A 144,179-nucleotide genomic window follows, 5' to 3' on the forward strand; every position below is an offset into this window, starting at 1 on the left:
AGCTAAGATCGGCCTCCAAGAACTTCTGACCAAACTTAAAGAAGCAGGTATTCTAGTCGAGTGCCATTCGGCCTGGAATACCCCACTCCTGCCAGTCAAGAAGCCAGGAGGGGGATACTGACCAGTTCAAGACCTACGGGCCATCAACAAGGTGACCATCTCTCTGCACCCAGTGGTCCCGAATCCATACACCCTCCTCAGCCAAATCCCAGGGTCGGCCAGATGGTTCACTTGCCTAGATCTGAAGGATGCCTTCTTCTGCCTCCGCTTAGCTCCCCAGAGCCAGCCACTATTTGCCTTTGAATGGTCTGAACCTGATACAGGGCGCCAGATGCAACTGACTTGGATGTGCCTCCTGCAGGGGTTTAAAAATTCACCACCCTCTTTGGGGAAGCGCTGGCCGCTGACCTCACCAGCTTCCCAAGAGAAGCCACACTATGCACCCTCCTCCAGTATGTGGATGACCTCCTCCTTGCCAGTGACACACAAGAAGACTGCGCAAAAGGCACAAAGGCCCTCCTACAGCTCCTGTCAGACTCGGGATACCGAGCCTCATGGAAGAAGGCACAAATCTGCCAACAACAGGTCCGATACCTTGGTTTCCTCCTCACCTAAGGGAAAAGAGAACTAGGGCCAGAGAGGAAAAGGGTCATCATCTCCCTGCCACAGCCCCAGACAAAAAGGGGCCTATGAGAATTCATGGGGGCTGCAGGATTCTGCTGCATCTGGATCCCTGGGTTCTTGGCAGTAGCAAGACCCCCTTTATGATCTCTTAGGGGGACCAGATTGAGAACCCCCTGCCTGGACCTGAGGAAGCAGAAGCTGCTTTCACAGAGATAAAGACCGCCCTGGGGCGGGCTCCAGCCCTGTGCCTGCCAGATGTAGAGAAACCCTTCAATCTCTTTGTGCATGAAAAGGAAAAAATAGCGCTCGGGGTACTCACCCAGACTGTTGGACCCTGGCAATGTCCAGTTGCCTACCTGTAAAAGAAGCTGGAGCCCGTGGCAGCGGGATGACCCCCGTGCCTCAGGGCGCTGGCAGCCACAGTCCTACTCATCAAGGAGGCGGACAAACTTACCCTGGGGCAAGAACTTAACATCAAGGTCCCTCATGCAGTTGTGTCCCTCATGAACACACAGGGACATCACTTCCTTTCCAACTCTCGGCTAGCACAATACCAAGGGCTCCTCTGTGAAAACCCGCAGGTCACCCTCGAAACAGTAAGGGCATTAAATCCAGCAACCTTTCTCCCCAGAGAAGAGGGGGAACCAGACCATGACTGCTCCTAGGTGACTGATGAAGTCTACATGAGCTGTCCAGATCTGTGGGATCAAGCCATAAAGAATCCAGAGCTCACGCTGTTCAGTGATGGCAGCAGTTACCTACAAGAGGGTGCCCGGAAAGCAGGTTATGCAGTAACCACAACCACTGAAGTCCTAGAAGCTAAGGCATTACCAGCTGGATGGTCAGCTCAACAGGCTGAATTGTATCCCTTAGTCCTGAGTCAACATGTATACTGACTCTCAGTACGCCTTCGCTACTGTACATATACATGGGGCCATCTACAAGGAAAGGGGCCTCCTAACCACAGCAGGAAAAGCTATCAAGAACAAGGAGCAGATACTGAGACTCCTCGAAGCCGTCTGGCTTCCAAAGGAAGTAGCAATCCTGCACAGTAAGGGACACCAGAAAGGAGACGACCCCATAGTGTGAGGAAATTGTCTGGCAGATGAGGCAGCCAAGACCGCAGCCAGTGAGGACATGGACAGAGCCCCTTCCCTCACCATGGCCCTGACACCCCCAGAAGAAGTCCCTCCACCCAGTTACACTAAAAAGGAAAAGGAATGGGCCATGGCTGAGGGGGCCACCCTGACTGAAAAGGGATGGCCTGCCTCTCCCTCTGACCCTCCCCCCTTCTCATGCCCTCTCTCTCTCTCTCTCCAATAAATAAATAAAATCTTAAAAAAAAAAAAAAAAAGAAGCACCACTACATCAGTCAGCTGCCGGCACTATGCCGAGCGACGAGTGAACGATGCACAACATGTGCTAAAAATAATGCTCGGTGTGCACCGCGGCCCCCGCCAGGTGTCCAGAGGATGGGAGCAGCCCCCTTCGAAGATCTAGAGGTAGACTTCACAGATGTGCAGCCAAGCCGGGGGTTCAGATCTCTCCTAGTCATAGTATGCACATACTCTGAGTGGGTCGAAGCCTTCCCGACCAGGACGGAGCAAAGCCAGGAAGTAGCTGAAGTCCTCTTGCGGGAGATCGTGCCCCGGTTCAGCCTGCCATTAACAAGCCATGGTGACAATGGACCCACATTTGTGGCAGACGTTGTACAGGTCTTGACCAAATCTCTCAACATCACCTGGAGATGCCACACCGCTTACTGGCCCCAAAGTTCAGGGAAAGTAGAGCAAATGAATCGCACCCTCAAGGGAACCTTAGCAAAGTTTTTTCAGGAGACTAACCTCCCATGGCCGGATCTGCTACCCCTAGCTCTCCGGCGTGCTCGCTGCACGCCCGGGACATCAGGTTTCTCCCCATTCGAATTAATATATGGACGGCCTCCCCCATGCTTGGGAAGCCTTCCAGGAAACTTGCATCAGGTTGGAGATAAAGGGATAAAGGAGCAACTTCAGGCCCTGGGGGCCACCCTAAATAAATTACAAAAGTACACCATTGAGAGGGCCCCAATCTCCTTAGGGTCTCAGGTACACTCCTTCCAGACAGGGGACTCAGTTTGGGTCAAAGATTGGAAGAAAGACCCCCTCAAACTGCAGTGGACAGGGCCCCACACTGTTGTTCTAACCACCCCTACTGCCCTCAAGATCTCAGGTGTCACCCCGTGGGTCCACCACTCAAGAGTGAAGAAAGTTCATCATTTGGATGAGGAGCCGCACCAGTGGAGTCCAGCCGTGGTCCCTGGCTCTCATCGGTGTGATTTCCCTCATCTTGGGAGCCGGACTCTACACTGCGGCCCCTCCTGACTGGACTTTCCCCCAGAGGCTTCTACTTAAGGTCATAGATCCCACTTTTACTGGCCCTCTGCTGTCTACTCCTGAGCGCATTTCACCATGGTTTTCCTGGCCCCAGTCAGTCGTGGTCTTCTGCTACCTGGTGTGCTGTTAGGTTTATGATTAAGTCTGTGTTCTCCCCAAGCCTTGCAGTCAACCCTCAGAGTCAAACAGAATGATGCCCTCTAAACTAGGTGTTTAAAGGGGCATCAAAGGGGGGAATGATAAGGAAAATCTGTGTCCTAAGATGGCCGACTGAGCCAGTAGGAGAGTCCCAGTCCTTGCCCTGGGGCTTTTCCCGGTTCTTCTCCCTGCCCCCGCTTGCCAAAAGTGCCAAGTATGTGGAAGTAGAAGTGTATAAATTGCCCCCTTTATTTGTGCTCAGGGCTCAGACCTTTGGAGACCACTCTCCTCTGAGCCTGCTGGCATTAAATAAACCTCCTATCTTCCAAGATCTCCGAGTGCCGCTTGGTTCTTCCATCAGGTGACCCTGTCCAGGTTCTATAACAATGGTAAATACCTGATAGAATTGTTTTAAGGGTTCTACAAATATGCATATAAGTATACATAAAGGATATAGAGCAATGCACAGAAAATAGAAAGCTCTCAATAAGTGTAGCTGGTGTTATTTATTCAGTGAATATTTATTGAATCCCCGCTACGGAGCAGGCTCAGTTTTCCGTCAGTGGGGACAGAATGATAAACAAGACTAGGGCACTACTCTCCTGGCATTTGTGTTTCATAAATGGGAGAGACAGGCAGACAGACAGACAGAAAATAAATAAGTAAATATATAAATTAGGGGAATGTGTTACATTGAGAAATAAAACAGGGTGAGTGCTAGAGATTGGCTGAGGGGCTACTTTATATTGGGAGAGGGGGTTAGGGAAAGCCATATCTAAATGAAATCTGTCAGGGACAGAACATGCCAAGCTGAGGGAAGGGCTCATGCTGGGGCCTACAACAGGAACAAAGAGTGGAATGTTTGAGACCTCTCCGGAAGGCTGGAGATGGGGACAAGGAGAGTGGTATAAGAAGAAGTCAGTCTAGGTCTTTTATCTATTTATTTTTATTTTTATTATTATTATTATTATTTTTTAAAGATTTTATTTATTCATTTGAGACACAGAGATACAGAGAGAGAGCATGAGCAGGGGGAGAGGCAGAGGGAGAGGGAGAAGCAGGCTCCCTGCTGAGCCAGGAGCCCGATGTGGGGCTCGATCCCAGGACCCTGGGATCATGACCTGAGCCGAAGACAGATGCTTAACCATTTGAGCCACCCAGGCACCCCTATTTTTATTTTTTTAAAGATTTTATCCATTTATTTGACAGAGAGAGACACAGCGAGAGAGGGAACGCAAGCAGGGGGAGTGGGAGAGGGAGAAGCAGGCTTCCCGCGGAGCAGGGAGCCCGATGTGGGGCTCGATCCCAGGACCCTGGGATCGTGACCTGAGCTGAAGGCAGACGCTTAACGACTGAGCCACCCAGGCGCCCCCAGTCTAGGTCTTTTAAATGGCTTCATGAGATTCCAGAGTCTGGCTGCTCCTTAATTTTTAAATATTCTCTTATTGATGGTTGTTTTCCAATTTGTTGCTATTACAAATAATGCCAGCACACCAGGTGCATCTTTGTGTGCTCATGGGAATCTAAAATAGATTCCTAGAGGTGAAATTGTTGGGTTGTATTACTTTTTAATTGGAAACAATGTTATTACAAAATAAATAAGGGACCATGGGATGGAAAAAGGGGGCTGACACCACAGACACATTCTAGAAGACTCTCATGTGTGGGGAAGTTTAGCCTTGAGGTAGCAAGAAGATACTGAATAATGAACTAGAATTATCATTTATTAAGAGCTAACCATGTCCCTGGCTCTCCACTTCCTTACATGGAAATTCATATCTCATCCCCATAAAAATGCTCTGCTATGGAACTATTGGTCTCCATCATTTTACAGCCAAGGAAACAGAGACTGAGTTAAAATAACTTGCCAACAAAAGTCACATGGCCCGTAAGCCTGGATTTGCACCTGGGAATCTTGACTCCACTTTTAAGTTTAAGCACTTTATCTAGTGGTTGAGGACCTGGGAGTCTGGAGACACTATTGGTGGGAATGGGTCAAAGGCAGACCAAGAACACAGTGTCTACTTCTTCCTAGGTGAGAATAGCTCTGAGAGTTTTGAAAGAAATCATTGATTAGCACCCATTATGCCTTGAAATTAATAAATTTTTAAAAAAATCTATACATATTCATGCATCTTGTCAGTTGCCTTATAATTAACATCCTCTTTCATTTTTCCCATTTAAGATAACTTTTAGATGGACACATGTTACCCAGGATAAAAATCACATCTCTCCCCCTCCTTGCATTAACTGTAGCCATGTGTCTAAGCTCTTGTGGGTGGGATATAAGTAGAGGTGCTGTCTGGTGACTTCTAGGAAAAAAGTAAGAGACTGTGGGTGTCCTCTTTGCCTCCTCCTTCATCTCTCCCCAAACTTCTGCCTGGACTGCAGATGCTGTCTTGGTGCTTGAGGACAAAGGCCACCCATTTTCAAAGGGGCATGGGCCAGAGAGCTAGAAGCAGCCTGAGCAGGGAATTTAGTATAGCTGAGCTTCTGTTCCTGCCCCAGGCTTCATGCATACAATATTTTCTATTCTATTCTAGCTCCTTACAACAAAAAGAAGGCTGTGACCCACCTGACTTCACAACACACTCATGGGTCACAAGTTCCAGCAGCCCTTGGAAGGCAAGTTCCAAACAAGGCAGGAATACTGGAGAACTAGTTGGGAAAATTCAGTCTTCCTGTGTGTTGGGTGCTGTTTGCTGCTTTTTAGAGTCTTATTGGAGCAGGGCGCAGGCTGAAGCTCCCCAGTCTTTGGCAGAGATAGAAAGGAAGATACTCCACTGGTGGTTCACAGTCCAAGTTGTCCAAGAGTTCCATAGCATGGAGACGACTTTCACAGCTGAAAGAAGCCGTCTGTTTTGGCATTTCAAACCTGAGCAACTATAGGGAGTGGCATGGGAGCTGTAGCAAGAGATTAGACTAACTTTCCCCCCAGAGGCCATGAGCCTGAGGGCAAAAACAGGATTAAAGGATATTGCTCTCCCACCCTATTTCAGAGGGAATGAAGATGGCTGCCATTAGGCTCAACACAGAGGCTCATTTGTAAAAGACCAAGGTACCCAGGCTTAAAAGTTTTATCTAGATGAGATCTTAGGCCATGGTCATTTGCACTTGAAGCAGATAGTCTGAAAGCCATTTAAGTGTTAGAAAGAATTATATCACCAAAGAAACCACTAGCTTGGCCTGCAAACGTCTGTGACTACTCAACCCTTGAAGCCATTCCCAGGCTTCAAAAACTGCACCAGCAGGAAGTAGACACTGAAAACTGTGCAGCCCCACTAGGCCATTTCCCCGGTGCCCACCTCTCTGGTGTCCATGGGGGATAATGGAAAGGGAAACACCTCCCAGAGGGAAGAGCTAGTGGTTGTCAGGTGCACGCAGGAACTAATTCTACTGCCAGAGAAGGCAATCTCTCCCGTTCTGCTCAGAAGACGTTATTGATTGCAGTGGGCCATCATCTATGTGTTTCATAGCCTTTAATTTTCAGAATGGTCATTTTTATTGTGATTATCTTGTTCCTACGCCACTAGCATATATTTATTTATTTTTTTAAATTAATTTTATTTTATTATGTTATGTTAGTCACCATGGATTACATCATTAGTTTTTGATGTAGTGTTCCATGATTCATTGTTTGCGTATAACACCCAGTGCTTCATGTAGTACGTGCCCTCTTTAATACCCATCACCGGGCTAACCCATCCCCCCACCCCCCTCCCCTCTAAAACCCTCCGTTTGTTTCTCAGAGTCCACAGTCTCTCATGGTTCGTCTCGCCCTCCGATTCCCTTCCTTCATTTTTCCCTTCCTACTATCTTCTTTTTTTTTTTTTGACATACAATGTATTATTTGTTTCAGAGGTACAGGTCTGTGATTCATCAGTCTTACACAATTCACAGCGCTCACCATAGCACATACCCTCCCCAATGTCCATCACCCAGCACCCCCATCCCTCCTACCCCCCTCCCCTCCAGCAACCCTCAGTTTGTTTCCTGAGATTAAGAGTCTCTTATGGTTGTCTCCCTCTCTGGTTTCTTCTTGTTTCATTTTTTCCTCCCTTCCCCTATGATCCTCTATCTTGTTTCTCAAATTCCTCATATCAGTGAGATCATATACTTGTCTTTCTCTGATTGACTTATTTCGCTTAGGATAATACCCTCTAGTTCCATCCACAGATTTCGGGTTTTTTGATGGCTGCCTAATATTCCATTGTATATATAAATATATACTACATCTTCTTTATCCATTCATCTGTTGATGGAAAGCTTGGCTCTTTCCATAGTTTGGCTATTGTGGACGTTGCTGCTATAAACATTGGGGTGCACATACCCCTTCGGATCACTACATTTATATCTTTGGGGTGCCACCAACATATATTTAAAAGAGAGTTCATCTTTTAGTTTGTAGGTTGCACCTACTTCTGGATCTGATGGATGGTTATAGACTTTAAGTGGGATGCGATGAGATTTGGGGGTTCTCTACTGGGCACAGGTGAGTATACTTTATGTATGGGACGAAGGATATATATATATATATATACACACACACACACACACACACATATATATAGGGCGACCATGTGACATACCACCCAAACTAGAACACTTCTTTAAAAAATCTCTATTTTTAATAGTATCTATTCATATGTTAACGTAAGTATGCACGCATGTTTATTTTAATAGCATTATTAAGGTATACTCGGCAAACAAAAAATTGCACATGTTTAAAGTATACAAATTGAAAAGTTTTGACCTATGTGTATGTCCATGAAACTGTCACCACAATGAAGATAAGGAACATATCTGTCACCTCTTCCCAAAACTCCTTGTGTCCCTTGGTAAACTTTCTCTCCTGTTTCTCCCTGTACCCCCCTCCCCAGGTAAGCACCGATCTACCTCTGTCACTATACATTAGCCTGCATTTTCTAGAATGTTACATAAATTTTGTATAAATCTATATATAAACACTGTATATACTCTTTTGTCTGGCTTCTTTCATGCAGCATAATTGAGATTCTTTTATGTTGTTGTATGTCTCAGCAATTTATTTCTTTTTATTGGTGAGTAGTGTTTTATTTTTTTCCATTTTTAGTTTAAATTCAATTAATTAACATATAATGTATTATTGATTTCAGAGGTAGAGAACAGTGATTCATCAGTCTTATATAAGACCCAGTGCTCATGACATCACGTGCCCTCCTTAATGTCTATCACCCAGTTACCCCATCCCCTACCCCCCTCCCTTCCAGCAACCCTCAGTTTGTTTCCAATGATTAAGAGTCTCTTATGGTTTGTTTCCCTCTCTGGTTTCATCTTGTTTTATTTTTTTCTCTCTTCCCCTATGATCCTCTATTTTGTTTCTTAAATTCCACATACCAGTAAGATCATATGATAATTGTCTTTCTCTGATTGACTTATTTCACTTAGCATAATACCCTCTACTTCCATCCACATCTTTGCAAATGGCAAGATTTCATATTTTTTTGATGGCTGAGTTGTATTCCAGCTGAGTAGTGTTTTACTGTGTGGATATACCAGTTTGCTTGTCCATTCACCTGCTGGTGTACATTTGGCTTGTTTCCAATTTCCACAGGTAAAGCTGCTCTGAATAGTCAGTATTTGTATGGATATTTATGCCTTCTTTTTGTAAATACCTTAAGCTTTTGATTTTCCTTTTTCTTTTATTATGGTAAAAAATATATATCATAAAATTCACCATTTTAACAATTTTAAGTGTTTAGTGGCATTAAGTACATTCACATTATTGTGTTCTTGTAGCTACTTCCAAAATTTTTCATCATCTCAAATAGAACTCCATACCCATTAAATAATAACTCCCCCTTTGACCCTCGCCCTAGCCACTCATAACCACTTCCTGTCTCTATGAATCTGCCTATTCCTAGAATATAAGAGGAACCATACGGTATCTGTCCTTTGTGTCTGGCTTCTTTCCCTGAGCATAATGTTTTCAAGGTTCATCCATGTTGTACCATGAATTAGTACTTCATTCTTTTTTATGGCTGAATAATATTCCATTGTACATATATTCCACATTTTGTTTATCTATCAATCTGGTAATGGACAACTGGTCCTTTCCTTCTTTTGGCTATTATGAATAATGCTACTATGAATGTGGGTGTCGAAGTAATCTGTTTGCATCCCTTCTTTCAATTCTTCTGGGTATATACCTAGAAGTAGAATTCTGGATCATATGTTTCTGTGTTTAGCTTTTTGAGGAACCACCAATTTTTCTTCTTTTTTTCACTTTTGAGTGAAAAGGAATGCTGTCAATAATTATGTGGGATAACAGTGTAAACCATGACAATTCCGTGCAAATTGAAATGTACAATCATCTTTCATACACATAGATATAAGGGTGGGACATGGCAGAAAAAAGTATTGGTTTCCCAATTTATGTTTTCCACTTTCTGTAAAATTTAGGTGTGCACATGACCACTCAGAATGAAGGCCATATTTCCAAGGCTGCCTTGCAGCAAGGTGTCTGGCCAAGGGGATATGTAATGGCAGGTGCAGCTTCTCCCATTTCCTCCTTTTCCAGGCTGGAGTGGAAATGTGATGGCTGCTAGTTCTTGGAGCAGAGGTAACTTGGGAAAGGAAAATGCACAAGGCAGAGCAAGAAGGTGGAAGGAGGCTGGGCCTCTGATACCAGCTAGAGTCCCTAACACCAGTCCTGGGCCACCTACCTCTGGACTTTTACTGGAGAAAGAAAGAAATTCTTGTTTTGTTTGTTTTGAGGTTTTCTACTCCTAATTTTTCCAAATACTCTTAGTAACTAGTCCATGATTGTTTTAATACTTTAAATGTTACTGATCTTAAGTGTGGAAATCCAACCCAGTCTCTGCCTTTCTTTGCTTTGCTCAACCCTAAACTATTTTGAGTTCCCTTACCCTTCACACCACCTCCTTGCCTTTTGCTCCTACTTTCATGGCAAAAAAAAAAAAAAACCCTCAGCATCGACACTCAGAGCCTACTCCCTGCAGCAGCTTGTTTTCACCGGCACCTGATGAACCTGGCCTTGTCCCTACAGCTGCAAAAGCAGAGGCTCTTGGTTCCTCACCTCCTATGCCTCGGGCTCCAGCTCTGCAGCCTTTCCCTGCTAGTTCTTCACCACAATTCCTCAGTCTCTTCAAACCATTGCCTGGCACTCTGTCACACTCACAGAAAACTTGGGCATCTGGGCCCCAGGCAGGGCCAGCTAGGGGAAGACAACTGGACAGAGAGCTGATGGTGCTAGTGATTGACGTGGGGACTAAATGAAACTCTCCCCACCATCTTGCCATTCTCAACACCTCAGAAACCTCAGTTCCTGACATCCCCATCTGGTTGCCTCCGTGCCCCCCCCGCCCCCCCCCCCCCCCACAGGTCCCTGCCTTTCAGAAGCATGGAGCCTCCTCATGCCTCTTGTCTCTTCCTCTTTCTTCTCAGCCTCACCTTAATCATGCCACTTTTCCTACCGGCGGTGGGCCCCACTATTTGCTACCTTTCCAGCATCTTTGACTCCCGCGCACCCAATCCTGCCTCTAGGGCAAGAGTCAGCAAAGGGCAAGATAGCAAATATTTCAGGTTCTGCTGGCCTGTCTTCCTTTGTGGCTAGAAAACCACCATAGACGATCAGTAAATGAATGCGTGGGGCTATGTTCCAATAAATTTTGATTTACAAACACCGGCAGCTGGCGTCTGTAGTTTGCTGCCCCCTGCTCTGGGGCATTGTTCCACCAATTATTCCTGACTCCTCCTGGATTTTTAATTTCTTCCTCTATGCCAGTTTCTTCTTCACATTCTGCAAATGTGTTTAAGTCTCTGCATCTGAATGGCGAAATAGTTGAAAGGGGAGAGAGGATGAGTCAGGGGCAAGGGAACTCAGGACAGTTTGTGGCTGAATTGAAAGAAGGCAAGAGACTGAAAGCGATTTCAGTGAACATATATCAGGAGCAAGTCCTTGTTTGTGGAATCTAAAAAACAAAACAAATGAACAAACACACAAAAAGCAGAAATAGACCCATAAATACAGAGAACAATCTGGTGGTCGGCAGAGGCAAGGGGAGTGAGGAGGTAGGCAAAATGAGGGCAGGGGAGTGGGAGGTTCAGGCTTCCCAGTTAGGGGACGAGTAAGTCACCGGGATGAAAGGTACAGCATAAGGAATCTAGTCAATGGTATTGTAATATTGTTGCGCGGTGACAGATGGTAGCTATACTTGCAGTGAGCATAATATAACATATAGACTATATTGTACACCTGAAACTAATGTACCATTGTATATCAACTATACTTTTAAAAAAAGAGAAAGGGGCGCCCAGGGCATTCAGTCAGTTAAGGGTCTGATTTTGGCTCAGATCTTGATCTCAGGGTCCTGGGATGGAGCCCCGCATTGGACTCTGTGCTCAGCAGAGGGGGAAGTCCGCTTCTCCCTCTTCCCCTGCTCCTCCCCCCATCTGTGTGTATGTGCTCTCTCTCTCTCTCTTAAATAAGTAAATAAAATCTTTTTATTTTTTTTAAAAGATTTTATTTATTTATTTGACAGAAAGAGACACAGCAAGAGAGGGAACACAAGCAGGGGGAGTGAGAGAGGGAGAAGCAGGCTCTCCACTGAGCAGAGAGCCCAATGTGGGGCTTAATCCCAGGACCCTGGGATCATGACCTGGGCCGAAGGCAGATGCTTAACAACTGAGCCACCTAGGCGTCCCTAAATAAAATCTTTTTAAAAATAAAAATAAAAAAAGAGAGAAAGAAAGAGAACAAATCCTTGTAATTATCATATCTAAAGCATAAAAATGATAGGAAACCAGTTCTTTTACCAACCAGAATAGTTTCCAGGGCCACACTAACGACCTGGATCATGTAGGATTAGGTTTGGCTGCCAGAAATGGAAAGTATAAAATAGCAATGGCTTAAACAAGATAAATAAAACCCGAGAGACACAGGAATGGCTCTCCACAATGTCAGGGACCGCTCCTTCTACCCTTTTGCTGTGCTATTCACACCCTCCATTCCCAAGATCACCTCATGGTACAAGATGGCTGCTTGAATTCCAGCCACTAGTTCTCTTTTTCTGGTCAGCAGGCAGAAGAAAAAGGTAAAGAGGTGAGCACATTCCCACTGTGGGGGGCAGCCTCTATAATGGTGCCCAGTTATCCCTGCCTCCCAAGATTCACATCTTTGTGTAATCCTCTCTCCCCAAGCATGGGCAGGACTTATTTATTTGCTTGTAAGGGATAGACTACAGGAGAAGTAGTAGGATGTTGCTTCCAAGACTAGTTCATAAAAAGATGGTGGTTCTATCTTGGGTGTTTTCTTTCACTTTCTCTTGATGACCGCTTTGGGGAAATCCAGCTGCTATGTCATGAGGCAGTCCTGCACAGAGCCCCATGTTAGTAATTTTGGAAATGGATCCTTCCTTTGAGGGTTGCTCAAGAGCCACATGAGTGAGCTCAGAAGGAAAGCCTCCTCTCTTGGAGCCTTTAGGTGACTGCAGTCCCCTCTGACACCTTGATTACAGCCTTGCCAGAAGGAACCATCCAGCTAAGTCGCTCCTGGATTCTTATCCCACCGAAACTTCAAGAAACTAATGTTTGTTGTTTTCCAACCACTTAGCTTTGGGGCCACTTTTTTATGCAGCAATGGACAATTACAATATCCCTCTTTAAGTATGCTTCTCAAAATTTGCCTTCACCAATCATATCTACATATGATTGGTCAAAACTTACTCCATGACCACACCTAGTTGTAAGTGGTGCTGGAAAGGTAGTCTTTATGGGGAGGGTGGCCAATGCCCGGCTCAATATTGAGAGTTCTACAGAAAGAAGGAATATTGGAGGCTACCTACTCTCTGCCAACCCCTAGAACATGACAGTGACCAGAGGAATGGTTTGAGACGATTAGCTTAAGCCTAAATTCTGGCAATAATCACTCACTAGAAAAATGAATTTCCCATGCTGGCTCAAACGAAAGAGGATCAAATGCTGGAGCTGGGAATGGGGTCAGATTCCCAAGATTCTCATGGGCTGCCTGGGGAGGTGCAAAGACCCAAACAAAACCAAGTTTCTAGTTGGAAGGAGGAAGGGGGACCTGAACATTGGGAAGTCAACCAACAGCATCCTCCCAGACTGAATATAAAGGATAATGACTTTCTTCTCACTTCCCATGGTCTCCATAGGAGACAGAGACAACAGACTAATATCACACTTTGCCCAACAATCTTTTTATCCAGCCCAGACCCCACTCTCGGGTTGAGACCCCACATATCCAACTTGCATGCTGCCATCAGCTTGCGGTCCTTCCCCAGGTCCCTGTCCCAGGGCTTCCTCATCGGTGTTCATTCGTTAGGGCTGCTATAACAGGATACCATAGGCTGAGTGGCTTAAACAACAGAAACTTATTTTCTCACAGTTCTGGAGGCTAGAAGTCCAAGATCAAGGTGTTGGCAGGTTTGGTGTCTGTTGAGACCGATCTCCGTTTTGCAGGGGGCCACTCTAAACAATTTTCATAACATCACACGTATGTTGTTGTTGTTTTTCTACACCAAAAACCAATTCTCCAACTCTCTGGACACCAACTGGGTGTCCAACAATTCAATTCAACTCTGACACTAACTACCTGGAGTTAGCATCGGACGCCATAGATTAAGGGCTGGGTCCCAAGAGAGAGTGCCCCCTACTTCAGAAGCCAATCACAATTCCCAGGCCTCCTGTACTTTTGATAGAGGCTATAAATTGGGGGTTCCCACAACCCCCTTCTCAGGTTCAATAAATTGCTAGAATGGCTCACTTAGGAAGGCCACTTTACTTCCTATTATCTGTTTATTATAAAGGATGTGACTCAGGGACAGGCAAATGGGAGAGGTGCATAGGGCAGGATATGGGAGCACAGGCTTGAAGCTTCCATGCCCTCTCTGGGTGTACTACCTACCCTCCCAGCACCTTGATGTGTTTGCCAATCCAGAAGCTCTACAAGCCCCATCGTTTAGCATTTTTATGGAAGTTCCATGACAGAGGCATGATTGATTAAATTATTGGCCCCTTGAGATTAACTCAACCTCCAACCCCTCTCTCCTCCCCAGGGGTGGGGGATGGGGTGGGTCTGAAAGTTCCAGCCCTCCAATCACATGGTTGGATCCTTTGGCAGGGGAGGATCCTGAAGCTATCTAGGGGCTGGGGGTGCACCAAGAGTCACCTCATTCGCATAAACTCGGTGCGGTTGAAAGGGGCTAATTATGAATAACAAAAGATGGTCCTTTCACCCCTCTCACTCAGGAAATTCCAAGGGTTTTAGGAACTCTGTGCCGGGAACTGGGGACAAAGACCAAATGCATATTTCTTTCTTCACAATATCACCTTTGCCTCCTCTGTGACCGCACAGGGTTTTTTTTTTCTTTTTTTTTTTTAAAGATTTTATTTATTTATTCATGAGAGACAGATAGAGAGAGAGAGAGAGAGGCAGAGGGAGAAGCAGGCTCCCAAGGAGCAGGGAGCCCGATGCGGGACTCGATCCCAGGACCCTGAGATCATGACCTGAGCCGAAGGCAGATGCTTAACCATCTGAGCCACCCAGGCGCCCGGTTTTTTTTCTGTGTATCCAAATCCCTGGTATCTGTTTCTCTTATTAGGACACCAGTCATATTAGACTAGGGCCCCACCCTACAGCCTCATTTTAACTTAACCACCTCTTTGAAGATCTTGTCTCCAAATATAGCTGCATTCTGAGATACTGGGAGTAAGGACTTCATGAATTTAGGGAGGGACACCACTGAGTCCATAATATCATTTATTCACAGACTCATTCAACAAACACTTGCTGAACCTATGTAGAGATGGCACTTACAGCCTGCCTGGGGATAGAGAGTGGTATTAGAGGGCCAGGGACTGAGATGTGGGGATCTCAGCCTCTTAAAGGCAGAGGAAGAAAACCCAGAGAATGAGACAGGAGGAGTAAAGCCCTCCCCTTCCTGGCCTGTGGATCCCCCCTCGTTCCCTTCTCTCACTTGTCTGGTTCTTCTGCGAGCCTCCTCTGTAAGTCCTTTCTCACTTTGAGCCCCCCTCTGCCCCTTGAGACTCCCCATCCCTCCTGGCAGGAGAGCAGAGCCACACCATCTCCCTTCTGGCACATTCCCACTGGATGTCAGGGGAGCTTTCCTCTGCTTGGGCATCTACTGCTTTCCAAGACGACTGGGGGCAAGAGGGAGCTCCGGACTCTTACAGGGGTATAAAATGTTAGGCATTTCCTCTTCGGTTTGATTGCTCTGTATCAGTAGTAGCTGTAGCTGTTTCACTCTTCAGTTACCAAAGGGCAAACTCACCTTATCACCATAGAATTTTTTTTTTTTTTTAAGAAAAGAATTTCTTTTCTTCCAACTCCATACTGTCTAGTCATATGAAAAACCCAATTTCCTCTTATTGATAGGATGTTGCCTTGTTCCTTGAGAAATGATAAAGACTTCCTTGTCTTTTGGTCCCAACAATGTATTTGCTCTCCTCCTGGGGATTTTTTCATAAAAATGATTGTATGAAAACGCCCCCATCTAAGCTACCAGGGAAGAAGGGCCCCATTCGGAGCTAGATCTTCTCTGATTCTCAAATTTCTCCTCTAATTTCGGGAGGTTTTGGTTCATTCTGCCATACTACTGAAACTGGAAGAAGGGATAGGCACCAGAGGCATACGGGTACGGGGATGTGGTAGCAGGGACGTGAACCAGTTGGCTTCTGAAGCTTTATCTTTGCTTTGTGAGGTAGGAAGTGAAGCCATCTCCTGAGAGTGGAAGAGGAAGGCAAGGGGAGCACACAGCAAAAGAAGGTTAGCAATCGTCCTGTGCAGAGTGGGCAAGAGAGCTGACCAGAGATGCTCAGTAATGTTCTCAGCATTGTTGAATGGGGAGAGGGGTGACCTTGAATTTTAAGTCATACCAGTTTGTGTCCGCCCTGTACAGCTCGCTGCCTGATGTATCACTGCCTCATCTCCCTGTCTCCTTTTACTGGTTATGGCACTTAGTGTCCCCTAACTGGAAACCTCAACCACACATGTAACCAGCCAGTCAACCACCAACCTTATAGATTCCATTGCCTAAATATTCCTCAAACCCATCCCCTCTCGTTTTCTGTCACCACGCAACAGCTTCCTCGCTGTACTTTCTGCTCCTCTTCTCTCTACCCTCCACCCAGCTCTTAGAGTGACTTTCCAAAATGCTTTCCAAATTCTCAAATTTGATTGTGTCACCCCCCTACTAAAAGCCCTCCAATGGTTCCTTGTCACCTATGGGCTTCATTCTAAGAGCAGTAGGAGGCCTTCGGAGGGTTTTGAGGTGTAAAGTGACATGATTCAATTTAGATTTCTAGAAGTTCACCCTGGCTTTTGTGTGGAGAATGGATTTGAAATGGAGCAAGAGTAGAAGCAGGGATACCAGTGAAGTCTTGTAATGTAGGCAAAATAGTGGCTTAGACTACATGCTGGGAATGGGGATGGAGATAAGTAGAGGGATCTGAGACACGTTTTTAAAATAAGATTGATTACCTTTGCCAGTGGTTTGGATGTAGAGTGCATAGGAGAGGGAAGTGTTATGAAAACCCCCTACTGCTGGGGACTCCCTAATTCCTTGGCTTCTGCAGCCCTTCACCCTTCCCTTCTCTATGACCATGCCTCTCCGTCTTTTCATCGATCTGCATTCACTGCCAGCTCCTTAAATGGGTGTGCTTCTCCAAGGTCCATGACCCTCTTCCATTCCATCTTTATCAGCGCTCTCTGGGAAAGCTCCTTTACCCCTTAGCTGCAACTCTTAACTATACGTTGACATTTTCCATGCCTACATCCCTGTTCTCAACCTATTTATCATGCTCCATGTCAGTATTTCTATCTGCAATAGGCACCTCAAGTTTAACATGTCCAAAATGGAACCTGTTCTTTGACCCTCAAGTATGCCCCCACTTTCTGTACTCTTGACCTCAATGCTTTCACCATCTCCCCAAATATTCTTCACTATATACTAGCATGTCATCATCTTCACCTTTCTTTCCACTACCCCCCAAATGCTGTGAGCCAACAAATTCCATGGTCTTCAGATATGCTTCAGTGTTTCCATCCATTTCCAAAGCCACTGATTTATTGAATCCCTCATTATTTCTTGCTCGGACTATTCTGACCTCCATGAACTACTCTTTCTCTAGCTTTTTCCTCCAGGTTTCTGATGCTTAGAATTAATATTTCCCTGGGGTTGTTCCACATATGGCTTGGTCAAAGTTCAGGTGATATCACCAGAAACCATTCTTCTACCTCCTCCCTGTTCTGCTTCCTCTGTGCTGACTCCATTCATGCTGCAAGAATTTTTACCTTTCTCATTCAAGTCCACAAACTAAAGACCTAAAATTGAGCCTCACTGGCTCTGATTGGCCATGTGTGTGTTGTGAATTTCCACTTGAACGAATCAGTGTTCAAGAGTACAGTATGTTCTCATTGGCTTAGGATGAGGTCACATGCACCCTTGGTAAGGGGGTAGAAGTTTCACCCAAAGCATAATGGTTGAGAGTGGAGAAAGAATGGTTCCCTAAAAGCAAAACCAGGGTACCATGATCCTAAGAAGGCAGATGTGATGCTGGGCATCATCTACTATAAGGTTCCTTTTCCCCTATCCTTTTTCTTGTTGAGTGGTACCACCTTCAGTTTAACCACCTGAGGTGATCCTTGGCACATCCATCAAATCTCACCAAATCCCAAATCAAATCCATTTTTCCTTTTTGTCCTCAACAACCGGTTGCTAGAAACTATCCCATATGTTCATAAGCATTCATTTTCTCCAACCCTTAATGTGTTTCCCTGGCCTATTGACTTTGGATTTTGCCACACGATATGCTCTGGCCAATTGGATATGAGCATATGGGAACTTTGTCACACTCAACCAGAGTTTTAAATGCAGTTGTGGGGCTTGGCTGGGGTACTTTTGCTCTAGGCCTTCACTATGAAAAAATGTCCCAGATAGTGGCTATTCCTTCAACCTGGATTCCAAAATGAAAAGATAAGGGTAGCTGAGTCTAGCAGAGAGATAGCCAACCTGCAATCTTATTATATGAGCAAAAAATAAGTATAGATTGCCATATGCCATGAGATTTTAAAGCTGTTTGTTATGCAGCATCACTTAGAGAAAGCTGAATAGTACATATACCTCAGTTCAGGTCCTTAATAGTTCTACCTGGATCACTGCAACCAATATTTCCTTATTCTCACTGCAACATCCTCCTAGCTATCCTCCTTGCTTGTCTTCTGGCCTCCTCCTGCCCATTCTCCACTTTGCGGTCACAGGGATCTTTCTAAAGGGCAAATCTGATCACACGATTTCCCTGCTTACCCCCAATGTCTCACCACTATTTTCAGGATAAAATTCAAACTCCTTGGTTAAGAACCCAGATTTTCAGGAGCTTATCCAGATCTCCAGCCTTATCCATCTTCCTTCCCCACGCATCCACCCATTGCCCCAGTCTCACTGAACCCCTTTGCAGTTACTGAAGTGATTTTAAGGTAGGAGTACCTTCACCCACCCTGCTGGCTCTGCCTGTTACTCATTGAGGGGACACTTAGTTGTTCATCAAGGCTTACCTCCAGTCACATCTTCCATTGAGGAAGCCCCTGCCCAAGGTGGATTTAAGTCTCCTTTCCCTCCTCTGTGTTCCCACAGTGACCTGTGCGCCCCCCCCTTCTCATAAGGCTCACTAACCTCACTCTTTCCTAGCTCCCAAAGTTCTACGAGGTCGAGGACAGGGTCTGGTTTGTCTCCGTGTTCCCTGGGCTTGGTGGTACCTCACACAAAGTGTCTGGCGATGCTTGGAAGATAACTAAAGGAAAGAATGAATGCAAGTGTTCGATTTTCTGCTACCTAGTTTTCCAAGGTTCTTCTTCTGCTACCAAGATTCCCCAGTCAATCTTCCACACCGTTGCCAGACTTATCTTCTCATAAACAAGATTTGATCATGTGACTTCCCTGCTGGAAAAAAACCTCTACTGGCTGGCTGCTCTTTGTTCTTACTCTGTCAAGGCATAGTTTCATCCACTCCTTTGACCTCGGGCACTATTTGTATACTGATGAGGCCCAAATTCCAGCCCAGAACTTTCTCTACTTTTAGATATAAAACTGCCTATTTTGCTTACCTACTCCCATTTCTTGCAGTGACCTTAAACTAGAGGAGTCAGATGCCCATTTTCCTCCTTGAACCTTCTTCCTCTCTTGTGTTTTCTCTCAATAAATAGCATCATTCACCACCGAGTTGCCCAAACCTGGCAGCTGGGAGTCACCTTTAGGAGACGGGTTAAGAGGGGTGCCTGGGTGGCTCCGTCAGTTAAGCAACCAACTGTTGGTTTCAGATCAGGTCATAATCTCAGGGTCGTGAGATCGAGCCCCGTGTGGGACTCCACACTCAGCCGGGAGTCTGCTTGGAATTCTTTCCCTCTCCCTCTGCCCCTCCTCCCACTTTCTCTCACAAAAATAAGTAAAATAAATCTTTAAAAAGAGAGAGAGAGACGGGTTAAGAGCATGAATGTGGCAGCCAGATAAATGGCTTCAAATGGCTATGCCACATAATACCTATGTGTCCTCAAGCAAGTTCCTGCACCCTCTCAGACTTTAAATCTGTAGACTCTCATCCTAGCCATACCTACCTCCCCAGGTCACTGAATGATAGAATCACAGCAAGTGCTGGGCAGGTACTACCACATAGTAAGTACTTACCAAATATTAGTCTTTACTATGATAACGATCCTCTCCCTCCTTCACCCATCATCCAACCACTGAGTTTGTAGATTCTACATTCTCAATGTCTCTTGAATCTGTCTCACCCTTTCTGTCCCCACTGCCACCCTCCTAATCCAGCCTCCAGTCCTCTATTGTCTAATGACGACAGAAGCTTCCTAACCAGCCTCCTTGACTCCACTCTTGCCCTCTTCAATCCTTTCTCCATAGTTCTAGTGTGGCTTTTTCTGAAAACCGACTCAGCTCGTGTGAACTTCCGGCTTAGCTGAACTTCTTTCAGTTCCTCAAATGGACAGAACTCTACTCTCCCTCCACAAATGCTGTTTCCTCTGCCGGGGCCTCTGCTTTCTGCCAGCCACCTCCACGGGCTGGCTCCCTCTTCTTTCTGCTCCCCATGCAAATGTCAGGCTGCCTGCCCACCTCCAAAACTCTAATGGATGTCCCTGCTATGCATCCCTTTCCTCCAAAGTGGCTCAATGTCCACTCATCACAGGTCACCACAATGATGGTTTCAGTGACTGTCTCCCATACTGGACTGGGAGCTCCACAAGGCAAGGTCTCTCTTTTGTTCACCACCATATCTCTAGGAATTAGCACAGGTCTGCCCCATAATAGGAACTCAATACATTTTAAAATTATTTAACTTACTTTTAATAGGTAATACATGCGGGGTGCCTGGGTGGCTCGGTTGGTTAAGCGTCTGCCTTCAGCTCAGGTCATGATCCCAGGGTCCTGGGATCGAGCCCCATGTCGAGCTCCTGGCTCAGTGGGGAGCTTGCTTCTCCCTCTCCCCATTGCTCATGCTCTCTCTCTCGCGTGCGCTGTATTTCTCTCTCTCAAATACATAAATAAAATCTTTAAAAAAAATAGGTAATACATGCAACTAGTAGAAAATCCAAAAGGTGCAAAGTAATGTATGGTGAAAAATGTCTCCCTCCACCCTGGTTCCCCAAACATCCACTGTACCTATTTTCTTGAGCATCCTCCCAAGATATTCTATGCAAATACAAGTACATATGCATATTCACTTTGGGTGTGGTAGCATATTATACATAGTATGGGACACTTGACTATTATCTCTCTTAACAATATATCTTGGGGGACGCCTGGGGCTCAGTCAGTTAAGCGTCTGCCTTCTGCTCAAGTCATGATCCTGGGGGCCTGGGATTGGGCCCTGGTAGGGCTCCCTGCGAAGCATCCAGCTCCTTACTCAGTGGGGAGCCTGCTTCTCCTTCTGCCTGCTGCTCCCCCTGCTTGTGCTCTCTCTCTCTCTGACAAATAAAATCTTTAAAAATAATAAATAAAGGGCGCCTGGGTGGCTCAGTTGGTTAAGCGACTGCCTTCAGCTCAGGTCATGATCCTGGAGTGCCAGGATCGAGTCCCGCATCGGGCTCCCTGCTCGGCAGGGAGTCTGCTTCTCTCTCTGACCCTCCCCCCTCTCATGCTTTCTCTCTCTCAAATAAATAAATAAAATCTTTTAAAAAAAAAAAAATAATAATAATAAATAAATAAGTAAATAAATAAATATGCCGGGGCACCTGAGTGGCTCAGTCGGTTAAGCCTCTGCGTCTGGCTCAGGTCATGATCCCAGGATCCTGGAATCGAGCCCCACGTCGGGTTCCCTGCTCAGCGGGGAGCCTGCTTCTCGCCTGCCTGCCATTCTCCATGCTTGTGCTCTCTCTCTCTCTCTCTGACAAAAAATAAAATCTTTAAAAACAAAACAAAACAATATATCTTGGAAGATATTCCTTTTCAGCCTATATAAAATTTTTTTTAAAAATCTGCATTAGGGGGCGCCTGGGTGGCTCAGTCGTTAAGCGTCTGCCTTCGGCTCAGGTCATGATCCCAGGGTCCTGGGATCGAGCCCCGCATCGGGCTCCCTGCTCAGCTGGGAGTCTGCTTCTCCCTCTCCCTCTCCCCCTGCTTGTGTTCCCTCTTTCGCTGTGTCTCTCTCTGCCAAATAAATAAATAAAAATTAAAAAAATAAAAATAAAAATCTGCATTAGTGTTCCCTTGTAAATTTGTATCATAAATTACTTAAGCAGTCCTCAGCCATTGGGGATTGAAGCTGTTTTCAATCTTTTGCTCTTATAAACAATGTTACCTCGACTATCCTTGAATGTGTCATTGCACACATGAGCCCTGTTTCCCCTCTCCCTCTGTCCCTCCCCCCAACTCGTGTTTTCTCTCTCTCTCTCTCTCAAATAAATAAATAAAATCTTAAAAATAAATAAGTAAATAAAATTAAGAAATCTGACAATACCAAATGTTGATGAAGTGGGATGATAGGAACTCTCAGGCACCGGTGGCAGGAGTGTAAATTGGGAAACTGCTCAGAAAAACTGAAGCGATGAAGGCCCTATATCCCTCCCAGAAATTCCAGTCCTAAGACCCATACTCCTTGAGAGAGCCTTGCCCATGTGCACCAGTTCAGAGCAGAGCTGTTCCTAATAGGATAAAAATGAAAAGCCTTGGGGCGCCTGGGTGGCTCAGATGGTTAAGCCTCTGCCTTCGGCTCAGGTCATGATCCCGGGGTCCTGGGATCGAGCCCCGCATCGGGCTCCCTGCTCCGCGGGAAGCCTGCTTCTCCCCCTCCTTCCTGCTCGAGCTCTCTCTCACTATCTCTGTCTCTCTCAAATAAATAAATAAAATATTTAAAAAAAAAAAATGAAAAGCCTTAAAATGTCCATCCATAGTAAAATGGAAAAATAAATTGTGATTTATTAAGACAGTGGAAAACCCTACAGCAATAGAATGAACAAATCACAACTTCATGCATCAATATGGCTGGGTTGCAGCCATCACAAAAGAAGAGTATGATTTCCTTTATATAAAGGTCAAAATGGGCAAAACTATTCTACAGTGTCTGATGATGTGTACACAGGAGGGAAAACTATATTCAAAAGGCAAGGGGATGGTAGTGACTGAAATCAGTGTAGTAGTTGTGCTTCTGAGAAGCAACGGATATGTAATAGGAGAGGCCACACAGCCATGGACGGAGCTGCTAAAGACTGGCTATATTTCATTTCATGGCCTGCCTGACGTTACACAAGTGTTGGCTTTGTTTTTAAAATGTGTGTGTGTGTATATATATATATATATATATATTTCACACACTCCTATGTATGTATGAGGTATATCACAGTTTAGAGAATAGTTTCTTTTTTTTTTTTTTAAAGATTTTATTTATTTATTTGACTGAGAGACACAGTGAGAGAGGGAACACAAGCAGGGGGAGTGGGAGAGAGAGCAGCAGGCTCCCTGCTGAGCAGGGAGCCCAATGTGGGGCTTCATCCCAGGACCCTGGGATCATGACCTGAGCCGAAGGCAGACGCTTAACGACTGAGCCACCCAGGCTCCCCGAGAATAGTTTCTTTTTTAATTTATTTTTATTTTTTTAGTAGGCTCCATGCCCAGTGGGGAGCCGGGCTTGAACTCACGACCCTGAGATCAAGACCTGAGCTGAGATCAAGAGTCAGATGTTTAACCAACTGAGCCACCCAGGTGGCCTTGTCTGTCACAATTAAAAAAAAAATAATCTAAGAGTTCAGAAGAGCATATGTATACCATTTAGATGAAAAGAAAAAAGTTAAAAATATAAAGAAATATAAATTTATTTGCTCAAATATGCACTGCTTTGCTCTGGAAGCATATGCAAGAAACTGGGGATAAAGATTGTCACTGGGGTGGGGCACTAAGTGACTAGGGGACAAGAGCAGAAGGAAAAATATACCTTTTCTTTTCTTTTTTTTTTTTTAAGATTTTATTTATTTATTTGACACAGAGAGAGAGAGAGAGAGACAGAGCACAAGCAGGGGGAACAGCAGGCAGGGGAGAAACAGGCTCCCCACTGAGCAAGGAGCCCTATGTGGGGCTCGATCCCAGGACCCTGGGATCATGACCTGAGCCGAAGGCAGCCACTTAACCAACTGAGCCACCCAGGCGCCCCAACCTTTTCTTTTTTAAACATTTTATTTATTTACTTTAAGTAATCTCTACACCCAACACTGGGCTCAAACTCATGACCCCAAGATCAAGAGTCGCATGCTCCACTAACTGAGCCAGCCAGGTGTCCCAAAATACACCTTTTAAAGTGTTAAACCTTGTTGATATATTACCTGCTTAAAAATACATTTGCATTTTTGAAAAAGTAGTCCTGTTTGTATTATTTTTCTATTGCTACATAACAAGTTACCACAAATTTAGTGGCTTAAACAATACAGACATTTATTATTTCACAGTTTATACAGGTCAGGAGTCCGGGCATTGCTTAGCTGAGTCTTCAGCTCAGGTTCTCCCAGGGCTGCATGCAAGGTGTTGACAGGGCTGCATTTCATCTGGAGGCTTGAATGAGGAAGAATCTGGTTCCAAGCTCATTCAGATGGTTGGCGGAATTCATTTCCTTGTAGCAGTATGACTGAGGGCCCCAGCTTTGTTGCTTCTGGCTATTGGCCTATAGTTCCTGGAGACCACTCACAGTTTCTTGCCACTTGGCTTCCTCCACATGGCTGCTTACTCCATCAAGCCAGCAAGGAGAATCTCTTGATCTGACTCTCTAATTGACTAAGTCTTGATGTAGTCTTATATAACACAATTGATCTGGGAGTGATATCCTATCACCTTTGCCACTTCTGTTGATTAGAAGCAAGTCACAGATTCTGCCCACACATAAGGGGAGGGGATTACAGAGAGGCATGAACATCAGGAGGTGGGAATTTGGGGGAGTCACCTTTGGGTTTCTCAGTCACCACTGTTTATTGTTTTGTGAGTTTTTCATCCAATTTCTTTTCTATTTTTTTTTTCCTTATCCACATGCAAGAGCTCTGTGGATTAAATCGATTAACCCTTTGTTTGCCAAAGTGTCAATTCTTTTTTAATTTTTATTTATTGATTTATTGTAAGTAATCTCTGCACCCAATGCGGGGCTCAAACTCACAATCCTGAAATTGTTCTGACTTTGATTTATGCCAAGATGAGTCAAAGTAGTAGTGCAAAGAATAAACCGCAATGAGGCTGCAGGTAGGAGGACAAGGCAGATATTCTACCTGTGTCTCATGGAGATGCACCTGAAGTCCTTTGGAAGGAGATGTTTTTCAGGTTGGCAGTGTGTGGAACACTGGGTTTGCTACTTTGTATGCTTCTAATGATCTCACCACCCCAGACTATCTCTTGTCACCAAGTGATGCCACATGTTTAGCTCCCCAGTAAGCCACATCACCAGATCACCAGTGCCCATAGCCCAGGGCTTGGGCTTTATGGTGTTTGCTGTGCCTCCCCTTACCTATGCCTGGACTACAGAGCTAAAGAGTTGTTCAATTATTTCATAGAGGACCTTTTGTTTTTGTTTGCTTGTTTGTTTGGTTTGGTTTGGTTTGGTTTACCAGGATAGCCACTCTGAGTCACTCAAGACTCAGCTCCTAGGCTCTTTCCTAGAGGGACATCAAAACTTCCAGGTCAAGGTAGTTGTACCATCACCTTTGTGTGAATTGTAATTGTGAGTATTGTAATTGATCTCTGTATTTACATTTCTGTCTCTTTCACTCAATAGCAAGACCCTCCAGGGCAAGGACTGAGTCTGATTTCCCTATAGACCTGTAGGTCCATCTGTCCATTGGAGATGTCCATATGGGTGTCCCACAAGCACATTACCATGTCCAAAGCTGAACGCAATCTAAAGCACCCTGTCTGAGTGTTCATATAGCACCCAAGACTCTATCATTGCATCTTGTATATTAGATTATAGTTTCCTGTTTATGAGACTATCTCTACCACTAGATAGTGAGAAACTGAGGGCAGAAATCATGTGAATTTTATTTATTTTTGCTGGAGCCCAGCACAGGGCCTCCATATAGGAGCTATTCAATAAATGTTCAATGATCTGAATTGGATATCTGTATCTTCAGGACCAGGTACCACAGGAGTACCTAGGAAATTCTCAGGACACGTTTGTTACATTAGATTCTAGGAAAGATGCTTCTCCCAAAGCCCTCTGCCCGCCCTCCTTCTCTGGCAGGCTTAGATTAACAGTGAGAGCCAATAGTTTGTCACATAGCAACAATAGTAAAGAATGAGCTACTGCCGAATAGAGCAGACGCTTGCCTGCCGCAGAGAGCAGAGCAGAGCTATTTTGAGATCCTTTAGGTAGAGTCACAGTCTGATAGGCCCACACATTGTGGCGATAGTTACCATCAGCTTAGGGGTACAAGGCATTGAAAACATCTGATTTGCATGTCTGTCCTTTTTGCCATCCTTTGAAGAACCCTTTTAGAATATAAAGGACCAAATTTTAGGTCATGGTTTTCTTATTTTGAAGTCAATCATATTTTTATTTATAATACTGCTAACATATTTTAATATTCCACTGAATTGCTGTACATTCTAATTGGTAGATCAAATGACCACAAGTTCCAAATAAAAAGCCGGTCTCAGTCCAGACTTCCCGGTATGGTACACGTGGTCCTTTGTGGCCTGGCCAGGCCACTCTTTCAGCATCCTCTGCTGCCTGGGTCCTCTCACTAGCATATGCTCCAGCCTCGGTGAGCAGCACCCGGGCACCAATGTGACAAGTGTTTCACTCATGAATTATCCATCCTCATTTGCCTTGAGATAGCTTCCATCACTCTGTCTGGTAACTACTTATCACTATAGGTTTCTTTCCAACTAGATGGTGTGCCCAGAGGATGGGAATAGTATCTTCTCCATCTTGGAATCCCAGTCCTCAGCAAAGTGCTGGGCACAGAGAAGATGCTCAGAAAAGGTTGGTTCAGGGTGGAAAGATTGCAAGTTCTTGCTTGCTAGTAGTTATGCTCTCCTAGTCCACTTCAGTCCTTATGGTGGGACACCATGCCTAACAACATGGAAAGTTACAAGTTCTGTGGCTGCTTTTGTGGCTCTGTATTCTAATACAATTTAGAATTTGTATTCTAAATTTATAGAAAAGATTTTGTGATGGGGCACCTGGGTGGCTCAGTCAGTTAAGTGTCTGACATCTTGGTCTCAGCTCAGGTCCTCATCCCAGGGTCATGAGTTCAAGCCCCACCTTGGGCTCCACATTGAGCAAGGAGTCTACTTAAAAGAAAAAAAAAAGGATTTTGTGAATGTGTGTGTTTGAGTATGTGTTTATGTATAGAACTTCCTTCTTCCTTTATTCATTCATTCACTCATTCACTCATTCAACAGACACTCCTTGGCTATGAATCCTATAGCAGTTCCTGTACTAGGTACCAGAACCATGAGAAAGCATGAGACCCACTTCCTGCCCTGAGGGTTCAGTGGTGAGAGGCCTGTATGTGCTGTTGGAAGACCTGAGTTCAAGCCTTCCCTTTGCCTCAGTCTGGGGTCTCATGAAGGACATTTTACTTTCTTTAGAGCCTTAGTTTCCCAGATCATTAATGAATACACTTATTCTCCTTCTATTATAAAGAATCTGGGTCAAGATATTCACGATTCCAGGAGAGAGGAAGATTGGCCGGTACCCAATGGACAGGTAAGATAGACTGTTCTTTTCAGGGCCAGATAGACTGTGTCCTTGTCGCTGCAGGGAATAAAAGGATGGGCGAGGAGACCCACTCACTCAGACCAGATTAACAAATCAGTGGTATCTATTCATTCGCTCAAGAAGTTTGAGTTGAGGGGCGCCTGGGTGGCTCAGTCATTAAGTGTCTGCCTTCGGCTCAGGTTATGATCCCAGGGTCCTGGGATCGAGCCCCACATCGGGCTCCCTGCTTAGCAGGAAGCCTGCTTCTCCCTCTCCGACTCCCCCTGCTTGTGTTCTCTCTCTTGCTGTGTCTCTCTCTGTCAAATAAATAAATAAAATCTTTAAAAAAAAAAAAAAAAGAAGTTTGAGTTGAGTTTCTACCATGCATCATGTCCTGAGTTAGGAGCCGGGAGAGAGAGAGATGGACAACACGGTCACCTTTCCTGCTGTCACTGGAAAAGGCCAACAAGGACTATGACACAGTGCGAAATGCAGGCAATTCGGAATTACAGGATGCTGGCCATGGGATGGCAGGGGAGAAGTCTGCAACCAGGATTTGGGGGCATCAGGAAGGCCTTTACAGGAAAAGGGATGTGTAAGTTGAGACCTGAAAAGTATTGGGAATTAGGTGGATAAAAGGGGTGGGGGTGGTGAGTGTTTCAGACAGAAGGAATATGTGTGAATGTCTTGAGGACAGAGAAAGCACGTCACAAGCAGCACAGAAATGATTCCACTTTGCTGCAAGGAGGGAATTTGAAAGAAATGAGACAGGTAGACAAGGGCCATTTCTTGCACATGAAACTTTATCCTAATGGCAAAGAGGAATCGTTTAGGCTTTTTAAAAAAATACTTTTTAGTTCTGATTTCACACACCACAAAATTTATAATGTAGAATGAAAGCTCCTCATAACACTTCTCTTACTCCAACACCGTTGACAGTTTGGTACATATTCTCTCAGCTTCAAACCCATTATTATTATTAATTACATTTATAAAAATACAGCCATTCTATACCTGCAGTTCTATAATTTTCTTTTTGTCTTTAGCAATATATGGATATCTTTCTATGGTAGTACATATCTACCTACTCATTTTTATTTTTGTTTTTATTTTTTTAAAGATTTTATTTATTTTGACAGAGAGAGATACAGTGAGAAAGGGAACACAAGGAGGGGGAGTGGGAGAGGGAGAAGCAGGCTTCCTGCTGAGCAGGGAGCCTGCGATGTGGGGCTCAAAGCAACGACTGAGCCACCCAGGTGCCCCCTACTCATTTTTAAATGACTGCATTATACCCCACCATGGTAAGGCTATTTCATTGCTTGGGGTTTTTTTGTTTGTTTGTTTTGGCTTGTTTTTTCCTTTTGTAGTAAAAAATACATCACATAAAATTTACCATTTTAACCATTTAAAAATTTTTGTATAAACTGTGGTCAAATATACATAACATAAACTTTACCATCTTAACCCTTTTTAAAAAAAAAAGATTTTATTTATTTGAGAGAGAGAGAGAGAGAGAGAGCACGTGCGCGTGGTGGGGGGAGGGGCAGAGGGAGAGAGAATCCCAAGCAGACTCCAAGCTGAGCCTGGAACCTGACACCAGACTCCATCTCATGATGCTGAGATCATGACCTGAGCCGGAATGAAGAGTGAGACACTTAACCGACTGAGCTACCCAGGCGCCCCGCATCTTAACCGTTTTTAAGTGCACAGTTTAATGGCATTTAGGTACATTCACACAGCTATGCAACCATCACCACCATCCAGCTCCAGAATTTTTTAATCTCACCAAACTGAAACTCTCTACCCATTAAACAATTATCTTCCCAGTCTTCTCAATCCCTGGCAACCACCATTCTTCCTGTCTCTGTGAATCTGAGTACCTTCATAAGCTTATATAAGTGGAATCATATCCATAGTTGGTTTTTGTTGTTGTTGTTGTTGTTGTTTTTAACATTCACCTAGAGATGGGCTGTTGGTTTGTTTAACTTTGGGAGCAGGGAGAGAAAGTATTACAATGGCTGCAATAAACATTCTCATATCCATCTTTGTGCACTTGCGGAATACATCCTAGAATACTGGGATTTTAAAAATCTGTAAATGTAATCGTATGAACCTAGGGGTGCCTGGGTGTCTCAGTCGTTAAGCGTCTGCCTTCAGCTCAGGTCATGATCCCAGTGTCCTGGGATCGAGTCCCGCATCGGGCTCCCTGCTTGGCGGGAAGTCTGCTTCTCCCTCTCCCATCCCCCTGCTTGTGTTCCCTCTCTCACTGTGTCTCTCTCTCAAATAAATAAATAAATTATTAAAAAAAAATCGTATGAACCTAAACATTTTTTCCATGCTCTTTTCCCATTAACATTGTGTGTAAACACCAAGTCTCCACATCCTTGCCAATATTTTTTTTTTAAAGATTTTATTTATTTATTTGACAGAGAGATAGAGAGAGAGCACAAGTAGGCAGAGAGGCAGGCAGAGGGAGAAGGAGAAGCAGGCTCTCCGCAGAGCAGGGAGCCCGATGCGGGGCTTGATCCCAGAACCCCGGGATCATGACCTGAGCCGAAGGCAGCCGCTTAACCAACTGAGCCATCCAGGCGCCCCCATCCTTGCCAATATTGACTACTAAAATTTTTTTCAAGAACAGATTTTATTAAATATATGATATAAATAAAAATGTGTTCTTGCAAATGCTGACAACATTTTAGAAGAGTATATAAATCAATAATTCCTTGGAATGGATATGCAGCCACTTTCACAACCCCATCCCCATTCGTATTTGCAGGAGGAACCCAAGTTCATGAGGCATTCTTCCCTTGATGACAAGTGCTTGAGACAAACTTTGTTGGGCCACACCTAGAATAGCCCTTTCTAACTTAATTTTAGAATGTATGACTAGATATAGCTAAGGTGTATTGAGTGCTTACCATGTGTTAAACACTGTGGTAAGCATTATTTATAAATTGTCATGTTTAATCTTCACAATAAAGTAAGTCTAATCAAGAAATCCATTTTACAGATTAGAAGCCTGCTCAAGTCACACAGCTTGTGACACAGCCAGAATTTAACCCCAGGCCTGGTAGCCTTCAGTGCCCATGTTCTTACCTGCCAGTCTCTGCTCACTCCTGTGTCTCCATCTCCCATCCCCCTTCCACCTGCTGGCTAGTGACTGACAGACAATTCCTTCTTCATGAACACTCTTAACCTACACATAGCACGGCACGATTGGAGCAAATTTTCTCTTCTTTTCTTTTTTAAAGATTTTATTTATTTATTTATTTGACAGAGAGAGAGAGAGAGCACAAGCAGGGGGAGCAGGCCTAGGGAGAGGGAGAAGCGGGCTCCCCTGATGCGATGCGGGGCTTGATCCCAGGACTCTGGGATCATGACCTGAGCCAAAGGCAGCTGCTTGACTGACTGAGCCACCCAGGCACCCTTGGAGCAAATTTTCATTTTGATTAGGCTGGATATAATCCAGGCTGATGATTCATTCTGCTTTTTTGAAACAATCTGAAGTCTCATCTTGACTGCATTTGTGTGACCCTTACGTCTCCAGCTCAGCTGACTTGAAGGTCTGGGTAAAGACCCCAAGGCGCAAATCCTGGGAAGGAGCAGAACGCATGAGAACTCCCAGTTTACTGTGGAGCCTTCCCTTCTGGGCAGGTCCATGGCTCCCGATTCTCCTTTTTGCAGAATTCTCTCATGAGATGGTCCTCAGATCTTCCTGGACAGGCTTCCTTTACCTAGTCCTAAGGTATTTTTGGCCACGCAGGCCAGTTATGTTTGAATGCTGCTTAGACTCAGGTTGGCTCCTCTGCAAAAGGAGGCAAATCTTTTTCCAAAGGTCATAAACTCTTTAAAAAGTTGGGTGAGCAACCTTCCAGAAGGAAACTACCAGTCAAGTTTCCAGGTATTGTCCACATTTCTTTCCCATGTCCTCTTTACTGTGAATGTGGGTATAAACTATTAGAAATAACTGAATCATTCTTGAAGACCCATTTTGACCTTAGTCCTACATGCTGAATCCATCCAAAACAACTTTCTTAAAGTACCTTTTCAATTTACCTGCTTTTCTACTGTAGTTGGGGTGAATTAGGCCTTAACATCACAGAACAGAACTCATCCTTGTTGGTAACCTGAATTGCTCCATTAATATCTTCACTGCTACCTTCTTATTTATTCTCACCATTCACTTTAAAGAGCAAACAACCACCACCACCAAAGTAAATTCAACAATAAGCAAACACCAACTAAGGAGGATGAGATTTGAAATACGTGAAAAAGCTTTTAACTATCGCCATAGATACTGGTTTGGGGGTTTCCTTGGGGAACACTAACAACCTTGCCACCTCCTCAAGTACCAATTTACCCAAGGCCAAGCACAGCGGAATCCCGTAATGTGTAGGAATGTGAAAGCATGCTGGTGAGGCCCTCCTCTGCAAAACTGTGTTTTGCACACACTTTATTTATATTCAAGAATTTTCCTCTGTAGTTACATTTTTGCTTTTGTCCATGCTTAGATTATCTTTAGCACATTATGTTTTTGCGCTTTTCCGTATCTACATTATCTTTAAGGCACTACCTAAACGTGGTCTTTTGTTGAGCTAGCCTACTGGGGGTGGGTGAAAAGAAGTACCATAAGATGTCCTCAGGTCTCAGATGTATTCAGAAAAATAATTCAAGTCTCCTTTGGTGAGAGAGGTACCTGGTAAGGGCGAGTGGACACGTGGTGGGCAAGAAACGAATTTAGGTCTGGTCCTACAGTGTCTTCCCACCGCTGCGATTTTTGTTTCCTGATTATCAAAATAATATATGCTTATTGTAAAACAAATTGTAAAATTCGGAGAAAAGGGAAACAACTCATAATCAGTGTGATTTTTGGATGATCCCTCTGGGAAAGAGATGGAGGAGAGAACACGGGCCAACGACGGAGTACCCCCAGCCTGGTTGATTCAACCGGGATTCGGAAGACTGGCCGCCCAAGGACCCGGGATACAGGGCCATCCCCACGGCGCTCCCATTCGGCCACCTGCGCGGTAACCTGGCGTCTTCCCCGGCGCAGCTCCCGGGCTCCGTCACCCCCGGTTCCCACCGGTCCCCTACGCAGAGACCCAACACAGGCACCTTCCCCCGCAAGTGTCCACCGACTGAAAATAGATCCCGAGGCGGGCCCTGAACCCCGCCCCCCGCCGCCGCCAAGTCCTCCCCTTTAAAGGGAGCCACCGGTGACGCCGGGGGAGTTTGCGGAAGCGCCAACCGCGTTGGGGCCTTGGGCGGATCCCGTGATTGGAGCTGGTCCCGCCCCCCGGGTCCTCTTCCCCCATTGTGTGAGCGGCTCGGGCCCAGGCCCCGCCCCCCTCGCCACCTCCCTCCGGAGGCCCAACCCCTCCCCTTTTTTCACCCCCCCCTTGGCTCATTTCCGGCCGCCGCTGCTACCGCTAGCCTGTAAGGAGGTTTCGGCAGAGGGAAGAAACAACAGCCGCCATCTTGTTTGTGTGCTAGGCTGGGGGGGAGAGAGGGCGAGAGGGAGCGGGCGAGAGTGGGCAAGCGGGACGCCGGGCTGAGTGCGAACTGCGGGAGCCAGAGTGCGGAGGCGAGCCGGGCCGAAGAAAGGCGGCAGGGGCCGAGACAGTGGCAGGGGGCCCGGGGCGCACGGGCTGAGGCGACCCCAGCCCCCTCCCGTCCGCACACACCCCCACCGCGGCCCGGCAGCCGGGCCGGCGTCGACGCCTAGGGGGGACCATTACATAACCCCGCGCCCCGCGGCGCCTTCGCCCGTCGCCGAGGGCGGCCCCGAGCGGAGCCCCGGGGGGCGGGCGCTCCCGGCACCTGGCCGCCGGGGGTGGGGGCCGTAGCGGCGGCCGTATTTATTTCTGTGCCGCGGGAGAGGAGGGTGAAGGGGGAGAGCGCGGCGCGAGGAGAGGCCGCCTGCGCCGCCCGCCGGAGCGGGGCCTCCTCGGTGGGCTCGGCGTCGGCGCGGGCGGGCGGCGCTGCTCGGCCCGGCCCCCTCGGCCCTCTGGACCGGCGAGCTCCGCGCCCGGCGTCCTCGCCGCGCCTCCGCCGCCCGCCGCGCGATGTGAGGCGGCGGCGCCAGCCTGGCTCTCGGCTCGGGCGAGCTCTCTGCGGCCATTAGGGGCCGGTGCGGCGGCGGCGCGGAGCGCGGCGGCAGGAGGAGGGCTCGGAGGGTGGGGGCGCAGGTCCGGGAGGGGGCACCGGGAGGAGGTGAGTGTCTCTCGTCGCCTCCTCCTCTCCCCCCTTTTCGCCCCCGCCTCCTTGTGGCGATGAGAAGGAGGAGGACAGCGCCGAGGAGGAAGAGGCTGATGGCGGCGGCGGAGCTCCGAGAGACCTCGGCTGGGCAGGGGCCGGCCGTGGCGGGCCGGGGACTGCGCCTCTAGAGCCGCGAGTTCTCGGGAATTCGCCGCAGCGGACGCGCTCGGCGGATTTGTGCTCCTGTGCCCTCCTCCGGGCCTGGGCGCAGGCCCGGCCCCTCGCACTTGCCCCTACCTTTTCTATCGAGTCCGCATCCCTCTTCAGCCACCGCGACCCAGCGAAGAGAAAAAGGAACTTCCCCCACCCCCCTCGGGGGCCGGCGGAGCCCCCCAAGCCCACCCCAGGGAGCGGGGCGGGGAGCCCTGGCCAAAGAAGAGATTTCCCGAGGATTCTCGTTTTCCTCGCCTGTATCTCCGAAAGAATTAAAAATGGCCGAGAATGTGGTGGAACCGGGGCCGCCTTCAGCCAAGCGGCCTAAACTCTCATCTCCGGCCCTCTCGGCGTCGGCCAGCGATGGCACAGGTTAGTCCCGGGAGCCCTGGCCTTCCACATCCCCCTTAATCTTTTTTGCTCGGTGCACCTTTCCTCTTCCATATTTTCCTCTTTTTCTCTTCTTAGTTCTCTGCTTCTTGATTAATTTTAAAGGTGTTTGAATGAGCTGGTCGAAGACGTCCAGTAGCCCAACCATTTTCTTTGCTTCCTAATACATTCGTTGCAACACTATGTCATATCGATGTGTGTTCTGGAATTAGAGCTCTTGAGTGGTGCTATGGAAATAGCTTTTATTGTTGCTCCCATGCAGTTTAATTTTTGAAATGCCAGTGCATTTGTGTGTAAGGGCTTTTTATGCAATTTTGCTTTGAATTTTTTGTTGTTGAGAAATGAGGAATTGCGAATCCTTTCTCCTCGATTGCACTTACTCTGTTTTCTCTACTTTCCACTCTTTTCAAGATTTTCTCTTTTTTGCACAAGATTTTCCGTTGAGGATGAGAGTGTAAAAAATCTTGATTTTTATTTGTGTGTTATGTGTGATCCAGGATTTCAGGTTTGACGTTAGCTTTAACGTCAAAGCTGAAATTTGGTTCGAATTATTTTACCTACCATTCCTAGCTTTTTCCCCCCCCCTTTTTATTTGCCTTAAGAATCAATATGGAGCGCAGTTCATTTTACATCTCCCATTTCTTTGGTCTGAGACCAAAATGTCTGAAACTCTGGGGTTTTAGGTTGGGAGAGAGCAGAGGCATTTTCTTTGCAGTTTGTAGTCACTTTCTCTTTGGGGGGGGCGGTGGAGATAACCAATTGTGTGGAGTTATGTACTTGGAAATCAAAATTAGGAGTTGTAAGGGTCCCAGTCATGAACTGCAAACAGACTGATCGTACGAAAGTTTAAAATGTGCGTAAGGTACTGTATTTGTGTGTTTTTGTGTTTTGTTGTTGTTTTTTTTTATGCTTTAAACATACTTGGAGATCCATATTTCAGCGTAGAAAAGCTCTACCATTCTTAACTTCACTCAGTTGTGGACCAGCCCTTTTGTCAAGGGAAATTCAGGGAGACTTCCCTCCATCATCCCCTTCTTATAATTAGTTTGGTGCTGTCCTGATGGCCACCGACCTTCTCTTTTGCTGTCGTAGTTGTTTGAGGTGCCAGGATAATGAAGAGGAAGAATGGTTGGCCATCTGACAGTCCACAAGATGTTCCCCCTTACTACGGAGCATCTCTTTAACTCCGCGTCATCCCTCCATCTGCCAGTGAGAGTGCATAATGGAGTTAAATGTACCCTATGAGTTTGTAGAGAACTTTTAAAGCATGTTTCTAAGCAGGCTTCGTTTCAGAGGGTGAAAATGTAAGGATATGGCAAATGCTTTGGATTCTTTGCTTTTATAAGAAAAATGTGTCATGAGTTTAAGATAACCTGCAAAGATTGAGGATTTGTGCAGTTTTCTTGTAGTTTTCCACTTCAGACTTGTAAAATTGTCAATGCAAGAACTTTGATCTATTCTTATTCCTTTAACTTTCTGTAGTCTTCACAGATTTTTTTTTCTCTTACTTGCCTTTTTTCCTTAGAACTGTTACACATATCGAGTATCATATTCCTTTGCACTTACTAAAATGTTCCGAAGGATTTTCAGATCACCTTTAGACATATTTCTGCCTGTATGTTTTTGTGTTATTTCTTTAATTTTTGTGTAATGTGGTAATGGATTTTACATTTGAGTTCACTAGAGACTTGGGATATTGTAGAGAAAACTTCTTTAATGTGTGTCATTTTGATGACTCCTGATTTGAGCAGCTTACTCTTGGAGTAATGCAAGGCCTGAAGGGAGAGTGCGCTCTGCTGTTGTTCAGACACCTCTATTCGGTGCACTACTGCCTTCTCCACATTTGATCTGTGTACTTGGCAACTTTAGCTAACTCATTTTAGTAGTGTCTCACCTGTCCAGTATACAAAAACTATTTTGCTAGTTGAAATATCTTTGGATAATTAAGAGAGTCCTAAATGTATCAGGTGGGTTTTTAGAGTAAAAAACCCTCAACATTGAGATGAACTCAATTTTAGTACTAAGAGTTTATCTTAGTATTAGTTACCTTTCTCTAAATTTTGTGATGAGAGTTGATCCCTCCTGCCCCCATTAAGATTGTACTCTAGGAATTCTTCGGTGTCAATTTTTAATCCTAATCAGTATGGGTTTTGGCGGGGGAGGATGGAGGGAGGTAGTTATAAAGAAAATACTGTCCCATTGTGAACATAATTGAAGTTGATGATTTTTTATTTTTCTTTTATTTTTCTTTTTGCAGGCAGCAGTGTGTAGTATAAGTTGTCAGGGAACTTTTAACAGAGACACTTCACTTCTTAAAACTTTAAGTTTTCAAACACGTACCTTTTCTGTGTTTTGACTTTTGAGTTATTACCTGGATATTTTATAAATGTGAAAGTAAGTTGTTTTTTGGTAATTGATTATGAATTTTATCTAGAACTGGGTCAAAATGATCCCAACATTGTAGACATCAGAAACTCTTTTTTTTTTTTTAATGATCAGGACTTGTGATTTTAGTAGTGTTAAGTGTACCTACCAAGAGTGTTGGCATGTTCCAGTTGTATAGGAAAGAAAACTGGAGCGCAATTGGGTTGACATACTAACATGTTAAAACAAATTAGTGTTTAAATTCCAACTTCTGAATTTTTAAGGTTAGCCACTGATGCAGAATAAAAATGACTTCTTAATGAGATGTCAAAGATTCTTCTAAAACATTCCAGATTGATTCAAATAACTTGAATTAAGTTCAAGTTTTATGTGTTGGAATGGGGAGGGAGAGACTTAATTTTTTAGCTTTTGCATCTTTATGTTCCTGTTTCAATATTTGTACTTGATCCATTGAAAATTTTATTTAACTTGGTATGGTTAGGCCAAAACTATTTGATAAATAAAATAACTTTATGTTCTCCACCCAAAAAAAAAAAAAAAAGATTATAAAAACCATTTGTAGAAATATTTTGGTAAAATTATTGACCAAGAAAGTTAACAGGTAAGTCCTGAAAATATTTCTTGAACCTATTTCTAGTAATAATATGTGCAGTGGGCTTGATGAGGATGATATAGTTGCCTTCATTGTTCATTGGATATGTTCTGTCACTGCTTTGTAAACACTTAATGCTATATGCATTGAAAGAACAGACTCTGGAAAGATGGATGACAGCATTAGGATCTGGCATATTAAGTAACGATCTTTCTGGTCTTGGTACCAGTTTTGTAGTTCTACTGTGTATTCGTGTCAGAATTGGCTTGGATTTTATCCCTGTTTTTCATTTCAAAGGAACAGGGCAGATAGGATATAAAATATATTATTTTGACCACTAGATTAATATACATAATAGAGAAGTGGCAAGGATTTTTTTTAATGTCAGTTATACTTTCTCAAAACACTACTGTGGATTAATGGTTTATTATCCTAACCAGAATATTTTTGGTGGCAATTTCTTTTTCAGCTCTTAAACCTATGATACTGTGTTTTAATTTTATTTTTAAGGCATGCATGTTTATATTAGAGTTCTCCTGGAGTTTTTCGGTTATGGCTCCTTGGTCCAATGAGGTATTGCTGACCTCAGTGTTAATGTTGCAAAACATTTTATTAAGTGCCTTGAACTCTGGCAGTTGCTTATTCTCAAGGCTTTGTAAGTTCATTTATAGGGCTTCAAGAAGGCTGTATGTGGTTGATAGTGAGATAGTGACTTTTGTTAAATTGTAAATCTTGTTATATACAGTGTGGGTGCCCTTTTCCAGCAGAAATTCGTGTCTGTCACAGACGTAAGAAATGTATTGGCATGTCCAGTGAATGTGTAATGGAGAGAGAGGAAACGGTTTCTGCCTTTGGTTGCCTTTTCGCATTATTTTCTGTTTTACTTTGCTTTTCCACCTTCTCCTTAGTCTATTCTATAAAAAGCGAGATAAATTGAAACAAGAAATTGAAAATAAGTGCCTAGTGGTGTTTGTAGGGACATTAAGTGGTAAATAGGAAAGAGAAAAAAAAGAGTAGGAAGAATGTTGCAGATACAAGTGGGAGTGCAAAATACCTCTTCCTGGTATATTTACAAAAACAGTTCAGGAGCTGTTCTGCCAATTCATAACAGCCAACAATTAATAGAAAAATAAGATATGCTTGTTTTGTGTGTATTTTGTGATTTTAGGGTTTTCTTCTTTGAGAATTTCCGAAGTTGAATTTTTTTAGTGTGGCAAACATTAGGGAAATAAATGGGCAAATTGAAACTTAAATTATACCAAGTGTAAAAATTTTAAAACATTAAATTTTGCAGGTGATTTTTTCATGTGATGGGTGTTAGTTTTCTTCTGAAATTTTGGTAGGAAATTTTTTATTGCTCAGTTCTCACAGGTTTTTTTGTTGTTGTCTTTTGTTTTTTTCTCACAGGTTTAAGAGAATAAATATTAAGGTGTTAAGCTTCTCCTGAACAGTTTAGATATCCTTTGTTTTTAGATATAGATCTTATTTTATAAATGCTTCAAAAGGCAATTAGGAGTAATTTAGTTGAGAGAGAGAAACGAAAACTAAAACTCCTGGGAAAAAACGTGAGCGGTTAAGAAAAGGGGTTTTTGGAGACACTACTTTAGAGTTCTCATCCCAGACGTGCCTTTTTAACTGTGAACCTAGGGCCAGTTACTTAACCTCGCTCAGCTTCCTCACCTGTGGTACCCACCCTACAGGACTGTGGTGAGGAATAAACGAAAATTCTCTTCGTCAAATGTTTAGGGTAGAGTGCTTGCTGCGGTGTAGTATGCGCTCATTGTGTTGACAGTTTTTAACCTTACTGGCTAAATATATAGCAACAACAAAGCAGTGGTAGATTTTTTAATGGATTTATAGATAGATTGGATAAAGAGAAAGCCAAGTTCATGAAGTTCAGAGAGTAGTAGTAGTCTAAGAAGTAAAGCTTATGGCGCAAGTTAGCCAATAGATCTCAAAGATTAAGTTTCTGAAGAGTGTAAGAATATGGTAGTGGAGACTAAAATAAAAGTAGAAGTACTATATGTACTGTCATATAGGGTGTCTTGTATATGTAAGTAATTAAAATGGAAATCAAGTATTTAAAGCGTGAGAAATCAGAAGGATTGTTCTTACTGGAAATGCTCAAGTTAGAATGGCTTTTTGCTAAAGAACTGTGTGATTGAGCACTACTTTTTCTATTTTCTGTTTGCTTACTGGGTCTTAAAAGACTTTTTTAAAAAGGAAGAGGGAGAAGAAAAGAAGCAGTGCAGTGCTTTTCAGATTTTTTTGACCACACCCCATAAGAACTCCATTTTACGTGGAGAACTAGAGACGCTACCTCAGCAAGCGGACAAACTACTTATCCTTACTATCTGTAATATACTCTGGTGTTTTCTATTATTTTTTTTTTTTTTTTTTTTAAGTGCTGGTTGTGACCCACTGTATTGATTTCATGACCCACTATTGGCTTGTGACCCACAATTTGAAAAATACTGGCTTGGAAGAGTTGACAAGCTGGCATTCATCTGTATTGGACCAGCATTTTCAGTGCAGGGAATACTCTGGTAATCAAGATAGATACGGACCCTTCCTTCCCATTGCTCATAGATAAGGGGATGAGAGTGACATTCAAGACTGATGTGACCAGCGTTGTATTTGGGAAGTACTGTGTACAGTGGGAGAAATAGGAGGGCCTATAACCTGTAACTACTGTTCCTCTGGATGCTGTCTTTGAGGAATTGATGTCTGATCTTGAGATCTGAAGGATAGAATATAGTGTTCGTAAGAGTGAGTCCAGGCTGGGAACAAGAGTATGGCCTGTTCAGGGAACCTGTTAAGTTCCATCTGACTGGGGGGTTAGCAAGAAATACAGCCATAGAGGGGAGTGTGGAGCCAGTTACGCTTGGCTTATAATACTTCTTTCGTTTTTTTTTTTTTTGCTTATAATACTTATTGGAGTTTAGATTTTCCATTTCAGCTCTTTTTCAAAAGATTTTTATTTATTTGACAGAAAGCAATTGCATGTGCATGCGCACGCGCACAATTGAGGAGCAGCAGGGGGAGGGAGAAGCAGGCTCCCCACTGAGCGAGGAGCCCGACAGAGGGCTCCATCCCGGGACCCTGAGATCATGACCTGAGCCGAAGGCAGACGCTTCACCCATTGAGCCACCCAGGCGCTCCCCATTTTAGCTCTTTTAAATGGATGGGGCATAATTGTACCTTGATGATTGACTAAAGTGAGGAATGCTTTGCAAAGGAACAGGGAAAAATATGAAACAGGGAGACCAGAGAGGTGGCTGTTTTAGGATTCCAGCTGTGATGAGGGTGGCCTGAACTAGTAGATGGAAAGCAGTGAAAAGATTTGAGGAAAGTGGGTGACCAGCAGAACTTGGTGATTTATTACTCATTAGGATTTTGTGATAGAGGGATCAAGGGTAATTCCCAAGTTTCAAGTTTGGGCAGCTGGGTTGGTGAGGTTGCCATTTTCTAAGATAGCAAACATAGGAAGTGAAGTATTTGTGTATGGATGTGGTGGGGAGGGGTTGTGATGAGTTAAATTGTGAACATTTTGAAGTTGTGTGATTCTCCTGAGTTGAGTAGTCACTGTTTTCATTTGGTGTGTCTTTCTCTCCTTTCAGCCAACAAACGTTAATTACCAAACATCAATTATTAGACACTTGGAAATTTAAAAATGAATCAAGGTTGCACTTTTTGCTCTCAAAGCATTTAGGATCTGGTGGGGTTGGTATACATGTCCACACAGTTTTCCTGTGAGTTATACTCTGATAAGTATTCTAAAAAGTTGGAGATAAAAGTAGAGGATAGGGATTGTTTCTGACGGGGTGTGTTTGGAGAACTGAGGGAAAACTGCAGAGGGAAAGTTGAACAGAGGTAGGAGAACTTGAAGATAACTTACCTTAGAAGTAGAGAAAATTGGAAGAGTATTTCTTTTTTCTTTTTTTTTTTTAAGATTTATTTATTTGACAGAGACACAGCGGGAGAGGGAACACAAGCAGGGGGAGTGGGAGAGGGAGAAGCGGGCTTCCCCCTAAGTAGGGAGCCCGATGCAGGACTCGATCCCAGGATCCTGGGATCATGACCTGAGCCAAAGGCAGACGCTTAACGACTGAGCCACCCAGACCCCCCGGAAGAGTATTTCTGTTTAACAAATACAGGTGGTTCTAATGTGGCTGGAATCAGACTATGGCGTATGTTTTTATGTGAGACAGATGGGAAAGGATTTTGGTGTCCTATTATGAAAAGACAGAAATGTAGTAAGGAGTTTGACGTTTCTTACCATCAGGATAAAAATTTTATGAGCAAGAGAATGACGTGGTCAGGGAAAAGGGGAAGACTAATTCTGGTGACACAGTACAGGATCAGTAGCAAGGAGAGCACCTAATGGCAGGAAGACTAGGGGTATGTCATTTATCTTTTGAAGTGCACTTCCATTTGCCTTGGGAGTTTTTGGTAGACTGTAATTATTGATGTGAATTGTTTATTTTTTTAAGGTCCAAGTTTTGTTTACCAGTTGTCCTAAATGTAGAGAATAACAGCAGATAACTCAAACAATTCACTCTCTCCTTTTTCTTTGCAGATATGCAATCTTTAGGAATTTTTTTGGTTTTGTTTTTTGGAGAGATGCTATGATAGTTGTATCACGTAGGATCCCCTATAGGCGTTTCATTCCCTCAGAACTAACCCCAGTCAAGCAAACGAATCTTAAACTCACCACAAAGCTTCTCCCAAGATGTTACCACTACTCCAAATCAAGAAATGATCAGTGGTGGTTAAGTTAACATGCAGTTTAGGTTTAATATAAACATGTCATTGAGTTGATTTTTAAGGTGGGATTTTGATAAATAATAGTGTCCTCACCTTTTAGTTAATTTCATGCGAAGAAGTGTCACCATATTAATAAAGAGCAAGGCAGATAGTCAATATAAAACTTCTAAAAGTGGGGCAAGGTCACACATTTGATCAGTTATAGCACTTCATCTCTGTTTAAATTTTAAGACCTAACTTAAATGTGTTGGGGTTAAGAGGCAACTTCAAGTCAATCACTTGCCAAAGTATAAGTACCCCTTTTGATGTCATTGTTGCAGGACAATGTTAAGAATGCATATTTTGAAATTTGCTTGCACTTCTGCCCTTTGACTCCATTGGATTTCAAAATTCAACACTTGATAACATGCATAGCTATGTGATCCTGTATAATCTAGTATTGATCATCATCTTCAATCCAAGTTTGTATGTAAAATCACAAATTGTTTCCAGTTTTCTTGAAAAGTATTAGAAGTCATATCTGTTTTTCCAGCATGGATATTTCATTTAATTTTCTTAGTCTTTCAGAAGTAGTTTTAAGTGTTTGTGCATCTTTCTTTCCTTGATAGGTGGGTTGTTTGTGATTAGATTAGTTCATTAGATTAGTTCTACGTCTGCAGAGTATCAAAATACTGTTTTTAAATAAAGCACTGAATGAAGGTTAGGAAAGTTGTTTCAACCTAATTATTTCATGAAGTTTGCAAATTTGCCTCATTTTAAAGACTGTATCTAAAATGTCATGCTGCTTTTTTTTTTTAAGATTTTTATTTATTTGAGAGAGAGCACAAGTGGGGTGAGGGGCAGAGGGAGAAGCAGGCTCTTCACTGAGCAGGGAGCCCGATGTGGGGTTCGATCCCGGGACTCCGGGATCATGACCCAAGCTGAAGGCAGCCTTTTAACCGACTGAGCCATCCAGGCGCCCCTAAAATGTCATGCTTCTTAAGCACCCCAAAAAGCTGAGTTAATAATGTAGGAAGTGCCCTAAACCAGTAAGAATGAGAGATCTTTGTTATATTGTCAATGTCTAGCCAAACTGTTACCAGATTTATTGAAGTTACATAGATTTGACTTTCATTTCCATCCTTATTTTTTTTTAAATCCCAGATCCCTCACCTGGAATAGGGGCTCTGAGCATTCTGATCTCTTCCCACCTCATCACTCACTTTGCTCTCCCTACTTGTAATTCTTGCAGTTGCTGAACTGGTTGAGCTTTAGGTGGTACGCATCCCATTTTCTTTCTCTCCACTCTTCACCTGTCCTGCTCCTACTTAATCCTCTGGCCTCACCACCGGGTTAGAGGAAGGAAAGGTTTTGAGATCTGGAATGTTCGTTTTTTTAAAAACATTTTAATGCCATATAGAAAACTAAATGAAAGCAGAATCAGGGGCGCCTGGGTGTCTCAGTTCGTTAAGTGTCTGCCTTCAGCCGAGGTCATATCATAATCCCAGGGTCCTTCCATCCGGCTCCTTGCTCAGTACGGAGCCTGCTTCTCCCTCTCCCTCTGCCGCTCCCTCTGCTGCTCCCCCTGCCTGTGGGCGTGCGTGCGCACGCTCTCTGCCAAATAAATAAAATCTTTTTTTTTTTTTTTTTCTTTTTTTTTTTTTTTTTTTTTTTTAAAGATTTTATTTATTTATTTGACAGAGAGAGACACAGTGAGAACAGGAGCACAAGCAGGGGGAGTGGGAGAGGAAGAAGCAGGCTTCCCGCAGAGCAGAGAGCCCGATGTGGGGCTCGATCCCAGGACCCTGGGATCATGACCTGAGCCGAAGGCAGACGCTTAACGACTGAGCCACCCAGGCGCCCCTCTCTGCCAAATAAATAAAATCTTAAAAAAAAAAAAAAAAATCAATGGATGAGTTCTGTCTTCTAAGTGGATACTTGAGAATTTACTAGTTTTGGAACAGTATGGTTATTAGTATGGGTATTTTGCTTATGTGCACAGTTTAAGAGCAGAACTGAGTTTTTATTTGACTTCAGTTTACCTGAAGCACAAAAATAAGCCTGTTACAATGTTTGAGCCTTTTATATAGGAAAAAAATGTATAACTGGGAAGAGGTGCTATTCAGTAGAATTAGATTTTTTGAGCCAAAATTATTTCAAGTTTCACATTGTAATTAGTAATTTAAAAAAAAGCCTCTTATTTATGCTCACAGCACAGTGCAGTGTGTGGGATTGTATTAAGAATTCTAATTTTGAAGGTTATGCTTCATTTATATATTTCATGGTGGGTAGTATTTATGTAGTTTCTCACATATTGTGGAATCATCTTTATCTTGATTTTTGGAAAGGCTAAGTGATGTCAGTATTCATTTTACAAGATATTATATGGCCAAATTGACATAGCAATATAGAAAACACCCAAGTGTGACCTACAAAATCAGTATGTAATAATGAAAGGACGTTTTGACTCAACACTAGTTTCCCACATATTCAATCCAAATTCATTTTTGTTTAGATTGTCACATTTCTAAATACCTGGTCCATTGGATATACTTCATGTATTCTAAACTTTGCAAATCACATTTAAATCTGTCCTGTCAGTCACATTTGTATCACTGTGTTTGGATTGAATGTGCACTCAGGTGAAGAAATATTTTACTCAAAGTTATTTTGTACTTGAGCATCATTAAAGGTATTTGGGAACTTGTCAGTGAACTATTTGGTAGAAATCGTCTGCTAATGATATTGATTGATTGATAATTTTGAAAGTAAGCAGGAAATGTCTTATTGGAGATAGTGTGAGTTCATTCAACAGTTGTTTGTGATACTGTTTTGTGATACTTGGCATAGGATAGTTTAAAAGGTAATGGAATAAATTTCAGATTTATAAATTTCTAATCATAGAGAAAGGGGGCAATTAAGCAAGTATTTAGGAGCTTACTTTAATATCTAGAAAAGATACTTGTTGTCTTTTCCTTTCTTACCTCCTCAGTCCGCTGCAGTCTGGCATTTGCTCTTTCCAACTCCACTGAACTACTCTTTCCTAGATTAGTAAATATTTCCTAGTACATCTACATTTAGTAAATTCTCTCTGGAGCATGGGACACCACTAACATTTCCTTCTTGGAACCTGGTTTCCAGGACAGTGTTCCTGGTGGATGGGCTTGGGGAATGGTGGGTTTCAACATCCTTTTTTTTTTTTTTAAAGATTTTATTTATTTATTTGAGAGAGAGAATGAGAGAGAGAGAGAGAACATGAGAGGGGGGAGGGTCAGAAGGAGAAGCAGACTCCCTGCTGAGCAGGGAGCCTGATGTGGGACTCGATCCTGGGACTCCAGGATCATGACCTGAGCCAAAGGCAGTTGCTTAACCAACTGAGCCACCCAGGTACCCCTCAACATCCTTTGATGGTTAAGATTATTGTCCCTTAAATACTTGTATATCTGATGGTCCCCTTAATGTCTAACAGTGACTTTTTTTCTTACATCACCATGTATTCCTCTGGGTTTCCCTTCTGGATAACAGAACCCCTATATACTTTTAGGTCGTCCAACCCAGAAACTTAGGCATCATCCTTGTCTTTTTCTTAATCCCCTACCTATAGTCACAAAGAGTTCTTTCAATTGGCATCTTTGATGCCTCTACCCATTTAGTACTTCTGCTCCAGATCAACTGCTAGTTTTTGTTACTTCTCCAGCAGCAGCCTCCTAACCAGTCTCTCTGACTCCAGACACGTCTGTCCAATTCATTCTTCATCTTGTTTGCCTGAGTGGGCTCTAAGAAATACAAATTTGTTCATACCAGACTTTTGCTTACAAGTCCTCAGACCAATTTTCTCTTTAGAATAAAAATTCTGAACTCTTAGGTTAAGGGATCTTCTAGGTTTCTCATGTTTGTTGAACATCTAAATTTTACTCAGCTGATCTGAACTAATCCCTATGAAGGGCAAGTTGAGATAAGGGCCTGAGAAGATGATTTATTTGAACCTTCATTTTTTTCCCTTTCCTTGAAGGAAAAGGAAGAACTTGAAGAGCTCAGTAACAAGCGTGAAATTGAGACTAGTCAGTACTAAAATCCACCATCCAGTAGGATTTCCTAAATTGTGACATTAAATTTTTTAATTATTTTTTTCCCTTGCATCTTCATACATATTGCTTTTAGTTTGGGACTTGCTTTTCTAACAAGTTTTAGACCATGAGTTTCATTTGCTGTTTAGGACAAAGTCGTAGCTAAGGACTCACCCTGGAAGTTATCCTGGCCCTTCCCTCTGGACGGAAGGTTCTGAAATTTCTCATCAGGCATTCAGATTCTCTATCACTCAGCCAGGGACACCAGAATCTTCTGTGTGAGTTTACCTTTCTCAGTTAACACTCTTCCTATCCCAAAAAACAGAACAACAACAATAAAACTCCATGAGGGAAGTAGAGAAAGTTGTACTATCTCTTGATGGAAGGGGTGACTTGAGCTCACAGTTGCTAAATGAGGTCAGCTTATAGAATTGGGTTTAGACTCCCTGAGCAGTGCCAAGCTATAGGTAACAGTGATAGCTGATGGCATTTAGGAATTATAAATGTCCAGCTTTTAGGCACACAAAGTAGCTTAGGAGTAATGATGACTGTTAATGATATTAGATGAAATAATAGTGTCTGTTTAATCAAAGTATATATATGACTTTTACAGTCTTCCAAATTTAATCAGTATAGCTGTTGAAAATGTTTTAAGTAGAGGTAAGAGAACTTTTATTAAGTTACAAATACCAAATCGGATATAAATAATTACAATATGCAATTTTAGAATTGCTGAAAACATTAATTCTGTGAGCTTACGCTAGATCCTGTGAGAAATGTAAATATTTATTAAATACAACCCTTGGGGCGCCTGGGTGGCTCAGTCACCTGAGCGTTCGACTCTTGATTTCAGCCCAGGTCATGATCTTGGGGTTGTGGGGTTGAGCCCCCACATCTAGCAGGGAGTCTGCTTGAGAATCTTTGCCTTTGCCCCTCCCCTGTGCACATACTTGAGCTCTCTCTCTCTTTCAAATCTTTTAAAAAAAATAAATGCAACCCTTATCCTTCAGATACTCATAATTTGGTAATGAAGTAATGATGCACACAAATATTTAGCCATAACAAAAGATAGAAGATAGTAAGTGCATAGTTGATTGAGAGCCATCTTGGGAAACAAGAGAATTGGAATCAGTCTTTGAGTTGAAACCTGAGTGGATCTAAGAACAGTCCTAAACTTTTATTTTCAGGGTCTACCAATGTAAACCCTCCTGTCTGGCTTCACAATGGAGTTTAACTTTGTAATGTGATGTGAAATGTTTTGCATAAACATGAAGCAGCAATCAAATGGAGCAAATTTGGCTGTAGTACAGGTTAAATTAAAATCCTCAAGATTCTAGGGTCTCCAGTAAGACTTCTGTATTACTAAAGTTGATTTCTCCTCAGTGAATTCTGTATTATGTGGTTCTTACCTACTTCTGATAGTGTTGAGAGGATTAGTGGGAATAATAAAATTATTGAAGTGCCAAGAACAATCCCTGACACGTTGAAAGTGCCTGATAAAAGTTTCTCATTATTATAAGATTGTTTTGTCTCCTAATAGGGTAATGATTCCATTGAATAATAATAGATAAAATATTTTCATGGTGCTTAATATGTGTCGGCACTATTTTAAATACATATTAACTCATTTAATACTCAACAAATAACTTATGAAGTAGGTACTTTCCTATTATACAGAGGTGGAAACTAGGCTCTTCTGTGTGTACTTCAGAACCCTCTTGTCTGGTTCCCTGAAAAACTGTTAGAATTTTGATTGGCATTGCACTGAATGTGTAATTTTTCTTGTATTATTACTTTGGCTAGATTCTCCAGTACAACATTGGATTAGAAGTGTTTGTCATAGGTATCTTTGTCTTGTTCTGATGCTAAAGAGACTTTTGATGTTGGTCCATTAATGCATATTTGCTGTCAGTTTTTATGTTTTGGAAGGAACCTTTTTTATCACTTTAAGGAAGTTCCCATCACTTTCTTGATCGCTGTAGTTTTTTGTTGTTTTGGTTTGGGGTTTTTTGTGTGTGATTGGGTATTGAATTTTATACAGTGCTTTTCTTAGAGCCATTGAAATCTTTGTTAATATGATGAATGACTTACAGATATTCTAGGCTTCTAATGCAAACCCCTCCCCCCCTGGATTCCTGACATTATCTCAACTTGATCGTTACAGTACATTTTAAAGACACTTGATGAATTTGATTTGCTGGGGGTTTGTTTTTGTTTGGGGGTGGGTTTTGGTGTTTGGTTTTTTCTTTTTTGGATTTTTGCTGATGTTCATGATTTTCTTTTCTTGTACTGGCCATGTGATTTTTTTAGAGTATTCTGTTTTCTAGAAGTGTGTGTATGAGGTTGACTTGTCTTTTACTTGAAAGTTCAGTAGGACATGCCTGTAAAAACATTTAGATCTGGTGTTTTCCTTATGGGAAGATTAACCAACGATTTTTTTTTTTTTTAAGATTTTATTTATTTATTTGACAGAGAGAGACACAGCGAGAGAGGGAACACAAGCAGGGGGAGTGGGAGAGGGAGAAGCAGGCTCTCCTGCGGAGCAGGGAGCCCGATGCGGGGCTCGATCCCAGGACCCTGGGATCATGACCTGAGCCGAAGGCAGACGCTTAACGACTGAGCCACCCAGGCGCCCCAACCAACGATTAAGACAGACTATTTCTTTCTTTTCTTTTTTTTTAAGATTTGTTTATTTGAGAGGGAGGGAGAGAACCAGGGGAGGGGCACGGGGAGAGGGAGGGAGAATCCCAAGCCGACTCTTCCCTGGGCAGAAGCCTGATGCACGGCTGGATCTCACGACCCTAAGATCATGACCTGAGCCGAAACCAAGAATTGGACACCTAACCAACCGCACCACTGAGGCACCCCCAGACTATTCCTTTAATAGTAATAATAGGCTCTCTATGTCTCCTTTTAAACTTATTTAAATGAGAAATTTCAATTTAATAGAATAGTATAAAGGAACTCCCATATGCCTGTTACTTCAAGTTATTTTTGCACACACATACATGCTCCCTCCTTTCTTTTTTTTGCTGGAGTGTTTTATAGCAAATCCCAGACAAGTCATTTCACCAGAAATACTTCAATATGTATCTCATAGTTAAAAGGATTTTTTTGTTTGTTTGTTTGGTTTTTTTTTAAAGATTTTATTTATTTAATTGACAGAGAGAGAGACAGCGAGAGCAGGAACACAAGCAGGGGGAGTGGGAGAGGGAGAAGCAGGCTTCCCACCGAGCAGGGAGCCCGATGCGGGGCTCGATCCCAGGACCTGGAATCATGACCTGAGCCGAAGGCAGACGCTTAACGACTGAGCCACCCAGGCGCCCCTAAAAGGATTTGTTTTAACGTAGTAACTATGCTATTACCACACCCACCAAAATTGATAATTTAATATTACCCACCACTCAGTCGTATGTAGTTTTCCTGATTTTCTTTTTAAGATTTTATTTATTTATTTATTTGAGATATATGAGTGGCGCCTGGGGAGGGGCAGAAGGAGAGGGAGGGACAGAGAATCTCATGCGGACTTCCTTGCTGAGCGCAGAGCCCAACTCAGGGCTCAGTCCCATGACCCTGAGAACATGACCAGAGCCAAAACCAGGAGTCAGATGCTCGACTGACTGAGCCACCTAGGTGCCTCGTCCTGATTCTCTTCTTAAAAATGTGTTTTCTTATAGCTAGTTTTCAGGTTCCAAACAAGATATGTCTAGTTGTTGGATCTTTTTTTTTTTTTTAAGATTTTATTTATTTATTTGACAGATAGTGAGAGCAGGAACACAAGCATGGGGAGTGAGAGAGGGAGAAGCAGGCCTCCCGCCGAGCAGGGAGCCCCCGATGCGGGGCTCGATCCCAGGACCCTGGGATCATGACCCGAGCCAAAGGCAGACGCTTAACGACTGAGCCACCCAGGCGCCCCTAGTTGTTGGATCCTTAAAACAACTCCTCCCATTCCTTTATATTTGTCTTTTTATGTCATTGATTTGTTGCAGAAACTAGGACGTTTATCCTACAGAATTTCTTTTTGATTAAAGTTTCATGAATATTTTCTCAGGAATGTATCCATTTTTGACTCTTCAGTTTTTTTGTGTGAAGCTGATTAGCTGTATTGCTTTCTGTTTTGTTTTTTTTTCCTTAACCTTCCCAGAAATTTATTTTTTATTACTCTTCTTCAAAGAACCAACTTCTGGTTTTGTTGATACCCTCTCAGTTGTATCCCTATTTTTCTCTTCTGTTGATAATTGCTTTTATCTTTGATTATCTTGCTACTATTTTTTCTAACATAATAACTTGGCTACTTAACTCAAGTTTTATCTTTATTTTTTATTTAAGTTTTGAAATGTTACTTTTTTTTGCGATTTTCTCTTCTCACTTATTCATATATATGCTTTTAAAATTTCTAAGTGAGCAGAGGTTTTTTTTGTTTGTTTTGTTTTGTTTTTTACTTAAATGTTCACTAAAACTATGCAGATGATGGGATATTTCCTTGTATACTGCAGGGGGAAAGTAGAATGCAAAATTGTTCCTAAAATATGTATGATTTTAGTTTTGTGACTTGTGTAAGTGGAAACAGTGAAGGAAATACATCCACATATTAAGCAGTTGTCTTTCAGTAGTGATATCAGGGAAATTTTTTTAAAAAGATTTTATTTGTCAGAGAGCACAAAGCAGGGGGAGCGGCAGGCAGAGGAAGAAGCAGGCTCCCCACTGAGCAGGGAGCCTGATGATCCCAAGATCCTGGGATCATGACCTGAGCTGAAGGCAGACACTTTACCAACTGAGCCACCCAGGCATCCCGATGATATCAGGGAAATTTTATTTGAAACCTTATTTGTATTCCAAAACACCTAAGACACATTTAGTTTTTATAATGGAGGAGCATAAAATGATTTTTCAAAAGGAAAGAATAATACTGTAAAAGTCTGGATTCTGAATCATGCCCTGAGATCCTGGGATGTGATTGACAGCAAATATATATATATTAATAAATATTTTACATATGTATTAGAATTTCCCCCTTTTTTTTTTTTTTTTTTAAAGATTTTATTTATTTATTTGAGAGAGAATGAGAGAGAGCACACGAGAGGGGGAGGGTCAGAGGGAGAAGCAGACTCCCTGCCGAGCAGGGAGCCCGATGCGGGATTCGATCCAGGGACTCCAGGATCATGACCTGAGCCGAAGGCAGTCGCTTAACCAACTGAGCCACCCAGGCGCCCTCCCTTTTTTTTTTAAAAAATAGATTTTGTTTATTTGACAGAGTGAGAGTGAGAGAGCACAAGCAGGGGGAGTGGCAGGGGAAGAGGGAGAAGCAGGCTCCCCGCTGAGCAGGGAGCCTGATGTGGGGCTTGATCCCAGGACCCTGGGATCCTGACCTGAGAGCTGAAGGTGGATGCTTAACCAACTGAGCCACCTAGGTGTCCCAATTCAGAGCAATTATAATATGACCAGTTGCTTAAGTGTGTTGGACATAGGCAGGGAGTTGGTGTATAAGTGGTGAAACTTAGCCTTCCCAAAAAGCTACAGTCTGGATGCAGGTGTGGGGTGAGGGGTGGTGGTAGGAAGAGATAGCCAGGAGGAGGGAAGAGAGACACACAGATAATTTCAGTGCCATGATAGAATGCTTTTAAGAATAGGAAGGGCACATAGAGGAAGAGGTGGGCTTTGGAACCAAGATTAATTGGACCAAGTAGATCATTACTAAGTGGTATTTTGTCTTCAAGGGATGGACTATCTTTTAATAGTATAATCAGTTGTTGATTCAAGTATATCTAATTATTAAATACCCAATTATGCCTTGTTAATGTGAAAACTACTTGGAGAATTAAAAGGAAAAAAAACTCAACACCTCAATCTATATAATGAGTTAATACTGTTAGTCCACAGATCAACCAGGACAGTTTTTTCCCTCCAGTGGACATTTGGTAATTTCTGGAGATATTTTTTGATTGTCACAAATGGGGTGGGGGTACTCCTGGCATTAAGAGAGACCAAGGATCTGCTGCTTATCTTAAAGTTCACAGGACGATCTCCCCTTCCCCCACAACAGAGGATAATCCAGCCCAAAATGTTCAGTAGTGCCAAGATTGAGAAACCCTGAGTTAATCCATAATTTGCATCCTCTTTTTGTTGGGTTTGGGGTGATTTATATGTTGTTAAAGGAACTAGGCATGGTTTTATATCCTATTCCAGCGAGATTTTGGTTAAGGGAAACTGATCTGTAGGCTGAGGTCAGGTGAAAGTGAATTCTCTCAGATCAAGGACTTGCTTTGTGGCAGGTACTGTGATAGGCACTTGGTAAAGAATGGATATAGCCCCTGTATTTTTTTTTTTTAAGATTTTTTATTTATTTGAGAGAGAAAGAGAGCGAGAGAGGGAACACAAGCAGGGGAAGTGGGAGAGGGAGAAGCAGAGAACATTATGAACAATTTTGCATTCTACTTTCCCCCTACAGTATACAAGGAAATATCCCATCATCTGCGTAGTTTTAGTGTTGAACATTTAAGTAAATGTTCTGCTCTCCCGCCTAGCAGAGAGCCCGATGCAGGGCTCCATCCTGGGACTCTGGGATCACGACCTGAGCCAAAGGCAGTCGCTTAACCAGCTGAGTCACCCAGGCGCCCCAGTTGTCTATTATTATAATATTTTAAATCTTTTATTTCATTCTGAACTTAGTTTGTGTATAGATAAGTTATTTTAACCTCTTCTAAGGAATTCTGGAATATTAAACGATTGTATATCTTTTTTTCGTAAACCGGTACAAACTGGGCAATACATGTAATGGGTGTTGTGCTAACAGGTAATCCTTTTTCCTTTGGTCTTACGTTAGGTACAGTTCATAAGTGTTTAAACTTGTTGGCATAACCAAATATTCTCTAATTTTTAAATACATATGTAACAAAAATTTTTTTAGCATAATATGAAAGACTGCAATACAAATAGTATCCCATGGAGTGAGGTTTGGAAATATTTAATGCTTATCAAGAACAAAACAGAGAAATTTGTGATTTTGATTCTGTCAAACTCTAACTCTTATCTTTTCTCTTTGCTTTTAGATTTTGGCTCTCTGTTTGATTTGGAGCATGACTTACCAGATGAATTAATCAACTCTACAGAATTGGGACTAACCAATGGTGGTGATATTAGTCAGCTTCAGACAAGTCTTGGCATAGTACAAGATGCAGCCTCTAAACATAAACAACTGTCAGAATTGCTCCGGTCTGGTAGTTCCCCTAACCTCAATATGGGGGTTGGTGGCCCAGGCCAAGGCATGGCCAGCCAGCCCCAACAGAATAGTCCTGGATTAGGTTTGATAAATAGCATGGTTAAAAGCCCAATGGCACAGGCAGGCTTGACTTCTCCCAACATGGGGATGGGCACTAGTGGACCAAATCAGGGTCCTACGCCATCTGCAGCAGGTATGATGAACAGTCCAGTAAATCAACCTGCCATGGGAATGAACACAGGGATGAATGCTGGCATGAATCCTGGAATGTTGAATGCAGGCAATGGACAGGGGATGATGCCTAATCAAGTCATGAACGGTTCAATTGGAGCAGGCCGGGGGCGACCTAATATGCAGTACCCAAACCCAGGCATGGGAAATGCTGGCAGTTTAATGACCGAGCCACTGCAGCAAGGCTCTCCTCAGATGGGAGGACAAGCAGGATTGAGAGGCCCTCAGCCTCTTAAGGTAAGTGCAGTTTTGATTTGTATGCACTATCAGTATGTTTTTGATTGTTCCAATGATGGAGGGAGGACTTGAGGTCAGTTACTCATTTATTCTTTACTAATCATGCTTAATCTTCTTACATGGTGTACCATTTCTCCCATATATGCCAAGGATCTGTGTTGTCATAAAGTTTATGAAGCTCTTATATTAATTTTAAGTAAACCAGTTATTTTATAGTTCAGTGATACTGTATGCCTTCAGTTCCAACTGATTGCTAATTCCTGTTCTCTCAGTGTTAGCATATTAGAATAAGTGTTAGAATATTTTCACAAATATTAGAGTATTTTTGACTCCTTTCTAAGCCCACTTTAGCCTTCATAGACTCCTTGTAAAAGTAGTTTTGAGCTAGCTGGCTTTATACCATCTTCAGAGAGACATCACTTATTTCCACCACTTGGAATGTCCCTGGTTTTCAAGAGGTATTTATTCTAAAAGATTTATTAAATGTTACTTTTTTCTCGTTAGTTGATGGACATTAAGGTGCATTCATGTACTCTGAAACCTCAACTAACATTCCAAGTGTCCAGTTAACCTAATTTTGGTCATTGTTTGAAAGGCTTTTCTTTTTCAAAAAGCCTACTTTTTAAAAAAACTTTATTAAGTAAAGCATACTAAATATATTTTTCAAAACTTTTTAAATGTGTTCTTTATGTATAAAATTAAGATGTTATAAGCATATATTTGATGCTTATTCCTTCATATTTTTCCTATGTATTTATTTATTTATTTTTCTCGAAGTGGATCACACTACAATTGCCAACACCTGATATATAGTTAGTAAACATTTGTTGAATGAAAAAGATGACTTTGCTTGGGAGGTGATATTGGAGATGGGTAAGATTTTCACAAGGAGTTAAGAGCAAGCTCTCTCCATTAGAGGAATAACTGAGTAGGCATTAGGACTTCGTGTTCCTGAGAATCATGATGATGAGAGTTCAGGGATCAAATTAAGACATCGGGATGAGAGGCGCCTGGGTGGCTCAGTCGGTTAAGCATCCGACTCTTGATCTCAGCTCAGGTTTTGATCTTGGGGTCCTGAGTTCAAGTGCCGCTTTGAGCTCTACACTGGGCATGGAATCTACTTAAAAAAAGACATAGGGATAAATTGGGAGTGAGGAGACTGAGGTCATTTTCATATATGAAAGCTCCTAATTTTATTTAATTCTTTTTTTTTTTTTTTTTTTTTGCCACACAGTAAAGAATATTGACCTCTTAACTTAGGGAAAGATTCTGTTTGCATTCCTACCTCCTCTGTAGATTCTCCTTTTTTGGCACTTTCATGTTGCTGTGTTAATATGGTTAAGGTTGAATATTTGGAGTGGAAACCAGAAACAAGAAGGTAAAATATTTATTAGGTACCTCTTCCAGATTCTAGAACAGAGCTGTGAAGAGTCCCTGCCCTCCTGATGTTTATACTCCAGTGGCGAGTGGTGGGGTGACAGACTAAACCTTCACTGATTGATCAAATATTTATTGAGCCCTAGCTTTGGTGAATAAACTTACTTCATAGAACTTACTTTCTAGTGTGCACATAAGTTACAAGTTTATAGTATTCCAGGTGTGTGTCATGAAGAAAAATTTAAAAAGGAAAAGCCGAGGGGTGCCTGGCTGGCTTAGTTAGTTGAGCATGCAACTCTTGATCTTGTAAGTTTGAGCCCCACGTGTGTGTAGAGATTACTTAAAAATAAAATCTTAAAAAAAAAAAAAAAGGAAAGGCTCAGTGGGAGTGGGGCACTGTTCTCCTTATAATCTAAATCACAAATTTCTTATATCAGCATTGTTTTAGGGACTGGATATATAGCAGTGTACAAAATAGACAAAAATTCCTGTCTTTGTGGAGCTTCTGTTTTCATGGGATGGAGAAATTCAAATATAAAAATATTATTAAAATATTTTGTGGTTTTGGGGCGCCTGGGTGGCTCAGTCGTTAAGCGTCTGCCTTCGGCTCAGGTCATGATCCCAGGGTCCTGGGATCAAGCCCCGCATCAGGCTCCCTGATCAGCGGGAAGCCTGCTTCTCCCTCTCCCACTCCCCCTGCTTGTGTTCCCTCTCTCGCTGTGTCTCTCTCTGTCAAATAAAAAAATATATATATTTTGTGGTTTTAAATGAGTCCCACCTATATTTTAAAGTTGATACTTAGGGCACCTGGGTGGCTCACTTGGTTAAGCGACTGCCTTCGGCTCAGGTCATGATCCTGGAGTCCCAGGATCGAGTCCCGCATCGGGCTCCCTGCTCAGCAGGGAGTCTGCTTCTCCCTCTGACCCTCCCCCCCACCCATGTGCTCGCTCTCTCTCATTCTCTCTCTCAAATAAATAAATAAAATTTTTTAAAAAAGTAATAAAGTGATACTTGTACTTAGAGCAGTGCTAAGAACTCTAAATGCTTATTTATTAGTAAATGAGTTTGGAGGAATTATGGAAGTTTACGATGAGATACCCAATTAATATACAACTAAGTACTTTTATAAAATGAGTTTTCTCTTTATAACAGGAAAAAAAACCTTCCGTATTTTCCTATTGAAGATTAAAATAAATTCAAGTCAAGGCGTTAAAATTGTTCCATGGGACCAGGTCCTAAAATTACCTCTAAGAGCTAATTATATTCATTACATTTCTTCCAAAATTCTTAAAGAGTTCTAATGATATTTAAGAATCAGGAATTAAGGAAGTTTTCAGTGAGACTTGAAGATTTGAACCTTCTTGGCAAATGGCAGTGGCTTTTGTACACAGTTCTTTTTTATGGGTGAATCTGTGGTTCAAGTGTGCACGCAGGTTGTGACATTACTACTTAGAACATTCTTCCAAAGCCTAACAGTGGTTAATGGGAAAAAACTTGGATCATATTCTCTTTTAATCTAGTCTTTGATTTTAGAGTTAACATAAGATAAAGACAAAATGTTTTATGTCTTAAAGTTACTTCTGACTGATTAGTTCAGGAGGGTACAGTGAAGGGCAGAATAGTGCCAATTTGGAATCCTGCTACCTGGTTTAGCATCTGGGCTGTTACCATAGTCGTCGTCCTCTTCGGCTGCATATTGCCAAGCTTCTTGGTTAAATTGTTTCACTCTCCAGCAACATCGCAAAATATTCTGTCTGCCTCCTTAAAAATGCTGGTGACAAAAGAAATAAACATTTTTGAAAATCCTTTCCCTAATAGCTGCTCTTTATGTATGAGGAAAGAGATGAAGTTAATCATCATAGTTAATGGTATGGACTGTGGAGCTTTACTGCCTGGGTTAAAAATGAACTCAGTCACTCACATAGTAGCTATATTACCTTGGACAACTTGCTTGCTATACCTCAGTTTTCCCACCCGTAGAATGGAAATAGTAAAAGTGGGTGTAACCTACCTCATGGGATTATTGGGGAACTAAGTGATTAGTAGAAGTAAGCTCTTTGTGAGTGGTATATAGTAAGGACTTGTAGAGTAGTAATAGTAGTGGTAGCAAGTGTTCAGTATTATTGTAGTTCCCATTTTGTGATGTTCTTAAAACTTATGGGGGAGGGGGAGAAATCAAATCTAGATCACGGAAGTTAAGCTGTAACCTTCTAGAGGCGTAGCTCTTGGCTCTAACGAGATAAACGACCTACCACATGAACAGCTGTTGGCTAGAGGTTATGGGAATGCCCACTAGTAGAGACTTCAGTGGATTAATATTCTCTACATTTGGTGGAAGAGTAACTTTCTTTGGAATTAAGGACTTTTTATTCAGGAAGTATTCATTAATATTGTGGAGGGATCCCCCCACCCTTAGAATTTTAAAAAAAAAAGCTAGAGGGGCGCCTGGGTGGCTCAGTCGGTTAAGCGGCTGCCTTCGGCTCAGGTCGTGATCCTCGGGTCCTGGGATCGAGCCCCACGTCCGGCTCCCTGCTCAGTGGAGAGCCTGCTTCTCCCTCTCCCTCTGCCTACTTGTGCTCTCTATCTCTCTGTCAAATAAATAAATAAAATCTTTAAAAAAAAAAAAAAGCTAGGGACGCCTGGTGGGCTCAGTCAGTTAAGCATCTGCCTTCCGCTCAAGTCATAATCTCAGTCAGGGTCCTGGGATCGAGCCCCACATTGGCGCTCCCTGCTCAGCACGCTCTCTCTTCCTCTCTCTCTCGCTCACTTAAATAAATAAAATCTTTTTTTTTTTTAAAGGAATAAAAAAATCTGTTCCATGAAAGAGCTTGTTAGGATTAAAGAGATAAGATCCAGAATACTATTAAATAACAACATCAGTATAATTGTACCTAAATTAGTGTTAGGCTCCAAAAGTTAAGGAGCTACTGAATGTTAATAGGTTTAATATGTGTTAGAGCCATTAATTCTAGTATCAACCCTATGGTTTTATTCCCATTGTACAGGTGAGGGAACAGAGTCAGGGAATGGGTATTAACAGAGAACTCTTGTCTTTCTGAATTGAAAGTGCATGTTGTTTGGGGCGCCTGGGTGGCTCAGTTGGTTAAACGTCTGCCTTCGGCTCAGGGTCATGATCTCAGGATCCTGGGATAGAGCCCGGCATCGGGCTCCCTGCTCAGCGGGGAGCCTGGTCTCCCTCTCCCTCTGCCTGCCGCTCCCCCTGCTTATGCTCGCTCTCTCACTATCTCTGTCTCTGTGTCAAATAAAAATAAATTAAAAATCTTTAAAAAAAAGTGCATGTTGTTTATCACTATAGTATAATGTCATTCTATTATTATGATTCATATATTGATAAGACTTACACAGCTAAAAACATACAACGCTTTTATGTTTCTTACAGCAACAGTCCCTCCTCACTTACTTGTAACCTTGTATAGGGGTGATCATTGCTAGACTAGGACCTATAAGAGCAGGAACCTTGCCTGTTTTCTATAATTCAGTCTTAGTGATCGCTGGACCTTTCACAGACAGTCTTGGAGCATCCTTTTGTTTTTAAGATTTTATTTATTTATTTATTTGAGAGCACAAGAGGAGGGGCAGAGGGGAAGGGAGAGAATCCCAAGCCGACTCCGCACTGAGCACAGAGCCGGATATGGGGCTCAGTCCTATGAGTTGCCAGATCATGACCTGAGCCAAAATCAAGAGTCAGACACAACCAACCGACTGAGCCACCCAGGTGCCCCATCTTTTTTTTTTTAAGATTTTTAAAATTTATTTTAGCACAAGCCAGGGTAAGGGGCAGAGTAAGAAAAAGTGGACTCCCCACTGAGCAGGGAGCCCAAACCAGGGCTCCATCCCAGGACCCCAAGATCGTAACCTGAGCCAAAGGCAGACACTTAACTGACCGAGCCACCCAGGCGCCGCCAGTCACCCTGTCTTGGAGGATCTTTATGTATTACTTTTTAGTTCTTATTCTGTAGTCCTAGATCTGGGGGATGACAAATCCTAACCCTCCTTTCCTCTGACTCTGGTTACCTCACATGTTGTGAAGAATTGTGTGTTACTTGGCATCTGGATAGATTGATATCCAAATTTTGTATGAATTGTGACTGATATTTATTTATTTATTATTTATTTATTTATTATTTATTTGACAGTGAGAGAGGGAACACAAGCAGGGGGAGTGGGAGAGGGAGAATCAGGCTTCCTGCTGAGCAGGGAGCCCGATGTGGGGCTTGATCCCAGGACCCTGGGATCATGACCTGAGCCAAAGGCAGACAGACGCTTAACGACTGAGCCACCCAGGCGCCCTGAAATTGATATTAAAAAAACAAAAACAAAAACCTCTTCATTTAAATGAATATTGGCCTTAGGAATAATTCCCTTTTCCTTTTTTCTTTTTCTCATTTAAAAATTTTTTTGAGGAGGTAGGAACAGTAATATCATTTTTGGAGTTCTTCTCTTAAAATTAACATCAGTAGTGATGGTCTTCGGCATATAATGTTAAAGAATATTTAACCTATAAAATTTTAAAATACAAGAGCAGTGATTGATCTGTTTTAGAACTTGGATCAGCCAGGAGTGAAGCAGGTAGGAAGGACCAGTTGGGACTGCAGGTATTAAGTGTAAAGAAAGGAGGGAGAATCCATGTTGAGAGAAAGACTAATTATAAATGCTGTAATCTGACAGGTTTGAAAGAGGAGAGGTTTTTTTTGTTTTGTTTTTAAAGATTTTATTTATTTATTTGACATAGCACAAACAAGGGGAGCGGCAGGGGGAGAGGAAGAAGCAGGCTTCCCTCTGATCAGGGAGTCTGACGCGGGGCTTGATCCCAGGACCCCGGGATCATGACCTGAGCCGAAGGCAGGTGCCCAACAACTGAGCCACCCAGGTGCCCCAAAGAGGAGAGTTTATACCCAAATTTACCATCTAGATGGATGTGGTTTTAGGTGTGTAATAACAGTTTGAGGGATAGTCCCAATGGGGTGATGAGGCCTCCTAAACTAAGGCATTGGTATAGGAGTAATGGGAACGAGTCTGAAAAGTAATGTTTAGGATTTGCTGTAGGTTCTAAGAGATCCCTCGTCTTCCTTGTTTATCATTGTACCCTCAGTTATTAACGTAGTGTCTGGCATCTAACTTGGATACGGATTTACATAACATGTAACGTAACATGTTGCATAACATGGGCGTTTATTAAATCCAGTAGGTAGTAGGAAATGTCTGATTGTAGTTTAATTTTGTTTTTATTATTTGATGAATCTTGGAGTCACATGCATGGTATTGGTTTGAGTTACTGTGGTGCCTGCAAATATTATTAAGGGATTTTTTTTCTCTGCGCTAAATATTCCCAATTATTTTCTTAATATTTGAGGTACTACTTTTATTTTTCCTATATATTTGCCAATTATTGCCACTGTCGGGTGTTTTTTGAGTTCCTGTGCTCCATAAGTTTCTGCTTTTAATATATTGAAAACTTAGAAAAAACCTGTAGAGTCAGATTTTTTTTTTTTTTTAAGGATTTATTTATTTGAGAGAGAGAGAATGAGGGAGGGGCAGAGGGAGAGCTGAGCCAGGGACACCCCCTCCCTCCCCCCACGCAGGGCTCCTTCCCAGGACTCTGGGATCATGACCGGAGCTGAAGGCAGACGCTCAACAGACTGAGCCACCCAGGTGCCCCTGTAGAGTCAGATTTTTTTAAAAAAGAAGAGAGAGCCCCCTGAGGTGTTTTTTGTTTTAGTTGCCTGGAACTGTTGTGGCTTCCTGGTCTCCTGGTCCTCTGCCTTTTCCGTTTAGGTGGTTATCTGTATCCTTGTGATGCAGGTAGGTGGTGGGGAGTTGGACATCGGGATCACTTGAGATACAGAGAAGGGGAACAAGATCAAATAAGGAACTACAGTGCAGCAGACATTAAGTCCAGTATATTCCCTTCCTGTTATATTTGGTGGGGGAGTACTGGAAGTTAGCGAGATCGAAAGGATAGGGATGGGAGATGGGGAGATTGGTTGTATTCTGTCTAACACTGGCAGCAGAACTCTGAGGAAGACAGAAGAGCCAAAAGCCTGAGAGTCTTGGTTGGTCAGAGGGACCAAAAGTGTCAGGAATGAATTACTGCTGACAGACCAGCAGTCGGTGCAGTCTGTATATTTGAGACCATGGCCCACTTGGGAGTTTCTAGGTAATGCATTGTAATTGGGAAAACAAGCAATGTCAGGAACTGGTTGAAACCCAGTTGTTGTAAGCAGGTAAGGCAGTGTCTATGTGAACAAATGTGAAGGACCAGATTCTACTGTGATACATTTCAGTAGAGATATTATGCTTATCAAGAGACATCAAGGCAGCTTACAAATTCCTGTGTTTTATTTTCGTAAATAGTGGACTCCTAAAAGCTTAATTTATTGTCTTTTGGTCTTTTATGGTCTGTCCTGCAGATTCTTTGTTAGAAGAGCTTTCATTTTATGTCTGTCATGAATTTCTATGCTAGTAGGAAACACAGTCAAGTGAACTGTAACTCCCCCACATGTAGGCTCATGTATTATTAGAACTATATTCATATAAATATTAGGACTTTAAAAGCATATGGAGGAACAGCACTTGCAGCCACACTTGAAACTACCAAAAGAAACCTGAACTTGGCGTTTAAGCCTGTTTCTGTATTTGATAGTCTCTATAATCTTTTGGCCAGATTCACTTAGGGAATTACAGTTATTGGAGACTGAAGCAGTTAGCTTTTCACTCTGGATGCTTCCTGTTCAGGCTGCCCCATTCTTGTATGCTTTCCCCCAAACCTTGCCACTTCCCTCAGGCTTATTCCCTTAGTTATGTCATTTGGAAACTGTAAATGTTCTTTAATTTTTCATTACAGGCAAACCTTTAAACTGATAAACATGCCATATTCCTAAAAAATCTCAGAGTATATGTACTCAGAGTATAGATACTGCATATGATTTAAAGAACAGTTTTATTTACAGAGGTTTGTGTGTTTATGACTTAGTATTTTTGTTTTCCTGAGTCAACGGGCTCTTTTGTCGATTAGGATTAGGGCATTGGGGCTACAAAGATAAGTGAACTAAGGTTCTTACCCTTAATATGTGTGGTCTGGGGGGATAGAAGAGGCATGCATTTTGTTTTACCACCTATGTTGTATTATAAATGCACAAACATTGATTAGGGTAGAAAAAGAGCTCTTTAGCAGTCTAGAACAATAGATGCTTCACAGAGATGGTAACTTTTGAAATGTATCTTAGAGGATGAGTAGAATCTGTAGCTGCTTCTTAATTAGGTTGTACCAACTAAGTAAGCAACAAAAAATGAAAATTGGACTGCCTCTTTGTGAACTAAGTATTTTATTTCCTTTACAGGTTATCGTTCAGGAATCAAGTAGGAAGGGAGGGTGTGCCACAGCCTAGGAAGAGGAAAAAGGAAAATCTTTAAGGCAGATGCTAGAGATTTAAGAAACAAGTTGCTCCTCAGATTTGCAAGTTAATGGGTACAGGCTATAGTAGGATACCATGGATAGATAGGCCTGATGAGCATCATGAGGGCTCTGGGTAGAAAATAGAAGAGACAGAAGGCAAGAAAACCTGTTGGACACAGTCTACACAAGCTGTGATGAGGGGCTTGAATTAAGACAGTGACAGCGGACTGGGGACAGTTTTAGGGTGTGTGTGTGTGTGTGTGTGTGTGTGTGTGTGTGTGTATTTAGAGGTAGAATTTGAAGGCCCCTCTGATAGAATTGGATCTGGCTAAGAAGAATAGAAATCTAGTATGACTCCTTTTAATTGGGTAGTAGTGGGGCACCTGGGTGGCTCAGTCGTTAATTGAGTAGTAGTACTAGTCTCCTTAGTTTCTATTCTGAGAGCTTTGCTGTATGTTTTTAGTAGGTGGTGTTTGACTACTGGTGGGTTCCTCTATGGAAGAATAGGATTGTAAGTTGCATCATTGCTATCAGTAAAACATTTGGCTTCTGAATAAATACTCTGTTTTTTAAATTAATAACTATGCAATATGATCGCTCCACACTGTCGTAAATACAGACAAAAGTCTACTTTTGAAAATATATACGGGTTACAGAGAAACTCAGATTACTTTAGGAGCCAAGCAGGTAATTTAATGAATAAAGCAGCTAGGTTTAAGACTGCAAGGAATGATGTGGACTCTGAAGTTTGCATGTTCTATCTAAGGGATTCAGATTTCAAAAGTTTTAAAATCACTGTGCTGCCATATGCCTAAATGAAAAAGGACATATCCCCTAAATTATGTTTTCTACCTTTTATGTGAACAAAATGCTGGACTAAGCATTCAAATCCACACACTCTAACATATTTAGGGATTAGGTCATTTATTGAGTTGAATTTATTAAGCCGTATTTTGTACATTAAATAAAAATGCATCTACTTCATTCAAGCGAAGATGAATGGCAAACCTTGATTTGTAGATACAGCTTAGTGAAGATGCTTGTAAGTTTTTCTAAAACACATTTATCTCAAATATTTACAGAAAATAGCCCTGTAGATTTACTCTGCCTGAGCTGAAGCCCTTAAATCTTAATTTTTTTTTAATAATTTCTTTTTAAAGATTTTATTTATTTGAGGGAGTGAGTGAGCAAGAGAAAGCACAAGAGAGTGTGCACAAGTTGGCGGGGAGGGGGCAAGAGGGAGAAGCAGACTCCCGGCTAAGCAGGGAGTCCAACTCAGTGCGTGATCCCAGGGCCCCAGGATCACGACCTGAGCCTAAGGCAGATGCTTAACCAACTGAGCTACCTAGGCGCCCCCCCATAAATCTTAATCTTCGAAAACATATGAGTATTTTCATGAACATACTTCTATAGTCTGTTTATAACAGCAGAGAACTACTTTTAAAATTGTCTTTATAAATTAGGAAGTGGAAAAGGAATAGTAATGTTCTGTTAATGCAGGGAATAAGATTTAATTTCTTGTCTGTTTTTATTCTTAGATGGGAATGATGAACAACCCTAATCCTTATGGTTCACCATACACTCAGAATTCTGGACAGCAGATTGGAGCCGGTGGCCTTGGTCTCCAGATTCAGACAAAGTCTGTACTACCAAATAACTTATCTCCATTTGCAATGGACAAAAAGGCAGTTCCTGGTGGAGGAATGCCCAACATGGTGGGTAGTAATCTGTGTACAGATTTGTCTTTAAACTGGCATTTTGACAAAAGAACTGTGTTAAACTTTCATGCTGTCTGCTATACACACTAGGAAGTAATGGATGGACCCCATGATTGAGGAGGCTTGTGCCTTCCTTCCATTTCCCATGGGTTTTTGTTTCTTACAGTATTGTTCAGTAAGGGTGCTTGGCCAAATGCGAGCAAGTGGGGCTTCTACAACGAAAATTTTGTGGCCTGCTGTACTACATATCTTCTGCTTGTTAGCATTTCTATGGAATAGGAAAGTAGAACCTTTCTCCTCAGAAGGACTCTGTGGCAAAGGATTCCAACTCTCAATGACCGTATTTACTGATTTGTATCTGATATTGCCATACAAGAGTAACCTCCCTCAAAGTTACACATTGTTTTATTTTATTTTTATTTATTTATTATTTATTTATTTATTTATTTATTTAAAGATTTTATTTTTTTATTATTTGAGAGAGCACGAGAGCGGGGAGGGTCAGAGGGAGAAGCAGACTCCCCACTGAGCAGGGAGCCTGAAGGGGACTCAGTCCTGGGATGCCAGGATCATGACCTGAGCCGAAGGCAGTTGCTTAACCGATTGAGCCACCCAGGCGTCCCGTTACACATTGTTTTAAACAGTGATTTTTGTTTTGGGAATCTCCAAAGCTTCTAACATTGCTATTTTTCTTTCTTTTTTCGGTGCAAAAGGGAATTAAAGCACGGGGACAAAGACCCATAGGCAGAAAGAGCTGCTGCTTGCTATTTTTCTAAAGTAAAACAATTTCTAGTTGTAAATTTGTTAAGTAGTCCCTGTTCACCTTTGGAAAAAATTGTCCTGTAGAAATGCTACTTCTCTTTCAGATTTTTTATTTTTATTTTTTGCTTTGTGTCATATATTCACTGAATTGCCTGTATTTCAGATACTTTAAGTACTAGAGATATAAAAATGAATAAAACAGGGCATCTCTGTCCCCAGAAATGTTTACTTTTTTCACTAGGGGAAAAAGGGGGCTTCCTAATTACAAAAATTAATTTTTCACCCACCTAAAAGACGGTGCTGGGTCTCCCAAGGAGTTCTTCATTGTTACTGTGTTTCAAAACCTGACTTGAACATTCTCTTCACTACAGACTCCTTGCCTTTTCCTCTCCCAGCCCAGCTTATCATGCTTTTTTTTTTTTTTTTTTGCTTTGCATACTATATATACTTTGACTATATTACTTAGTAATGTAACTTTGTTTTCTTATTGAGCTTCTTGATGGTAGGAACCATTGTTTATTTACCTTGGACTCACCTGTGGCACATGGTAGACTGTCCTTAAAGGTTTTGTGTTTTTTTTAAGATTTTTTATTTATTCATTTGACAGAGAGACAGCGAGAGAGAGAACACAAGCAGGGGGAGTGGGAGAGGGAGAAGCAGGTTTCCTGCCGAGCAGGGAGCCTTATGCGGGGCTCGATCCCAGGACCCCGGGATCATGACCTGAGCTGAAGGCAGACACTTAATGACTGAGCCACCCAGGCGCCCCTGTCCTTAAAGGTTTTAATTGAAAATGTCTAGGTCTATATTTATTAAAGAGCACACTGCGGCACACCTATAGAGCTAGATATTTTCAACGTTAAATGTATCTTTGTTGTTTTTTTCCCTTAGGGTCAACAGCAGGCCCCACAGGTCCAGCAGCCAGGCCTTGTGACTCCAGTAGCCCAAGGGATGGGTTCTGGAGCGCATACAGCTGATCCAGAGAAGCGCAAGCTCATCCAGCAGCAGCTTGTTCTCCTTTTGCATGCTCACAAGTGCCAGCGCCGGGAGCAGGCTAATGGGGAAGTGAGGCAGTGCAACCTTCCCCACTGTCGCACAATGAAGAACGTCCTAAACCACATGACACACTGCCAGTCAGGCAAGTCCTGCCAAGGTGAGTGGGCTCAAAGGGTTTCTGTGGTCAGCAATTAACATTTAGAGTCCAAGAGAAAACGTGATCTACTCTATTTTGAAACTCCTTTACTGATAATGTCTTAATTCCATATTAGGATGTGATAAAATTCAGTATCATTTTGTTAGTATCTAGGGATATGGTAGAAATTTTAAAGGATGTCTCTTTTGTGGTGATCCTTATTGACTTTGATTTGCCCCAGCATAGCATACTTTAAATATTATTGAGGATTTGCTAACTATCAGATAGGCAAATACTAAAACAGTGTTACCCAGCTTAATGCATTTTGTATATTTATGGAGTCATTAGAAATCTGTTTGTTTTGTTTTTTTTTTAAAGATTTTTATTTATTTATTTGACAGAGAGAGACACAGCGAGAGAGGGAACACAAGCAGGGGGAGTGGGAGAAGCAGGCCTCCCGCAGAACGGGGAGCCCGATATGGGGCTCGATCCCAGGACCCTGGGATCATGTCCTGAGCCAAAGGCAGATGCTTAACGACTGAGACACCCAGGCGCCCCTAGAAATCTGTTTTTATAAAGTAGATTGCACATCTTGGTGGAAAATATGGGCTCTGGAGGTTGCTTAAGTTTGAATCCCACTTTGAGTACTCTGACTTTATGCAAATTGGTTAACCAGGTTTTGCCTGTTTTCTCAACTATAAAATGTGAGTGCTAATACCCTGTAGGGATGTTAGGAAGATGAAGTGAGTTAACATTTGTAGCACTTGTTAAGTGATCAGTAAGTTAGCTGATACTAATATAAAAAAGTATAAGCTGCATTTGAAAAAATTATTTTTCTTCTTTTTAGTGGCACACTGTGCTTCTTCTCGACAAATCATTTCACACTGGAAGAATTGTACAAGGCATGATTGTCCTGTGTGTCTCCCCCTTAAAAATGCTGGAGATAAGAGAAACCAACAGTGTAAGTGATTAAATCTTTTGAAGCTTTTATACCGAAAATATTCTTAGACTCTTACCACATGCAGTTTGGTGGGATTTAGAGTACTTCTCGATTATGTGAAGTTCCTGTGTCTTCCTTGTGCTATCCTACTAGGTTGTTTCCACTCCTGTTAACTTCATATTAATGAGATTAGAATTGATCTGCTTATTACCTAAAGTAAGATCTAGAAACTGTTAATAGTCATTGTTTGAAAACGGTGAATTTATACTTCATTTTTACATTCATGAAAACTGAAAAGACAGTGACATTGGGCAAGTTACTCTTTTATATTTATGGTCTAATAGAGATAATTTGAAACTAAAGAGAAAGGAAAAAAGTTTGAGATTATTTTTAGAAGCTTGGGATGTTTAGGAGCTTTTCTTGGAGAAAGACAAAAGTAGAAAGATTTAAGTGCAGCTACCACACCTCCTCTCTAGAAACAAAACATTAAGCATTTAGGGCTGAAAAGATAAATTTGGAAATATATGTATAGCATGTGAAGAAGGAATTAAGTACCATAAATTAAAGAAGAAGTCATAAACAACCCAGGAGAAAATTGGGATAAGGAAATAGTTTAATAGAGGGAGGAGGACATACCAAAAAGTTCACTATTAAATTAAGAAATGAAATAAGGTGCTATTTGTCTCACATCACATTGGCAGAAATGATGCTCTCTGGTGTTGGTATTTGTGTGGCTCTGAGTCATTCATACACTGTTGGTGGGAACACTGATACAGCCTGTAGGGAAGGGAGGCTTTTGGGTATTCTGGATCAAAAGCCTCTCATGCCAGTGACCCTCTTTTGACCATTCAGTTCTGCATCTAGACATTTTTTTAAGGAAATAATGAGAAACAAGATGCATGTACTGAGATGTTTCATAATCACATAACTGATTTGGTGTCTTTTAAATTCATGATGGGTTAGTCTACTTTTCTTACATCTTTAACATTATAATCCCATTTTTTTTTGTCTTCTCTAGCAATTCTGACTGGAGCACCAGTTGGACTTGGAAATACTAGTTCTCTAGGGGTGGGTCAACAGTCTACCCCCAGCCTAAGCACTGTTAGTCAGATTGATCCCAGCTCTATAGAAAGGGCATATGCAGCTCTTGGGCTGCCCTATCAAGTAAATCAAATGCCGACGCAGCCCCAGGTGCAAGCAAAGAACCAGCAGAATCAGCAGTCTGGGCAATCTCCCCAAGGCATGCGGCCCATGAGCAACATGAGTAAGTTTGTGTCCTCTCTGGTGACAGATGTGATGTTGGTTATATATGTAAATGCCATGTAATATGCAGAATTACCTCCTTAGTTTATTTTAGTCTATGTGTGTGTGTGTCTGTCCCCACTCTTAATTTTTTTTGTTACATGATTTCTTTTAAGGTATTTTTTTTTTAAGTCTTTATTTATTTATTTGTCAGAGAGCACAAGCCAGGGGGAGCAGCAGAGGGAGAGGGAGAAGCAGCAGGGAGCCCAGTGTGGGGCTCCATCCCAGGATCCTGGGATCATGACCTGAGCCAAAGGCAGATACTTAAAACCGACTGAGCCACCCAGGTGTCCCACGTGATTAATTCTTGAAGTAATTTTTTAAAGATTGTAGTAGAAAAGTCTCATCACAGTCAGTATACCAGAGGCAACTGCTAGTGATTTATATCTTTCTTAATTCTTTCATGCATATGTGAATTTGTATTTCTAGAAATGTGATCTTGTGTGTTACTCTATAGCAAACTATTTCTTTAACACAATTCAGGACATCTTTCATTTTATATACCCATGTATCCTTTTTAATGGTTGAAGAGTAGTTCATTTTATAGAACAGTCTTTTACACATAGACATTTAGGTTTCCTTCCCCCTCCTCTCCCCCATCTTAAACCGCACAAAGAAATTGTTGTGGGGGCCCCTGGGTGACTCAGTTGGTTAAGCGTCTGCCTTTGGCTCAGGTCATGATCCCAGGGTTGGGGATCAAGTCATGCGTCGGGCTCCCTGCTCAGCGGGGAGCCTGCTTCTCTCTCTCCTCCCTGCTCATGATCTTTCTTGCTATCTCTGTCGCTTTCTGTCTCTCTTTCAAATAAATAAAATCTTTTAAAAAAAAAAGAAAAAGGAAAGGAAATTGTTATATTTTGGTTTGAGGTGTGTAGAAATGAATGTGGTTATTAATACAGATTCCCATATTCTTGCTAAAGTAGTGTGCCTTTTGAAATAGCTTATTGAATGTATGTGTTTACTTAACTTCTTCCTATGATATGACTGAGAAGGAAGGGGAAGAATGAGCAGTGTTCTAGTATCCTAATTTGGGGCATATTTTTCTTTTCCTCTAATTGTGTAGTGAAGTAAAGGAGATTTGCATTTAGATTGTATCCCTTTGCTGTTAAGAAGTTGAACATCTAAGCAATTTTGTTTAAATAAATAAGTAGGTCCACTGGTGAGTCAGTGACTTTTAATACCTTGCCTCTTTATTCTAAAACTGTCCTTGGTGATGAGTTCTTCTGTAACTAGAAAACAGTCTGGGGGCGTCTGGGTGGCACAGTCATTTAAGCATCCAACTCTTGATTTCAGCTCAGGTCATGATCTCAGGGTCCTGGGATCGAGCCCCACAGTCAAGCTCTGCTCAGTGCGGAGTCTGTTTGAGATTCTTTCTCCTTATCCCTCTGCCCCTCTCACTTGTGCTGTCTGTCTCCTTAAATAAATCATAAAAAAAAAAAAAAAAGTCTGGTTCTGTATGATCCACCGTGTTTTTTCCTATGAAGTCCATTGTCTTCCTTCGGTTAATATTTATAGTAAGCTTTAGTTTCTGCCCATTATTGTTCGGTTCCAAATGAGGAAACAAAATTGGGCATACTGCTCTTAGAAAAATGTAATCTTGTTGATTTTTGTGCTTTTTAACTTAACGAAATGTACATCATTCCTTGATGGGCAGTGCAAACTTGTTAAATAATTACTGAGTGAGGAGTTTAAAAAACTAGACCAGAAACCGGGATGAAGAGCTAATCCTGCCTTTTCAGGCTAGTTTTCAAACTCTTGTGTTTCAAATACATGAAAGGGGTCAGAAATAGAGATCTGGGGACTTCATTTCACCCCTCTTCATCTTTTTTTTTTTTTTACTTAAGATTGCCTTTTTCTTCTTTCTTCCCATGTTACCCGAAGTGTTATCCAAACTCCTCTTGAGTTTTAGGATCTCAACCAGTGCTGTTGTCTAACTGTGCCTGGCCTGGATTTTCATTTTTGTAATTGGTATTTCCCATTAATTTTTCAAATTTTCTGTGTTCAATTCCTGGTTTTGTTCTTTTTGTCTCCTCTTGTATCATCTATGTATGTATGTTTGCATATAGCCACAAAATCATTTGAAAGTTGGCTTCTTGAGATTTCTTTTCCCCTTTTCTCAGTGTCTTTATTTTAAGATTGAAGATTAATCAAGTTTCCATCTATTTCTTCTTAGTTCAGTTAATGGTACCTTATTAGTAATAATCACCATGAGCCAAAACTTCTAGAATACCTCATTTATTTCATTGTGTTCAATCTCATCTTAAAAACTAGTGTGAAAACAAACTCTTCTTTTTGGCATGTTACATCCTCATGGTTTCTATTCATCAGGCCCAAGCCAGATGGGCAAAGGCTTATATATGAAGTGTTACTTCTTTTTTATTTTTTTTAAAGATTTTATTTATTTGACAGAGAGAGACACAGTGAGAGAGGGAACACAAGCAGGGGGAGTGGGAGAGGGAGAAGCAGGCTTCCCGCTGAGCAGGGAGCCCGATGCGGGGCTCGATCCCAGGACCCTGGGATCATGACCCGAGCCGAAGGCAGATGCTAACGACTGAGCCACCCAGGAGCCCCTGAAGTGTTATTCTTTTATACCAAAGCCCTTTTAAAAGTAATTAATCCTGTGTGTTTATGTTGAAGGGTGCCCCCTGTCTTTTCATTTTCTTTTTATGAGTTCCGTAAAACTTAGACAAAAGAAATGTATCTCAAAATGAAATCCCCCTGACTGGGGCATGTAATTTTCTCCACACTCTTTTCTTTTTATTTTCTTTTTTGAGAGAGAAGGGGAGAGAGAATCTCAGGAAGGCTCTACACCTGGAGCCTTATGGGGAGCTCAGTCTCACGACCCTGAGATTATGACCTGAGCTGAAATCAAGAGTCGGACACTTAACTGACTAAGCCACACAGGCGCCCCTCTCTGCAGTCTTTAAGAGGGTTTTAAGAAAATATTTTATTGCATATTATGAACATGTGACCTCTTTTTCACTTCACACCAAAATCTTAACCAATTAATTAGTTGTTGTGTTGTTTTAAAGATTTATTTATTCATTTGGGCGCCTGGGTGGCTCAGTTGGTTGAGCGACTGCCTTCGGCTCAGGTCATGATCCTGGAGGCCCTGGATCGAGTCCTGCATCGGGCTCCCTGCTCGGCAGGGAGTCTGCTTCTCCCTCTGACCCTCCCGACCCTCCCCCCTCTCATGCTCTCTCTCTCTCAGTCTCTCTCTCTCAAATAAATAAATAAAATCTTTGAAAAAAAAATTTTTTTTAAAAATAAAAAAAGATTTATTTATTCATTTGAGGGAGGGGGAGAGAGAGAGCACGGGGGGAGGGGGAGCAGAGGGAGAGGAAGGGAGAATCTTTTTTTTTTTTTTTTTTTAAAGATTTTATTGATTTATCTGACAGAGAGAGACACAGAGAGGGAGCACAAGCAGGGGGAGTGGGAGAGGGAGAAGCAGGCTCCCCGCTGAGCAGGGAGCCCGATGCGGGGCTCGATCCCAGGACCCTGGGACCATGACCTGAGCCGAAGGCAGACGCTTAACGACTGAGTCACCCAGACGCCCCGGGAAGGGAAAATCTTGAGCAGACTCTGCACTCACTGTGGAGCCCGTTGTGGGGCTCAGTCTCACAACCCTGAGATCATGACCTGAGCCAAAACCAAGAGTTGGATGCTTAACCAGCTGCGCCACCCAGGCACCCCAGCAATTTATTAGTTTTAATCTAAACTTTATGCTTCTGAGTAATGTTTGGACTAAGGATTACTGTAAATTGATTTTTTGGGGGTACTTAAAGTGATCCTTTCAAGCTTCTATTTTTAGAGTTTTATAATGGATTTTACTAGGAATATAATTTTGATGATCAGAAATAATGACTCTGGAGTTGCATCTTGGCCTTAGCCTAGAGCCATATTATCAGAAAGAGTAAAGAAATACACAGTTCAATACTCAAAATTAGTGTTAACTGTATTTTTTTTGATATCTCATGATTTTGAAATACTAAACCAGACTCTTTTCACTTCTGTTTTCTTTCACTGATGGTTTCTATTTTAGGACACTAGCCTGATGTGCTGGACTGTATCCACAAATGGGACTGTGTCGTGTGCTCCAACAGTGTAGGGTTTTTATGGCATTTGTAAACAAAAGCAGTTTACTTGAGTATATTTCCATTTACTCAGCAACCTATAATGTTTATCTTTTGTGTTTTTCCAAGATCGGACTCCCAAGTGGTTAGTGCTGTCAGGTCTCACCCATATTATTTTAACCCTAAAGTATTGTTGGGGACTCTGACAAGAGGGCAGGTTGGATATATAATCAGAAATCCAGGGGAAAACTTGGTCAGGAAATTTGAGACATAAAAACACTTTTTGTATCCTCCTTTATAGCAGTGTAAAATACTCTAGGTTCGGGGGGCCTAGGTGGCTCAGTCGTTAAGCGTCTGCCTTCGGCTCAGGTCATCCCAGGGTCCTGGAATCGAGCCCCGCATCGGGCTCCCTGCTCGGCGGGAAGCCTGCTTCTCCCTCTCCCACTCCCCCTGCTTGTGTTCCCTCTCTCGCTGTGTCTCTCTCTGTCAAGTAAATAAAATATTTTTTTAAAAAGTTAAAAAAAATGCTCTAGGTTCTTCATAATCGTTGCAGATTTAAGGTAAAGGTAGTATTTACATGTTTCTTTCCCCTATATGAATACATACTTTTCTTCTAAATTTTAGTTTGGAGTTTTCAAAACCTACCTAAAAGTTGTAATACTCCAATAAAGACCATATACATACCTTTTACCTAGATTTCTTTATTCTCAGCATTTTTTGCCAAATTTGCTTTATTTCTGTGTGTTCTTGAGCTGTCCTGACATTTGACTGCTGTTTCAGCATGTGTTTCCTAATCAGAGATTCTTCTCCATGGCCACAACACTATTATCATGCCTACAGAATTTAACATTAGTTAATAATGTCTTCTAATGTACAGTCTGTATTTTAATTTCTCCAGTTGTCCCCCGAAGTCATTTGGGGTTTTTTCCATTCAGTTTGTTATGTGCCGTTTGTTTCTCTTAATCTAGAAGTCATCTCTCCTCTCTTTATTCATCACACATTGACTTTTGATGAACACTGTAGATTGTCCTATAGTTTGGATTAGTCTGATTGTTTCCTTGTAGTGAGATCCAGATTAAACATTCTTGGTATGAATATGTCATGTATAGTGGTGTGTATGTTCAGGTTTTAATAATCTCAGCATAAAAATGTTTTGGGACTCTTTATTTGCCTTTAACTGGCCTTTATAGTATCCCTATTCTCTTTATTACTGACCTTCAAATTATTGGTTAGCTATCTTTCAGCTATTTTATGGAAATTCTGGAACTATTTCTGTTAAGAACTCCCGGGTTTTGTTTTGTACTCTCTCTGAAGGCCTTCTGTCCCCCCTCTTTGTCAGATACAGGTGCTAGTGTATGTTCCGAGGCTGTTGGATTTTTAGAAAAGGTAGTATTTGTGTTTATGGGTCTATGTCATAGCATCTTTCCCTGAGGTGTATAGTACTGGGTAGGATGAAGCACTTAAGCAAACCTTTATACTAGTGCTTTTAAGCAGACATATTCACCAAAACAACTTGGGACTCCAGATGTGTCTCCCCCTGTGGCAGAACTGGCTGTAATGCTGGAATCAATTATAAATTTCAGGTACCTTTGATTGACGGGGACATTTGAGTAAATGAGAAACAGCATGCATTCAAATGTGCTATGTGCTGGAAAAAAAATTAAGAAAGGGGCATGGCCCTTACTTTGAAACATCTCTGGTTTGGATGGGCAAGGAAGCACTTAAGCAGACAGAACTACAAGATCTCTGTTAACATATATCAGGTTATAGAGATTCTGTAGCCAAAAGGTAGAAACCCTTCTGGAGCCCTAAATTTGAGCTTTTTTGTATAAGACTTCCTTGACCATATTTGACCACATTCTTACAGTCCCTGCTGAGTTCCCTTACTTTATAAAGGTTAGTATGGGGTTTCTCCTAGGGCTTAGAAAACAAAAATACATTCTTTTTTTATTTTTAGAGGGGAAGGAGGGACAAAGAAAGGGAGAGGGGGAGAATCTTAAGCAGGCTCCACGCCCAGTATGGAGCTAGATCGCACTACCCTGAAATCATGACCTGAGCCAATATCAAGAGTCAGATGCAGGGGGTGCTGGGTGGCTCAGTTACGCTTACGTCTGCATTGGGCTCCGGTAATGATTTCAGGGTCCTAGGATCAGCCTGCGTCCTTGGCTCTCTGCTCAGCGGGGAGCCTGCTTCTCCCTCTCCCTCTGCTGTTTCCTTTGCTTGTGTGTGCGCACAAGCGCCCTTTCTCTCTCTCTCTCTCTCTCTCTCTCTCAAATCTTAACAACAACAACAAAAAAGTCGGACTCTTAACCGACTGAGCCACCCAGGTACCCCAACAAAAATATATTCTTGATGGGGCGCCTGGGTGGCTCAGTCGTTAGCATCTGCCTTCGGCTCGGGTCATGATCCCAGGGTCCTGGGATCGAGCCCCGCATCGGGCTCCCTGCTCGGCGGGAGGCCTGCTTCTCCCTCTCCCACTCCCCCTGCTTGTGTTCCCTCTCTCGCTGTGTCTCTCTCTGTCAAATAAATAAATAAAAAATATATATATATAAAAAAATATATATATATATTCTTGATGATTTTTAGGTGTTGCGATTCCCTTCCCCCCCGCCTTCTGACTTAATCTCAGGCAGTGCCAGTATTGTTTGACTTCATTTTTGTATTCTCAAGTGAATGTTCGCTCTTGGAATTTTTTTTTTAACCCCCTCTTAGGATCTTAAATATTAACCTATTCCTTCTCAAGTTATGATTGAGCCATAACTTGGAGTCAGTGCCGAATATTAAATGGACCTGGGGACTTCATAGAGAATGTTTTGCTATGTTTTCATGTGCCATCAGAAGACAGTAAGCAAATTGGTGGAGTGTCATCACTTTTTCTTTTACCCCTTCATGCTGTTGCCAGCAATAAAGCAAATCAATGTGATGGGTACCTAATTTCTCTAAAAAGGAGTATTTCCACATGTAGTGTTTACGTTGACAAATACAGAATTAGGAACAATACAATTCTGTTTTAAAAAGACCACTTCCAGCAACTACATTTCAGAGCTGGGCTGATGTTGTTAGAAGCAAATTTCTACCTAAATATTTAGGAAACATGGTGAAGGAAAGCACCAGCATTTTTTTTTCATTAAATGTTGTTTACAGATCTCACCAGTTATTTGCATTATAGTGTGAAGTTTCTTTTTTTTCCTTGTTTTTAACATACCTTGAGGTATATTAATAGAATTGTGTATTTAAAGAAAAAAAAAATTTTAACCACATGAAAATCTGGTTTAGTGTGAATATTGCTGTTAGCTTTTGTTTTTAAAGAAATAGACTATTCATTAAAATTGCTAATTGAGGAGGTAATGTATGCACATAGAGCTATTCCGGCCAGTTTGAAGGAGTATTCAAATGTTTAACCAAAACACCATCTTTCGGATTAAGATTTCATTCCCCCCTCTCCAGGGATCATCACACTTACGTCCTTTCGTAAGTTGTACTTATGAAAATATATGCATATATAGTTATGTCACCTAAACCGTTTTGGTTTTAATTTTTTGCTCCTTTTGACATCATTGTAGGCAGTGTCTGTCCATACATATATGAGTAAACCTATAAGACAAAATATCAGGAGTAGAAATACTAAGTCAAAGAGTGTGCACAGATTTTTTTGTCAGCATTTGGTAAATAGCCCTAGTGTTTTCTTTGTTTTGTTTTTTCCCCTGGTTTGTCATTTGTCTTCTTTGCTCATGGTGGTTATTTTATTACTCAAGTTTCTAAATGTTGTCCTTACGGCTTCTGGGTTTTGGGTCTTTGAAAGCACAAAAATTTCCTGTGATATGTTCTTCTAGTACTTTTATAGCTATTCTTTTGTTTGTTCTTTCTTTTTGCTATGGTATTTAAAATATTCCTTTTGTTTGTTTTGACCTAGGTGCTAGTCCTATGGGAGTAAATGGAGGTGTAGGGGTTCAAACGTCGAATCTTCTTTCTGACTCAATGTTGCATTCAGCCATAAATTCTCAAAAGTAAGTTTTTTCTCAGTGTGTTCCCTATGTCATGTTTTAAACACTTGTTAGAATTCCTTATTTGAGTTTTTTTGTTTCTTTGATTTGAAGCTATCCTTGATGAATGAAGGCAAATATTATATTTGAGTCCATGCTTTTGGTTTTCTACAATCTTATTTGAAATTGTATCAATTATCCAGGGTAACCTGTACCTTCCCTCCATATAGTAAGAGGTTGCAAGTATGCAGCTACTTAAAATAGGAGTTATCCCAGAGGTAAGAATTAATCCATTACCCAGTGGATTCCTGGGATAAGTTGTGTCAGAGTAACAGTTTAGTTTTACAACATAACACTTAATCTTCTAAACCTAAGACTTCATCCTCTCCTCCAGAGGATGAAGTATTGTGGGTTAACTCTGCCTCACACAAGTACAAACACATATACACTATTTCTCTCAGATTTCTTTATGTAAATAGACTTGTCATAGTGTGTTAGACCCATTGTAGTCATCACTGTTAGCTCTAAATGAAATCTTTTTTCTCCTACCTTCTTCACTAAAACTATTTCACAATTCCTTTTTAAAGTCCAATGATGAGTGAAAATGCCAGTGTGGCCTCCCTGGGTCCTATGCCAACAGCAGCTCAACCATCCAATACTGGAATTCGGAAACAATGGCATGAAGATATTACTCAGGATCTTCGAAATCATCTTGTTCACAAACTGTATGTCTTATTCATAAAGACTGGGCATGTCTTATTCATAAAGAGTTACCATGTCAACATGCTTCCAATCTGCCAGACACTTAAACCACAGAGGAGGAGTATTGATTTTTCTGTAGCCTGGCTCTTGATGCTAATGCTTCTGCTCCTGTAGCTTTCTTGCTTCCTGTTCTCTGCTTCTCAGCTTTTCCACCACCATTCGTAGAAGTCTTTCAGCTTTAACATTAGTGTATAAACTATTCTACCTAGTGACTGTTTTCAATATATTAGCTAAAAATTATTTTAGTGTCACTGCCTTTGCAAAACTCAAATTTTAGAAGAAAAACCATGTCTCAGTGCATTAGAATATGGTAGTGGTAAATATCCCTAATAACGCTCTTAAGATGTTGAGTGGTGGCCGCCCTATTGTCTTCTGGCCCTCCAAAAATGCATGTCAGTGGTTTGTGAGATATCTCTGCGCTGTTTGTTGTGGAGTTGATATATGCCAGGCATTCAGCTTATTTAAAGAAGCGTCTTGTCAGATGAAAGAAGGGGAGGAGGGATAGAGAGCAGTAAAGTGTAATGTGCCCAATATCATAAAAGTAGAGCTTGGACCTCACTTATTACAGAGCTTGTGCTGTGAATGACATCCAGCATTTTTTTCTCAGAGAAAGCAATCTTTTTCATTTCTTTTCCACTTAATAGAAGGGTCTCCTTCATTCCATCCATATTTTTTATTGGTTTAGAACCATGTGGCCTATCTTTTATCTAAACTTAATTTTATCTTACATAAGCCTACCAAGTATATTTAAGTTTCATTTAGGAATTCAAAAATGATGGCACTAGAAGTGGAATTTGACAACAAGGAGGAAACTCCTAAGATTTTAATAAAATGAATTAAAAAAGAACAACCAAAACAAACTTACTTTGTGACATTCAAATTGTTTAACAACCGTTATCTCGTAACAGATAATAGATTATTTGGGATTGATCATCTGACTTGACATTAAAAGTATATTATATGCTTGTGAATTTTTTACCAACTTAAATATTCTTCTAAACTTCCATTTATTTCTTTTCCATCTGGTTTTTCCGAATCCTGCACAACTGAACATGAGATATCTAAATAATAAAATTAGTGACTGGAAATGTATTTGTCAAATCTTCAGGAACACTAGTGCCAAGCATTTTGTAGGGAATTGTTAGAAAGTAAAAGACATTGAATTGGGCAGAATCATCATGCATCTCTGCCCCTTCCACTTCATGTTTTTTATCTTGTAAGATTTTTGTAGTGATTATTAGGTTTTATTTATTTATTTATTGAGAGAGAGAGGGAAAGAGAAAATTCTTAAGCAGCTTCCATGCTCAGTGTGTGGAGCCTGAAGCGGGGCTCGATCCCATGTCCCTGAGATCATGATCTGAGCTGAAATCAAGAGTCGGATGCTTAATTTGACTGAGTCGTCCAGGCACCCCGTTAGGTTTCATTAAGCTGAATAAATTGAGAATAGAAGGATCTGAAGGCAGTTGGATCTTGACACTATGACAAAGGTCAGGTTTCCTCACTTCCTTTATGCAAATAGCTTGGTATAATTTTTTTACTCTATGTTAGAGTGACAGGGACCAGAGGGGATTTTTGCAGTGTCATTTCTTATATTCTGATCGGGGAAGCCTTTTGTTTACCACAGAGACAATGTCATTTGGGCCGGTATTATTTAATATTTGAGTATGTCCCACCCCTTTTTATTTCACTTAATGTGCACATTGTATAAAAATGAGAAAGCACTAATCAGGAAAAAGTTTAAAGTACTGTATATTTCTGTGATGAGAATGAAAAGTTGACATGATATAATAGTGGTAGAATTTTCTTTTCCTAGTGTTCAAGCCATATTTCCTACTCCGGATCCTGCTGCTTTAAAAGACAGACGGATGGAAAACTTAGTTGCATATGCCCGGAAAGTGGAAGGGGACATGTATGAATCTGCAAATAATCGAGTGAGCATCTGTTTTCCTATATAAAGTCAGAAGTGGACCTGTTTTAGTTGTTTATTCTTCTTTGTAACATATACAAATAATAGTGTACTTTAGAGGCTACCCTTTAGCTATCCTGTCTTATTCTCACTGTGCACAGTCAAGATAACAAAGCAATTTTCTTTAAGTGTATGTCATCAAGAATCTTACATTTTTCCTCTTAATAATACAGTGTACTTGTGTGGCACTTTATCTGGGTTGTCCTTCTGTCAACTTAAAAAGTGGTTGAGCTGTTACCAGCTCTGTGCTATTTTCACTAGAGTATGGTGAATCAGCTGCTTAGTATTTTCATCTCAAGTATTCGTTTCTCTTCATCATTTGAACTTTGTTCTTTAAATTGGCAGTTTTTCAAAATGTAGCATATCCATCCCCTGTGCTGCAAATTGCCAACATGTATTTTGTAAACCTACTTTTGAGAGGTCATGCTTTACTATATAGGTTCATAATTAAGCTGCTTTTCACATGATGATTTCAAACACGAATTCACATCTGGAATGATCTAAGAAAGTAGATTAGATGGTGGTTATCAGACGGGGGGGTGGGGGATGAGGGAAACAAGTGAGGGGGATTCAGAAGTGCACTTGTCATGATAAGTACCTGGTGGTATATCAAGTGTTAAGTAACTATATTGTACACCTAAAACTAATATTATACTGTATGTTAACTTACAAAGCATCTGCCTTTAAATAAAAACTTTAAAAAATAAAATAGATTAGATTTTCCCCCTTTGGGTTTCTGCTTACCTCTTTAAATGAAGCTAATATCTGTTCTTTGTTCATTTTTTCTGTTACCTAATGGTAGTTACTCTCTTTTCCTTATCTTTGTTTTATTTCCAACATTCAAAAAGGCGGAATACTACCACCTGCTAGCTGAGAAGATCTATAAGATCCAGAAAGAACTAGAAGAAAAACGAAGGACTAGACTACAGAAACAAAACATGCTGCCCAGTGCTGCAGGCATGGTGCCAGTTTCTATGAATCCAGGGCCCAATATGGGGCAGCCACAACCAGGAATGACTTCCAGTAAGTGCTTTTTGTTACAGTTATTTTGGGGAGAAATTGGTAATAAAATGGTTTCTAACCAAAGTCATTAATTTGCACTAGCTTATGTACCTATCCTAGAGCTTCTGAATGACCCTTTTCTTTTTTTTGCCTTTGCAAAGAAACTTAATTCATCCCTTAGTAAAAGAAGTAACAGTATATTTAAGATTTCTGGGCATAGTAAGTACTTAAAAAGTCTTGATAATCTGGCATCATTTTTAGAAGCCCAGGATACTGTTCTCTCAAAGTGACACCTAGAAGACGGTGGCCCACAGGTTTGCACTGACTTGAATTTGGTAGGCACCTAATAGATACAGGCCAAGCAGGTTCAAAGTCCCCATCAGCTTTCATACATCCTAAACACACAATAAATGTCATGTTACTCAACAGTGTCACACTTTCTTCTTGACACAATATGTTTGAAGGCTAAGAACTATTTTTTAGAAGCATTTAAAATTCATCTTGACAGTTTTAGTGTTCTGGTTATAGGAGCCTTCTCAACCTAATGAATTAACCAGATAGCCAAGATTATTATGCATTCCCTTATTCATTCACTGTCTCATTACTAGATTTCACGTAGTGAAATTAGGAGTTTTGTACATGGTGAAGAACAACACAGGCTATTCTGAATGATGTGAGAAAGGCTATGAGAAGGAAAAGCCTGTATTTTTTGACTGACTACCTTTAGATAGTGCCATGTGAGCCGGCAGGCACCAACTCATATGTCAAGATTTTAGGAGGGCTGAGAAATTCATCTCCCTCAGGCCTTCAAGTAGTAAAATGGTGAGCTCCAGGGTTCCCAGTGGCCTTCAGCAGCCCCATTTGTTAAATGCAGAGTGCTGGTTACATGCTCTCATAGGGCCGTGATTTGAGCAGAATTGAGAAGAGCAACAGTGTTTCTGGCAGAAGAAGAGTATACATGGAGGTCCACTGGCAAAGAAAAAGCAGCTTTTGTTTTGTTTTGTTTTAAGGTTTTATTTATTTGAAAGAGAGCACAAGCCGGGGGGAGGGGTAGAGGGAGAAGCAGACTCCCCGCTGAGCAGGGAGCCCAGTGCGGGGCTCAGTCCCAGGACCCTGAGATTGTGACTGGATCCGAAGGCAGATGCTTAACCAGCTGAGCCACCCAGATGCCCAAGCAGCTGTTTTTTGAGTAGGTAGGAGAACAAATGTTCAGAAACAAAGTCAAGATTAGAATTGTTTAGACTGATTTCAGTGCTGATGGTCTAAACCAGAACAGTTAGGTATAGAGACAAGTGGGCAAACCTGAGATACTTGGGTGTGATAGTTTTCTGAAGTTCTTTAGAAATTTGAGCCAAGTCTAAAGTCTACAGGTATTAAATTGTGGTCTTGCATTAGAGGGAAAGCAGTATGGTGTATTGATGCCGACAGGAACAAATATTAATGGAACTGAATCGCCTCGTAAGTATATGTTGACCTTTAGCCTGTACTAATTCTGGCATTTTGTAGAATGAGATCACTGCCTTATCCCATATGCAAATTAATTATAGAAGAATCAAAAGTTTTAAATTTTAAACAAAAAATTAAAAGTAGTACACAGAATGTGTTGAAGAAAATATAAAATGAAATGAGAAACGTCTTTAAACTAGATACTACCTAGAAGTTTTGAAGAAAAAAATGACAACAGAAGATACCATAAACATAATTAGTGGACAAACCAAGGTAAATGTTTTCAACATTAAAGGAGCTAATTTCCTTTAGTATGTGACTTGGGGAAAAAGATGGAACGTGGGAAGAAAAATGGGAAAAGAACTGAAAGAACAAGTAAAATCAGCGTGACCTTTTGGAGTCTCTAAAGGTTAAAGTGGGTATTAAAGATTGTATAGTAACATGGCTCTGGAATATGCTGTTGGTGAGAATTTAAATTTTTTTTTCATTTCCTTAACTTCAGTTGTGAAATATTCACAATAACCTAATCTATACTATAGAAACATCCAAAAAGTGCCCCCAGTATTGCATTGCTGAAGTAGCCATACAGCTGTACACTATAATATTTTAATTGAGGGTTCTCCAGAGCATTCCCTTTTTACCCAAGCAGTTGGAAGGTTGAACAGATTTAACCAACCAACCATCTGGAGCCCTCTACTTAAAGGTAAAGGGCAAGGTGTGGCTGTTAGAGAAACCACTCTAAGGTAATTCCACCTACCCTCTGGAGCAGACAGCACACCCTGAGGGGACTGTTTCCTATATAGAGATAAATAATGATCAGGAAGGATTCATCCTGTGGTCCTTGTATAGATAATTAAAACTGCAAGGGAAATTTATTATACAAAAAGGAAATGTTCAAAAGAAAAAATTACTACACAGAAGAAATGAAAACAAAAAGACGGGATGGAAAACGAACTGGGAGGGGCGCCTGGGTGGCTCAGTCTGGTAAGCCTCTGCCTTCGGCTCAGGTCATGATCTCAGGGTCCTGGGATCAAGCCCCGCCTCTGGCTCCTTGCTCAGTGGGGAGTCCACTTCTCCCTCTCCCTGCTTCTGTTCTCTATTTCTCTCTGTGTATCAAATAAATAAATAAAATCTTTTTTTAAAAAAAAAAAGGAAAACGAACTGGGAGAGTTGATGCAGTATAAAACCAGATTAGCATTTAAAAAAACAAGATAAGAATTAAAACAGCTTTCTCTTTCTTTCTTTCTTTTCTTTTCTTTTCTTTCTTTTTCTTTCTTTCAGAATTTTATTTTTATTTGACAGAGAGAGACACAGCAAGAGAGGGAACACAAGCAGGGGGAGTGGGAGAGGGAGAAGCAGGCTTCCCGTGGAGCAGGGAGCCCGATGCGGGGCTCGATCCCAGGACCCTGGGATCATGACCTGAGCTGAAGGCAGAAGCTTAACGTCTGAACCACCCAGGTGCCCCAAACAGCTTTATTTAAAAAGGTACAAAATATGGGGCACCTGGCTGGCTCAGTCAGTGGAGCATGTGACTCTTGAAATCAGGGTCATGAGTTTAAGTCCCACGTTGGGCTGTAGAGCTTACATTAATAAAAAAATTAGTAGATGAGGGGCAGCTGGGTGGCTCAGATGGTTAAGCATCTGCCTTCGGCTCAGGTCATGGTCCCGGGGTCCTGGGATCGAGCCCCACATCGGGCTCCCTGCTCGGCGGGAAGCCTGCTTCTCCCTCTCCCTCTCCCCCTGCTTGTGTTCCCTCTCTCATTGTGTATCTCTCTGTCAAATAAGTAAATAAAATCTTTAAAAAAAAAAAAAAAAAAAATTAGTAGATGATAAATACATAGAAAAAAAGATTTGAGCAATAATCTTAGGTACTGTTGCCCCATTTTACCAGTGAGGAACTGAGACAGAGAGAGGTGGCCTAACTTGTCATGGTCACAATGTTAGTGGCAGAACCAAGAATCAAACCCAGGCATTTTGTCTTCACAGTCTGCTCTAAACCATTAGATATGTTAAATACAATTGTAATTAAAAATAAAAGAAAGTTTTCTTGAAAGAAAAAGCTGAATTGCCCAACCAAACCTAGCTCATCACTGTCTTAACATAAAAGTACATGAGGAAATATCCAGAAAATAAAACCAAACCATGAAGATTTGACTAGGTAAAAAGCCCGAAGTGTACCATAAGGAAGAAACTAGTTAAGATAAACATACATGCACCCTCATGTTCATTGCAGCATTATTTACAATAGACAAGATATGTCCATCAATGGGTCAAGAAAATGTGTGTGTGCGTGCACACACACGCACCCACAAATACTACTTAGTCATAAAAAAAGGAAGTCTTGTCATTTGCGACATGAATGGGCCTTGAGGGCACTCTGCTAAGTGAAATAAGTCAGAAAGACCTACCATATGATCTCCCTTAGATTGGCATCTTTATTTTTAAAAAATGAGCTCATAGATACAGAGAACAGTTTGGTGGTTGCAAGAGGCAGGGTGGGGACAGCAGTATGGATGGGGTGGGTGAAATGGGGGAAGATCAAAAGGTACAAACCTCCACTTATAAGTCCTGAGGATGTGTAACATACCGCACGATGACTATAGTTAATAATACTGTATTAGACATTTGAAACTTGCCGGAAGGGTAGATCTTAAAAGTTCTCATCACAAAAAAACCCTTGTTGCTCTGTATGGTAGTGGGTGTGGGGTAGACTTACTGTGGTGGTCCTTTTGTAATATACACAAATATTGAATCATGTACACCTGAAACTAATACATTGTCATGTCGGTTATATCTCAGTTTTTAAAAAGATAGACAAACGCAATGGGAAATTTGGAAAACACAGTTTTTATACTCATTTAATATAATCTGTCAAGTTCAGTATGAATTTATTTCTACCTCATTTTTATATTTGCATGAGAAAATGATTATGGGCACAAGGAAGGATTATGGAAGACTTGAACTTTCTCATTTTTGTATTTCTATAAAGCCCCCCCACCCCAAAGGGCATGCATTATATAATCAGAGGGTGGCTGTGGTAGGTATTTGTATTAGACTAGAAAGGTGTTTATAATAAGTGGATATAAACAACATATATGTGTAGTCCAAAAATGAACCTAATTTTTAATGAGTTTGAATAAGGAGCTGACTCCTCAATTTTTTGCAAACATAAAAACATTAAGAGAAAGTTGACAAGTATGTGTATTATCTGTATAATATTTAATATGGCAAATTCCCAGAAAAAAAAAAGTTCTGGAAGAAATAAATACTAACCTGTTAATATTGGTTTCTTGTGGGGGTGATAGGCTTACTTGAATATATTTAATGTTGTGTTTTAAAAGGTTTTTGATTGTCCTGTCTATGTGTGTACTTTGCATTGAGAGTATTTTATTTAAATGTGAATGATAAGCATTTTAATTAATGGTTTTGTGTGTGTCTGTGTGTATATATGTTTTAAAAATTTGTAAATAATTAAAAATTATCAAAATGTTCCTTCAGTGTCCATCAGATATTCCTTATGATAAGAGAATTTAAGACCTGCCTAATAGGCCAACAGTAGGTTTTATGACACATTTGTACCATGTAGCCAGAAAAAAACTAGCATGTGCATCATAGTTGTAAATGAAGGTATTAGGGCCAGATGTGGGCAATAGAATTAGGTTTTTGATTTTTCATTTGATTAGTCTCATATATTTGAAAAGATTTTGCATTAGAATATGGATTTCTGGTTTCCTTTAAGAAGGGAAGGATCTAGCAGATTTGGCCCTCTCTCCTCCAGGGGTACCACAGTCTCCATCTAGAGTCGTGACTGCTTGTTAGAAGAGTTGTGCCTTCCCCACTTCATCCCAGTCGCTCCCTGTTCCTTCCGTGTTGCTTCAGATGCCTAGTCTTTCCCACTCGTTGATACTAACTGCCTGGTGCCTGCTGGCATTTAGCTTACAACACCTATCCATATTATTGACAGGAAAAACGTTCTTTATATATTAGGTGAAAATCTTGCTTTTACATAAAGTGTAATGAATACACATATGGAAGATTATATAGGTTTTATCTGTCTTAGGGTCTCTAATTTTTATATAGTGAACATAGGTTATATGCATAATTTTATAAATCTTGCACAATTGTGGATAAAAGAGTATGAATAAATGTTTAGAATCCAGTATTCAATTTGACTGTGTTTTAATTTTATTAAGAACAATATTAATGGTAAATCCTGGTGGATTTAGTTACTTGAATTGCACTAAACCACTTAGTTGTGTGATCATTTTTGTTAGTATAGCACACTTGCAGAAGTGACAGGGAATTTTGAGTTGTCTGAAGTGTGATAGCCTTCTCTTTAGAGCATAGTCTGCCACAAGCACATCTGAGGATTGCGTGCACAGCACTTCGGTTTGGCGGGGTGTCCAGGGCAGAGTTGGGTCACTACAAGCATCTTGTCTTTTCCCAGAGTGCTGGAGAAGTATTATTTTCTCTGCACCATGATATGGAAAAGGTTGGAAAGCACTGTGCTAGAGGATGTCCAGATAATCCACGAAACCATTAGAACTTACATACTTTTGACCCTTTGAACAACTCAGGAGTTAGGGGCGCTGACCTCAACACAGTTAGAAATCCACAAAAAACTTGAACTCCCCCCAAAATTTAATTATCAGTAGCCTACTGTTGACAAGAAGCTTTAGGAATAGCATAAACAGTTAACACATATTTGCATGTTATAGGTGTTAAATACTGTATTCTTAAAATAAGCTAGAGAGAAGAAACGTTACTAAGAAACTCCTAAGAAATATATATTTACCCAAAAAAACCTGCATAAGTGGACTTGCAGAGTTCAAATGTTGTTCAAGTGTCAACTGTATTTATATTTTGATGTCATTTTAATTATTTCTGCTTTTGTATTTAAGAGGTCCTTGGTATATAGAGCAGTATAATAAGTGAATTATTTAAGGTCAGTGGTCACAGTGAAATGGTTTGTGCGCATAAAAACACATGGAGGTACACATCAAATTTGGTCACTGAACAAAATCTGTGGCTGTCTCTTGGAGGTATTCTGCATACCAACCAAAGAATCCAGCTTAGTCAAACAGTAGCATATTAAATGCTATAGTAGCCTTTCTCTCTTTTTTTTTAATTTAAGATTTTACATTATTTTCCTGTCAACACTGAAAGATTAAGTAAAGTTTCTACTATATTTGGAGGCTTTTTTTTCCTTAAGATTTTATTTATTTATTTGACAGAGAGAGAGAGAGAGACAGATAGAGAGGGAACACAAGCAGGGGGAGTGGGAGAAGGAGAAGCAAGCTTCCCGAGGAACAGGAAGCCCGATGCGGGGCTCGATCCCAGGACCCTGGGATCATGACCTGAGCCGAAGGCAGACGCTTAATGACTGAGCCACCCCGGTGCCCCTGGAGGCTTTTCTTATATACCAGAAATAACGTTTTCTTCAGGTTCCTGAGTTCATAGCTTTATTCTTTGGAGATTCAGGCTGAATTTTTCATGATACTATTAAAGATATTTTGTGAGGGTTTTTCCTTTTTTTTCTTTTCTCTCCCTCTCTCTTTCCCACTCTCTCTCTTTTTAATGGAAGGGCCACTGGCTAAAAGATGGTATTCTAGGGCGCCTAGGTGGCTCAGTAGGTTGAGCGTCTGCCTTCGGCTCAAGTCATGGTCCCACGGTCCTGGGATCGAGTCCCTCGTTGGGGAGCCTGCTTCTCCCCCTTCCTCTGCTTATGCTCTTTCACTCTCTCTGTCAAGTAAAATAAAATCTTAAAAAAAAAAAAAAAAGATGGTTTTTTAGGGACATCTGGGTGGCTCAAGTCGGTTGAGCATCTGCCTTCGGCTTAGGTCGTGATCCCAGGGTCCTGCGACAGAACCCTGTGTCGGGCTCCCTGCTCAGTGGGGAGTCTGCTTTTCCCTCTCCCTCTGCCCCTCCCCCCTGCTCAGGCATGCTTGCTCGCTCGCTCTCTAAACAATAAATGGATAAAATCTTTTTTAAAAAAAAAAATGATTTTCTAACCATTTCTCTATTCCACCCTAGATGGCCCTCTACCTGACCCATCTATGATCCGTGGCAATGTGCCAAACCAGATGATGCCTCGGATAACTCCACAGCCTGGTAAGTTATAAAAGAAATCCATGTATCTAACCATGGCTTTTTTTTTTTTTTTTAAGTAAGCTCAATGCCCAACATAGGGCCTAACTAAACTCACAACCCTGAGATCAAGAATCCCATGCTCTATCAACTATGCAAGCCAGGTGCCCCAACCATGGCTTTTTAAAACAGAGTCTCTGGTGTACTACAAGATTATTGCCACCTTGATTCCTGCCTCAACCAGCAGTATGTATCATAATTACCTACTTGAGAAATCAGAACACATTTTGGAGTTGGAGCCCAGGGAGGGAAGAAAAGGGTATTAGAGCATAGGTTGGGTGGCAGGTCAGGTGGCAGAGATACGAAATGATCAAGCATCCATTTAAAGACAACTGGTCAGGGGCGCCTGGGTGGCTCAGTCGGTTAAGTGTCTGCCTTAGGCTCAGGTCATGATCCCAGATCCTGGGATTGAACCCCGAGTCGGGCTCCCTGCTTGGCCGAGAGTCTGCCTCTCCCTCTCCATCTGTCCCCCTCCCCCCCCAACTTGTGCTCACTCGCTCTCAAATCAATAAATGAAATCTTTTAAAAAATAATAAAATAAAATAAAAACAACTGGTCAAGATGGGTTTTATTCCAAATTATAAAATTTTATTCAGAGAACATATGTTAATTAATTAACAGTGTCCTTCTGTGGCTGCTGTGATTAAAACAAATTCATTCACAGTTGAGAGCAGATTCCTTTATTTGTCCTGATAAAATGTTACAGAATCAGAATTCATTCTTTAGTTCTCCAGTGAAGGTATTCAGACGAAATATTTTGTACTTACAGGTTTGAATCAGTTTGGCCAGATGAGTATGCCCCAGCCCCCAATTGGACCCCGGCAAACCTCTCCTCTTCAGCACCATGGACAGTTAGCTCAGCCTGGAACTCTCAACCCAGTAAGTGTGTCGTCTTTGGGTAATTATTTGGGCCTTTACCTAACATTTAAAAATCCTTTTTATTTGTTTCTACTTTGTAAACAACAAATCTTACAGTTGCTTAAATAGCTAACTGTAAGTGATTAACCTTTAACATTGATTTTTTTTCTGTAATTCTGTTGTATTTGGCCCTTATTGATAAATGATTATATATGTGTTTTAGAGATGAGAATAAATAGTTTTTTTTTTTTTAAAGTGGAGTAGGAGAAAACTAAACCATATACCACAGTTAGGCAGTAAATGCTATAATCCCTAATTTTCATCTATCTCTTTTACCAACAAATTGTATTTAGAAATTTATCCTACAAAATTCATCACTAAGGTACCAAAAGGATATAATTTGGAGAAAATTCATGTTAAGGATCTTATATTACGTACTCTGTTTTTAAAAACAGGCCATATCCTGAATGTACAGTAGGGGATTTGTTATGGTTAAATTATGGTACATTTGTAAATTGGAATGCTCTGTAAGCAAAATTTCAACTTACATGGTGGCATAAAAGCTGTTTATAGCTTTAAAGGAAAAACCAAGTTTCTGAAGTATATGTATTAGAGGATCCAATATAGTTAAGAACTCTCTTGATTATAATCTGTATAAAATAAACACTAAAAAAAAGATTTATTTCCAAGTACAGCCCATGGTCTACATACTAGAAAGTTGGTAAGAGCAGCCAGTCACCTTTCCCTGGAATCTCAATATTTAGTATCCTGCAACTTTGATAGTTGCCTCTCTTTTATAATGTGCGTCAAACACAGAACCTATCCAGACAGGAAACTGTCTCTTGCAAGAGTGATGTAGGGGCAGTTGCTTGGTTCTAGAGACTGGAGGGAGAAGAGGGACTCTGAGCACTCACTGCTCGTTATGCAAATTCTAAGGCAATCCACCTTTCCATGTTAACCCCAACCCTTATGCTTTCAGAATTAGTGCCTTTAGTCCTTGAGCACCAGACTGCCATGTTTAAAAGATAAATACCTTTCTTAGATTATGAAGTTTTTGGCCTTTGTTTTTCCATAATTCCTTCCTCTATTAAAGGCCTATATTTGTTTGAGGGAATTTTAGAAATGAAATTTAATAATCCTCAAGCACATTTCCACTAGAGAGTGCCCTCATGTCCCCTTCCACTCAATCACTGTCTCCTTTAGACAACCGATGCCGTGATTTCTATCACCATGGATTAGCCTTACCTGTTTTTCAACTTCATATAAATGGAATTATTCAGATGTACTCTTGTGTCTGATCTTTTTGGCTCAGTATAATGGTTTTAAAGTTCATCTACATTGTTGTTTATGTCAGTAATTTGTTCTTGCTGAGTAGTATTCCATTTTGTGAGTGTGCCACAATGTGTTTATTCTTTATTATTGATGGACATTTCGATTGTTTCCAGTTGTTGACTTTAATGAATAAAGCTACTATAAACACTCCCCCACCCCAAAAAAAGAAATGTAACAATCCTCAAATACTTGTGGACCATGAATGCTACCAAGTTCAGCCACAACTTTTGTAAGATTTTCATTGTACCTATTACAGAGTCTTACGATTTGTGCTACTACAACATCATTACATGAACACAGACCTCGTGAAGGTGTAATTCACTGTCACTTAACAAACAGTATGCAAAGAGCAGTTACCTCTGTACCTTGTCAGGTGCATTTGTATATCAGGAAAATTGGTTTGTCAGTAACCTCCTGTAATTGCTTTAGAGTAGGCTTGGGTCAGCTGTAAGGCTGTTCTCCATTATCTTTGCATGCACACTTTCTTCCTTTTCTACCCCACTTTCCCCTCAGCAGAGCCATAGCAGTTGTGATTCTAGCTGTAGTAGAATAACCATAATGAAGCAATTGGTGCTCTGTTTTTGTTTTTTTCCCCCTATGCAGCCTATGGGCTATGGGCCTCGCATGCAGCAGCCTTCCAACCAGAGCCAGTTCCTTCCCCAGACTCAGTTCTCAACACAGGGAATGAATGTAACGAATATGCCTTTGGCTCCGTCTGGCGGGCAAGCACCGGTATCCCAAGTAGGTCTCACAGATGGGTTTTTTCCACCTGTTTTTGTGATTCTTTAAACTTCTCTTGATCTAGGTTTTTACAGGAAAGGGTGGCAGCAAATAATGGGTGAAAATAGATGGTTTTAAGTTTTTGTTTTTTTAAAGATTTTATTTATTTGACAGAGACACAGCGAGAGAGGAAACACAAGCAGGGGGAGTGGGAGAGGGAGAAGCAGGCTTCCCGCAGAGCAGGGAGCCCGATGTGGGGCTCGATCCCAGGACCCTGGGATCATGACCTGAGCCGAAGGCAGACGCCCAACGACTGAGCCACCGAGGCGCCCTAGTTTCTAAGTTTTTAATAAGAGCAGTTATGGACATATGGTATTCTGAACATGAAGAGATTAGTTGAAGTAGCAGTGCTGCAATTATAATTGTTACAAACTAGGAAAGAGATTAAATTGATAGTTGTAACCATTTTTTATAGTAGCGAACACTTCTTAAAATGGAATCTTAGGAAAATGTATTGAACTTGTGTAATTTGCCACTAATTAGAAACACAAAAATAAAATGAACTATTGCCTAAAATTTAAAAAAAAAAAAAAAATGGAATCTTAGAACTATAATGCAGAAGAAAGAACTGTGGCTAAAGAGCATCACCAGGCAGAAAATACTGTGTACTCAACTGTCCCATGCCCCTGAAGCAGCTGAGGCCATTCTGGTGTGGGTTGTTTTTTTGTTTTTGTTTTGGTGAATTTTTTTGAAGTTTCCTTAATTAAGTACATTGGATTATCTGAAGGTATGCCCCCAGTAACAGGATTTTTGACACATTTTTAAATGGAAGCATATTGCATATAGTCTGCCTGTGTAAATATTTCTTTTATTGTGTTCTCAATTGTCATCTTATGTTTCTCATTTAACAGGCACAAATGTCCAGTTCTTCCTGCCCTGTGAACTCTCCTATAATGCCTCCGGGGTCTCAAGGGAGCCACATTCACTGTCCCCCTCTCCCTCAGTCAGCTCTGCATCAGAATTCACCCTCTCCAGTACCTAGTCGCACCCCTACGCCTCACCACACTCCCCCAAGCATAGGGGCTCAGCAGCCACCAGCAACAATTCCAGCCCCTGTTCCTACACCTCCAGCCATGCCACCTGGGCCACCGACCCAGGCCCTCCATCCACCTCCGAGGCAGACACCTACACCACCGCCGACGCAGCTTCCTCCTCCAGTTCAGCCTTCGCTTCCTGCTGCTCCTTCAGCTGAGCAGCCGCAGCAGCAGCCTCTTTCACAGCAGAGCGCCGCGGCATCTGCCCCCACCCCGACGGCGCCGCTGCTGCCCCCACAGCCTTCGACTCCAGTAAGCAGAGATCTGGGTTTCAGCAGACCCTCTCAAATTGTACTGTAGTGTTAAGATTATTTATATGCCGGTTCTGTTCTCTATTGTGTTGTTTCCCCTGTTAAACTAGAATTAGGACTTTCTTTTCTTCCTGTTCTTTCTTCCCAGGATAGTACCTAGCATAGAGGGAGCTCAAAGACTTTGTTTAGGTCTGACGTTGACCATGGTATGTTTTGTGTTGTGTTCTGAGACTTGAAGGCATATAACCAGGGTGACAAGAGGAAAGAGTCTGTAGTATGTTTAGTGTACTAAACAAGTTTTCTGTTTATTTAAAAAAATCTTTTTCAAACAGTCTGAACTGTAGTATTTGAGAGTGAATGAACAAAACCATAGATTTATGAATTTTTGTGGTCCTAGCCAAGGTTAGAAAATCATGACCTAAGATAAGTATGGGCCTGGAACAGTCTGTAGCTTCCTTGTGAGAGGCTCATTATGTACATAACAGAAATCCAAGTTCACATCTAATAGTGCATCCTTACTGATAGAATTCTCTGTGTCAAGGCTCAGAACTTTCTGCTTGCTCACTGATACTTATATTTTAGTTCTCTGTCATGTTGGTGAACGGAGAAGTCCCATGAATCATAGCTACTTCATGAAACACTTAAGTCAGCAACTGGTTCATCCCACCCTCTGATAGGCAAGGAACAGCAGAATTCAGAAAGGAAACTTTTGATTAGGGTAGTTCCTGAAAATACTAACTACTCATGAGGTTCCTTATTGGAAGACCTAGGAAAATGAGAGATTGCTCATTATCCCATTAGAATGTGGTGATTCAAAACAGCCACTCAGTATGGGAGTTCATTATTTGCTGTCTACTTTTTCTGTACACTTGCAGCCTTTCCTACTGGAAAGTTAAAAACAAAACAAACTAACTAGTCAGTCCTTCATTTCTTTCGATTTCTCTGTAAACGTGAGCTCCTCTGAGGAAGTCATCTCTGAGACCCCAGCCCTCACACTGCTACAGAATGACGGCTAGCGCAGGAACTGTTGAGTGTCTCTCATGTATAGCCGGCCAGCCAGCCAGTGTTTGCAAGTCCTCAGTCTTCTGTTCTGAAGCAGGGTTTACTTCAAGGGAGTGAAATAGGCCGAGTACCTGAAAGCATCATAAATGAATATAATGAATAAGGAGTCTGGAGATAGGTGGTTAATCATGCCATCTTGTTGTGGAGCTTAAACTGTGGTTGTATAATTGGCAAACTTTTGTGTGTTTTCCTCTCTTTCTGCCCAGCTTTCCCAACCAGCTGTAAGCATTGAAGGGCAGGTATCAAACCCACCATCCACTAGTAGCACAGAAGTGAATTCTCAGACCATTCCTGAGAAGCAGCCTTCACAGGAAGTGAAAATGGAGGCAAAGATGGAAGTGGATCCACCAGAACCAGCCGATACTCAGCCAGAGGATATTCCAGAGGTGAGAGCAGGGCCAGGACTGCCGTTGGTTAGGGCCTCAGTCTCGGAACCCAACTTAGCATTCTGATAATTAGGTCTCATTTCACTGATTTCCGCATGAGGAAATGGTCTTTGGATAGGTCTCCAGGACAGGGTAAATAAGATAATGATCTTGTTGCTTCCTGGTGGCGAGTCTTTGGAATACTAAAAATATTTACCTTGTCTTTCAGACTAAAGCAGAAGACTGTAAAATGGAACCTACAGAAACAGAAGAGAGAGGCACTGAATTAAAAACTGAAACAAAAGAGGAGGAAGACCAGCCAAGTACTTCAGCTACCCAGTCATCTCCAGCCCCGGGACAGTCAAAGAAGAAGAGTAGGTCTCTTAGGCTCTCTGTTTCTAGAGGCAGGGAAAAAAACCGGAGACTTTGAGTAGAATGGGATCAAGCTTCTTGGGTTTCTGAAATTGATTTTAGTGTGATTTCATTAAGCTTAGAGCCCTTTTGGCCTGGTATCTGGGTTATTACTAATGTTGGGGAAGACTTTTTTTTTTTTTTAAAGATTTTATTTATTTATTTTGACAGACAGAGAGAGGGAACACAAGCAGGGGGAGTGGGAGGGGGAGAAGCAGGCTTCCTGCCGAGCAGGGAGCCCGATGTGGGACTTGATCCCAGAATCCTGGGATCATGACCTGAGCCGAAGGCAGACGCTTAACGACTGAGCCACCCAGGCGCTCCTGGGGAAGACTTTTTCTTTTCTATAGGTGCATTTCCTTCCTGCAGTCATTGGGTCAGTCACACCCATCATTTCTTCAGGGTTGGGTGTTTAATAACTTTTCAAAATTTTTTTTTCAGAGGAGAAAAATTGTTAGATATCCTTGACTGAAATGCAGGAAATAATAGCAGTGAAAATAGTACTGTTTATTGTTAACCTCCTGGGCACCAGGCATTGTGCCACCTGCATTGTCTCGTCTAAAAACTTTACAACAACTCTGAGTTACTGATCCCTGTTTTACAGGCAGGGAAAACCTGAGGCTCAGCAAGGTTAAGTAGCTTGCCCCAGCTTACTCAGCTGGTAAGTGAACCCAGGCAGGCTGATTCAGAGTCTCTGCTCCCAACCAACTCTTAAATATTAATGAGTCAAGCCGAGCAAGCAGCTCTGCTTAATATAGAGTGTTACTCTCTTTAGTTAATTCTCACAAAAATTGATTTACTAACTACTTTAGGACTAGAACTTCTCATGGCTCTTAGTGATCCCTTCTATGGCAGAGGTAGGACTTTTCTCAAGGGAGGAGTCTGCTGGCTCCTAAAGATGGTATATATAAAGGTGTTCCGTTAATATAATGCAGTTTAACATGTTGGGGTTAAAACAATTACTTAAATAAGGTTTATATAACTGAGATGTTATTTTAATAGAGGCTGCAAAAAACCCAATCTTCCTGTTAGGAATCTGTCTTTAAAACATCTAATTTCACAAGTTTGTTCAAATTTTGTTTCTTTTGAGTACAAGCAGATATGAAAAACAAAGTATCCTCTCCCTTCTGTTTGTTCATTTTTTTCATGGTCGCCCCCACCATGAAGTGAAAAATATCTAAAGTACTAACAAATATCCCCTCCTGAAGATAAAAATTATCTCTTGGAATGTTTTTTTGACAAGTCTGTTCATAAATTTTTGGAATGCTTAGGATTCTGTTTCTACTTGGTCAAGACTATCTTAACTGAATTTCTGACTGAAAAATTAGCTGAGCCATGAAGGGTGTTTAAAGCTGACTAGACATGGTGTTTTAAAGGTGCTACCTGATGCAGACCAGGAATTAGAAGTAGGAAGTGTGTCCTAAGTGATACCTTCATGGAGATAATGTAGGCAGATTTGTGTTTTGTGGTTTGTATGATATTTTCATAGCTTCAACTCAAGCGTTTTTTTCTTCTTTTGCTTCATTGATAACTAATTTTAAATGTGCTCTTAAGTTTTCAAACCAGAAGAGTTACGACAGGCACTGATGCCTACTTTGGAGGCACTTTACCGGCAGGATCCAGAATCCCTTCCCTTTCGTCAGCCTGTGGACCCTCAACTTCTTGGAATCCCTGTAAGTATGTGGTGGTACTTTCGATTTTTTTTTAATATGTTAACAGCTTTATTCAGATATAATTCACACATTATACAAGACACCCATTTAAACTGTACAATTCAATTATTTCTGTGTATTAATAGGATTGTGCAACTGTCACTAGTCAATTTTGGATCATTTTCACCACCCCCAAGAAGAAACCCCATGTCCATAAGCAGTCACTCCCATTTCCTTCCCCCATCCAACCACTAGTCTATGGATTTGTTTGTTCTGGACATTTCATTAAATGGAATTAAATAGTATGTGTTGTTTTTTATGACTGACTTCATTCAAGGTTCATCCATATTATAGCATGAACTTATACTTTGTTCCTTTTTGTGTCCCAGCAATATCTCTCTGTATGGCTATATCACATTTTGTTTACCCATTCGTGAGTTGATAGACATTTTGAGTTGTTTACACTTTTTGGCTATTGAGGGTAGTGCTGCTGTGAATGTTCATTCATGTACAAAATTTTGTGTGGGTGTATGTTTTTGTTTTTGGGGGGATATACCAAGGAGTTTGATTACTGGGTCATACGTTTAGGATTTTGATTACTGGGTCATACGTTTATTTATTTTGTAGAAAAGATGGACTAAATTAGCTTCATCTGCTTCTAAAGTTGCCTTTCTACGCCAGGCTGCTGGCAGGCTTCACTTGAAGCTTCTAAGTGGTATTGGATAAGGCAGTGGAGTGCTTACAGAGGCAAACTCCATTAGGAACTTCTTTTTTCCTATATTTTTCTGTGGTCTTAGATCACTGATATTCACTGGGCTTAGTTTTCTCATCAGGCCCTTTTTAGTACTAAAATGTTAAGGTTGTTTGACTTACTGGTCATTAAATGGATGGCACATATACTATGGTAGAGTATCTGGAGTTGTTTCAGTAGATCATCAGCCTACTTTCCAGCCTACTGTGGAAAGTCTACATAGTAGCTCTCTTATTTCTGCTGTCTGAGCTGCTTCATACCTCTGTAGACTAGTAATTTAAAGAAGTGATGGGGATGGCTGACTGGCTCAGTCGGTTGAGTAGCCGACTCTTGATTTCAGCTCAGGTCATGATCCCAGGGTCCTGGAATCCAGCCCTGTGTGTCAGGCTCCATGCTCAGCGGGGAATCTGCTTGAGGATTCTCTCTCCCTCTTCCCCTCCCCCCAGTTGACACACTCGCTCATGTGCTGTCTCTCTCTAAATTGAATAGATCTTTTAAAAAAAGTGATGGCCATCAGTCAATTTCTTGGACATAACAGGTCAAAGACTCAACTTTTCTGGAAAACTCTCATGATGATAATAGGACACACCATCTACCTTAAAACATACTGAGACTTTGAGGTAATGTTTCTCGGTGTCACTTACCTTTCTAGGATTACTTTGATATTGTGAAGAGCCCCATGGACCTTTCTACCATCAAGAGGAAGTTAGACACTGGACAGTATCAGGAGCCCTGGCAGTACGTGGATGACATTTGGCTTATGTTCAACAATGCCTGGTTGTATAATCGGAAAACATCTCGGGTATACAAATACTGCTCCAAGCTGTCTGAAGTCTTTGAACAAGAAATTGACCCAGTAATGCAAAGCCTTGGATATTGTTGTGGCAGAAAGGTAAGAAATTTTTGCACGGACAAGAATTACTAAAAACTTGACTAATTAGAGCCCTGCATCATCAGATTGTAAACTTACTGGAGTAGGACTTTGGATCTTTTTCACCTGTGGGTGCACAGTGCCTGGCATGTGCTGGTTTTCCCGTGCATACCAATTCACATGGAGCTCATCTTATCCTGTTGAGTTTTTTGCTGAGTGGTTGAAGGACATGACTGCTAAGCTTACCTCAGAGTGGTGAGCTAATACAGTACTGTAGTCCCTCCTTATCTGTGGGTTTCCTTCCCCTGGTTTCCGCCAACCACGGTCCAGAAACAGATGCTCCACCTTCTGACATACTAGCAAGAGGTCAGTAGTAGCCTTTGTTGTGCTACACTGGAATACCTACATCACTGACTTCACTTCATCTCATCACCTAGGCATCATAGCATCACAAGAGGGTGGGTACAGTACAGTAAGATATTTGAGAGAGACCACAATCACATAACTTTGTTTATAGTATGTTGTTATTGTTGTTCTATTTTATTATTCGTTATTAATCTCTTAACTGTGCTTAATTTATAAGCTAACTTTATTATAGGTATGTATGTATAGGAAAGAACATATTACATATAGGGTTTGGTACTATCCACGATCTTAGGCATCCACTAGTGTGGTCTTTGCCTGTGGATAAGTGGGACTGCTACAGTATACTAGAATGGTTTTAGTTCCGTGTGTGCTCTTGGAAACTGAATTAGCCCATTATATAAATGAGAACTTAAGAATTCAATGACTTTCATTTCTGATCTGCCATTATGAATATTCTAGCTTGTCTTTCAGGCCTGTGTACTATTTAACAAATGGTTTCTATTGCAGTTGGAGTTCTCTCCACAGACACTCTGTTGCTATGGCAAACAGTTATGCACAATCCCTCGTGATGCCACTTACTACAGTTACCAGAACAGGTAAGCTCGACTGTGTGTGGACCATGGTCCACGTATCCGTGTGTCCAGGGACTGCATGCGGATGGACCAGCACACATACATTCATGGTTCATGTGTACCTTGCTTGAAAACAACTGTACAGCACAAGTTCTGGTCTTAGCATTCTGCCTTTGTTTGAAGAATCAGTACAGTTTTCTAGCAGAAAGTAGCCTTGTGTCAGTTGTCTGGCCCCTTATTTTTATAAGGCAGGAGCCCAAGTCCTTGAGAGGTTAAACAACTTTTTGTGAGTTGGTGGCATAGATGGGACTCCATCCCAGCCCCCACTTCTCATTGCCCTTTCTTTTCACAGCTTACCACGCAGCCTGAGGCAAACTGAGAAAATTTTTAAACGAATTAGTCTTTTCTTGTCCCTGAAATTGCTGCAGTCTATCTCCTTCCCAAAAACTCTCCAGAAAACTTTTAGCCAGAAATTTGTTAGCCAGCTGTTATCTTTTGGGAAATGTTTCCTTTTTGTGTGCAGCCTATCACTAAGTTGTTCTTCTCAGAGCATATGAAAACAGAGGATTTCAGAGTTTTTTGCTTTGCCTCTGTTAAGCAAATAAAAAGGAGCATCTCCAAAAAATAGGTCTGTACCAGTGGATGGTAGAGTTCTAATAAATTAGGGACCTCTGCCTTATTTTCTTCTGGCCAAACAATGGCTGTAATCACACAGATGGCATTCATTAATCTATCTTAAGCATGATCTGTCTCCTATTTTCAGTCATCAGCCTACAATATAACTTGTGTAGGATGTTTATTTGGGGCTCTGAGACAGTCATAACAAGGCTGGGCAGTTAATATTCTTTAATAAAACCAAGCCCATGGTGGTGGTTCTTGCTGAACTTGTGTGCTACAGTTGCATTTCTAGCTTTGAAAAAGTCACTTAAACTTTTTGTTTTGTTTACAAAAAGTTAGGTGCACTCTCCTAATGCTTTGTTGTAATCATTAGAATCCACAGTTTTTCACTGTTAATACCTAGGAAAACTGAATCAAGTTGTTAAAAGCACTTACGTTTAAAAAAAAAAAAACAAACAACTTGCATGAAACTTTGCTCATGCTGCAGTCTTGACATACCGTTTTTTGGATTTTTAACATCGGTGTGCAGTGTTTATAATCTTTGTACCTAAGGAACATGTAATCATGTGCCTGCTCGCACCACTGCCTTTCTTTTTGCCTTTTCAGCTATGTCAGTTGATGGCTACAATCAGTATTTAAGCACTTGTGCAGATTTTTTCATTGAAAACAAAAACACAAAAATTTTAACTGATGTGGCTTCCTTGGGATCAAAAAGAAATTTTGTGGGTTTTTTTTCAATTCAGGGTTGTTTTTAGGTGATTGCTTCCTGGTTCTGTATCCATAGTGGATTTTTATTTGTTACTTATTTTGTTGTGGAAATGGGGAGAAGTGTGTTGATTGCTATGTTTCAGTAATAGAGTAGCAATTCTTCTCTCTCCAGTATATTTATCCTTCCTCCTTTTGATTATTTGCATCAAGTAGCATTAATTACTAAAATGAAAGAATGTAGGTCTGTGTAAGTGAAACTTTTTTGTTTTATTTGCTGAAATCATTTGCTACTTGTGATCCCATTTGAGATATTTAATGCTAATCTGTGCTTTGCCTTGGCTTTCTGCTTTGTGTTGTCTTGTCTTGCTTTTATGTTTTTTGTTGTCCTGCAATCCCTCATTTCTTCGTTTGTTTTGTGTTTTTTTTTCTCCCTCATGCTTGTCGTTGTCTGCACTTGGCTTTGATTGCAAAAAACAAAAAACAAAAAAACAAAAAACAAACCAAAAAAAAACCCAAACTGTGGGGCCCATAAATCTGCATCATTGAATGTCCTTGTCGCCGTTGATGACCTGCTCTCTGCTCCCGTCCCCCTCCTTGGCCTGCTGTGATTGGTGGCTTCGTTGCTTGGCTTGGGCTGTGTTGTGTGAACGGAACAGTTCACCCCAGTATGGCCTTCTTGCCGACAGGTATCATTTCTGTGAGAAGTGTTTCAATGAAATCCAAGGGGAGAGCGTTTCTTTGGGGGATGACCCTTCCCAGCCTCAAACGTAAGTAACTGCATTATTTTGGAAAGTGCTGTCTTGGTTTGTTGTCAAGTGGTTATCCTTAAGCTGCTAGGTGGTCTTGGGTTACACGGCCAGTATAGTAGCCATTAGCCACAGTTGGCTATTTACAAATTAATTAAAGGAAATAAAGTTAAAAATTCACATTTCAAACGCTCAGTAGACATCTTTGGGTAGTGGCTGCCATGTTGGCAGGGAACATTTCTGTCACAGCAGAAAGTTTTGTCAGCACTGATCTGGGAAGTATATCAACACTGGACTGGATGTTCATTTTAGATACTACTTCTATAAGGAAACAGCTTCTCTCCTAAAAATTGACAGGTTGTAATGCAAGGGGACTTCGGTATTAACTTTTAAGTTGAAGGGGAATTGAACAAATAACTTCCTTACAGCTTCTCGTGTAGGTTATCAATCCTAAATCACTATAATCATTGAGAATCATTCATTTCACATTACGGGTTTAGGCACTTATTAGAGTGGCCTAGAAGAAGGAGACTTGGTTGGGCTTTTGCAGTCTCTCAAGCTGTTACCGTGTGTGGTGAATGCCAGGACAAATTTTCAAACATAGCCTAAATCGGCTAATAGCTCTCCTGATTGCTAAGATGTAGTTAGACACTGTGTTTCAAGTGTGTACTGTTTTAGGAAGAAAGAACTATTTGGTGTGCTTTTAATATTCTTCAGTTCCTTCTTTCCTGGTTTAACCTATAATAAACAGAAGCAGTTCAGAACATTCCAAAAAGTGTGGAATTGTTACACTACTAGTAAAAAAATAGGGCTTCTGAGGAAAAACTGGTTAATTTTTCCTTCAGTCACCATTGAACTACAGTATAATAGAGTTGGGTGCTAGTCTGGGGAGTAGATGCTGGGTCCCCTTGAACCTTAAGGAGATTTTCTGACCCTTGGCTAAATAAATCAGGCTGACTAGCTCTAACTAGGTTCCTTCTATGGCAGGAAAGGAAGGTAGCCTTACCATTGGTACGGCTGAGTGGCTTCCCATAACATCTAAACCATAGGACAGTGAATCTCTTAGACTAAAGGGCATAGAAACCTCTTTCCAATTCTATAGGTCTATAGTGGGCCTGATAGTCTGCATTACTGATAAGCTCCCGGTCCTTCTATGCCTCTGGTCTTCAGAACAGTCTTTGAGAAGCAAGGACTTTGGCCATTTAGAGAATAATCTCTAGGCTGTACCGAGTAGGAAAGAGTTTAAATGTGGAGATGTCCTCATTTTTGTGAGGAGGAATCACAGTAGTCAAAGTTGGGCCTCCTCAAGTTTATTCTAGGTAGAGAAGGTTAAGACGTGAGCTTCTGTAAGGCTGTGAGCAATGTGGTGTGCTAGATTTGGGGATAGGCCATGTGAAAGTTTTAAAGTGAATATTATAAAGAATTTTTACCCTTTAAAATTACTTTTCTGGGTAACGATAAGTAACGTGAAATATGTATTTTTAATATTGAGATTTTTTTTAATAATATAAAATGTTGTTTGACTAGACTGCCCTGAGAAATGAATATTAATTTTAAATAGGGGTTTAGCTCCTTACATATATCCATTTTTCATAGCTCACTAACATTAAAATATTAAAAGGTGTAAATACTGGGGGCACCTGGCTCTCTCAGTCAAGAGACTTGACCCTCGGGGTGGTGAGTTCAAGCCCCACGTTGGGTGTAGAGATTACTTAAAAATAAAATCTTTAAAAAAGAAAAAAGGTATAAAAAGCTAGTACTAAGAGTAGTAGACAAGATTTTATAAGTTCCTGGGTTCTCCATTTCCTCTAAGAGGAAATAGATTTATTATAAAGTCCTTTCCAAAAATGTAGGCATTCCTTTATGTAAATATACATTTTTTGGGAGCCTAGAATGTACCTGTTTAATGTATCTTCAGTATCTTCTTAGAAGATTTAAATAATCCACTTTTACAAGATTTGTTCCTTTGGTTAGAATAGTAGTCAGATTGCTCATCTTTCCATATGCATTTTCTCATTGTGTCCCTCTTTTCTCCTTAGTACAATAAATAAAGAACAATTTTCCAAGAGAAAAAATGACACACTGGATCCTGAACTGTAAGTAGTTGCGCTTGAATAGTCCATATACTTTGATGTTCCCTCTTCCTTTCATTCTCTTTGTTTGCATAGCCAGTGCGATCTGAGGATCAATCTACACAACATATGTGCAACATGCATGGTAGAAATTTGGAAGTCTGCATTACAGTTAATATTCATTTACGTTTCACTAAATCCCCCGAATAGTTTGGGCCCAAGTGAAGCTCCGGCCTACTTCTGCTGAGTGTCATGTGTTCCGTTCCTGTTGTCCTGTGCATTTTCTTTCTTTCTTTTTTTTTTTTTTTTTCTTTTTAAGATTTTATTTATTAGCAAGAAAGCACAAGCAGGGGGAGTGGCAGGCAGAGGGAGAAGCAGACTCCTTGCTGAGCAGGGAGCCCGATGCGGGACTTGATCCCAGGACCCTGGGATCATGACCTGAGCCAAAGGCAGACGCTTAACCGACTGAGCCACCCAGGCATCCCTGTCCTGTGCATTTTCTTTTTTTTTTTTTTAAAGATTTTATTTATTCATTCGAGACACAGAGATAGAGAGCATGAGCAGGGGGAGAAGCAGAGGGAGAAGCAGGCTCCCCGCTGAGCCAGGAGCCGGACATGGGGCTCAATCCAAAGGCCCTGGGATCACGGCCTGAGCCGAAGGCAGATGCTTAACCATCTGAGCCACCCAGGCACCCTGTCCTGTGCATTTTCAAACATCTTCATACTCCCCTACTTTGTAGTGAGGCCACTCAGAGAGTACTGAACCGTGCTAGTACTCTGGGCACTCCTAGAATGGGTAGGATGGCATCAGACTTCGTTATAGATTTTATTTACTCGTCAGAGAGAGAGAGCGCACAAGCAAGGGGAGTGGCAGGCTGAGGGAGAAGCAGCCTCCCCAATGAGCAAGGAGCCCGATGCGGGACTTGATCCCAGGACCTGGGATCATGACCTGAGCCAAAGGCAGACACTTAACTGAGCCACCCAGGCATCCAGATGGCATCAGACTTCTTTGGAAGTGATCTTTCACTTTTTACTGCCTACCCCCAGTCACATTTAAAATTGTCACATCCAGGGGCACCTGGCTGTCTCAGTAGGTAGAGCATGCGACTCTTGATCTCAGGGTTGTAAGTTTGAGCCCCATGTTAGGTGTAGAAATTACTTAAAATCTTTTAAAAATAAAATTTTTGATGTGCCTGGGCGATGCAGTTGGTTAAGCGTCTGACTCTTGGTTTCAGCTCAGGTCATCATCTTGGGGTCATGTGATCGGGCTCCACACTCAGCAGGGAGTCTGCTTAAGTTCTGTGTCCTGCGCTCTCAAATAAAAATAAAATTGTAACATTCAGTGACTTAATTGCTTTTGAATTTTCCTCTGCCTATAATACTGAAGAGCTTTTTAAAAACAATTTAATTCTTTGGATGTGATCTTGGCTGTCTTAAATTGTCCGGAATCAGGGGAAATGTTGGAAAGTTTTGATTTGGTTAAAGTTTTGGTTCTAATCTTGACTTCTGGCTTTTCATTCCAGGTTTGTTGAATGTACAGAGTGTGGAAGAAAGATGCATCAGATCTGTGTCCTTCATCATGAAATCATCTGGCCATCTGGGTGAGACATTACTATTCTTTTTAGACTTTTTCTTTGTGAATTATAGCAAGTTTTTGTCTTTGCAATGATTGTATCATATTTTCAAAGTTACTGTCTCTAAAATTAGTTTTGGATTGAGAGAGATAACTAAAATTCACTTTTAGGGGCACCTGGGTGGCTCAGTCTGTTAAGCATCTGTCTTCGGCTCAGGTCATGATCCTGGGGTCCTGGGATTGAGCCCCATGTCAGACTCCCTTCTTATTGGGGGTCTGCTCCTCCTCCCTCTGCCACTCCCCCTGCTTGTATGTGCTCACATTCTTTCTCTCTCTCTCTCTCTGTGTCAAATAAAATCTTTTTTAAAAATTCTAAAATTCACTTTTAAAACATTAAGCTAGAATCCAAAAATACAGGTCTTTCTATTAATTTGCATGCCTTGTTTTAATCCATATACAAATATTTTATTCTGCTGGTTTTTAAAATTATTTTGTCGGGGCGCCTGGGTGCCTCAGTAGTCAAGCATCTGCCTTGGGCTCAGGTCATGATCCCAGGGTCCTGGGATCGAGCCCCACATCGGGCTCCCTGCTCAGCGGGAAGCCTGCTTCTCTCCCTCTCCCACTCCCCCTGCTTGTGTTCCCTCTCTTGCTGTCTCTCTGTCAAATAAATAAATAAAATCTTTTAAAAATAAATAAATAAAATTCTTTTGTAATCATTACACATCAAAAGTAAATATTTTGGGGGGCGCCTGGGTGGCTCAGTCAGACATCTGCCTTCGGCTCAGGTCAGGATCCTAGGGTCCTGGAATTGAGCCCCCCATCAGGCTCCCTGCTCAGCAGGAAGCCTGCTTCTTCCTCTCCCTCTCCCACTCCCCCTGCTTGAGTTCCCTCTCATGCTGTGTCTGTCAAATAAATACATAAAATCTTTAAAAATATATATATTTTTTGAAAGGTTTATCAGTAGAGATAAGAAATCTCTAGCACCTGGAAACTAGCAAGGAGTTGTTAGAAGGAATTAAATTTGCCAGATTTTGAGTGCTACTTATACTGGCCACAGTAGGAAAATTAGAAGATACGGAGGGTGTCCATGGGGCAGCTCTGTTCTTACCTCTGAGAAAATGTCATGCTGTGAATGGTTTACTAAATGGTGAAATGGGTTAGGATTTGATGTTTTGAGGGGTTGGACAGTAAGTTACATGTCTATTGTCCAGTGAAAGAGTTTCATAGAAATGACTACAAACAGACTTCAGTAAGCAAGCTGTTCTTGGGCCCTGTGTTCTTTTTCTGAATATTCTCCACATATTTACATAAGTTGCACATCATCAAAGACTTTGACAACAGTAAGTGGATTTTTGTCCATTGTGACACTTGTCTACTACTATGGGTCTCCTTTCACTCTCCAAGAATGGAGTTGATCCCAGTTCTGTTCCGAGGTTGGGGGTGTCTGTGAATGAAGTGATTCATTAAGATGGGATCTCAGGATGCCTGGCTGATCAGTTGGAAGAGCATGTGACTCTTGATCTCAGGGTCATGAGTTCAAGCCCCACCTTGCGGGTAGAGATTGCTTAAACGAATAAATAAATACAAACTTAAAAGAAAAAAGATAGGATCTCTGCACTGTCCTCTGCTCTTTACTTTGATTGTTGATACTGGTTTGGGGGTCACGGGAAAGAGGTAGCTAATTAACACATTTCTAGAAACTAACATGCAGGGAAAAATCACACTCATTTGATGTATATATGGCTGATCTTTAGATACGCCTTTTTAGTGCTCTCCTTAATTAAAGAGTTGGGTAAGAAGAACAGTTAAAAGACTTGCAGTGATTCTTGCAACTTGAAATCAGTCACTTGATACTTAATGTGGTCTCAAGTTTTTGTAAGAAATTCTACTTACAAACACACATCCTATGTAATTGGGACAAAGAGAATGTACCTTTTAAATCTATTGGTACTGCTCAAAGCATACTGATTTATATTCCTACCACTAGGAATATAGACTTTGGCCAAAAACTGAAATTCCTGTTTTAATCTGTAGTCCATCATCTTTTCACATGTCAACCAGTTTATATGCCCTTCACATTTCCTCATGGTTTTTTGACTGTTTTTCAGTTAGGCTTTTTTTCTTTTTCTTTTTTTTTTTTTTTTCCCTTTAATGATTTCCAAACGCTTTTTGTATATTGCTTATTTTAAGTCGTTATATATTTAGAAATATTTCTCCCAGGTTGTCTTTTGAATTTTAACTTGGTACATATATATGGTAGATTGTGTTACTAGAATATTGTTAACTTTAAAATGTTTATCTAAGCTGTGTAAGCAAAGTCTTGGTTTACATTTTAGATTTGTCTGTGATGGCTGCTTAAAGAAATCTGCACGAACCAGGAAAGAAAATAAGTTCTCTGCTAAAAGTAAGTTTTATTCTCACAAGTAAATCCTGGCCATACTTCAGTGAAGCATAGTTAAAATAAACCCATCCAAGGGGCTAGGTGGCTGGTTCAGTCTGAAGAGCCTGTGACTCTTGATCTCTGGGTTGTGAGTTCAAGCCCCATGTTGGGTGTAGAGATTACTTAAAGGATCAGGATTTGAAATGTGCAAGATATGTTTTTTTTTTCCCTATAATTCTTCATTTTGGGGGCCACATGTAGAAATACTACCCAGAATTGCCGTCCCATGTGTGATTATCTCAGTTTGGTCCATACCATTAGCAAGGCTTCTTTCAGACCTATCTCGCTTGGGGGTTGGGGGGAATTGTAGTCAAAGATTGTACCATACAGTTGAGATTATCACATTATTTGGTATTTGGTTTAATTTTGTGGATGCCTTTGCAGTTTTTTATTGACCTACAGATTGCTTTTTTTCTTGTAAGGTTTCTCATAATACCCAACCATTGTCATTTTTTTAGTGTATGTGCTGCTGAAGCGAGCACCCATTGTCATTTTTTTAAATATTACTGTAGTTGAGGCAAAGTGCATGTGGATGTTCTATTTTTTAACTTCTGAAATTGGAAAATTTTCCAAATAAAAAGTTGGGTGGAGGGGGGTGCCTGGGTGGCTCAGTTGGTTAAGCAGCTGCCTTTGGCTCAGGTCATGATCCCAGGGTCCCAGGATCAAATCCTGCATAGGGCTTCCTGCTCAGTGGGGAGTCTGCTTCTCCCTCTCCCCACCCCCCGCTCATGCTTTCTTTCTAATAAATAAAAAGCTGGGTGGAAGACACTTTAAATTGACTATCACGTCTGCTTCAACTGCACATAGACTGAAATTGGAATGATACAGAGATTTGCATAGCCCCTATGCAAGGATGGCACACAAATTCATGAAGTATTCCATATTTTTTTTCAAAAGATTGTTTTCAAGTATTGACCACATTGCTTTAACAAAATCAAGTTATCCTGTTTGTACGGAAAAAGCAGAAATTATATTTGATATTGAAGTGTCAGACTTTTAACAATAATAAATTTGCACCTTGGTTATTGCCGAACTTTTCACTTCTTCATTTCTAGGGTTGCCATCCACCAGGCTTGGTACCTTTCTGGAGAATCGTGTGAATGACTTTCTTAGGCGACAGAATCACCCTGAGTCAGGAGAGGTCACTGTTCGGGTAGTTCATGCTTCTGACAAAACTGTGGAAGTGAAACCAGGCATGAAAGCAAGGTATCCAGTAATTTTCCCTTTTCTTCTCTTGTGCTTAATACAGCTACTGCTGATAATTCTGATCTGAATGAGATGTTGTGGTTTTTCTCTCCAATCTGAATTGTGTAGGTTTGTAGATAGTGGAGAGATGGCAGAATCCTTTCCATACCGAACCAAAGCCCTCTTTGCCTTTGAAGAGATAGACGGTGTTGACTTGTGCTTCTTTGGCATGCATGTTCAAGAGTATGGCTCTGACTGCCCTCCACCCAACCAGAGGTAGGACTTAACACAGCTATCTTCCAATTTGAGTGGGAGTTTGAAGTTTAATAGGCAAAAAGCATCATGGGCAAGAAACTATTTGATATGCTTGGTTTGGAAATGGAAATGCAAATTCTCACTCCTCAATACTGCTATTCTGCAGTCATAGTAATAAGGAAGGGGATATGAACAGCAGCCTGAAATTGGAAGTGGGAAGCAGACTATTTTTCAGAAAATGGGCTTAAATCTAGATTGTGTAAGTACCCTGCCTGAGAAGTATGTGAAAGAATGTCACACGAATAAAGTTAGGATATGGTTTAGAATTTGTTTCCAAAATAGTATAAAGGCCAGAATAAGAATGCTGCCAGAATACATCTGGATCCATAAATACTAACATACTGTGCTTCAGGCACTACAGGGTACTGAGACTATAATAGAGACTATAATAAGAGCCATAGGCTCACGAAACTCCCCTAAAGGGTGCACAGTCTTGTCATTTATCTAACTGTGATTGTGTGATGTGCAGTGTAAATGAGGTGAAAAAAGCACAGAAGAGAGAGATTGTGTTTTTAGCCACATCAGCAAGAACTCCTTATGTGACTTGACTTGGTTCCTTTCTCCCCGCTTGATCCAGGAGAGTTTACATATCATACCTTGACAGTGTTCATTTCTTCCGTCCTAAATGCTTGAGGACTGCAGTCTATCATGAAATTCTAATTGGATATTTAGAATACGTCAAGAAATTAGGGTAAGCATATTGATAAATGTTATCTTTAAAAACAATTAGCTTAAACTAACTAGGTTTTGAACTAATTACCACCGTGGTATTGTGGTGAGACGTAGGTTAAAACATGGAGATAGGTGACTTTTTTTGCTTCCTTTTCTCAGTGTTGCCAATTGGGCAGAAATGGGTATTTTGACCCTAGGCATACTCCTTCCAGATTAGTTTTATTTTGTTCAGTTGAGCTGTTAGGTACAGTTTGATTGGAAGGTTGTTACTCATTTAGGGCCAGAACCTGAAACTGCAGGTGATCCTTTCATACCTGGATTTCAGAACCAAAAACAAACTAAGGTCTGGAGATACACAAATGAGTCTGATTCCTTACCTTCAAGGTAAACATGTGCTTGAGAATATTCACCACCTCACCTTGCATGTTCTTCCTCTTAACATTTTGCATTCTGTTCAGCTCTCTTGTTGGAATGGATCCACATCCATGTTCCTTTGCATTGAAGCTTTTGTTTGGTCTTCAAATGCAAATGTGGGATTTGGGGATCCAGGGTTAGCCTCTCACAAGAACTTCACAATGTGGACCCACTTTAAGTGCTGTGGGTTAGGCCTGGTTCTGGCCTGATGCTGGATTGTACACGTAGTATTGTCTTAGGAAAAAATCACTGGTTTCTGTACTGACTCCACCTTGTAGCATTCTTTCTGGAATGGACGATAAACTTTTCAATATTACCTCTCTGTGTTGTTAGATATACAACAGGGCATATTTGGGCTTGTCCCCCAAGTGAGGGAGACGACTATATCTTCCATTGCCATCCTCCTGACCAGAAGATCCCCAAGCCCAAGCGACTGCAGGAGTGGTACAAAAAGATGCTTGACAAGGCCGTGTCTGAGCGAATCGTCCACGACTACAAGGTCAGGAGGGGCGGGGGGCCAGGACTGACCCTGTTCCTCTGTAGTCTGCCATTTGACTGTCTTAACAAAAATCTTCTGTTTGTTCTTCCTTTTTCAAAGCAAGAAAAACTCAGTTTTAAAAGAGTCTTAGATCAACAAATCTCTGTTTTAAAGATGTGATGAAAAACGTATTCTTAATAGCCATTCATGATTAGAGGGCGTCTTATGATAAGAACTTGAACAGATAAGTTTCTTATCTGTTTTTACTCCTGGGGAGAAAAGCAAGAACTGGATGTTTTCCCAGCAGAGCAGCCTGTAGCCATGCAGTTTCCAGTATTTGTGGTTTGGGTTGTTTTGAACATATTTCTCCCATCAGGGGATGGGTGATGGGTACAAGGCAGGCATTCCTCACATTGCACTGCATTGTGTTAGCAGCAGTAGGAGAGGCCGCGGCATGATTGATGGGGCCTCTGCCTGTGCGATGGGTCCTAGCAGGAAGATGTCCCACTCGGCTTTGTAAAGGCAGGTAACCTCCCTGTCCTCACAGGCAGAGGGAAGACAGAACCGGACCTACTGACTTCAGACCTTGGGTTTTCACTGTTTAGGACTAAATGTCTCCCTGGGCCATCAATAAAATCTCTGCTGCCTTTCTTTCAGAAGACGTTTTAATCCTTTGTGTTTCTTGTGTCCACTAGCTGTGACTGCCTTTGAATGATAAATGCTTTTAAAAAAAAAAATTGAGAAAAGAAAAACAAATACCTATTTGTTCCGGGGTGTTTTCACAGGATATTTTTAAACAAGCTACTGAAGATCGATTAACAAGTGCAAAGGAGTTGCCTTACTTTGAGGGTGATTTCTGGCCCAATGTTCTGGAAGAGAGCATTAAGGAACTGGAACAGGAGGAGGAAGAGCGAAAGCGAGAAGAAAACACCAGCAACGAGAGCACAGATGTAAGGGCTTTGTGTTTTCCTTTCCAGCTTCTGCCTTGATTCTCTCATGTAATCCACGAGCGGGCTTCAACTTTTGACTTGGTCTTAAAGCTCTCAGGTGTGAAAGAGCTCTTCAAATTGGTCAAGAAATAATTGGCTTAGATAAGTTACTAATGTTCTGTTTTAGTGGTTTTTGACCTTTTTAGCATCAGACCCCCTTTTTAACTATGACGTTGGATTTCTGGCAGTGGAAAACAGAAGGAAGGAAACCCTGAAAACTGATAGAAAATTAGCTATGTAGAGCAGGGGGCTGGCCAAAGTGTTTTCCATAAAGATCCAGATTGAATATTTGGGACCTTTTTTTTTTTTTTTAAACACTACTTTATAAATGTACAGAACATTCTGAGCCATACGAAAACAGACCTGGGCCAGAGTTTGCCAGTCCTCCATACAGAATCTGGCTTTGCAGGGGGATCATCTGAGGAGCTTTTCCCCATAGCATAGCTACCATGGTCTCCGTTGAGTCTGACCTAACTAAAGTCACTTTTAAGTAGTAGCCTGTAAAGTCCTCACAGCCTTATAGTTTGAATCCATTGATTGACTTCTCAAGTTGTTGTTTTTTACGGTAGGCCCATAAAATTCTACAATGTTCGGTATCCCACCCTTCCACTCCATATGCCCTGTCCCCAAATCTGGAATAGGATGGATTGATCTGAGTGGTGTCCAAACTGGGGCTCTTCTAGTCAAAAAGCTAAGGCTGCCATTGTCTTATTGAAGAGTTTTAATATAGGGATTCTTCACTGGAAGAAAATTAGTGCAAAAACCTTAGTAAACTTAATTAGTCTACTGTAAGTAACAGGTTAAAAAAATGGGGTCTGTGAAAAGAGTTGGTAGAGGAGAAGATTAGAATCTCCAGTTTCAAAGAAAAGAAGAACGCTTTTACCATTAGTATTATTCAAATCACTTAACAAAAATGTTAACATTTTTTTGTCCCCTTTGCTAACCTGCAGGTGACAAAGGGAGATAGCAAAAATGCTAAAAAGAAAAATAATAAGAAAACCAGCAAAAACAAGAGCAGCCTGAGTAGGGGCAACAAGAAGAAGCCAGGCATGCCCAATGTATCCAATGACCTCTCGCAGAAACTGTATGCCACAATGGAGAAACACAAAGAGGTAAGATGTAGCCACTCGTGGGGAAAAAAGCAGAGAAGGAGGTCTGAAACACTGCCCACCATGGTTGGCATTTAAGAGGTGAGCACCCGACCATTTGAAATTTAGAAGGAAGAAATCATTTGAGGGTAAGAAGAAAGAAAAGAGGATAGCTAGAGTGGGAGGTAAGAACCGGAAGTGATAAGGTTTCTTTGATTTGTAGCTGTTATAAATCTCAGTGGTGGTGTATTGTGTCTCATGCATTAAAAGCATTAGCGTAGTTTTTCCAACCCTGTTTGTAATCCTCAGGGTTTCTGAGTTCTGGTGAGTGCCTCATTTTGATATTATCAACAATTAATAATTATTAGCTATTTCGAGCAGTGTTTAGTGTCACGAGATTCTGGCATAACAAAATAGTTGGGAAAGGTCCCTAGAGTATATTATATAGGCTTGACTTAAATTGTGGATCTAGTCTTTTGACTTTGTTTAGTCTGAAGATGTAAGTAGTGGATACCTGTTGGGAATTAGAATCTAAGGTTGTCAGTTTAGCTTAAACTTGAGTATTGTCTTAGCTAGAGGGTAACATACAGCGGAAATACTCATTAAAATTGTTACTGGAGGGTTGGCCATAGTAAAGATTTCCAAGGGAGTCACCAGATGGTTTTATTTATTTACCTCTATTTTAAATGAGTTGTTAGAGGCATTCCCCGCTTGTTAGATTCAGTGCTTTCCTGTGCATCACGTTTTCAAAATGCTCTTCCATGCTTTATGAGTGCTTTCTTTGAGCCACAGTCTTAAACCCAATATTATAAGGTCAAACACCCATCACAGTCCTCCCTTGATGCTTTTAACTTTGGGCATCTGTTCAGGAGGTGTCTCTGCTCAGTGTGCTCTCTTGTCCTGTTCTTTTCTAGAGATGTCTTAATCTTGTTTTATTCAAATATTGCTGCCCAAGTGTATTTACAAGTGTTACTGCCAATTGGCACAGATTTTCAGTCTCTGAGAAACTGGTAGAGTGTAGTGGGCAGTACAGCAGTTACTCACAGGTTCCTCATCTCTTGAAGGGACCTTTGCATTTTTCATCTTTAGAGTTACATACTAATTAACGTAAAATAGACATGCAATACCAGCTTCCTGTTGTAGCCTTTACACTGATGGTCATGGGAATTAGGGGTGGTTGTGTCATTTCAGACTTTAATGAACAAGACTTTTCTTGTTTCTGCAGCAAGGACTAAGAAGGTTTTGCTTTTTTTAACTTTCCCACCCCCACAAACTTTCCCATCCCCCAAATTTCAGACTTACAGAAAGTTGCATAGTGGACCCCCTGCCATACCCCTCGCTTAGATTCACCAGTTGTTAACCTTTTCTACACCTTCTTTATCTGTAGTTCAGCAAGCACCTTCTAAGAAAAAAAGACCTCCTCTCCTTAACCACACTGTGGCTTCGCACTCAGGAAATTTCCCCCAGTGCCACTGTCTAATGTCTGGTCCTTACGCTCCAATCAAGGATTATGTGTCAGGTTGAGTTGCCATTTCTCAGTTCCTGGCTTTCTTTTCATTCATAATATGGGCATTTTATTGAAAGTGAAGGCCCAAAATCATTTTGTAGAATGTCCCTCAATTTGGATTTGTCTGACTTGTTCCCTTGTGATTAGATTCGGAGTCAACCGTGGATTGGGTCTTAGAGTGGACCACTTTGAGGTGAAATGTCCACTGTATGTATGCTGTATCATCCCCAGACCCTTTTTATTTAGAAGGAATTATTAAATAAGAGAATAAGATGTCAGTTTTAGGCCCATTGTAGTCCTCCTCAGAGAAGAGACCAGAGGTCTGTGAGCAGCCTCTCGAGCATCCATCTTGACTCACTTGTCGATCCAGTGCCATGCGGTGCTCTTATTCCAGAGTCAGATTGAGATGGTCTCTTTCGTAGGTCTTCTTTGTGATCCGTCTCATCGCTGGCCCTGCCGCCAACTCCCTGCCTCCCATCGTCGATCCTGACCCCCTCATCCCCTGCGATCTGATGGATGGGCGGGACGCCTTCCTGACCCTCGCAAGGGACAAGCACCTGGAGTTCTCTTCACTTCGAAGAGCCCAGTGGTCCACCATGTGCATGCTGGTGGAGCTGCACACCCAGAGCCAGGACCGCTTCGTCTACACCTGCAACGAGTGCAAGCACCACGTGGAGACGCGCTGGCACTGCACTGTCTGCGAGGTAGGCCCCAGGGGGCCGGGGGGGGTGTCCGGGTTCCCGAGAGGCAGTAGGAACAGCTGTTACACAGACCTGTGCTCGGTGCCCGTGGTGAGGCGGCGTGCGAGTGGGAGGGGCCTGGTCTTAACACTGTAGTGGTGGAGCTGCAGGGGCTTTCTCTAGGGGGCTTCGGGGCCGTAGCAGAATACATGAAATGTTTTTGAGTGACTTAAATCTGGGAGAGTTGACTGCACCTGTCTTCCCCCAGGATTATGACTTGTGCATCACCTGCTACAACACTAAAAACCACGACCACAAAATGGAGAAACTAGGTCTCGGCTTAGATGACGAGAGCAACAGCCAACAGGCTGCAGCCACCCAGAGCCCAGGAGACTCTCGGCGCCTGAGCATCCAGCGCTGCATCCAGTCCCTGGTGCACGCCTGCCAGTGCCGCAACGCCAACTGCTCGCTGCCGTCCTGCCAGAAGATGAAGCGGGTGGTGCAGCACACCAAGGGCTGCAAGCGCAAGACCAACGGGGGCTGCCCCATCTGTAAGCAGCTCATCGCCCTCTGCTGCTACCACGCCAAGCACTGCCAGGAGAACAAGTGCCCGGTGCCCTTCTGCCTCAACATCAAGCAGAAGCTCCGGCAGCAGCAGCTGCAGCACCGGCTCCAGCAGGCCCAGATGCTCCGCAGGAGGATGGCCAGCATGCAGCGGACCGGTGTGGTGGGGCAGCCGCAAGGCCTGCCCTCCCCGACTCCTGCCACTCCCACCACACCGACGGGCCAGCAGCCAGCCACGCCGCAGACGCCCCAGCCCCCGCCTCCCGCTCAGCCTCAGCCCACCCCTCCCAACAGCATGCCACCCTACTTGCCCAGGACTCAGGCTGCTGGCCCTGTCTCCCAGGGTAAGGCGGCGGGCCAGGTGACACCTCCCACCCCCCCTCAGACTGCTCAGCCACCCCTGCCGGGGCCCCCGCCTGCCGCAGTGGAAATGGCCATGCAGATTCAGAGGGCAGCGGAGACGCAGCGCCAGATGGCCCACGTGCAAATCTTTCAAAGGCCAATCCAGCACCAGATGCCCCAGATGACTCCGATGGCCCCCATGAGTATGAACCCACCCCCTATGGCCAGAGGTCCCAGTGGGCATTTGGAGCCAGGGATGGGGCCCACAGGGATGCAGCAACAGCCACAGTGGGTCCAAGGAGGATTGCCTCAGCCCCAGCAGCTACAGCCTGGGATGCAGAGGCCAGCCATGATGTCAGTGGCCCAGCATGGTCAGCCCTTGAATATAGCTCCCCAGCCAGGACTGGGCCAGGTAGGTGTGAGCCCTCTCAAACCAGGCACTGTGTCTCAACAAGCCTTACAAAACCTTTTGCGGACTCTCAGGTCTCCCAGCTCTCCCCTACAGCAGCAACAGGTGCTTAGTATCCTTCACGCCAACCCCCAGCTGTTGGCTGCGTTCATCAAGCAGCGGGCTGCCAAGTATGCCAACTCGAATCCGCAGCCCCTCCCTGGGCAGCCTGGCATGCCCCAGGGCCAGCCGGGGCTGCAGCCGCCTGCCATGCCAGGCCAGCAGGGGGTGCACTCTAACGCAGCCATGCCGAACATGAACCCCATGCCAGCGGGCGTCCAGAGGGCCGGCCTGCCCCAGCAGCCGCCGCAGCAGCAGCTCCAGCCACCCATGGGAGGGATGAGCCCCCAAGCCCAGCAGATGAACATGAACCACAACGCCATGCCTTCGCAGTTCCGAGACATCTTGAGGCGGCAGCAGATGATGCAGCAGCAGCAGCAGGGAGCGGGGCCCGGAATCGGGCCCGGGATGGCCAACCATAACCAGTTCCAGCAGCCCCAGGGAGTTGGCTACCCGCCGCCGCCGCCCCAGCCGCAGCCGCAGCCGCGGATGCAGCATCACATGCAGCAGATGCAGCAAGGGAGCCTGGGGCAGATGGGCCAGCTCCCCCAGGCCTTGGGAGCAGAGGCAGGAGCCAGCCTGCAGGCGTATCAGCAACGACTCCTCCAGCAACAGATGGGGTCCCCTGCTCAGCCCAACCCCATGAGCCCCCAGCAGCATATGCTCCCGAGCCAGGCTCAGTCCCCACACCTCCAAGGCCAGCAGATCCCTTCTTCTCTCTCCAATCAAGTGCGTTCTCCCCAGCCCGTCCCTTCTCCGCGGCCGCAGTCCCAGCCCCCCCACTCCAGCCCTTCCCCAAGGATGCAGCCTCAGCCTTCTCCACACCACGTTTCCCCACAGACCAGTTCTCCACATCCTGGACTGGTAGCTGCCCAGGCCAACCCCATGGAACAAGGGCATTTTGCCAGCCCGGACCAGAGTTCAATGCTGTCTCAGCTCGCTAGCAATCCAGGCATGGCAAACCTCCATGGTGCAAGCGCCACGGACCTGGGACTCAGCACCGATAACTCAGACTTGAATTCAAACCTCTCACAGAGTACACTAGACATACACTAGAGACACCTTGTAGTATTTTGGGAGCAAAAAAATTATTTTCTCTTAACAAGACTTTTTGTACTGAAAACAATTTTTTTGAATCTTTCTTAGCCTAAAAGACAATTTTCCGTGGAACACATAAGAACTGTGCAGTAGCTGTTTGTGGTTTAAAGCAAACATGCCAGATGAACCTGAGGGATGATTGATAGAATACAAAGAATATATTTTTGTTATGGCTGGTTACCACCGGCCTTTTTTTTTTCCCCCTTGTGTGTGTGGTTCAAGTGTGCACTGGGAGGAGGCTGAGGTTTGTGAAGCCACCCACATGCTCCTGCCTTGCACCTCCAATAGGTTTTATTATTTTTTTTAAATTAATGAAAATATGTAATATTAATAGTTATTATTTACTGGTGCAGATGGTTGACATTTTTCCCTATTTTCCTCACTTTATGGAAGAGTTAGAACATTTCTAAAACCAGAGGACAAAAGGGGTTAATGTTACTTTAAAATTACATTCTATATATATATAAATATATATAAATATATATTAAAATACCAATTTTTTTTCTCTGGGTGCAAAGATGTTCATTCTTTTAAAAATGTAAAAAAAAAAAAAAAAAAATTCCCCTTTCCTCCCCTCAAGTCAACTTTTGTGCTCCAGAAAATTTTCTATTCCGTAAGTCTGAGCGTAAAAACTTCAAGTATTAAAATAATTTGTACATGTAGAGAGAAAAACGACTTTTTCAAAATATACAGGGGCAGCTGCCAAATTGATGTATTATATATTGTGGTTCTGTTTCTTGAAAGAATTTTTTTCGTTATTTTTACATCTAACAAAGGAAAAAATTAAAAAGAGGGTAAGAAACGATTCCAGTGGGATGATTTTAACATACAAAATGTCCCTGGGGTTTCTTCTTTGCTTGCTTTCTTCCTCCTTACCCTGCCCCCACCCCATACACACACATACACACACACACACACACACACACACACTTTCTGTAAAACTTGAAAAGAGAAAGCAAAAACCCTCAACTGTTGTAAATCATGCAATTAAAGTTGATTACTTATAAATATGAACTTTGGATCACTGTATAGACTGTTAAATTTGATTTCTTATTACCTATTGTTAAATAAACTGTGTGAGACAGACACCTGACCTTGTTTTACTTCTTTGCTATCACATCTTTGTCTTAGAATGCGTCAGTTTGAGTAAGTGCCTGATACATGGGATTCAGAGGAAAAAGCAAAAGCACTAGCTTGCAGTCTTCCTAAACTATCACATAGAGTGAATTCACAAATAGATTTAGATAAATTTATCCAAATCTCAGGGAAAAACCCAAGGACCAGCTAAATGTCAATTTCACTAATTTGACTTGATACAAATGAGCTGTTAACTGGTTTATATAGGAGGACCTTCAAACATGGTTCCCTATGGATGACCTCCTGGTCTTCTAATCACCCCTCATTTTACAGGGATGAGAATGAGCACCTCAGAGGGATCATGTATCTGTCTAAATCAGAAGTAACTTCTTGAAAAAGCAGCACTTGGTGCTACGGCAACAATATGTTCCTCTCCTGTTACACTTGGGTTTCGCTACCTGCCAACCAAGAAGTCAATGGGGGTATGAGGTTGTAAGAAAGGAAAATGTGTGGGAATAAAACCTGGAAGCCTAAGAGATTACAACAATGAGTCCGCTATTGTGCTAGGTAGCTAAAGAATGAAGAGGTTACTGGTCTCCCTCCAACTGAATATCCGTTGGCTATAAATTGAAAAATCAGACTACTGCTAATGGCTTTGGCATCATTGGGCAAGCCTTGTCTTTGTCCTAGAGCTTCACACTATGATAAGTCTACTAAGGGCTAAAGAAAGATCTTCGAGTAGCTTAATTCAAACACCTATTTGTTTTTTCTACTATTTTACATTGTCTCAAAAATAGCCAGTATCTTAATGTAAGGTTTACTTGCACACTGAGCATTAATCAGAGACCATCCCAGAAAATGTGTCAAGTGCCTACCAGCCTCTGGTCCGTGGTCCAGCAGATCCACCTGGAGCACCTACATCATATGCCAGGCCAGATGGCACACAAGGACAGGATGCAACCCTGCAAGAAGATGGAGGGATGCTTAAGTGAGAGAAAACAAAGGGCTGATGGTGTAAGCAGGGGAACAGATGGAGTCGGGGAAACCTGCTGATGGGAATTGGGCAAGTTTCTGGAAAGGACAGTATTTAAAATGGATCTTGGAGGGGCGCCTGGCTGGCTCAGTCATGTGACTATCACAGGGTTGTAAATTCGAGTCCTGTGTGTGGCACACAATTTACTTAGATAAAATAGATCTTGGAGGGAAGATGAATGGGAAAAGGTGGAAAGGAGTGAGGAGGAACTCCACCAGGAAAGAAGAATCAGGTCCTGTTGGGAAAACAGCTTCAGGTCCACTTGGCTGACACCAGATTACAGAAGAGGGTTAATGCCTGTTAGAGAAAGACTCCCCATTTTCTCCCTAGTACTACGACCCAGGATCAATCTGAGCCCTCAACAGGGAAACACTCAAGAATTCTAACCCATTTCCAAGCAGTAAATAGCCAGCTTTCACAGCTCTAGCCTCTTTAGCTTAAAGACAGCTGGGTTGAAGTGTTCAAGTACATTTTCACTACAATGTTGCAAAGAGAAAAGTGGGAGCAGAAATGAATGGGGTGCGGGGTAGAAGCTGTCCTTGTCCAGGCCGGAGGCAGTGCTAGGGAGGGGAAAGATAAGAATTAATCCAGTCAGCAATACAAGAAGCTGATTTCAATGTTTCTGTGTATTTGAAAATTATCACCAGGAAAAGTTGGGAAGAGCCAAAAGGAGCCACAAGTCTCCAGTTGAGCTGTTTATAACACGTCAATCTAGGAAATGGGCCCAAGGGGGGCAAGCAGTGTTCAGGTGCTTTCATTTACTTAGCTTACTGAAATCCTCAAAAACAGCCCCAACTGATCAATGAGAAGACTGCAGCTCAAGTGCTCAAGGTCACACAGCCAGGATATGGCTTACCAGAATGTCAAAGGTCTGTGGGGCCCCAAAGCCTTTCTTCTCCATACCCTTCATCTCCCTTACACTATAGAGACTCCCCAGTCACGGCAGCAAACTGATACATAGGACACAGGGGCCCTGCTCCAAGCAAATGCAACACGCAGACTAAAAACTGAAAGGGGAGAAAGAAACCAAGGCATCCTAAAGATAAGTTCCCCAGGCTTCTCCTTTTACAAACTAGGAAGCTGGTCTCCAGATGGATGGTTTCCTGGAATGTTACGTTCATGATGAGGTCGCCCTGTTTAAAGAGCACACAGATCAGCATCAAAAAGAACAAAATGTTTAGGAATAGATTTAACAAAAAAAGTGTAAGACGTGTACACTGAAAACTAAAAACAGTGAAAGAAAATAAAGACCTAAATAAATGAAAAGACATTGTTCATGGATCAGAAGACTGGGAAGACCTCACTAATTTGTTAGGGAAGAGGTACTCTCCAAATCCAGCTAGGGATTCAGTGCAACCCCTACCAAAATATCTGCTGGGTTTTTGCTTTTTTGGGGGGGGGGGGCAGAAATTGAGATGTTGATCCTAAAACGTGTATGGAAATGCAAAGGAGCCAAATAGCCAAAACAATCTTGAAAAAGAAGTATAAATTTGGAGGACTCATACTTTCAAATTTCAAAACTTAAACTACAAATCTAAAGTAATCAAGACAACAGTAGTAGCATAAGGACAGACATTTAGATCAATGGAACAGAGTCTAGAAATAAAGCCATATATTTATGGTCAATTGATTTTTGATAAGGGTGCCAAGAGAACTCAATGCAGAAGGAATAGTCTTTTTCAGTAAATGGTGCTGGGACAACTGGATATCCACGTAACAAAAGAAAGAAGTTGGACCTCTACCTCACACCAAATACAAAAATTAACTCAAAATAGATTGTTAGAGGGGTCTACGGCCATACCACCCTGAACGCGCCCGATCTCGTCTGATCTCGGAAGCTAAGCAGGGTCGGGCCTGGTTAGTACTTGGATGGGAGATTGTTAGAGGGGCGCCTGGGTGGCTCAGTCGTTAGGCGTCTGCCTTGGGCTCAGGCCCCAGGGTCCTGGGATCGAGCCCCGCATCGGGCTCCCTGCTCCGCGGGAAGCCTGCTTCTCCCTCTCCCACTCCCCCTGCTTGTGTTCCCTCTCTCACTATGTCTCTCTCTGTCAAATAAATAAATAAAATCTTAAAAAAAAAAAAAAATAGATCGTTAGACCAAAATGTAAGAGCTAGAACTACAAGTCATAGAAGGAAAGAAACACAGGTAAAGGTCTTCATGACCTTGGTAATCCATGATTAGATAGGACACCTAAAGCACAAGCAACCAGGAAAAAAACTGTACTTGAACAGAATTTAAAACTCTTGTGCATCCAAGGATACTGTCAGGAAAGTGAAAGACGCCCCACAGAATGCAATCATATATTCGCGAATCATATCTGATAAGAGACTATACAGAAACTCTGACACTCAACCCAACGAAAAGACAACCCAATGGAAAATTGGGCAACAGATTTGAAGAGGTATTTTTCCCCAAAGAGGAGATACAAATGGCCCATAAGCAGTGGAAATGAAACTGCTGTAGAAAAGGACGGATGCGGGGCGCCTGGGTGGCTCAGTTAAGCGACTGCCTTCGGCTCAGGTCATGATCTCAGGGTCCTGGGATGGAGCCCCGCGTCGGGCTCCCTGCTCAGCCGGAAGCCTGCTTCTCCCTCTGCCTCTGCCTCTCCCCTGCTTGTGCTCGCTCTCCCTCTCTCTCTTAAGTGAATAAAATTAAAAAGAAATATTTTTTATTTTTATTTTTATTTTTTTATTTTTTAAAGATTTTATTTATTTATTTGAGAGAGAGAGAATGAGAGACAGAGAGCACGAGAGGGAAGAGGATCAGAGGGAGAAGCAGACTCCCCACTGAGCAGGGAGCCCGATGCGGGACTCGATCCCGGGACTCCAGGATCATGACCTGAGCCGAAGGCAGTTGCTTAACCAACTGAGCCACCCAGGCGCCCAAAAAAGAAATATTTTTTAAAAAGAAGAAGAAAAGTACGGATACATGGAGATGAAGATGGACACACGAATGCTTCAGCAAGGCTTGACTTTAAACTCAACGAGGTTTTCTCTTTTCATTCTTGATGTCTCCTCCTCCTCCCCTGAACTTGTTTTTCTGTGGATCCTTTGTCCCAGGAACTCCCTTCTTATCAATGTGGACATCTCGCTGATCTCAATGTATACTTAGTAACGAGATTCAGATGGCTGTTGCCAGGGCTGGTCAGGAGACCACCTTAAAGACATGACGAACGTGGCTGGCAGCACATACCAGATTCCTATCAAAACCGCCCCGATCCTGTATTTTCCTATAAAACCCTTCAGCCTTTTACCCCCAGGCAGCTCTGCAGCTTTGTTTTGTTTTTTTAAAGTAGGTTCCACACCCCAACGTGGGGCCTGAACTCACAACCGGGAGATTAAGAGTTGCGTGCTCTGCTGAGTCAGCCAGCCAGGTGCCCCTGGTCTGCAGTTGCAGACTAGGCTGTTACACCTCCTTTGCCTGGCAAAGTAATGAAATTATCGTTCCTCGTTATCACCAAACTGTCTTTGTGTTCTATTTCGGCTCCAGAGCACAGAGGTTGGTTATCGACAACAAAAAGATGCTCAACATCATTAGTATCAGGGAAATGCAAATCAAAACTACAATGAGATACCGTTTCACACCTGGTAGGATGCTTAGTATCAAAGATACAGGCCGGTGAGGATGTGGAGAAAGTGGAACCTCACACACTGCTGGGGGGATGTAAAATGGGATAGCCGCTTTGGAGAATTCTAGCAGTTCCTCTAAAAAGTTAAATATTTAGGGGCGCTTGACTGGCTCAGTGGGTTAAGCACCCAACTCTTGGTTTCAGGTCAGGTCATGATCTCAGGGTCATGAAATCAAGCCCCACTTTGGCTCCGTTGCTAGGTGTGGAATCTGCTTAAGATTCTTTCTCCCTCTCCCTCTGCCTTCCCCCCATCCTCTCCCTCTCTCTCTCAAAAAAAATTTTTTTTAAATATTTATAAGAATGATTTGTACACTGCAGAAAATTTATGTCAGTAAATATCTGTCCATAACATAAAAACTAGTTATACATAGAGTTACCGTATGACCTAGCAATTCCTCTCCTTGTTATAGACCCAAGAAAACTGAAAACATATGTTCACACAAAAATTTGTACACAAGCATCCATGGCAGCATTATTCATAATAGCTGAAATAATAAGCAATTCAAACGTCCATCAACTGATAAATGGATATCCATCCAATGGAATAGTATTCAACCATTGAAAGGAATGAGGTAGTGATTTACGCAAGAACCTGGATGAACTTTGAACACATGATGCTCAGTGAAAGAAGCCAAACACAAAAGACCACATACTGTATGGTTCTATTTATATGAAATGTCTCAAACAGGCAAATGCACAGAGACAGAAAGTACATCAGTGGTTGCCAGGGGCTGGGTGAAGGAAAGAATGAGGAGCAACTGCTGATAGGTATGGGGTTGCTTTTCGGGGTGGCGAGAATGTCCTGGAATTGACAGTGGTGATGGTTGCACAGCCCTGAATATACTAAAAACCCTGAATTGTGAGATTTATTCTTTTTAAAGATTTTATTTATTTATCAGAGAGGGAGAGAGAGAGCACAAGCGCAGGGGGGTGGAGTGCAGAGGGAGAAACTGGCTCCCCGCAGAGCAAGGAGCCCGAGGCAGGGCTCGATCCCAGGACCCCGGAATCATGACTGGACCCGAAAGCAGACGCTTAACCAACTGAGCTGTCCAGGTGCCCCAAGCCTGACATTTTTGAGAGGGATGTTTATCACCCTTCTTATGGCTGTACAGAAATTAACCCAAAAGCAAGAATACGCAGCAGTGAACACCTCCCAACTATAATCCTAAACTTAAGTTCAGTCATTTCCCATTTATGAAGCATTGAAGATCTATTGTGTATGATAAGCTCCGGAGACAGAAGGAAGGACTAAAACAAAACCAAAACCAAAATGAAGTGGTAGTCACAGTAAACTATAAAATCAAAAGGTTTGGGAAACAACCTAAGTGCCAACAGATATGAATGTGTAAAGAAGTAATGGTATATATGTATACATACACGGAGTGGTATTCAGCCCTGAGAAAGAAGGAAATCCTGCCAATTGAGACATCAGTGAACCTCAAGGGCATTATGCTAAGTGAGATAAGTCAGCCAGAGAAAGACAAATACTGTTTGATATCAGTTACATGTCTGAAAGAGCCACACTTGCAAACACAGAGAGCAGAATGGTGGTCACCAGAAGCTCAGGGGCCGGGGGACTTGGGGAGATGCTGTTTAAGGGTACCAGCGTGGAACTAGGAGATAGATACATGAGTCCTGGAGATCTAGTGCATGGCATAGTGATGAGAGTCAACAATACTGTAGGATCAGTTTCAAAGGTGCTAACAGGCTAGCTCTTAATTGTTCCCACCACAAAAAAAATAAATAAATAAATAAATAAATAATTATGTGACATAAGAGATGTTAAAGTGGTGGTTATCATATCGCTATATATAAATAAACATACTGCACCCCTCAAACATACACAGTGTTATACATCTATGATATTTCAATAAAAAAAATATCAAAAGGTTTGGACTGGTGACTATGAAGTGAACTCACCAGTCTATAACCTCCGGCAAGTAACTGGACTTCGATAGTCTCAGCTGTGAAATGGAGACAATCTTGTCCGCGCTGCCTCAGCGAGCAGTTGTAAAGATACACGAGTATTGGCGAGCATGTCAGAGATTAGAACTCTTGTGTGTTGGTGGTGAGAATGAAAAATGGTACAGCGACTGTGGACACAGGATAGTGGTTCCTCAAAAACTGTACATAAAATTACCCTATGATCCAGCAATTCTAATTCAGAGCATATACACTAAAGAATTAAAGGCAGGGACTTGAACAAGTATTTGGACAGCCATGTTCATAGCAGCATTACTCATTGGCCAGCAGCCCAAGTGTCCATTGACAGATGAAGGGATAAAGAAAATGTGGTATATCTACAGTGGAACATTATTCCTTAAAAAGGAAGCAAAGTTGATGAAGGCTACCATATAGATGAACCATGAACCATGAAGACATTATGCTAAGGGAAATAGACTAGACACAAAAGGACCAATACTGTAGGATTCCACTATGTGAGGTTCCTAAACTAGTCAAATGCACAGAGACAGAAAGTAGACTGGTGGCAGCCAGGGGTCGGGGACAGAGGTGACTGGGGGATTACTGTTTAATGGGCATAGAGTTCAGTTTGGGTTGCACAACAATGTGAATGTGCTTAATGTCACAGAATTGCACACCTAAAAATGGTTAAAATGGTCAATTTTTTGTTATGTATATTTCACAATAATACGATTACATAAAATCATGTCAATAGAAGTATGTTGTCAACAATAAAGCCCTGACCCATATATTATTTTATTTCTTTCCTTCCTGGATGCTGTCAATCAATTAGCCAAAAAGGGGCCAACTATGTATTATTACGTGTAAGGATGACGGAGAGATTTCTGGCCATGAATTCTAGTCCTTCCTCCTAGTTCACACATACTACAGAGCCCCAATACAGCACTGCCAAAAGGAGGGGAGAGATGGTGGCTTATGTCCTTGAAGCAAACAAGATGAGCGCCATCTTCCATATGCGGCCTGCTGGGAAGAACCACATGAAATGAGGCAGTAGGTGGTGACAGTCTGGAATGAGATACACAGAACAGACCCCTCAATTCTCAGGGCTACCAGGTGGTCACAGGCAGAAAAAAAAAAAAAGAAAAAAAAAAAGAAAAGAAGAAAGAAAACACAGCCCACAAAGAGTGTATGACTGGACGTTCCTATTCGCGTAGCGAGTGCATACTGCGTGTGACGCGCAGGCCTGTGCTGAGTGCGGTCCTGACGGTGGGGCTGGTGGGGGACACTCATGACTCCAACAAATGGAAAACACAACTCCTGAAATGGAAAGTCAACGAATGGGATTAACAGAGGATTAAATACAGCAGAAAATTGATTGGCGAATTGGAAGATATGATGATAGAAACTCTTCACAGTGTAAAGTAGAGAAAAAAGACTGAAAAAAAATGAACAGAGACTCTGGGGGACAATATCAAGCTAATATATAATTAAAGTTCCAGAAAAAAAGTGCAAGAAAATATTTTTTGAAATAAATGACAGAAAAATTCCCAAATTTGATGAAAACAATAAGTTCACAGATCCAAGAAGCTTGGTGAACCCTAAGCAGGATAAACTCATAGAAAATAATACCAAGACACATAATAATAAAATTGCTGAAAAACAGTAATAAAATCTTTTTTTTTTTTTAAAGATGTTATTTATTTACTTGACAGAGACAAAGTGAGAGAGAGCAAAAGCAGGGGGAGCAGCAGAGGGAGAGGGAGAAGCAGGAAGGGAAAAATGAAGGGGGGGAAATTGGAGGGGGAAACGAACCATGAGAGACTTGGACTCTGAGAAACAAACTGAGGGTTTTAGAAGGGGAGGAGAGTGGGGGGATGGGTTAGCCCGGTGATGAGTGTTAAGGAGGGCACGTACTGAATGGAGCACTGGGTGTTATACACAAACAATGAATCATGGAACACTACATCAAAAACTAATGATGTAATGTATGGTGATTAACATAACATAATAAAATAAAATTAAAAAAACTGTCAACCTAGAATTCTATACAAGAGAAAATAATCTTTGATTTATTAACTTTTGAAAGTCCATTTGAAACAGTCTATTTATGCCTTCATATTTAGAGGGTTTTTTTGTTGTTTTTTTTTTAAGATTTTATTTATTTATTTGAGAGAGAGAGAGAGAAAAAAAAACAGCATGAGAGGGGAGAGGGTCAGAGGGAGAAGCAGGCTCCCCGCTGAGCAGGGAGCCCGATGCAGGGCTCGATCCCAGGACTCTGGGATCATGACCTGAGCTGAAGGCAGACGCTTTACCGACTGAGCCACCCAGGCGTCTCCCAAGTGTTTTTTCTGTATCACTCGATACGATCGTATGATTTTTCTTCTTTCACCTATTACTATGGTAGATTGCATTGATCTATTTTCGAATCCTGAACTAGCCTTGTATCTCTGGAATAAACTTCACTTGGTCATGATGTGTAATTCTTCTTATACAATGCTGAATTCTATTTGCTATTATTTTGTCAAGAATTCTGGAATCTGGGACGCCTGGGTGGTTCAGTCGGTTGGGTGACCGACTCATTATTTTGGCTTGGGTCATGATCTCACAGCTCGATTTCACGACCTGTGTGGGGCTCTACACTCAGCAGGGAGTCTGCTTGAGATTCTCTCTCTCCTTCGCCCCCCGAAAAAGAATTTTTGAGTCTATGCCCATGAGAGATAATGGTCTTTTTTCTTTTTTTCTTTCTTTTTTGTTTTTAACTGTCTTTAGTTTCAGTATCAGGGTAATACTAGCTTCATAGAATGAGTTGAGAAATGGCTCTCCTCTTCTACTTTCTGAAGGAGATTGTGTAGAACTGGTGTTAATTCTTTAAACATTTTTTAGAACCCTCCAAAGAAACCATCTGGACCTGGAGCCTTCTTTTTTTTGTTGCTTTTTTTTTAAAGATTTTTTTAAAAAAATTTATTTGACAGAGAGAGAGAGAGAGAGAGACAGCAAGAGAGGGAACACAAGCGGAGGGTGTGGGAGAGGGAGAAGCAGGCTTCCCGTGGAGCAGGGAGCCCAATGTGGGGCTCGATCCCAGGACCCTAGGATCATGACCTGAGCCGAAGGCAGACGCTTCACAACTGAGCCACCCAGGCGCCCCTGGAGACTTCTTTCTCAGGAGATTTTAATTCAATTTCCTCAATAGTTATGGGACTGTTCAGATTATCTCTTTACTATTTGATGAAGTGAGGTAGTTTATACTTTTTATTTTTTTAAGATTTATTTATTTGACAGAGAGAGAGAACACAAGTAGGCAGAGCAGCAGGAAGAGGGAGGCAAGCTCCCTACTGAGCAGAGAGCCTGATGTGGGACTCAACCCCAGGACCCCGAGATCATGACCTGAGCTAAAGGCAGATGCTTAACCAACTGAGCCACTCAGGCACTCCTGTAATTTATAATTCTTAAAGAATTGGTCTGGGGCACCTGGGTGGCTCAGTCAGTTAAGCGTCTGCCTTCAGCTCAGGTCATGATCCCAGGGTCCTAGGATCAAGCCCTGCATCAGGCTTCCTCCTCGCGGGTAGCCTGCCTCTCCCTCTCCTCCCTGCTTGTGCTCTGTTTATCTAACTGTCTCTCCCTCTGTCCCAAATAAATAAATAAATAAATAAATAAATAAATAAATAAATAAAATCTTTTTTAAAAAAAGAAAGAATTGGTCCATTTCACCTAAGTTGTCAAATCTGTGTGTATAGAGTTGTTTGTGGTATTCTTTTTTTTTCCCAAAGATTTTATTTATTCATTTGAGACACAGAGATACAGAGAGAGAGAGAGAGCACGAGCAGGGGGAGAGGCAGAGGGAGAGGGAGAGGCAGAGGGAGAAGGAGAAGCAGGCTCCCCGCTGAGCCAGGAGCCCGAAGTGGGGCTCGATCCCAGGACCTCGGGATCATGACCTGAGCTGAAGGCCGATGCTTAACCATCTGAGCCACCCAGGCGCCCCATGTTTGTGGTATTCTGCTATTATCTTTTTAATGTCTGCAGAGTCTGTAGTGATAGTCCCTATTTCATTACTGATCTTAGTAATGTGGTTTGTCAATATTGTTGATCTTTTCAAAGAACCAGGTTTTTGTCTCATTGATTTTTTCTATCTTTCTGTTTTCAACCTCATTGATGTCTTTTTTTTTTTTTAACTTTTTAAAGATTTTATTTATTTGACAGAGAGAGAACACAAGCAGGGGAAGCAGCAGAGGGAGAGGGAGAAGCAGGGTCTCCACTGAGCAGGGAGCCCAAAGCAGGGCTCGATCCCAGGACCCTGGGATCATGACCTGAGCCGAAGGCAGACGCTTAACTGACTGAGCCACCTCTTATTGACGTCTTTTTTTAACAATTTTTATTTTTTTAAAGATTTTATTTATTTATTTATTTGAGAGAGAGAGAGCAATCAGGGGGAGGGAGAGGGATAAGCAGGACTCTGGGATCATGACCTGAGCACAGGGCCCAACGCCTGGGGCTTTGAACTCACGACCCTGAGATTAAGAGTCATGTGTTCTACTGACTGAGCCAGCCAGGCGCCCAAGCTCATTCATTGTTTTATCTTTATTATATCCTTCCTTCTATTTGCCAAAGGGTTTTTAAAATCTCTTTCTAGTTTTGGGGTGCCTGGGTGGCTCAGTGGTTAAGCATCTGCCTTCGGCTTGGGTCGTGATCCCAGGGTTCTGAGATCAAGCCCCATATCAGGCTCCCTGCTCGGTGGGAAGCCTGCTTCTCCCTCTCTCACTCCCCCTGCTTGTGTTCCTGCTCTTGCTATCTCTCTGTCAAATAAATAAACAAAATCTTAAAAAAAAAAATCTCTTTCTAATTTCTTGAGGTGGGAGCATAGATCATTGATTTGAGACATTTCTTTTCCAATATAAACAGTAAGTGCTATAAATTTCCCTCTCCATTCTGTTTTAGCTGCATCCTACAAATTTTGATATGTTATATTTCATTTACATTCAGTTCAATTTTTTTTTTAATTTCCCTTGAGACTTCATCTTTGAGATATGTACTATTTAGAAGTGTGTTGTTTAATTTCCAAGTGTTTGGAGATTTTCCTATTATCCTTCTGTTACTGATCTCTAGTTTGATTCCATTGATTCCAGGGGTCAGAGAATATACTTTGATTTCAGTCCTTTTAAACTTGTTGATATTTGCTTTATGGCCCAAAATATAATCTATCTTGGTTCCATGGGCACTTGAAAAAGAATGTATATTCTGCTACTGTGGGCAGATTGTTCTGTAATGTTTATAATGTCCATCAGATCCTGTTGGTTGATGGTGTTTTGAGTTCTATATCCCTGCTAATTTTATGTCTTGTTTACCATTTGTTGAGAAAAGGATGTTGAAGTCTCCCAACTATAACTGTGAAGGCATCTATCAGTTTATGTTTCACATATTTTGCAACTTGTTGTTTGGTGCATATACATTTAGGATTTTTTTTTTTTTTTTTTGAGAGAGAGAAAGAGAGCTTGAGCCAGGGGAGAAGCAGGAGTGGGAGAGGGGAAAAGAATCTTTTTTTTTTTTATTTAATTTTATTATGTTGTGTTAGTCACCATACAGTATATCGTTAGTTTTTGAGGTAGTGTTCCATGATTCATTGTTTGAAGGAGAAAGAATCTTTTTTTTTTTTTAAGATTTTATTTATTTATTTGACAGAGAGAGACACACAGAGAGAGGGAACACAAGCAGGGGGAGTGGGAGAGGGAGAAGCAGGCTTCCCATGGAGCAGGGAGCCAGATGTGAGGCTCAATCCCAGGACTCTGGGATCATGACCTGAGCCGAAGGCAGACACTTAACCGACTGAGCCACCCAGGCGTCCCGAGGGAGCAAGAATCTTTTTTTTTTTTTTTAAAGATTTTATTTATTTATTTGAGACAGAGAGAATGAGAGAGAGAGAGCACATGAGGGGGGGGAGGGTCAGAGGGAGAAGCAGGCTCCCCGCCGAGCAGGGAGCCCGATGCGGGACTTGATCCAGGGACTCCAGGATCATGACCTGAGCCGAAGGCAGTCGCTTAACCAACTGAGCCACCCAGGCGCCCGGGAGCAAGAATCTTGAGCAGGCTCCACACTCAGTGCAGAGCCCGACACGGGGCTCAATCCCACAGACCTGAGATCACAATCTGAGCCAAAATCAAGAGTCAGCCACTTAACCGATTGAGCCACCCAGGCGCCCCTACATTTAGGATTCTGTCTTTTTGGTATATTGACTCTTTCATCATTATATAATACCTCTCTCTGTCCCTTGTAATTTCCTTTATTCTAAAGTCTACTTTATCACCTGGATAGCTCAGTCAGTTGAACATCTGCCTTCGGCTCAGGTCATGATCCCAGAGTCCTGGGATCAAGCCCCGCATGGGGCTGTCTGCTCTGCTCCCTCTGGCCTAGTTATGCTCACTCTCTCTCTCTCTCTGTCAAATAAATAAATAAAAAATCTTTTAAAAAAATAATAAAAATAAAGTCTACTTTATCTAATATTAACATAGTCATTCCTGCTTTCTTTTTATTAATATTTGCATATATTTCTTTCTCTATCATTTTACTTTCAATCTACAATTACTATATTTAATATTCATTATGTGATATTTAAAACATATCTCTTATAATAGCATATAGGAGCGTCTGGGTGGCTCAGTAGTTAAGTGTTTGCCTTTGGCCAAGGTCATGATCCCAGAGTCCTGGGATGGAGCCCTGCATTGGGCTCCTTGCTCAGTGGGAAGCCTGCTTCTCCCTCTCCCTCTGCCTCTACCTGCTGCTTCTCCTGCTTGTGCTCTCTCTCTCTGTCAAATAAATAAATAAAATCTTTAAAGTAAACAAACAAACAAATAAATAAATCCATTCTGCCAGTCTCGCCCAACTGGTGTATTTAGAAGATTTCCATGAATGTAACTGTTAGTATGTGTTAAGGCCTAAGTTTGCCATTTTTAAAAATTTTCTGTTTGTTCTCTCTGCTTTTCATTTTTCTTTTCCTTTTCCAGCCTTACTGTGCATTACCTGAATATTTGCAGAATTCCATTTGAATTTATCTATAGTGTTTTTTAGTGCATTTCTTTGTATAGCTTTTTAGTATTTACTCCAGCTATTTCATTATATACACATAACCTATAAAATCTCCTGGTGTTGATATTTTACCAGTTGAATAAAGTACTGAATCCTTACCTCCATTCACACTCCTTTATCCTGCCTCATTCTAGCATCTTCCTCTACAAACTTTGAGAACCACATTAGGTAATACTCAAGTTTTTGCTTCAACTGTCAAATATAATTTAGAAAACTCAAAAAAGAGAAGTCTATGTATTTACCCATATTTTTGCTCTTATAGTATTCTTTATTTCCTTTCTGATGTTATAAGATTCCACTTCTTTTGGTATTTCCTTTCTGTTTGGACAACTTTTTCTAGTCATTCTTTTAGGGTAGGTCTGCTGGAGACAAATTCTCTTAGTCTACCTCCATCTCAGAATGCCTTGATTTCTTCATTTCCTATCTTTCCAGGCTGCCCCTTTCCTGAGCCTTTAGCTTGAGGATTTCTTTTTGTCTGTCTTTTTGATGGTTCCAGGTTCCAGGTTCCAGGTTCTGGGTTCTATGCTTTCCAGATCCAGTCTGGGAAGTGTGAGGTAAAAAAACACTCAGGAACTCACCACATGTCATTCCTTGGGTCCAAATCTCCCTATCTGGTCTGCCTTCTTCTCTCCACCTTTCAGAAGCTTCTTGTTTGTTCAATATATGGTCTCCATATATATAGTATCCAGGGCTTTTCACTGTACTTAGCAGGGGAAATAGGGAAACTATGTCTACTCCAACTTCCCAGAAACAGAAGCCCAGGAAATTATTTTTTAATAGGAATATCTATAAACAGCATTAAAATATGAAATACTTCAGAATAAATCTAACAAAACATGTAAAATGCCTATACAATGAAAAGTACTAAACTCCAGTAAAAGAAATTTAAAAAGCCTAAGTAGGGGCATGTGGGTGGCTCAGTCGATTGAACATCAGACTCTTGATTTCGGCTCAGGTCGTGAACTCAGGGTCGTGGGATCAAGCCCCCATGTGGGCTCCTCACTCAGCAGGGAGTCTGCTGGAGATTCTCTCTCCCTCTTCCTCTGCTCAATTGCATTATAGATTCAATGCCATCACAGTAAAAATCCCACAGCTATTGTTTAATTGACAAGCTGATTATAACCTGTATGTGGAAATGCAAAGGATATAACAGCCAAAACAATTTTGAAAAGGAAAACTAAGTTCAAGGACTTCTACCTGATAAAGCCCCGCATGGTTACAATAATCAAAAGAGTAAGACATTGGGGCACCTGGGTGGCTCAGTCAGTTAAGCATCTGCCTTCAGCTCAGGTCATGATCCCGGGGTCCTAGGATAGCTCTGCCTGCCGCTCCCTCTGCTTGTGCTCGCTCACTCTCTCGCACTCTCTCTCTTTCTGACAAATAAATAAAATCTTTTAAAAAATAAAAATAAAAAAAGTGGGCAAAAGATTTAAACAGAAAATTCACACAATAACATATGCGAATGGTCCATAAGCAAATGAAAACTGCTTAACAGCATTAATCTGCAGAGGAATGCAAATTAAAATGACAATGAGATATATACCCACTAAAATGGCTCAGATTAAAAAGACTGTCTACACCAAGTGTTGGTGAGCATGCCAAGTGTTGTCACAACTAGAATTCTCCTCAATTTCTGTTTGGTGTGTAAAACGCCAAACTTTGAAAAACAGTTTGATGGGTTTTTTTATAAAGGTGATCATACACTTACTGTAAGACACAGAAATTCTATTCCGAGGTACTTACCCCACAGATTTGTCCATTGTATATGCACGTTCCCAGCAGCTTTACTCACAATAGCCCCAAACTAAAAATTACCTAAATGTCTGTCGCCGGGTGAACAGATATCCATACCCTGGAATACTACTCAGCAACGAAAAGAAACAACCTAATACATGCAAAACCATGGATGAATCTTAAAAACTTCATAGTGGGTGAAAAAAGCCAGATATAAAAGCTTATACTGTATGATTCCATGTGTGTGGAATTCTAGTAGGAAAAATCAGAATAGGGGTTTCCTAGGGGCAGGATAGTGGGGGTGAAGTGCGAACGATTGCCAAGGATAGGCAGGAACTCTTTGGAATGGTGGAAATGTTCTATTTCTTGTTTGTGGTGGGGGTTACTCATCGAACTATGCTTAAAATGGATGCATTTTATTGTTTATGCATCATATCAAAATAAAGTTGACGTAAAAGACATTTAATTAATTTTTCCCCTTATTTCCTTACACCTTTCCGCACAATGTGATGTTGTTGGCCCCTCCTTGCTTCTAAAACACTCTCTCTGACTTCCTTAATAACATCTCTCCTGATTTTCCTCCTCCTTCTCCAGCCACATGCCTTTAACCTTTCCCAGACAGGTTTCACAATTTTGGCCAACTTCTTAAGTCTTGTTTGTTTTTGTTTTTGTTTTTTCAGATTTCTGCATGCTCTCTCAACATGCTTTCCTGGCTGTGGCTGACCTCTTTCACTTCCAAAGTTTTATATTAATTAATAACCTCTATTTTGGGCCTAGGACTGCCCCCTAAGCCACAGGCCCACACTTCCCCCAAAGGCAAGAGAAACAGCTCCTCTTAGAATTTACTAGACACTTCCAACTCCACATGCCCAATACTGGGCTGATCACCAACTCCCTAAACACACCTTGCTGTCTCTTTATTTTTATTTTTTTAGATTTTATTTATTTATTTGACAGAGAGAGAGAATACAAGTAGGCAGAGCAGCAGGCAGAGAGAGAGGGAGAAGCAGGCTCCCTGCTGAGCAGGGAGCCCGATGCGGGGCTCAATCCCAGGACCCTGGAATCATGACCTGAGCCGAAGGCAGACGCTTAACTGACTGAGCCACCCAGGCACCCCCCTTGCTATCTCTTTAATGACCACTGACCCCTAGCTGCTCAAGTAGGAAACTGTGGAGTCTTCCTGGTTCCTCCCTTCTATTCATTCCCCATCCAGTGCAAGTCTTGGCTATTCTATCCTCTAAGTCACTCATGAACTTGGCCCTTCTGGCCACCTCCACTGGCCTGGGTCAGGCCCTCAGAGACTCTCTTTCCTAGTCTATCATAGTGGCTTCCAAACTAGCCTCCCAATCTCCAGCCTTTCTCCCTCAATGCCTCCCCCAAACCACAGCCAGATTACCTTTGTCATCCTTTTTTTTTTTTTTTTAAGATTTTATTTATTTATTTGACAGAGAGAGAGATAGCGAGAGCAGGAACACAAGCAGTGGGAGTGGGAGAGGGAGAAGCAGGCTTCCCCCCGAGGAGGGAGCCCGATGTGGGACTCGATCCCAGGACCCTGGGATCATGACCTGAGCCAAAGGCAGACGCTTAACGACTGAGCCACCCAGGCGCCCACCTTTGTCATCCTTTTAATTAAAAACTCTCTAGAGGGCGCCTGGGTGGCTCAGTTGGTTAAGCGACTGCCTTCGGCTCAGGTCATGATCCCGGAGTCCCGGGATCGAGTCCAGCATCGGGCTCCCTGCTCGGCAGGGAGTCTGCTTCTCCCTCTGACCCTCCTCCCTCTCATGTGCTCTGTCTCTCATTCTCTCTCTCTCAAATAAACAAATAAAATCTTTAAAAAAAAAAAAAAAAAACTCTCTAGAACACAAATTACCTATTGGTCAGATTCCAAATTCCAAATTAGCATGGCATTCACAATCCAGTCTTGCTTCCTTCCCCAGTATCGCCACCTTCCAACACCATCTTGTGACAACTCCAACACGCAGAGTGTCACACTATTTCTCACTAAAACATGATTTGGATGTGTTTTCTCTTCCCTGGGCTCATGAGGTTTCCTCTGTCTGGCATTCCCACTCACCCTTCAGGACCCAGCTCCATATTCCTGCTCCATGAGCATTCTCTGGCCATCCCTCCATGTTCCTAAAGAGCTCAACTTCTGCCTAGACTCTAGGATATGAGCACATATTACACTGTATTTTAACTTTCTCCATTTGAGTGTGTCTCCCACTGGACTGAGCTCCTAGAGAGTGTCATTCATCTTTGTCTGTCTGGGCCTAGAGCACAGAACACAGTGCTTGGCACAGAGTAGTTGTTCATTAAATGTTGGATGGATGGATGGATGGACGGACGGATGGATGGATGGATGATTAAATGAAGGAGAAAAAAGGAAGCTCTTGGGCCCAATGGTTTCTACTTCGTAATACTACGCATCCATATGCACACATTCACATCCATCTTCAATTCATTCCTTCTGAATATTCCTATGACTTTTTTTCTTCCTGTTATATTTTATGAACAACTGAAAATGCTTGTACGAGCATCACGAAGTGTTGGCCTGGTCAAGCAGTTGTCATGGAAACAGGAGACTTACTGCACAAACAGTTCTAGAGACCCCTGATGCTCTTTAGATCATCGCTATTTCTTCCTCCTCGCCCAGCTGGTGAGAGTGCAGAGAACATCAACGAGGGCAGCCAAGGAGGGGGGTTCAGAACTTCGAGCCTAATTTTCCCCTGCAACTGATGAATTCCAGGAAAAGTCCTGAAGTCAGAAGGAGCAACAAAAGAAGAGGAGGAGGTGCAAGGACAAGTCTGGGTGATTTCCTTCTCAAGGGACTGAAGCAAGGCCCAACTCAAGGTTCAGTGTCCCCGTGGAGCCCACCCAACCCCATCCCCAGCATACATTCTCAGTCCCTTCTCTGCTCTCCTCAAGCTTCAGGGAGCCTAGAAGGAATCTTTCAACTCACATAGGCCCCTCCAGTCTGCTATGACCTTATCGTGGGTTGATTCATGTCCTATCTTATCTCATCTAGACAAACCTCCTGGCCAGAGGCCGCATCTTCTCTAACACTCCCCGGCACCAGGCCACCAGTCCCAACAACCATTTGAACTCGGCACCATGCACTGTGTTCTTACACATTGTTTCACTGAACTCCCTGGAGAGGACACTCTGTGATGGTGGAAATGTTGTAGCTCTGCACTGCTCAGAACAGAGCCACCAGCCACAGGGAGCCACTGAGCTCTTGAAAGGTGGCTGATGCAACAGAGAACTGAATTTTTAATTATAATTAATTAAGCTTAAATAGTCATATGTGGCCAGGGGCTGCTGCATCACATAGCCCAGCTCTAGCTCTCCCCAAAGGGAGGATGACGACCCTCATCTTGCACGTGAGTGAACTGGGGTTCTTGTGCGGTACACAGGGGAATGTTAGGGTTCTCCCAACCACTTAGGGAGGAAAACAGAAACATGAAATGGAATGTCCCCTGATGGATGAGCTTGACGATGCAAAGTCAGCACAAGAAACAGCAGGTCCCGAGGCTACATTGACATCCATGGCTGATGTTAGCACATCAGAAGAAAGAAAGGCCAGTCAACAACAGCTAGAAAAAATAAAGGATGGCCAGGGCGCCTGGGTGGCTCAGTTGGTTAAGCGACTGCCTTCGGCTCAGGTCATGATCCTGGAGTCCCGGGATCGAGTCCCGCATCAGACTCCCTGCTCAGCGGGGAGTCTGCTTCTCCCTCTGATCCTCCCCCTCTCATGCTCTCTGTCTCCCATTCTCTCTCTCAGATAAATAAATAAAAAATCTTTAAAAAAACTAAAAATAAATAAAAATAAAGGATGGCCAGATACGCCCACCCTGCTCCATCAGGAGAAGGTAGTGTTGCGGCACCTGGGGGGCTCTGTTGGTTAAGCGTCCAACTACTGATTTCGGCTCAGGTCATGATCTCAGGGTCGTGAGATCAAGCCCCATGTTAGGCTTCGCACTCAACAGGGAGTCTGCTTGGGTTTCTCTCTCCCTCAGCTTCCCTGAGCTCATGCTCTCCACCTCCCCCCAGATAAATAAATAAATAAAATCTTTTTTAAAAAAGAGAGAGATTGAGGGGCGCCTGGGTGGCTCAGTCGTTAAGCATCTGCCTTCGGCTCAGGTCATGATCCCAGGGTCCTGGGATCGAGCCCCGCATCGGGCTCCCTGCTCCGCGGGAAGCCTGCTTCTCCCTCCCCCACTCCCCCTGCTTGTGTTCCCTCTCTCGCTGTGTCTTTCTCTGTCAAATAAATAAATAAAATCTTAAAAAAAAAAAAAAAAAAAAAAGAGAGAGAGATTGAGAGAGAGAGAAGGCAGTGTCATCTCAAACGCACATCCCAGCCCTGGCAAAGGGTCAGCCCAGGCATACCCCTGAGTCTTCAGGCTCCCAGAGCTTAAGGACACTCATTGCCAACCAAGTCCCATTGCACGAGTCCCACAGTTCCCAGCAACAGCCAAATGATAATCGGGCATCCCATTTGGCCTGCCTCCCAGAAGAGCGTGCTCAATCAGTTCCCAATTTCTCCATGTAAGTCTATGAGCTAGCGTTTGCTCGTCAGCCTCCGTACCCTTGCTCATCACGTGGGGGGGCGCTGAGGATGGGAAGTGCCCTCCTGGGGCTGAGCTGGGTTTCTGAGCCTGCAGGCAGAGATCCCGGCCCAGGACTACAGCTGGCCTGCTAGCATGATGCGTGTCCCCTGGTGGGAATCTGTCTCGGCCCAGCTGGTCTTTCCCAGGTCACTCCCCAGCTTTTCCGCCAGTGTCATTTCCAGATGGAACTGCAACCGTCCATGGCCCTTAGCACAGAGCCAGGGCGTGCAGAGTGCACTCAGTGGTGGCTCAAGGCCCGCCTCTCCCAGAAAGCCGCCCTGATCGCTGGCCCACAAAGACTCCTTTCCTCTCAATTTACAGAGCCCTTGTTCCCACAGCACATCTGAGTTCCCGCTGCACACGCCACCACATTCCTGCTCACCCCGTGCCACGCTGGCCTGCCTTCTGAGCTCACCATGCTCACCCCGCATCAAGGCGTGTGTGCACGTGAGCTGGCCCAGCCTTGCCCATGACCATCGTGTGACAAGCTCCTTCTGATCATCGGCTCTCCGCTAAAGTATCACCTCCTCAGACAGGCCCCCTGACTCAGGCTGCCGTAGGCGCATGGCTGCCGTCCAGCACATTGCCCTATGTCCGTGCTCCCCAGAACCCTGTCGCTCTCATTTTTCCTGAGACTGGCTTAAGTCCTGGTTCTACTACCCACTAGCTCTGTGCTTTTGATCAAGAATACAACTTACAGCTAAAAGTTCCTGAGGAGCTGTGGCCTGCTAAACTCCCTTAATACTCCCCGAGCCCCAGGGGGGTAAGTGCTACCGTTACTCCAGCTCTACACGCGAGAAAACGGAGATGCAGGAAGATGAGAGAACTTGCCCGAAGTCAGATCAGGAATTAGTGACAGAATGACATGAATTCCTCTGTACCACAGTGCCCTCATCTGGGGCAGGAGGCTCACCTCTCAAGAGGAGTAGGAGCAGAGAAGACAGTGTCTGAGAAAAGTCCCCGTGGTGTCTCCTCTGGTGCTGGGGACCGGATGTCAGGGCTGTCTGGAAGCCGTGAGCTGGCAGCAGCCTGCCCTCGTGTCCCTCTGTGCGGGGAAGGGTTCTCATGGCTGAAGCATCACTCGACTGGCCACAGGGACCTTGCACGTGCCAGGACTGCATAAAGCACATCACTGGGGACAAGGAAGGCCCACAGCCCTTGGATTTAGTGTGGATGGTATTTGGATCTGTGCCTCTGTAGGCAAAGTTATTAAATGAACAACCAATGATCCCCCGGGGAGAAAATCAGCTCAGGAATGTGAACTCAGCGCATACTACCCCGAGTGCTGGAATTCTAACGTGACCTGGAACAGAGAGAAGACCATGAGGGAGAGTAAGAAAAACGAGAGACAGGGCGCCTGAGTGGCTCAGTTGGTTAAGCAACTGCCTTCGGCTCAGGCCATGATCCTGGAGTCCCTGGATCGAGTCCCGCATCGGGCTTCCTGCTTGGCAGGGAGTCTGCTTCTCCCTCTGACCCTCCTCCTTCTCATGCTCTCTGTCTCTCATTCTCTCTCTCTCTCAAATAAATAAATAAAATCTTTAAAAAAAAAAAAAAGAAAGAAAAACGAGAGACAGAGCTCAGGGAGCAGGAGGAAGCGAACAGGCAGGGTCCGTCCGGGAGGAAGAGGAGTGGAGGGAGCCCCACACCTCCGACTGCCGCGGCTCCCTGCAGGGCGCGAGGCGGGACAGATTCTGGGCATCTGCGGCTCCGCCACTTACTGGACTGTTGCTTAAGCAGCTCTTGAGTCTCTCCCGGTAGAGAAGCTCTCAGGGGATAATAAGAAAGTGGCAGAAGGGATGGGAAGGGAACCCTGCTGAGAGGAGGCAGAGGGTCCGAGAACCATGAAAAAGGAGCTGAGTGGCTGAACCGGTCACCTGCTCACTTGCGGGAGCGCTTCCCAGACCGTGGGCATTTCAAAGCCAAAGCGAGCGCGAACGGTGCCGCCGACGCACACCCGGAAGGGAAATCAGACAGCGACGGGGCAGGGACACCGGGGCCCACGCCGAAAACCGGGGACGAGGAAGGGGCCGGAATCAGCCGCGTGCGAGGTGAGCACACGGGGAACGCCCCTGCCTCAGAGGATGCCCCCGAATGTCTGCATGCTCCGACGTCAGGGAACATAGGTCAGATGGATGTGTATTTTTAAATTTGTATCCTATCTCACCCCCAAAATGGTGACATACTTTATAAAGAGTCACAGTTAGAAGATTAAAAAATAAGGCGCGCCTGGGTGGCTCAGACGGTTAAGCGTCTGCCTTCGGCTCAGGTCATGATCCCGGGGTCCTGGGATCGAGCCCCGCATCGGGCTCCTTGCTCAGCGGGCAGCCTGCTTCTCCCTCCGCCTCTGCCCCTGCTCTCTCTCTCTCGCTCACTCTCTCTAATAAATAAATAAAATCTTAAAAAAAAAAAAGATTAAAAATAAGTGAAAGTTCCAGCTGTTAATAATGGCAGTGTACCTTACATTAGACTAACCCTATCTCCCAATAAGAGAAAATTCTCACATATATGTGTGTATGTATATATACACACATTTACATATATGTATATATGGATATTATAAATCCATTTATTTATTTATATATATATATAATTTTTTAAAACAATTTGAAAGCACTGAAGAGGGACCAAAAAAAACAGGCAAAATGGAGAAAACTCTACCCATTTTTATTTTATTCTTTAAATTTTATTTTTTAAAAAGATTTTATTAATTTATTTGACAGAGAGAGAGCACAAGCAGGGGGAGTGGCAGGCAGAGGGAGAAGACGACTCCCTGCTGGGCGGGAGCCCCAACAGGACAGTAATCTCTATGCCTAATGTGGGGCTCAAACTCACAACCCAGAGATCGAGATTGCACACTCTACTGACTGAGCCAGCCAGGCACCTCAGAAAACCCTACCCTTTTAAAAAGAGACCACCCCTGGGTGAGATCCAACTTTGTTAGGCTTTTCCCCCAAAAGGCTCCAGTCCATGGGCTAGGGTTCCCACTGAAAGTGGTCATCTTAATGGCCTGAGCAGTCAGAGGTCAGAGTTTGGGGCTACCAGAGAAGCCAGAAATTGAGCAGGTTGGGGAATCCTAGAAAGGAGGGAACCACAAAAGGAGCCCCAGAATATATGAATGGCTCCCGTCTAGCCATTGGCTGAATCCTGAGCTGCACTCAGTGGTAAGATCCTCAGGTGCCCAGGGGGAGGCTGGAAGGTCAAGCAGAGGTTTCAGCGGCCACCCACTACAGGGGAACAGCAATTTCGAGTCTGAGTCCTGCAGGGTTAGAGGGGCTCAGTAAACACCTTGGCTTTCTACTGACCCTAGAAGAGCTGCACTTGAAGGGTACATCTCAAGACTAAGGGATTGATTCTACCATTAAAGGTAAAACCAAGATAGGCTGCCCCAGTGAATCCTAAAAGCAGGCCAGCAGATCAAAGTGGTATTTAACCACCCACTAAAACATAACTCGACCCATCCTGAGTCTCCATGCCCTATCATCCATAATGTCCACTACACAATGAAATACTGCTAGACATGTGAAAAATAGGAAAATGTGATCTACTCTGCAAAGAATTACCAGGTAACAGAAATCGGTACACGGACCACGGCAATATTGGAATTGGCAGTCAAATTATTTTTTTATTCAAATATAATTAACACACATTGTTATATTAGTTTCAGGTGGCAGTTAAACCAAAAAAAAAAAAAAAACTGGGGTGCCTGGGTGGCTCAGTCGGTTAAGGTCTGCTTTCGGCTCAGGTCATATCTCGGGGTCCTGGGATCAAGCCCAGCATCAGGCTCCCTGCTCAGTGGGAAGTCTGCTTCTCTCTCTCTCCCTCTGGCCCTCCCCCCCACCCACTCATGCTCTCTCTAATAAATAAATAAAATCTTGGGGCGCCTGGGTGGCTCAGTCGTTAAGCGGCTGCCTTCGGCTCAGGTCATGATCCCAACGTCCTGGGATCGAGCCCCACATCGGGCTCCCTGCTCGGCGGAGAGCCTGCTTCTCCCTCTACCACTCCCCCTGCTTGTGTTCCCTCTCTCGCTGTCTCTCTCTCCATCAAATAAATAAATAAATAAAATATTTAAAAATAAATAAATAAATAAATAAATAAAATCTTAAAAAAAAAAATCTGATTTTTTTTTTTTAAAAGTAGGCTCCATGCTGGTCATCCTGAGCCTGAGATTAAGACCTGAGCTGAAGCAATGTCCACAATAGCCAAACTGTGGAAAGAGCCGAGATGCCCTTCAACAGACGAATGGATAAAGAAGATGTGGTTCATATATACAATGCAATATTACTCAGCCATCAGAAAGGACGAATACCCAACTTTTGCATCAACATGAATGAGACTGGAAGAGATTATGCTAAGTGAAATAAGTCAAGCAGAGAAAGTCAGTTATCATATGGTTTCACTTATTTGTGAAACAAAAGGAATAGCATGGAGGACATTAAGAGAAGGAAGGGAAAAAGGAAGGGGGGGAAATCGGAGGGGGAGACAAACCATGAGAGACTATGGACTCCGAGAAACAAACTGAGGGTTTTAGAGGAGAGGGGGATTAGGGGGATGGGTTAGCCTGGTGATAGGTATTAAAGAGGGCACGTATTGCATGGAGAACTGGGTGTTATACGCAAACAATGAATCATGGAACACTACATCAAAAACTAATGATGTACTGTATGGTGACTAACATAACATAAAAAAAAAAAAAAAGACCTGAGCTGAGATCAAGAGTCAGAACTTAACCAACTGAGCCACCCAGGTGCCCCAAAACTATGAGATCTTTTATAGTACCATTTGCAATATCTCAAAAAGAAAGAGGAGGAGGAGAAATAGCTAGGTATAAATCTAATAAAATGTGTGTAGGATCTTTATGCTGCAAAGTACAAAACACCAATGAAAGAAATCAAAGAAAACCTAAATAAATGGAGAGAAATGCCATGCTTATGGATTGGTAGACTCAATGTAGATATAATGTCAATTCTCTCCAAATTGATCTTTAGATTTAACACACCCAATGATTATTCCAGTGCTGTTTTTCCATAGATATAGAGAAGCTGATTCTAAAGTATATGTGGAAAGACGAAGGAACTAGAGTAGTCAGCAATTTTCAAAGAGAAGAACAAAACTTCAGAACTCATGCCACCTGATGCTAAGACTTACTATAAAGCTACAGTAATCAAGACAGTGTGGGTTCTGGAGAAAGAACAGACACGTAGATCAAAGGAACAGAATAGAGTCCAGAAATAGAGCCACGCAAATATGGTCAATTGATTTTTCACAAAAGGTAATTCAGTGGAGAAAGTAAAGTATTTTCAACAAATTGTGCTGAAACATTTGGACACCCCCACACAAACCTCAACCTATACCCCACATCAACTACAAGAATTAACTCAAAATGGGTCATAGACTTAAATGTAAAACATAAAACTACAAAACTCATAGAAGAAAACACAGGAGAAAATCTTCATGACTTTGGGTTAGGCAAAGAACTCTTAGATAGGACTCTATACATGGGACTCAAAAAATGATAAATTGGACTTAACTAAGATTTAAAACCTTTACTTTGCAAAAAGAATGAAAAGACAAGCCATAGACTGGGAAAAAATATCTGGAAATCACATATAAAACAAAAACTTGTATCCAAGAAAACAAAGGCAACAAAAACAAGAGGAAATAAGTGGGACAACATCAAACTTAAAAGTTTCTGCACAGCAAAAGAAACCATCAACAAAATGAAAAAACAACCTATGAGGAGCCTGACTGGCTCAGTCAGTAGAACATGTGAGGACTGATCTCAGGGTCATGAGTTTGAGGCCCATGTTGGGTGTAGAGTTTACTTAAAAACAAACAAACAGGGGCGCCTGGGTGGCTCAGTTGTTAAGCGTCTGCCTTCGGCTCAGGTCATGATTCCAGGTCCTGGGATCGAGCCCCGCATCGGGCTCCCTGCTCCGCGGGAAGCCTGCTTCTCCCTCTCCCACTCCCCCTGCTTGTGTTCCCTCTCTCGCTGTGTCTCTCTCTTTGTCAAATAAATAAATAAAATCTTTAAAAACAAACAAACAAACAAACAAACAAAACCTATTGAATGGGAGAAAATATATGCCTGCTAAGGAGTTAATATCCAAAATAGATAAACAACTCATACAACTCAATACTAAAAAAAAAAATCCAAATAAAAATGGGCAGAGCATCTAAATAGACATTTTTCCAAAAAAGACATACAGATGGTACTTCAAAACCACAATGAGATATCACTTCACACCTGCTACAATGGCTACTACCAAAAAACAAGAGGGGCACCTGGCTGGCTCAGTCAATAGAGCATGTGACTCTTGATATCGGGGTCGTGAGTTCAAGCCCCACAATGATGCAAAGATTACTTTAAGATAAGTCAGTCAGTAAGTAATCAAATAAATAACTTAAAAAAAAAAGATAAGAAATAACAAGTATTGGTGAGGATATGGAGGGCAAAATGGCAACCTTTTTGCCCTATTGGTGGGAATGTAACCTGCTGCAGCCACTCCAGGAAACATGGAGGTTCCTCAAATAACTAAAAATAGAACTACTATATAATTCAGCAATTACACTTTTGAGTATTTATCTGAAGGAAATGGAAACATTAACTTGAAAGGATATCTGCACCCCATGTTCACTGCATTATTTACAGTATTTTGTATTGTATTTTACAGTATTATATACAGTATATGTATATTTACAGTATTTTGTATTGTAATACAACAGCATTATTTACAATAGCCAAGATACAGAAACAACCTTAATGTCCATTCATCAATGGATGAACAGATAAAGAAAATTCATACACACACACACACACACACACACACACACACGTATATACACACACACAAAGGAATTTTACTCAGCCATAAAAAAGAAGGAAATCCTGACATCTGCAACAACATGGATGGACGTTGAGGGCATTATGCTAAGCAAAATAACTCAGACAGAAAACGGTAAATACCATATGATCTCACTTATATGTGGAATCTAAAAAACAAAAACAAAATAAAAAACCCTAACTCATAGATACAGAGAACGGAGTGGTGGTTAACAGAGTTGGGGGGGCAAAATGGGTGGAGGGGGCCAGATGGTACAAACTTCCAGTTATAAGATAAACAAGTCCTGGGGATGTAATAATGTATAGCA

At 42.2% G+C, this 144,179-nt stretch overlaps 1 protein-coding gene, 1 non-coding gene and 1 pseudogene across 2 annotated transcripts; all 3 read left to right on the forward strand.

The window, feature by feature from the left end:
* The first annotated feature begins 33,472 nt into the window (after nucleotides 1–33,472).
* EP300 (EP300 lysine acetyltransferase) lies at nucleotides 33,473–117,042 on the forward strand. The gene is made up of 31 exons (XM_036072614.2): nucleotides 33,473–34,139; nucleotides 52,997–53,634; nucleotides 63,967–64,143; nucleotides 65,797–66,058; nucleotides 66,885–66,998; nucleotides 67,996–68,241; nucleotides 76,263–76,356; nucleotides 76,920–77,057; nucleotides 78,908–79,025; nucleotides 79,909–80,083; nucleotides 87,542–87,619; nucleotides 88,425–88,534; nucleotides 90,449–90,586; nucleotides 91,477–91,911; nucleotides 93,179–93,358; nucleotides 93,567–93,711; nucleotides 95,303–95,421; nucleotides 96,804–97,043; nucleotides 97,896–97,984; nucleotides 99,973–100,053; nucleotides 102,072–102,128; nucleotides 103,627–103,704; nucleotides 106,013–106,080; nucleotides 107,172–107,322; nucleotides 107,431–107,577; nucleotides 108,194–108,307; nucleotides 109,036–109,201; nucleotides 109,966–110,130; nucleotides 111,120–111,281; nucleotides 113,187–113,468; nucleotides 113,713–117,042. The coding sequence occupies exons 1-31, from the start codon at nucleotides 34,046–34,048 to the stop codon at nucleotides 115,912–115,914; spliced, it is 7,263 nt and encodes a 2,420-aa protein (XP_035928507.2). The 5' UTR covers nucleotides 33,473–34,045; the 3' UTR covers nucleotides 115,915–117,042.
* On the forward strand, nucleotides 106,903–107,004 carry LOC118523194 (U6 spliceosomal RNA). The gene has a single exon (XR_004910983.1). It is a non-coding gene; the product is annotated as a U6 spliceosomal RNA (small nuclear RNA).
* A 2,811-nt stretch (nucleotides 117,043–119,853) lies between the features above and the next one.
* On the forward strand, nucleotides 119,854–119,974 carry LOC118523191 (5S ribosomal RNA; annotated as a pseudogene).
* Nucleotides 119,975–144,179: the final 24,205 nt, after the last annotated feature.

Source organism: Halichoerus grypus, chromosome 6 (assembly GCF_964656455.1).
Source record: "Halichoerus grypus chromosome 6, mHalGry1.hap1.1, whole genome shotgun sequence".
NCBI classification, from domain to species: domain Eukaryota; kingdom Metazoa; phylum Chordata; class Mammalia; order Carnivora; family Phocidae; genus Halichoerus; species Halichoerus grypus.

Coding starts and splice junctions, on each gene's coding strand:
- EP300 (XM_036072614.2), top strand. CDS start 34,046: ATGGCCGAGAATGTGGTGGAACCGGGGCCGCCTTCAGCCAAGCGGCCT. Junction 77,058..78,907: donor AATCATCTTGTTCACAAACT/GTATGTCTTATT, acceptor TTCTTTTCCTAG/TGTTCAAGCCATATTTCCTA. Junction 107,578..108,193: donor TGCCCTCCACCCAACCAGAG/GTAGGACTTAAC, acceptor CGCTTGATCCAG/GAGAGTTTACATATCATACC.